This window comes from Leucoraja erinacea, chromosome 30, assembly GCF_028641065.1.
Source record: "Leucoraja erinacea ecotype New England chromosome 30, Leri_hhj_1, whole genome shotgun sequence".
NCBI lineage: Eukaryota > Metazoa > Chordata > Chondrichthyes > Rajiformes > Rajidae > Leucoraja > Leucoraja erinaceus.
Genome location: NC_073406.1, coordinates 17,549,077 through 17,693,255, shown reverse-complemented (window position 1 = coordinate 17,693,255; position 144,179 = coordinate 17,549,077). Strand labels below are relative to the sequence as shown.

Sequence of the window (144,179 nt, the reverse complement as noted above, 5' to 3'; positions counted from 1 at the left end):
ACAGCAGTTTAGGTACATGTCCAGGTATGCTTTAAATGTGCGTGAAATAGCTTTTCCTCATCTCCCACGCTCTGACAGTTACTTTAAAGCTTGCTTTAGCTTAGTTTAGAGGTACAGCAAGGAAACCCACCAAGTCTACGTCGACCATCAATCACCCGGTCACACTAGTTCTGTATTATCCGCCTTTCGCATCCTCTCCCCTACACACGAGGGGCAATTTACAGAAGGCCAATTAACTGGCAAACCTGCATGCTTTGGGATGCGGGAGAAAACCAAAGCACCCAGGGAAACCCACATGGTCACAGGGAAAACGTGCAAACTCCACACAACAGCACCTGATGGCAGGAGTGAACCTGGAACTCTAGCGCTGTGAGGCAGCAGCTCTGCCGGCTGCGGCACTGTGCTGCCCCTAACTCTCCGTCCTTTATTTTCTCCTATTTACTTTTTACGTTGGCCTCTCATCATTTTATCGACACATGAGGTTAAGTCTCCCCTCAGCCTCCTCTGTCTCACTCTTTCCCCCGAGCTGACATTTCCCAGTCCTGGCGAGATTCCCCTCTGCACCTTCTCCAACGCTGTCACTCATGCATCAGCCTGGCCTATTTGCGGTGTCTGGGGTTGAAACCTGATTGTTTTCCCCGCTAGAGATGGATGACAGGTGCACGGATGACAGGACAATGACTCGGGTGCAAATCTGTCACCAGAGCACTCCTGCTTCTGGAATGCACTTTCAGATTATTGACAAACCATCTGCTTTTTCTTTCCATAATTACTGTCTTTTTATCCTCCACATTTTCTTGTCATTGTGAAATAGTATGGATTGAATAAGAAGGGGATAATGGAGCCAATGACATTCTTACTTGCTGTAGCCTTGCATGAAACAATACAATAATAAATATATCATAATCAATAATACAATCTTTATCATCACTACGAGTAACCAGAATATAATAGTGTGATTCCAGCAATGAGTGGGTCAGGACATGCTGAGCGTTTGACAGCACTGGGCCTCTACTCGCTGGAGTTTAGAAGGTTGAGGGGGGACCTCATTGAAACTTACTGAATAATCAAAGGCATAGATAGGGTAGATGTGGAAAGGATGTTTCCACTGGTGGGAGAGTCTCGGACCAGAGCTCATAGCCTCAGAATTAAAGGGCGCTCTTTTAGAAAGGAGATGAGGAGAAACACCTTTACTAAGAGGGTAGTTAATCTGTGGAACTCATTGCCACAGAGGGTTGTGGAGGCGTGTCGGTGGATATTTTAAGGCAGAGATAAACAAAATCTTGATTGGAATGGGTGTCATGGTTTATGGGGAGAAGGCAGGAAAATGGGATTAGGAGTCAGAGATCAGCCATGATTGAATGGCGTAGTGGAGTCGATGGGCCGAATGGCCTAATTCTACTATAACTTGTGACTTGAAGTATGTAACACAGCCAAAGCAAAGTCTACAGTAGATCATGCGTAGGAAGGAACTGCAGATGCTGATTTATACCGAAAGTCAGTCTGATTAAGCGTTCCAACCCAAATCATTGCCTTTTCCTTTTCTCCAGAGATGCTGCCTGACCCGCTGAGTTGCTCCAGCATCTTGTGTCTATCTTCCATAATAGATCATTGCTGATTTGAAAGGATCGTGGTTCAAGAGCGCGATGGTTGATAGAAAGAGGTTGTTTTTGTACATGGGGGGATCACAGTTCTCAGGCTCCTGTACCTTCTCTTCAATGGTAGCAGTGTGATGAGAGCATGGCCATAGTGGTGTGGGCCTGGTCTTTTGATACAAGCCAGCTCCCTGTTGACCAGGGTCCCAGCATAAGGCAGGGCCTTTCTACTTATGAGTGGCAGGCTCCATCCCCAGATCTGCTTTGGTTGCTGGTTAAACCCTATTCACTGGCTTACCGGCATTCAAGGTGTATGAATTCTCTACGAATGGCTGTGGTTCACAATATAATAAGTCACTGAGGAAGTATCCTTCTGCATGTACAGTTTACAAAGCTAGTGAACCTTGTGGTGGACAATTATTGGTCACTGGCTATCGGGGGGGGGGGGGGGGGGGGGGGGGGGGGGAGTTTGATGCCACCACAGGGAATAAAAATGCAGGCGTTTTCTATTCCTCCATCGTCTTAAACCTTTAAGTTGTGGTTCAATGCTTCTACACTCCCAATCCAAACCTATGAGCTTTGGTGCAATTCCAAGTTGCCAAATGCTGTATGCATGACTCTCCACCCTAGTCGGTGTAAATATTCTAGGATACATTATTAAACATTGAAACAATTTGTTTTACTGAGCTCAGAGGAAGCTTTTCAGGTACACTCCTGTTCCGTCTAGATGTCGTTTCTAGTGTTACCCATGTAGGTGTTGGTTCATTCCATTGACAATAGGTTTACGTGGTTTTTTTCATATTCGGTTTATTATTCCCTCCCTTAATGATTCAATTATACTTTATTGTCACATGTACATAGGTACATGTGAAACTCTTTGTTTTTGCATGGAATACACGAAGTACGCAAAGAGTCGCCATGTACCTGGCGTCGACAAAGTTACCGAAAAATGTAAAATAGGTAAACTAGCTGATAAATGTATGGTCGTTGCACCTTTTGATTCCCTATCCATTGCCTAATTTTCTCCTTTCCAATGTCCAGCTTTACAGATAATTAATTAATGTAACCTGGTTGACTTGTGCTATCAGGTTTATTGACTGGGGGAGACCACATAACCTAAGACACCCTTCCTCAATGTGTATTGGAATAATTGAAAATCCAACACTGGTTTGTTTTTCCACCAACCCAACTCTCAAAACGAGCGCTAGTTGCAACAGTTGTGCTGCTTCTTTGGGTTTCCATTTGGCCAACTTGGGGCTGATGCACTGGAGATAATGGACCCATTTCCACTTTTTATTTTGCAATAATACCTCTCTCTCACTTTTCTAATTATTTACGTTTGGGAGGTTCTCATAACATCAGGACAATTCGGGGAACCTTAATTGGTAATTCATTTTCTTGTGAAAGACTTTTTTTCCAATCACATCTTTTTAAAAACACACAGTAGATTTCATTTCCTTTTTATAGCTGGTTTTTATTCCGTTTTGCAATGACCTGCACTCAATCCATGGCTGAGGGAGGTTAAAATGCACCCAATTTCCATTCAGCTATTTTACTTCCCATACAAACGCAATGGGATGTTAGAAGATTGGAGAGTGACTGATGACTACTGTGTACTACTCTTTACTATAAACTTTCTTCAGACTTATTTTGTTGTAAAACAGTATTTTCTGATTTATTACTTTTGGTACTCAAAGCTAACATCTCGACAAACTGGGTAGTCCTGACTTTTGGTGCTTTCATATCTATAATGTACAGCTTATTGGTTAATTAACGTATAGCCTGGGTGTCTACAAGTCCTTAAATTTCCCATAATGATGCAGCAGTCAACAAATATCTTCACTGCTACTTACTGCATGCATGCATTTTTCTTTCTGCCCCCTAAGTCCTGAATTCATGGACTATCCCATGGAACAGAGGTGAGTTTTCATGCTTACATTCACTGCCTGTTGCTGTCTTCCTGTGTGTGGTGGCTTTTGTGGTGTGATGTGTTGGGTGTAATTATAAAGGAACTGAGAGAGAAATGGAACTTGCTGTACAAATCAACTTTTCTGCCTGTTTGGATCTATGCTACCCACTGAATTCACTGGATGTTCACAGAATTGCTGACAATTATGGAATTTGGGTCTTATTAATATCTTATTTACAACGAGCAACTTTTCCAAGATTTACAGCTTTGCTGACATTACATCAGTGATCACGATGTGTTGACCAGCACATTCTTGGGGATGTAACGGCACTACGTAAATGTAAATCAAGGAACTGCAGATGCTGGAGTCTTCAGTGAAAGATAGTGCTGGAGGAACTCAGCTGATAAGGCAGCATCTGTGGAGGGAATAAACAGATGACATTTCAGATTGGGACCCTTCTTTAGTCTGATTCTTTTGATGACCAGAAACAATGCATGTTAATTTCCCTCCACAGATGCTGCCTGACCCGTTGAGTTCAAGCACCTTGTGTTTTACGCAAATGAAAGATTTTCATCTTTGCTGGTTAAAACCTTCACAACTAATCCTCCCTCACCCACACTCTACCCATCCCACCAAAATAGAACATCCCTCATGATATAGAAGCAAGGAACAGCAGATGCTGGTTTACAAAAAAAAAATAAGACATAAAGTGCTGGATTAATTCAGCGGGTGAGGCATGGATAGGTGACGTTTCAAATCGGGACCCTTCTTCAAACTCACCACCCATGATCTCCAGGGTTCCTGCCTGATCTGCTGAATTACTCCACCCCTTTGGGTCTTTTGTCTTGCCTCATAATATACTTCTGCCGTAAGAGTCGAGAGACTGTCTTTGAGCACTTGGTTGTTCGAGCAAGATCCTATTTATAGATGATTGCACGCGTTATGAGCTTCAGATTTGACCTTGAGACAGTGGAATGAAAATCTATTATAATAGTAATAGGATTTTACATATTCAAGTTGTCCTACCTATTCCCATTTCCCTCTCTCATCCCCACCCCTCCTACGCAATCCTTGTGATATTGGGGTGGCACAGTGACGCAGCTGGTCAACCTGCTGCCTCACAGAGTCAAAGACCCCATGTTTGATCCTGACATCGGGGGCTGGCTGTGTGGAGTTTGCACGTTCTTCCTGTGACTGTATGAGTTTCCTTTGGGTGCTCAAGTTTCCACCCACATCCCAAAGATGTGCCGCGATTGTATCTGCCTCCACACTGTTCCAGGCACTCACTACTCTCTGTGTGTGTGTGTGGAAAAAAATGTGTCTCGCACATCTCCTTTAAAATGTATCCCTCTCACCTCTCTAGTCCTAGCTGCCATCATCCTCTGCAGATTCGGTTGTCGTGGAACAGGATTGTGAGGTCCTAGCAGACACAAACTAACATCCGCGTAGGATTTTTCACTGTAGAATGTCGCCATATGGATGAGGAACAGGTCATCACTCCAAACTAGTGCAGGCCTCATGCATGTGGCCATTTTAACATGCCTTTTCTGCAGCTAAAAAGGTCATACAGTCATGTGATAGGAGCAGAATTAGACCATTCAGCCCATCTAGTCTACTCCACCATTCATGGCTGATCTATCTCTTCCTCCCAACCCCATTCTACAGCCTTCTCCCCATAATTCCTGACATCCATACTAATCAAGAATCTACCTCTGCCTTAAAAATATCCATTGACTTTGCCTCCACAGTCTTCTGTGGCAAGGAAATCCACAGATTCACCACCCATCCTCCTCATCTCCTTCCTAAAGGAACGTCCTTGTGTTTCCAATATTTCTTCCATTCCAGAAAGACAAAAACTTGTGGGAATGACTATATAAAATAAAAATATGTTTCAATGGGTGAAACCAATTGTTATTTTTGACCTTATATATTCTGTCAGTGTGAGAATTGAACCTGATGCTGGCTGGATGAATACGCTTCATTTATGCAGACTGCTAGTTTGGTGATCCTGTCACACCCGGTACCTGTCAGTAGAGACCCCACGACACATGTCTACCGGCAACTCATCAGCTGTAAACTGTGAACAGAAGGATGAATCTTAAAATAAGAAATTAGCATTTTTCCATAAATACATAATTACTTGGTGTGACAGCGATATGTAATCCAGGATAACGATCCATGATTTATTGTTTTGTTGCATTGTACAGCAGTTATGATTGCTCTCAATTTCTTTGACATATAGACCTTACTCTGATGGTGTGTTTGATGCTATTTGTTCCATATCTTTGGAATTTGTGACAGTACAGTACAGGTCACCAGTATGGTCCATTAACCCTCTTAAGTTCACTATCTTGGTTTGTATTTTCCTATACCACACAAAAATCAGTCTATTCAACCTATTCCAGAAATGCTGCCTGACCCGTTGAGTTACTCCAGCATGTCGTGTCTATTCACATTAGAAAATGAGATTAGATTCACCATGCTCACCAATGTTCAGCCATGATCATATTGAATGGCAGTGCAGGCTCGAAGGGCCGAATGGCCTACTCCTGCACTTGTTTTCAATGTTTCTATATATCTATGTTGTGTCTAACCTCAGGAACCAGTTTGATGGACCATCTCCATCAACAACAAATACATTATTTTTTAGGTGAAGGGACAAAATCTATACACAGTGTTAGAGATGTGGCTACACATAATTACATAGTTAATTGCGGTAATGGACACGTCAAGATGTTGCCTCGCGTTGTATCTCCAGAGTTTCTGGAAATATTGTCACACTGATATGTCTGTGCTCTTTAATTGTGACCTACACTTTACACACATGTTCTGTTCCTAACATTATTAAACCTGAGCAATGAACCAACCAACTAACATTCGGTACAAGTAATACCCAACTCTTGAATCTGATTAAAATTCCACCGATGCTTCTTCCAAATCTAAAATACCAAAATTTGGACCACTGGGTGTATGGAAAATACTTTAGTTTTTCCAAGTATTTAATTTAAATTGCTAACAGCAATGTTTTAGTGTTACAGTGACAGAGTAGTTATTGGACCCGAGAGGTGATACCGTGTATTCATTGTGTTCTCTGTGTTAATTATAGATTTGGAGTTGTGAGCTTGTTTCTTTAACAGACTGTTAATTCTTGTTTGTTTAGTGAGAAAGCGATACAAGTTAATTACTTTGAGCTGAGCATCAAAACAGAAGCGACACAGGGACTGATTCTGTGGAGTGGGAAGATTGGCGAGAGATCAGACTACATTGCTCTGGCTGTTGTGGATGGGCTTGTGCAGATGACGTATGACCTTGGATCCAAACCCGTCGTCCTCCGCTCTACGATTCCAGTCAACACAAATCAGTGGGTTAGGATTAAAGCAAACAGGTAAACATGTCCAACGCATTTAATTTCATTGAGTAGGACTGAGCAGAGTTTACTGGTGAAACTCTTCCAGCAAAATGTTTAATCCATGTACAGTGCTCTTCATAATATTTGGGACAAAGACCCATCATTTATTTATTTGCCTCTGTCAAGTCAAGTCAACTTTATTCGTCACTTACACATACAATATGTACAGTGAAATGAAAGTGGCAATTTCATTGTGCAAAACAACAGAACAGAACAGGACCAGTATTTGCATTTAAAAAAAGAAGACACAACAGTATTTATGCCTTGGTGAGATCAGAGTTTACAGTCCTGATGACCTGTGGGAAGAAACTCCGTCTCATTTTTGCTGCGTGACAGCGGAGGCTTGCCTGACCGTAGCGGCTGGAACAGTCCAGGTCCTTCATGATCCTGCAGTCTCTGGATCTGCACCTCCTGGTGTATAGGTCCTGCAAAGGGACGAGTGTAGTTCCTGTGGTGCGTTCGGCTGAACCCACTACTCGCTGCAGAGCCTTCCTGTCCTGGGCAGAGCTGTTGCCAAACCAGATAGAGATGTTTCTGGACAGCACCAGAGTAGAAGGATTGAAGGATCCTCAGAGAGACTCTGAATTTCCTCAGCTGCCTAAGGTGTTAAAGGCGCTGCCTTGCCTTTCTTACCAGAGCGGCAATGTGTGCTGTCCATGTCAAATCCTCTTTGATGTGGACTCCCAGGTATTTAAAGCTGCTCACCCTATCCCATTAATCCACAATGGCGTGTACATCCTTGGTTGTTGTGCCTTTCTAAAGTCCGCAATCAGCTCCTTAGTTTTTGTGACATTCAAGAGGAGGCTGGTATTTTGACACCAGAGTGCCAGGTCAGCCACCTCCTCCAGGTAGGCCTTCTAATCATTATCAGAGATCAGGCCCACCACCACTGTGTCATCAGCAAACTTGATGATGGAGTTAGAGCTGAACTTGGCCACACATTCATGTATAGTAGGGGGCTGAGGACGCAACCCTGGGGGGAATCCTGTGTTCAGGGTGAGGGGGTTGGAGATATGTCTACCCATCTTGACCACCTGGGGCCTGGTGGTCAGAAAGTCCAGGACCTAGGCAAACAGGGGAGTGTTCAGTCCCAGTTCCAGCAGCTTATCAGCAAGTCTGGTGGGGACTATGGTGTTGAAAGCTGAACTGAAATCAATGAATAGCATCCTCACATAGCCCCCCCCTTCTGGCTGTCAAGATGTACTCCACAATTTGAGATTTGTAATAGAAAAAATAACATGTGGTTGAAGTACATATTGTCAGATTTTATTAAAGGCCATTTTTATACATTTTGGTTTCACCAAGTAAAAATTACCGTTGTGAGCTGTGTTTATACATAGTCCCCCATTTCAGGGCACCATAATGTTTGGGACACATGGCTTCACAGGTCTTTGTAATTGCTCAGGTGTGTTTAATTGCCTCCTTAATGCAGATATAAGAGAGATATCAGCACATAGTCTTTCCTCCAGTCTTTCCGCTAACTTTGGAACCTTTTATTGCTGTTTATCAACATGAGGACTAAAGTTGTGCCAATGAAAGCCAAAGAAGCCATTATGAGACTCAGAAACAAGAATAGAGATTTGCCAAACCTTAGGCTTAACTGTTCAACTGTTTGGAACATCATTAAGAAGAAAGAGAGCACTGGTGAGTTTACTAATCGCAAATGGACTGGTAGGCCAAGGAAGACCTCCACAGCTGATGACAGAAGAATTCTCTCTATAATAAAGAAAAATCCCCAAACACCTTTTATATGCTGAAGAGAAAACTGAAGGGAACTATCCCCCAAAACAAGCATAAGCAAAAGATGGCTGCAATATGGGCCTGGCAGAGCATCACCAGAGAAGACACCCAGCAACAGTTGATGTCCATGAATCGCAGACTTCAAGCAGTCATTGCATGCAAAGGATATGCAACAAAATACTAAACATGACTACTTTCATTTGCATGACATTGCTGTGTCCCAAATATTGTGGTGCCCTGAAATGGGGGAGGGGGGGGGGGGTGACTATGTATAAGCACTGCTGTAATTTCTTTATGGTGAAACCAAATTTTGTGCATCGGTGATCTGTTTTCAATGTTAATAATAGCAGTCAATTATAAGAATCATTCCTGCCCATTCTAGTTCAGTAGCATTGGTTTATTTGTCATTCCTTTCCCGGTTACCCAACAGAATACACCGATACGGGACTCTCCAAGTAGGAAATGAAGCCCCTGTGACTGGCTCTTCCCCTTTTGGTGCAACGCAGTTGGATACTGATGGAGCACTCTGGCTTGGTAAGTTGGGTACTTTAACTTTGCCGGCAGTTCTAGGAGAAAAGCTTCAAAGGAAATGATTGGCAAGATATTTAGGCTTAAACGAGTCCGTCTTCTGTTTTCAGTTGACTTTATGTTCCATACTTCGAATGGGAGCAGATTTTTCAGCTTGGTTTATGTGAAGGAGTCGACATGTGAGAAGCGCAGTGATGCAGCGGGTAAAGCTGCTGCCTCACAGTGCCAGAGACTGAGAGGGCGCAGCATCCAAATAGAAGGATGCACGTTTAGAATGGAGATCGGGAGGAATTTCTAAAACCAGAGGGTGGTGAATCTGTGGAATTCATTGCCACAGACGGCTGTGGAGACCATGTCATCATGTATTTTTAAAGCAAAGATGGATAGGTCTGTGATTAGTAAGGGCGTCAAAGGTTACGGTGGAAGGCAGGAGAATGGGGTTGAGAGGGAAAGATAGATCTGCCATGATCGAATGATGGAACAGACTCGATGGGCTGAATGACCTAATTCTGCTCCTATGCCTTATGGCCCATGACATAATAAGTTAATGGTGTAGAAATTCCCTTTGAAGAAAGTCAGTGCAAACACTGCTCAATACCAATAACTCAAATTTCTATATTTCATTGCTACGTGACGTTTCTATTGAAGATGCACAAATTTCAAAGTGTAATTAACAATTAATATTACAAATATGATGATGTTATTTTCTTAGAGCTGCCAATGTGAATATGTTCTTTCTGGCGATCCTACAGTTATTAGGCTTCCTGAGCACAGAGAAAAAAAACACATTCTAACATTGGTTTAGTAATGCATTAATGGGGATTCAACCATATTGATCTGTATCATTAGAACTAAGAGTTCCTTGGCCTGTAATGCAATATCCCCATTAATACAGTGGGAACTGATTGAACAAAAGTGCTTGGATTAGAGATTTATATCCGTGCAAAGCTTTTAGTTTTATCGGACATGCTGTGCCCTAGTCTCACGGATAATTGCTCTTATTGTCTAGGCGGAATTGAGAAGCTGGCACATGGAAACAGATTACCGAAGGCCTACAGCACTGGTTTCATCGGCTGCATAAAGGACGTGGTCATTGATCGTCAAGAACTTCAGCTAGTGGAAGACGCCTTGAATAATCCCACAATATTACACTGTCCAGCCAAAAAATGAACAGGCTCTGCCTACTGCTGTAATTATTTTCTATTTTTGTATACTTTTATTGCTTTTTATATTGAAAATGTTTTTGTTGCAGTATATCAAGCTAATCTCACAAGCAAACCAAATGATCTAAATGTCCTTGGCTACAATTACACTGTACACAGTTCAGTTGTACTTGAACCTGTGATATTTGGTGCTGGTGTTACCTACTGTCTTCATTGAATCATTTTGCTTCACACTCTGGTGGTTCAGCTCTTCTTAATGGTAACCGGCAGTTAAATGCCATTATGATTGCTACCTGCAGACCGAACATGACTAATGTGTTTACACAGATTTGATCCATTATATCAAATTACCATACACGATTAATCCCCAGATGTTTTATTCCTTTACTTATAATAAATTGTGCCTTTTTTTTGTTCCATTATGTACTTCTTTGAGAATTAGACACATTGCAAGACTGAACTAGCCAACGCTGAGGGTGTTTGTGGAAAATGAGGGCTAAAGCTGAGAAAATCTTTGAACAAAAGCAAATGCAGCTGTGAATAAGGAATTAAGTTTCCCCTTCGTTCTTCAAAAGTATCCATTTCAAAACTTAAACAGGCAGGCCCATTCTCTGGGTCTCTCACGTAGTTCAAAGTTGCTTACAAATCACACTTCACAAAACAAGCTTTTAAATTGAACTGTTAACATCATTGTGCTTTTGTCTGAGACCAGGAAGTGAACACCATTGATTATCCTAATAGTTTGTGGAAGGCTAATTTAGATTGAATCAAGTAATGCGATAGTTTGTGAAGTTCATTGGAGTCTCTTCATCACCGTAAGCTCCGACAGTCTGTCCATAACATGTTGCTCACAGTTCTTTGCTGCAATGCCCCTGACTTTAAGGTAAACATTTACTGCTTTTCATTCACAGGCAAAGTGTGGAAGGAAGCCGACACAATTGACAAGGGTTTGCTGTTCCATTTAACAATACTTCTATCTGTAATGACTGAAAGTGTTCCAGCCACAGGAATAACCTCCCACTTGTGTTGCTCACTGTGTATAGTGTATATAGTAAGGGCGATACCTTTTGCTTAACACTTGTGAGATTGCATGTGGCCTAAAGGCCTTGGACTGTGAGAAATATGTCTGTATGTTAAGGGTCATGAATAAAGACTGACGTTTTGTTGGAATTGACATGCAAGGGAAAGAAGCAAAGAGCTTTGACCCACATGTGGCATGCTACTGAGCGGCCCCATAATGTAATTTCCTCCTTGCTGTTAATGTACTCCACCTGCAGACCTGGCCAATGGAGAGAACGAGGGCACTGGTTGCTGCTGTAAAGCTGTATCCACTTGGTAATTGAACATTGGAAAAGGTTTGCTGAAAATGAGCTTTGCTTTAGAGAACGATGAATTTACGCCGAGGATTTTGCAAGTGGCATGAGTGGCGGTGAATGTGTCAAGACTGCTGTAAAAATTTGGTCTCTGCAATGTGCATTGATTCAGATTGTGATACTAGTTATCAACGTTACTCATTGGTGTCATTCTTTGACTTCTCGATACCTGATTTTCCTTTCCATAGAGAGTATTTTTTTTAAACAATTCAGCCTTAACAATTAGTATGTATTTGCGGAATTTATTTTTTATTGTATGACAGCCAAATGCATTTCATTAGTTCAGCCTGCGAGGAGCCAGGAGGACATATTGAGTCAGCAGGACACAGGAATGTGTTTGCCTACTGATGGAAATGTAAGGTGGACAAACACAGGTGATGGTTGTGATCAGAATGCTCCTGATATTTACAGGCCCTTCCATATTGCAGGATTTGGCTTTTTTTTTAATGTAATTTAGCCAAAAGATATTCTGTGAAAGCAATGACATTAATTGATGATGGATCCTCATTGTGCGATATTGTCATCTGTTAAGGCCAATTATAAATCTTGGTCATTGCCATGGTTTTAAATGCTACCTGCGATCATCAGGCTGCAGGTTTTTCTGCATTATTGGTCATTTTGTTGCCTTTATTTTTGAAGTAACCTCTGGCCTTTTTGCATTGCCCTAAATTTTCTGTGCCCTGTTGTCCCTACTTTGCTTTCCTCCCCAATATTGTCAGCTACAGTGAGCACACAGCTCTGGAACGCAGGTCGTAGGGTTCGAAGGGAGTCAATGGAATGAGCTTGTGTGTTATTCCGAATTGGGAGAATTGAGTTGGACGGAAACATTCCAAAATGCCGTGTCTTGTCTTCAGAAATGTTTGTGAGAAACGGGGGGAGGGGAGGGCGGCCTCAGAAATGCCTTAAATGCCAAGTTCGCCGATCTTGTAGTGAACTTCACTGCACACACCTTGTGTCGTGCACTTACTTTTATTTGACGTTTTACTGCTGGTGTTTTAACTCTAGTGTAAAAAATTATTCGAGCCCTTTTTTTTTAAAAGAAAGAAATTGCTGGTTTTATTTATGTGTTTCCATACAATGTATTTTCTGGTACATGATCATTGTAAACTGCTGTAATTAATCTGTAAGGACAGTGCACAGTATGTGATCAGCATGATGTAACCATTACTAACTTTATTACTCGTGTCCTTTGGCCAATCGTCATGAAATAAAGTGTAAAACTTCCAAACACGTTTGGTTCCTCTTTCTGTGTGGAAAGTGATTATTCAAGGTCTGTTCAAAAATGGATATTAGATTTGTGACTTTATTAGACTGCGCAACAATAGTAACCAAAGCAAATGCAAAATCCTGTGGGCACTGGAAAAATCTGAAGGTCCTGGAGTACTGAAGAGGTCAGGATGTAGAACGAGTCACCAGATGCTGGTCACTGTGGATGCTACCTGTCCTGTGCAGGCTATGTACATTCTCCCTGCAACCGAGTGTGTTTTCTCCGGGTGCTCCGGTATCGTCCCACATTCCAAAGACATGCGGGTTTGAAGATTAATTGTCTTCTGTAAAATGTCCCTAGTGTACAGGATGTGAAAATGAAATAAAGTTGAACTCGTGTATGGGTGATTAATGGTCGTGTGGACTCGGTGGGCCGATGGACCTGTTTCTACGCTGTATCTCCAACCTAAAAAGTATCTGTGGAGCCGGAAACAAGAGTTATAGACACGCAAGGGACTGCAGATGCTGGTTAATAAAAATAGGACACAAAGTACTGGAGCAACTCAGAGGGCCCAGCAGTATCTGTGGAGAACATGGATAGGTGACATTTCAGGACCTGACCCTTGTTCAGATTGATCATTCTCTGACATATCTTGGAGATAGATCTCAACATTTTTGCATTGAAATATGTAGTTTCCCATAGGATCAGGTGATATTCTCTCTGTTTACTCTGCCTGTACGGAGAACGATGTTGGCCATTCAGCCCTTTGGGCCTGTCCTATTACTCAGTAACATTTTTTGCACTTATATCGCTCAATATCTAAACATCTGCCAAACTCTATATTGAATAAACTGAGAGACTGAACCTCCAGGAAACTTTCAGGTAGTGTAACCCAACAATTCGATCTGAGTGAAGAAATATCTTCCCATTTATCTCCCGAATTGGCAGATATTCTAACTCCAGTTCTGGATATCTCAACCTGGAGAAACATAACAGCATCTACTAGTCAAATCCTGTAGGATCACCTCTTGAACTTCAAAACTCAACTGAGTACAGGCTCAAATTGTTTAATCTCCCCACATGGGATAATTCCATCCCTCTTTCATGCTCATTACAGGAATCAGATTGTGAACCTTTGTTGCATTCCCTCCATTGCAAGTTTATCCATTACAAGTGAAGGTGACCAGACCTGTAATGGAGCTTCCCAGATGTGATCTAACCAGTCAGAATCCTTTTTTCCAGAGTGGAAATGACAATGACTAGGGCAACACAAAATACTTGATTAACTCAACGGATCAGGTAGCATCTCTGGAGGAAAAGGATAGGTGATATTTCAGGTCGGGACCCTTCTTCAGACTGGGAGCAGTACCTGTCCTTTTTCTCAAGTCAGCAGAAGGGTCTCGACCCAAAACCTCACCTATCCTTTTTCTCTAGAGATGCTGCCTGACCAGCTGAGTACTCCAGCACTTTATGTCTATCTTTGGTATCAACCAGCATCTACAGTTCTCTGTTTCTAGAAAGACAATAGGGCATAGCTTTAGGGTGAGAGGGGCAATGTTTAAAGAAGATGTGCGGGACAAGTATTGTTACACAGAGGATGGTGGGTGCCTGGAACTTGCTGCCAAGGGCATTGGCAGAGGCAGATACAGGTAAAGGGACTTTTAGATGGGCACGTGGATATGCAGGAAGTAGAGGGATATGGATCATGTGCAGTCAGGAGATTAGTTCAATTTGGCATTATGTTTGGCATCAACATTGTGGGCTGAAGGGCCTCTTCCTGTGCTGTACTGTTCTATGTAACCACAGCTCTAACAAGGTGCAACGTACTGAATGTTTAAAGCACAGTCTATTTACTTATTTATGTTCATCCAAACTGCGCAGTCCATTATTTGTAATCATTGTGCAGCAAAAGACATGGCTAGAAATAAATCTGATCTGATTTTGGAGCGTTAAAACAGTGTTTCTATTAAAGTTGCAGAGCCGAAGAGCTAACAGTGTTATATAAATACAGGTGTTCTGCGAATACTAAAACAATTATAAAGTATTTTATTTTAGAGATACCGTGCTGGAACAGGCCCTTCGGCCCACCAAGTCCGTACACTAGTTCTATCCTACACGCCAAGGACAATTTACAGAAGCCAATTAACCTACGTATCTGCTCGTCTTTGGAATGTGGAAGGAAACCGGAGCACCCAGAGAAAACCCACAAGGTCACAAGGAGAACATACAAATTCCTATAGACATCACCCATAGTCAGGAACAAACTCTGGTCTCTGGCGTTGTAAGGCAGCAACTCTACCGCTGCATCACTGTGCCACTCATTGTATTGCTCAGAATTGACTAATTTTATTCCCAGGGCAAAATACATTAGAGGGTATTAAACTAAGTATGTGGAATGAGTGCAGTCACAAATCTACATCGTTTTACACAAATAACCACGAAGGATAAAAGTGAACATTATGCCAGTAACATGCACTATTTCTGAGTCTAGGACGACATTTACTCCTGTTCTCGAGTGAATGAATGGCTTTGTTTCATGGCAGTATTATCAGTGTCAAAAAAGCATTATAATGGATGAAAATATATCAGTAATCTTAATATACATGTTGGCATCTGTTTAACAAATCTGAGATAGTATATCACTGCTACAAATAATTTACCGTCATCCTAAATTAGCAAACATACCATGTTTAATCAGGTTGTTGTGTGACCCAGACTTCAATCTGAAGAAGAGTCTCGACCCGAAACCTCGCCCATTCCTTCTCTCCAGAGATGCTGCCTGTCCCGCTGAGATACTCAAGCTTTTTGTGTCTATCTTCGCCTACATGTGCAAGAAATAACTAATGTCCAACTACAACAGAGCTTGGTAGAGCCTCCGTATTTCTAGTAAGAAATACCACCTACCAACATAATGAATAGAGTCATAAAGCTTGTACAGCATGGAAACATCCCCTTCAGTCCACCATGTCCATGCCAACCAAGTTTGCATATTTGGCTCATCACGTTCTCTCTGTATTTGGCCCATAGACCTCTCAATCTACGCACATATCCATCCAAATGTCTTAAAAGATACAATTGTGTTTGCTTCTTTTGCTTCCTCAGGCAGCTTGTTCCAGATACGGACTATTCTCTAAGTGATCGCCGAGATCCCTCTTAAATCTCTGCCCTCTCGCCTGAAGCCAATGTCCTCTAATTTTAGACTCCTCTACCCTGGGAAAGAGACTGTGAATGTTCACTTTATCCATGCCCACATGATCATGTAAAAAACTGCAACAGTATACATACAAACATAAATGGCTGAACTACAAGTTTCTTACAACATGTGAACTGGCAAGTTTGAAAATTAAGTCATGAAGAAAAATTACAGATTTACTGACGTTAATTTATGTAATATGGCACTGTATTACATAAATTAGTATCAATAAATTTGTTATACAAATTTAAAATACAACAAAAACACAAAGAAAATACAAATCTTGACATATTTAAAACCAGATAGAAAGTACTTAGCGATCAAACTCTTGCACAAAACATAATTGTGTCACAGTCTTGTGATGTAGGCACTGTGCTGTACAACATGGCAGTTGATAGTAAGGGCCTTTTTGTTAGAATGAATGTCTCAAGAAATCTAATTATTATCTACAGCTGATATAAATTGATCTTTCCAGCTGAGAGTCAAAGATGCTTGACTCACTTTGTTCCTCCAACACTCAGCCTTTGTAACTAAACTCAGGCCATTTTCCCCAGAACAAAAACACACTGTTCAGGTTCATCGGCGCTTGGCTATAAATACCGAAAGTAGATTCCGTTTTAACAGGGTTTTGCAACTGATTACATTGAATGGTGTATGTGTGAAGGCATCGTTCAAGCAGGGTAAGAAAGTTACTTACAACTTTGATCTCAATAAATTTGCAACCTTTGGTTCTGTGTTCCAGGAAATCATTTAAGAGTAATACTCACTCCTTCAAAGTAGATGAATAAAACAAAATGCATTAAGCTAAGAGAATAGACATCCAGCAGATTAGGGGAAAGAAATGCACACATCGAATGATTCTCTGCAATATCTGTTGCCTCCGTAAATGAAAGAGATTTTTCTTTATTCAAGAATAGTAATTTGCTTATGTTCTGAAATAAGAAGTACAACCTACCAACATAATGAATAGAGTCATTGAGCTGCACAGCATGAAAACAGCCATTCAGCCACCATGTCAATGCTAACCAAGTTGGCATATTTGGCTTGTCCCATTGTCCCAGCATTTGGCCCATAGTCCTCTCAATGTTTTGTATCCATATATCTGTCAGACACCATATGTGTCGGAAGAAGGGTCACCTATACACGTTCTTCAGGGATGCTGCCAGACCCGCTGAGTTACTCCAGAATTTTGTGTCGTCCCTTGGTAAACCAGCATCTACAGTTCCTTGTTTCTACATATGTCTTAAAAGTCATTATTGCATTTGCTTCCTTGAGCATTTTATTTCAGATACAGACTACACTCTGACACTCTACAGACTTACTCCTGAAATATTTTGTCTTTAATCAAACTTTACAATGGAATAATATTTATTGAATGGGTTGGGCACAAGTGGCATCACTTAAGAAGCAATAATCTTTTGAAAAACAATATACTTTTAAAGATTATAATGTGGTTAAAGTTTGTCAACATTCCACTCAACAATTAACATTTGAAATAGAAAGTATGCACAGGTAGTAAGCCGAGAAATTACTGTTGGCGGCAATGGGTTCACTGACATTTTTTGACATTCCTCTGCCAGCAGTATAGAAGGTGGAAACCACCTACTTTTAACGATGACCGTAAGCTATTTGTTCAAGGTGAATTGCAAAAAAAATGTGTCTGCACGGTTTTCATTGAGCCAGCTTCAATTTGTTGCTGGTTATTCAACAGAATAATATTCCCATCCACCTTAGTTCCTTTCAAACTATATTCCTCCCTCTAGGTTTACATTTCACTCCTCCTCCACTCTCTTTATCTGGAGCCCTGTTGTCACCTTTGCATCTCTGGCCTTTGTCACTAGTCCACCCATCTTCCAATCACTCCCCTCACCTGTAACAACCTGTCCCTTAACAGGCTTTGTGCCACCCACCTCTCTTTCCAATTCCCCCCCCCCCCCCCCCCCCCCACTTGAGTCAGTCTGACGAAGGGACCCAACCGAAAACATTTTTTTTTAAGAAGGAACAGCAGATGCTGGAAAATTGGTAGACAAAAATGCTGGAGAAACTCAACGGGTGAGGCAACATCTGTGGAGCGAAGGAAATAGGCAATGTTTCGGGTCGAAACACTTCTTCAGACCCTTCTGAAGAAGGGATTTGACCCGAAACGTTGCCTATTTCCTTCGCTCCATAGATGTTGCTTCACCCACTGAGTTTCTCCAGCATGTTTGTCTACCTTCCAAAACATCATTTGTCCATTCCCTCCACAGATGCTGCCTGACCTGCTGACTTTCTCCAGCGCTTTAGTTTAGTGTAGTTTACTATTGTCACGTGTACTGAGGTACAGTGAAAAGGTTTGTTTGCATGATATCCAGTCAAAGAAGACTACACATGAAGTGTTACGATCAAGACTCCGGCATGTGTCATCACTTGTGTTTCCGTGTTTGTCTGTTTATTTGTTTACTAGGGAGTGCAGTTAATTCACACAAAAACCTCTACCTTTGGAGATTATGTTGAGACTGTACCCTTGAATAACTGTGATAGCCAATGATAGGTATTTACTTTGCCTGGTTCAGATGTGCATGTTAAGCCATTTAAATTAAACTCAGTGAACATAATTACAGGAGACATTGGAATACATTAAGAATATTATCAAGAGTAATTCCAAAACTATACTTCCACCAAGGCACAGATTTTGAGATGCATGTGTCCATGCAATGTAACATGTCATCTATATAACTAAAAGTCTCATCTTGACCACTTCCTGTCTGAACTGTATATTGATTTTAGAAAAAAACGCTACCATATATCACTATGATTTTTGGCCATCTTACTCACAGTCCTCCTCCGCTGAGGCAGCCCTGAGGATTTTTCCGATCGATGAAAAATAAAGTTATGAATGTTTAAAAAATCTTGAGATCAGCTGATTGGTCCTCTCTCTCTCGCCTATCAATCACCATGATGAAGGTAAAGCCCCTTCCGGGGGGGGGGGGGGGGGGGGGGGGGTCATGAGTCAGTCACTCTGGAAGATCGCGAGGGAGAGTCCACAGCTGTGATTCGAAGCTGTGAATCAACTGTGAGTCTGCAATGTACTTGCAATAAATGATTTGTTAGCCCTTAATGACAATGCAATGAGTTGTTTGGCCTGCCCTGCCTGTACTTGAAATGCAATGCAAAATTGGAAATTAAATGACAATGCAATGAGTTGTTTGGCCTGCCCCTGAAATGGATTGACTTGACTTGACTTAATTTGACTTGAAGTGGGTTGACTTGACTTGACTTGAAATGGATTTACTTGAATTGAAATGGATTGAATCGACTTGACTTGAAATGGATTTACTTGAATTGAAATGGACTACACTGTGCTTGATTTGACTTGAGAACCCCCCCCCACCCCCACTGGCCACCAATATTGGAATTGGTGGAGAGTGGGATATTGCGTTGGGGGACCAGCCCTCCCGTGTGAACCTGGGACCCAACTGGGTCCCCTTAGTCTAGTTTCAATGTAAATCCACATATTTCCTGTTTTTATCATGGCATTTAGAGAGGTCAAATAAATGTCATATTTCCATTTTCTACATTATACTTTGAAAGGAGCATTATAATTCACCAAAATATAATTCTTTACTGGGTGATGATGTGCATATGTGAGGCGTGGCAATCTGAGAGGTTGAAAAAGTATACAGTTGTTGGCAAGACCCTTCACATCATTGATGTACAGCGGAATCTTGGGGTCTGGTTCAAGTAGATAAAATGGTAAAGAAGGAGTACAATATGCTTACTTTCATTGGTCAGGGCATTGAGTATAAGAGTTGGGAAGACATGATGCAGCATCATAAGACTTCGGTCAGGCTGTATATAGAGTATTGCGTGCAGTTCTGGTCGCCCCATTACAGGAAGGATGCAAAGGCTTTGGGGAGGGTGATAAAGTTTACCAGGATGCTGCCTGGTTTAGTGAGTATTAGCTAAAAGGAAGAGTTAGACATACTTGGATTGTTTTATCTATAATACCTAGAGATTAGGGAAAAACTGATAGAACTATATAAAACTATGAGGGACAGATAGGATAGGCAAGAAGAACATTTTCCCCCAGGGTGCAAATGTCAAAGACTACAGGGCATAGCTTTAAGATGAGATATTCAGGGCAAGTTTTTTACTTCGGGGTGGTGGGTGGCTGGAATGCACAGTGCATTTACTTCGATGTATGGGGGTGGAAGAAGCAATGATTGTGGCATTTAAGAGGTCTTACATTGGCACAAGAACATGCAGGGAATGGAAGGATATAGATCATGTGCAGGCAGAGGAGATTGGTTTATCTTGGCATCATGGCCAGATAAACACTGACATTGTGCCTGAAGGGCCTGTTCCCGTGCTTCACTGTTCTAGGTTACAAGCATGAAGTTTGGGATTAGTTCTGGTGGAATGGAGCAGCATAAGGTGTCATACCAGCGTCATACATCATAAAACGTACAAATGTTCTTGGTGGACATTATTCTGTAGAAGAGCCCCATTCCGAAACATCACCTATCCATGTTCTCAGGGATGCTTCATGACCTGCTGAGTTTCTCAAGTCTCTTGTGCATACATTTTTTGTAAACTAACATCTGCAAACACTTTAATTCCCTTATCCATTCCCACACTGAACTTTCTGTCCTAGGCCTCCTCCATTGTCAGAGTGAGGCCAAATTGGAGGTCCAGCATCTCATATTTCACTTGGCCAGCTCATAACCCAGTGGTATGAATAATTTTCTAACCAAGTAATCCTTGCATTCCCTCTCGTTTCACCCCTCCACCACCCAAGTCATACCAATTTCAAAGTCGTCTTGTTGACTCATTGTCTATACTCGTTCTCACCTAGCACACAGCTAACAATGGCCTGTTTCCTTTATCATCATTACTTTTTTTGCATATCTTTCATCCATTTGTTCTACATCTCTCTACATCACCGCCCATATCTATCGTTTCCCTTTCCCCGACTCTCGATCTGAAAAAGGTTCTCGACCCGAAAAGTCATCTATTCTTTTTCTCCAGAGATGCTATCTGACCCGTTCAATTACTCCAGCTTTTTATGTCTATCTGCAGTTCCTTACTCTTTAGAGCATGTTGGATTGAAACTGTAAAGATTTCCCATCTTTTGCTTTGCCATTGTGCCATAGTGAATAGACCAGAAATACTCTAGTTTATTTCATAGCTAACAAAAATAGCGTATTTTCACCCAATTATCAGGGAGTAAGTGAATGTCTTTTTACAATGTCTCATTCGAATTTATCATCGTGTAAGGAATCATGAGATGGTCGTTTTCATGCTGTAAATGAGCAACCTTGAATCCATCTATGAACATAGCTTGGAAATTGTAATCATTTGATGTGTCTCTGCGATGCTTTCGCATCTCAGTTGTATCATATCCAATTGCTTAAATGACTTTCATCAGCTTCTGCATTGCGATTGAAAATCGATAAGCACAGGAAATAAAAGGTTCTGTGACTTTCTGTAATGTAAAACTTGCAAGAAACTAACAAAACAAAAGTTGTGTCGCAATTCATGCAGAGAGTGAATGCTGAGCGTGTTACAGCGGCAAGGAAGCTGCATAATTTCAGCTTCAGCTGAGTCAAACTTCAGTTGAGTCAATTTTAAAAATTTGGTCACATCCCCAACACAAATGACTTGCAGAGCTTTGAGAGGTAACGTGACTGTCAAGATCAAAGAAGAAAAATTACCACTTTTCCGAACTGTAAATAGGCTTCATAACCATCCTGTTTTTTTCACAAAGTTTGATTGAGAAGAGAATATGTTGCAAATCCAATATAAGGGAACTAAATCACCATAGCACATACAAAACTACAGACAATAGACACAAAAAGCTGGAGTAACGCAGCAGGTCAGATGGCATCTCTGGCCAAAAGGAATAGATGGCATTTCGGGCCAGACTGGAGAAGGGTCTTGACCCGAAACGTGTCTTTTTGTGTCTATCTTAGATTTAAACTAGAACCTGCAGATCCTTCCTACACGGAAACTACAGGCAGTTTGGGTATCTATATTTAGGAAAGATTTACTTGTGTTGGAGGCAGCACTGAGATTTACCGCTTTGATACCTGGGAATAAGGAAGGAAACAGGTTAGTTGTGAATATTCTTATCGAAAATGAGAAGAATGAGCGGTGATCTGATTAAAACTCACAAGGGTATAAGGGGATAGACACAAAATGCTGGAGTAACTCAGCGGGACAGACAGCATCTCTGAAGAGAAAGAATGGGTGATGTTTCGGGTCGAGACCCTTCTTTAGACAAGGATCTAAGGGGAATTGTAGGAATACCAGTTAGCATGGGACACAGTTTCCAAATAAAAGGTTACACATTTAAGGCAGTGAAAAAGAGGAAGTTCTTGTCTCGATGGGCCGTGACTCTTTGGAATTCTGTACCCCAGAAAAGACAGAGACATGAAGTGTAAAAGATATGATAAATTGGAAGGGGGAGCAGATGTGTCAGTGATTTATGACGAAATTACTTCTTTGTTGAGAGGGGATAATGAGTTGAAAGAAGGTTATGGACATCCTTTCTAATTACATGCATTTCTCATGCAGATTCTGAAACGTTTGCAGCAATTTCTTATTAAAGTCATGTCTATTAGGAAACCAGATGAGGGACTGCCTCGTCCAATTCTCTCCAGGACTGGTTTATTTTCCCAGTGCCATAATTACATCATCCATATAGATTCTTGTAACAACTTTAATTGATGTACCAAAGTGCAACTTCAGTTTTTCATTCATAATCCAATGTTCCTTTAGTGCATGAATTTCTAAGCCTCCAGGATATCTTTAAGGAGGTAGTTACATCTCTAAAAGTAGAGAGCATCAAGGATAAGGAAAGAGAATAAGAATATAGCATTGGGAATGATGATAATTGTGATTCTATTGATAGGCCAAATGACCTGCCCCCATGTTCTGTGCGTAGAAGTGACAGTGGCGGGAATAAAACCCTATCTCCACTGCCACCTCGATTGGGGATATTTATTGCTTCATTGTGTTGCTGGTGAGAGTGACATTTATTGTCCACTTACAACTGCCTTCAATCACATTAATGTCACATTCAGGTCAGATAGCTAAAAGAAACATGTTTAGGAAGGAACTGCACATACCGGTTTACACCATAGACACAAAATAAACAGATTGTCTTCCTTTAAGGTAAAACAGTTGTTTCACCGTTACTACTGTTTTATGTTTCTAGCCAGATTAACTATTTTAAAATATTACTGGGTTTGAAGCAACCAAAGACGGATTTGCCCATCCAACAATTTCTGTGTGCATTAGAGAACCAGGTGGGTTTTACAATAGGCCACAAAGTGCTGGAGTAACTCAGTGGGTCAGGCAGTATCTCTGGGGAACATGGATAGTGACATTTCGGGCTGAGACCTTTCTTTTGTGTATTAACCAGCAACTGCGGTTCTTTGTTTCTGCATCTGGACTTTACAATAGCTTGGACGTGTCATGGTCAATTTGGTTCATACCAATTGTATTGATTTGTATGAATTTAAAGCCCAATGGCAGGATTCGAATCCGCTGCAGTTCTACGTTTCTGCACCTGGGTTTTACAATTATTTGGTCGCGTAAGGGTCACAACGATAGTAAATTTGTTTCATACCTATTGTATTTATTTGTTATAATTTAAAGTCCGCAGTTGCGGGATTCGAACCCGTGGCTCCAGGAGATCGCCCGGCCGCCTCCCAGCGGCTGTGTGGAGGTGGGAAGGTGTGTGTGTGTGTGTGTGTGAGAGAGCATGCGCATACCTGCCTCCCCTTCACTCCCACCTGATAGGGCGGCGACTGGGGGGAGGGTGGCGCCGAGCGAGCGGCGCGCTTTGCGATAGGTCAGGCGAGTTGAGGGCAAGCGCTGATAGGGTGGCGGGGATGCAGCAACTGTCATCCGATTGGTCGCTGAACGAGCGGAACGATTTATGATTGGCCAGGAGCTGAAGACTTGGTCTGATAGGGCGGCGGTGGGTGTACGGCTTGCCGGCTGGCATCCCATTGGTTGCTATGCGAGCGGCGCGGATTGTGATTGGCCGAGGGACGGGTGGAGGCGGTTCGGAGTGCTGCGCGCACCGGCCGGCGGGGCGATGGGCGGTTGGAGTGTGGGGGGAAGGGGGAGCTGATGGGGGCGGGGCGAGGGGCGCTGGGGGGAGGGGAGGGGCGGGACCTGGGAGGGGTTGGGGGAGGAGCGCGAGGCGGCGGGAGGACGGTTTGTTGTCACCGGGCGGCGCGCGGGCGGGCGTCGTGCTCGGTCTCTCTGGCCGCTCGCATCACCGTCCTATAGAGTGACTCACACCCCCCCAGCCGTCCGACCGAGCGCCAGCAGCCATGACATCCCGGAGGTAAGGCAGCCCCCTCCCTCCGCGGTACCTCCCGGTAAAGGTCTCGACCCGAAACGTCCCCCATTCCTTCTCTCCAGAGATGCTGCCTGTCCCACTGAGTTACTCCAGCATTTTGTGTCTATCCTCGTCATAAAACGCAAGATACACGAAACTATCTATCCAAACTATTTCTTTGTGTCTATCTCCGGTTGGTGCCCGGTACCTGCTTCCAGCAGCACCACTTTGAGCCCTCGGTGCCACCTCCACCTCAATCACTCACCCACCCGCCCCTTACCCTGAACTCTGGCTGACCCAGGATTTCACTGTACCTCGGTACATGTGACGAATAAAGTACCATGCCACCCCCTCCCTCCCCTTGCGACCTCAACCACTGCAGGTTACCCTGTCTCTCTCTGCACCCCCATTTCCAGTAGCTGGGGATTGGGGAGTTTCACCAGTCTGAAGAAGGGTCTCGACCTGAAACATCACAGAGATGCTGCCTGTCCCGCGGAGTTACTCCAGCTTTTTGTGTCTATCTCCACCTGAATAGGACAGGTTTAGAGAGGGGTGTGGCAGGTGGGACAAGTGTAGATGGGGGTGTTGGCCAGTGTGGGCAAGTTGGGCTGAAGGGCCTATTTACACCCAAGATAGACACACAATGCTGGAGCAACTCGATGGGACAACAGCATCTTTGTAGAGGAATGAATTAAGTTTTGGCTCGAGACCCTTATTCAGACTGAGAGTCAGGGGAGAGATGGAGATAAGGAAGTGTAAGGTGTGAGAACGAGACATCAAAGGGGATGAAGGGCAAGGAAAATGCAGAATAGCTCATTGTTAGCTCGGAGAAGATGCCAACGAAACATACTGCGCCTGTTTCTAAGCTGTATTATTCTTATGGGGCGGTCGGTGCATTGCTCCCGGGAGACGAGGGGCAACAACGCTCCTGTTACCTTCCCCCCCCACTTCACCTGCTTTCATTGGCAAGGCGGTTACTTTGGTAGGAGTACAAGATTGCAAAGTAGAGACCTCGGGTCACTGGTTTGTTCCCCAGCTCCCATTGTTAACAATGGGAGTGAATATGTTTCCTGCTGCTTGTGGGTGCCAAGTGAAATTGCCGCTGGAAATCGCATCTTGCTATCCCCGGCTAATTTGCAGAAGTGCTCAGCAGGCAATAAAATGACTCTTTGCACTGAGGTTGCACCAGTGAACAATTGCTTTTCACTTAAGATAGACCACAAAATGCTGGAGTAACTCAGTGGGCCAGACAGCAGCTATGGAGTACTTTGTGGGCAATGTATGGCTAAATGAATTCCCCAGGACATGGCAAATGGACTATAGCGTGGAGAATATGAGTTAACCACTTATCGTTCCTTGAAAAAAGGAAAGGTCTTTTTTTTATGGACGTGTTTGAAGCTTCAGAGGGACAAATGTTGTGCATAAATCTCTAAGGTATTGTATAAAGACACAAGGAGCTGCAGATGCTGGAGACTCAAACAAAACACAAAGTGTTGGAGGATGAGTCAGGCAGCATCGGTGGAGGGAATGGACAGGTGAAGCTTTGAACGGACACCCATGCTCAGATTCTGACGGTCACAGAATTTGAAGAAGGACCCTGACCCAAATCATATGTCCATTCCCTCCACTGTCAGGTGCTGCCTGACCCACTGATTTCTTACAACACATTGTGTTTTGCTCAAATGGTCTATATACCTTGGTTGCAAGAGGATAGACACAGAATGTTGGAATAACTCTGGGATAGGCTGCATCTCTGGAGAGAAGGAATGGATGATGAATGGAGACCCTTCTTCAGACAGATTTGACAAGTAGAGACCTGGTGAGCAGTGTCTGTTACAATATGTACAGATCTGCTGTCCCTATCAAAGAAAAGATGTATTTGTAACAGAGGGTGTACTGCAAAGGTTTGCAACATTGGTTACTGGATGGTGAATAAGGACAAATAAATGAGCTACTAGGCATGTGATTAAAACATTTTTTCTTTTGACTTAATGAGAATGAGTAAAATATTGATTGTTAAAGAGGGTTTCCCCAAGATGTGGTATCCAGAGTTGGAGTCGCACTCAAAAATCAAGGGTCGGTCTTTCAATAAAAGAGGATATTTCTTTTCTCAGAAAATAGTAAATCTGTGCACTCACTGCTCAAAGTTGCGGAGGTTCGGTTCAGTATATCAAAGAAAGAGATTGATTGTTGGATGTCAAAGGAAATGAGGGATGTGGGGTTAGGACAGGAAAGTGGTAATGACGTAAAAGATTAGCCATGGTCTTGTTAAATGGCAGAGGAGGCAAGAAGTCTGACCTACTTTGCTTGAATTTCTGTGTTTTACGTTCTAATCTAATTATTTTCTACCATGCTCAAAATTCTCAAAACAAGCTTTGTACTGCAAACTTCTGTATTAGACCACATTTATGTGCACGCTAGTGTAGAGTTAGGAGCATGTTCGTCAGATGTTTTGGATAAAATAACTCGGACTTTATTATGCAGTGATCTAGCTGTAATTTACCATGCAGTATTTTGAGTTTTGAAGGTCCTATGTTTGCATGGAGCGTTCTGCTGCTATCCCTAGCATTTAATCCATAAATATATGAACCATGTACATTTTTCTGATGGTTTAATGGAGAACAACCTATTTCCAGAGGGGAGTAATGTAAGAATTAACGATACCTTTCACATTCATTCCTATTTACTGTTTCCAGATTTATTAATTCCATGTCAGTGGCTGAATACTGTTATTTAGTGGAAATAAAAATATAAATAACCCTGAGATTTTTGTTAGGTTTTGTTATTTATTTAGGTTTGCTATCTTAATATTTCTAAATCATTTTATTAACGAAATATAATAACAGCAAAACACTTCTAAACTGTTCCAAACTGTATTGAAATCCTGGTATACTCATTAGGAATGACTTTATCTTTTTCTTTCTACACAATCCTTGTTTCTGGCAATTGACAGACAGTTAAAGTTATTAGGCCTGCTATGTTTGGAATGTGATTCAGATGTTTTAATGATGATTGAAATGTATGAATAAATTGTTGAATTTACCAAGGCATAATAAACTCTGAAATAAATCTTTTGTTCTCTTTTGCCTTTACTGCATCATTTTCTTGTTGAGAAGTTGCTGCAATTCTAGCCATCTGGTCAGTAACAGTAGCAGTTATTTAAAACACTTGCATTTAACAAGCTAACATCTTTAGTTTTAAACATTCTTCAACAGAATACAAGATTTGTATAATTCTGAATAATTACAGTGAGATCTGTTTAAATACGAGTTATGGCAGATCAGTAAGTATCCCAGGTAGGATTTATTCATCCAAGCCGTGTCTGACCTGATTGCATTGAAGAAAGAAGCTCATCTTATTGCAGACAGCCATCTTATCTTGACACAGTATATAGGATCTCTTTATTCAGTCGTTATTCCACACTAGATATTTATATCTTCTCTCCTTTCTAACATGTTGAAAGCAAAAACAATGAAACATAATTTTAGGGGATTAAAATAATGAAGATGGCTTTACTCGAGGGCATGAAATGTAGCAGTCCAGGTCACCAGGTACGTTGCAGCAACAGTGAAGAAGCTAAGTTGTCCACTACCAATTAAAAAAAAAAATGCAGATACAGGACATCTGAAAGAAAAACCAAAAAAATCTGAGAAAAACTCAGCAGATAAAGCAACATGTGTGGAAACCGAGACCGTTAACATTCCAATTTATGAGACCCTTTTGTCAGAACTACTGCATAGTGTGTTTTAAACAACCTCAAGTACTTGAAAAGCAGCTCTTCCCTTTATGATGAAATTTGCAAACACTAAGTTTCCATGCAGGAAAGTCTTTTTAGGTCATTGCCTGTGCACCTGTTCGTTAAGCTCGTCTGCTTTCAATTTTAAAGCCTTCATGACCTCAAGACATTGAAATTGATCATTATTGAATGTATAGTCATTATTGCAATGTAGGAAACGTTACAGCCATCTTTCACGAACAGCAATGTAATAAAACAATATGGAGACACAATGAACTGCAGGTGCTGGAATCTTGAGCAGAACACACAGTGCGGGGAGAATTTAGCAACTGTGGAGGGAATGGACAGATGTTTTACGTCGGGATCCTGTTGTAAACTACTAGGGGAAGAGGAGAAAGCTGGAAAAGAAAGGTGAGGGTGTGGCCACCTATCCATGCTAACTTCCCAGGCTTTGTCCAGACCCCACCCCTTGTTTGATCTTTCTCTCCCCCCCCCCCCCCCCCCCCCCCCCCCCCGCCCCTACAATCAGCGTAAAGAAGCATCCCGACCTGAAACAGCATCTGTACACTCCCACACAGATGCTCCCTGCCCTGTCTTGATCCTTCAATACTTTGTGATAAAGCAATGTTGACTAGGAACCATAGGGCAAACACTCCTTCCCTTCTTCAAACTCGTGCTTAAGGACCTATTGCATCCTCGTGTGAATACAGACAGTCTTGGTTTAATGTAGAAATGGGTTTAAGGCCTTCCAAATGTAAATAGCATGTTCATCAGGGTATCCGCATTTACATTCCCAATGACTGAAGAGTCAACATCTTGAAGGACCTTGTAAGCTTCCTAAACATCTCCAGACATTATGGATTGGACGTGCTTTGGTTAATATTCTGTATTTCAGCTGGAATATATACAAAGTGATACTATTCCATAAACTTTGATGTATTATTTGATTACAACTACAGTGTTCTATAATTATCCAGTCTGCATCCATGGTATTGTGCAGTCATTCTTGTAGCTTTCATTATTTTAAAGTTCTGAAGGAAAGAAAAGATTGTTGATTGGTGACAATTGGAACTAGAGCCTCAGCTTTGATATGGTGAAGTGCATACCCCTAATGCTGTTTCTAATTGTAATATTTTGGTAGAATGCTGGTTTATATTCTAGGTGAAAATGATTGGGTCTATGGGGGCTATAAAAGCATGGGGTGCCAAGGCAAAGCCCAATGAATGGGGGAAACTGCTCGGCTAACACCATTAAGATGTGGAGGAAGGAACTGCAGATGCTGGTTTGAAGATGGACACAAAGCTGGAGTAACTCAGCAGGTCAGACTGCATCTCTGGAGAAAAGGACTAGGTGACGTTTCAGGTCAAGACCTTTCTTCAGACAATTAAGATATGTAGCAAAACTATGCTCAGATAACGCAATTAAGATTCCTGCAATTTTTCCAACATAGAGGTAGCATTTGGAAATGAAAGGGAGGCACATCTCAGAAGATCTGGTAATGTCATCTCTTTGCATTGCCACATGGGAATTGTAAGGCCACATATACATTTTCTGTTAATCTTGTTGGTCTAGTAATGCCATACACCATATGGATTCTACTAAATTATAAAATTGCCTTGACCACCTTCTGGGAATAAGCAATTTCATTTTGTATTGTGAAACAAACAGCTAAATGAGTTAGTTGTACTACAACCGAACAATTTGTTTTTGTGAACTTGCTTCACATTGCTAAGATGGTACTTATGGACATTGAGATAGTAGCAGAAAAATTGCAATATCATTGTGTCATTATTGGGGTTCTGGTCTCTCTAGTCATTATCATTTGAGTCACAGGTCACAAATGACTACTACATTTTTTTTGACATCGAGGATAGTGAGTAGATGCTTTCCCATCATCCTGCAGCACTTCTTGTGAGGGAACTGTGCCCAATTTAGGTATTATGCAGCCGTTTGTAAACTGATGCATCTTAACATAGGCAACTCATTCTCCTCCCCAGCTAATCTCTGCTGTGGGGTTCCACAAGGTTCCATCCTTGGCCCCATTCTCTTCTCCCTGTATTTGCTCCCCATAGGCCAAGTAATTGAAAGGCACGTCATTTCCTTCCATTGCTACGCAGACGATACCCAATTCTATCTCCCCCTGAAGCCCAAAAAACAACAATCAATAACCTTACCCACTGCCTCGAGGATATAAAGTGTTGGATGGCCCAGAACTTCCTCCAACTAAACGAGAGTAAGTCTGAGGTCATCCTTCTCGGCCCCTCGGACTCAATCAAAATGATAGCAGGCAGCCTTGGAAGCCTTACCCCACTACTCAAACCTCACGTAAAAAACTTTGGCGTGATATTTGACTCTGCACTGAAATTTGACAAACAAATCAATGCTGTGGTAAAAGCTAGCTTCTTTCAGCTTCGGATGATAGCTAAAATGAAACAATTCCTCCAGTTTGATGACCTGGAAAAGATCATCCACACATCCACATCCTCCCGCCTAGATTACTGCAACTCCCTTTACACTGGCATCAGCCAATCTTCCCTGTCCCGCCTGCAACTGGTCCAAAACGCCGCAGCGAGACTCCTGACCTCTCTCCACTGGCTCCCTGTGCGGTTCCGTATAAACTTCAAGATACTCCTCCATGTCTACAAAGCCCTCAATGGGCTTGCCCCCACCTACATAAAAATTCTTCACCCACCACTCCACCTCCAGGCCCCTCAGATCGGCCGACTTGGGGTTGCTGAATATCCCACGGTCTTGGCATAAGTTCAGGGGCGACCGCGCCTTTGTGGTTGCAACCCCTAGGCTGTGGAACAGCATCCCCTTTCCCATCAGAACTGCCCCCTCCATCGACTCTTTTAAGTCAAGACTAAAGGCTTATCTATACTCCCAAGCCTTTCCTGACGCCCTCTGAGTGAGGGCTACATGTATATATGTATGTAGTCTGTTTTGTTGTGCTATTCTTATAACAAATGTAAAGCGCTTTGGCCAACGAGAGTTGCTTTTTAAATGTGCTGTATAAATAAATGTGACTTGACTTGAGTGGCACTTTTCACTGAGGTCCTGTCTAGTTCATCAGCTTAGTTTTAATTGAGTTGTCTAGAATGACCAGGAGCAACAGTGAACCAGCTTGTCTGCACTGTTCTCTGAAGAGTCTTTTCTTGGTGATTAAAATGAAATAAGCCTCACCGACTGCCTCATAAAGAACAAGGTCCCCTAATGCATGTCTTGACCAAGAGAATTCCTTGCCTGTGGCCACAAAGTATGGGTGTTCAGGAATTGATATACTTTGTTTCAACATGAGCTCTGAGTTCAAGTGTGGAGTAGAGAGCAGTTATGATGTCCCGTATGATGGAAATAGGAAATATGAGACGCATGTCGGTTACCACTCCAATGTTCTGAAGCTAGTAAATTCCCAATGTCAATGCTCTTTATTTGTATCTGTAGATCAGTGTCATCATGGTTGAAGGGATGCTTGTAGAGGGTCTCTACAACTACGCAATGATAGCCGCAATGCATTGATTGTCAGTGTAAGCATATGAGTACTAGACAAAGTTTGGAGGGTAGGTCATCCAAACCACTACCCTATTTCCCCCTTCTCTGTATTTGTCCATTGAGAAGGAGACTTTGTAGTTGGCCATGTCCTCCTGTGCTTGTCCTGTTCGAAACCCAATGAGATTATCATCAAAATTCCCCTGTAATATGTGGTGTTTATGGCATGAATTTGACCAATAAGCCTCTACCACCGTTATTTTGGTGCAGAGCCATTGCCTATTAGCTAGGAGTGACCTCTTGCTTATCTGAAAGGAGAAAGGTACGTGTAGAGTTATGGTGATGAGGAGTAGGGTTGGAGGCACATGCCTGCTTTCACTTCATCTTGTATTTAGAAGAGAATGTGATAGTGAGGTCTTTCCACTGTAACTGGCTTTGTGTTCTGTGATAGTCCAATAATGGTCAGTCCACTTCTTCACTCTTGGTGAGCATTTGGAGCTCTGCTATTGGACTATTTGGACTGTTTCCGTTGTTGGTTTTGGTTTTGCCCTACCCTGTTCTAAAAGAGAGAAGGAAGTATATCAGTAAGTGTGGTGAAATGAATTTGGTTGATATACCTTCAATATTGATTAGATAGTTGTGTGCGCAAGATGTGAGATGTCGCAATGAGACGGAGTAATGGTAAGTGTGGAGCTTTGTTGAGCCATATGGATATTGGCTCCGCATTCACAAGTGAAATTGTTGACAAATCAATAACTGTGTATTGGGTGGAGTAGTTTTGTGAATGGAGGACTGTGTTAAAGATAGGGTTAGAAGTAGTATTCACTAATGTTGATTACACATTTGAAGCTATGGAACACCTTTCTTTCATTGATACATGTCTGTAAGCTTGATTCTTCACATTGACATGGATTGCATTTTCCTTATTGCTAACATGTGCCTGTATATCACTGTAGTTATTTCCTCATAGTGAGTCTCTCTTCTTTTCAAATTTCAACTACCTAGGCTTCTCAGGCTCCACTAGAAAATGGTGGGTCCTGCTCTTGCTTGTGATAGGCAATTTCCTCCAGCAAGTTCCAAAACTTTTGTCATGATTTTATCTCCTGGTTGCATCCTTTAAAGAGGTGGAATTTTGATTCAATCAATGTTTTCCAATTTTGGCTGGCTCGAGCCATTCAGGAAAATAGATTCCATGGTGCTGCTGAACAAGATAAGCAACAGCATTGTTAGTGTTGGCTCATTACTGAAACCTAGTAATAGGGTTCAGCACATATTTTGTACATCTTGCAGTGCTGAAATGATCTTAGGATATACATCAATTGTCATTTCTTCAACAATATCTAATATAGACTCAAGAAAAGTAGAATATTTTGGAAATTTACCTTATTTCTTGTTAAGAAATAAAGGTTTTATTAACATATGTGACAATTTATTTCCATAATTTCCTGAATGTGGTAAAATGATTTCTGTAATATGATCCTGTGTGTTTTTATGTCATTGTTATGTAATGGAATTTGTGAATTTATTTTACGCTGTGGCATGTGTCAAACAGGACTGGATTCCACTTTTGGTCTCCTTGGTCAATGGTCACTGAATACCATGCAGGATCTATAGACTGTCATGGGTCGGACAGGTATCCAGGACCGAGTAAAGTTGTTGGTTGATTTGATCATTTCGAGCTCTTTCTACTATTTATATTTGGCCTCCACATTCTACTGGCTATAAGGTTTGGTGTTTGAAGCCATTCTGGAAGATTCTCCATTTGTTTTGGCAGTTTTAAGTTTATTCTTATTATGGTCATGTACTGAGGTACGGTGAGAAGCTTTGTTTTGCATGCTATCCAAACAGATCAGATATACCTTGCATAAATACAATCAGTTCAAATTCGAGTACAATCGATTGAGCAAAGGGAAAGATACAGAGTGCAGATGTCCTCAATGCGGTAGAAGTGAAGCGGACAGTGCCCTAGCTTATGGAAGGTCCGTTCAGAAGCCTGATAATGGAAAGGAAGAAGCTGTTCCCTCATCCGGCAGCATGCACCCCCAAGTGTCTGTACCTTATGTTTGACAGGAGAGCTAGAGATTCCCATAAGTCACAGTAAAGAGATAACTAGGACATTCTTGAAGCATTTCTTTCTGCCCTCCTGGAAATTGTTTGCTGTGGGTCTGTACAGTGGAGCAACTGGTAGAGCTGCTGTGTCGCAGCACCAGAGACCTGGGTTTGATCCTGACCATGGGTGCTGTCTGTGTGGAGTTTGCACATTCTCACTATGGGTTTCCTCCAGGTGCCCCGGTTTCCTCCCACATCCCGAAGACATGTGCGGGTCTATAGGTTAATTGTCCTCTGTGTGAATGGATGCAAAAATTGCTTTATGAACTCGGTGGCCCAAAAGGCCTGTTTCCATGCTGTGTCTTTCAATCAATCAATATCATGGGAATGAGTAGGAAGCACTAACTCAGCGTACTGCCCTTACGGTTGTTAGGCACTGATTAATCTTACACCAAAGGATTTCTCCTTTGATTTTAGACAAGTTTTTCAACTGAAGGCTTCAATGCTTTGAAGAAAGGCAAATGTACTTAAAATTAGTGCGACTTGCACAACAGCAAAGTTAATAGCAGAGATTATCAACCAACACTGCCATCCATAGATGCTGCCGCACCTGCTGAGTTTCTCCAGCATTTTTGTCTACCTACCATGCAGATTTGCAAGGATTGTGGGATTATAAATTGTTCTGATGTGGTAGTCCAGCCTCCCTTTGTGAACACGCATTATAATTGCTTGGGTCATTCTTTGAACATCTAGTTGCTTTAAAAACTGATTTGATGGCAGGTTTCCAGGGACCTTAGTATTTTATCCACAGGTGTTTTGTGATGGGTGCCATATTTCACTGTCCTTCCACAAAGTTACCCTTTCCATCAATTTTTCCCATGATTGATCACCCTCTACTGTTAAGCATGTAAGTGTTGGTACAGCCAGAGCCATGGAGACACTAAGTGCTTGGTGCAGTCATGAAGATGAGAGGGTTTGCAATACAATATTTAGCAGAAAGGATCTTACACTGTCTTCTGTCAGCTAGATAATCAGTCCAATATGATGAATCTGTGTAGAAAACCTCCAGCAACAGTAGTGGGAGGAGGGAGATGAAGCATGTCAGCAAACAGTGATAAAGGAAGGTCCATTCTGAGTGTAGCTGGAGTTTCACCTCATAGCCTGGAGTTTCATGTGAGAGCCTGGTCCATGAGCTCAGCATCCAGACAAAAAGACAATAAATGGAGAATTGAAGCTTCACCTTGACATCACTTGGTTTTTGCATTGTCTTGTACAAAGAATCATGGCTACATTCCAGTATTTGGCCAGGAACATCTACATTAAGGGCCTAATACGTCATCATTTGTTTTTCATTTTCGAGGACGTATATACAACATGAATACTTGGGCATAATTGTGTTTTTGGGCAATATGGCCTTTGGATGCAACATCAACCAGGTTCAAACTTTTCCGTCCATCCCCACTAAAGGAATTTTGCCAGTGCAGTGTTGATGGCAAACTTCCAGCTTGGCAAGGAATCTCTGAATCAAGAAAGAGGCACATGCTAATTATGTACGTATTGAGGGCAATTTAGGAAACGGACGGATTCTGTATAGCTATCTGCATGAATGTTGCTTTCAAGGATGAAAAAAATCCAATACTTGACTAAAATGAATTTTCTCTCAATAAACCGAATTAAATAAGAGCACTTGTATTATGTACAGCAGTATAGTTGACTATCCAAGTGCTACTCATAAGAGTAATATGGCAACAAACTTATTAGTGATGTTGTCAATCATCTGTCATGACAATGCAGTCCACAACTAATTATTCCATGCCTGCATTGTTTAGGTTTACTATACATAAATATGATCAAGTCAAACATAAGTACAATAGATATAGCAAACGGGAAATACAGGGTGCAGAATATAGTTTTCACCATTGTAGTGCCATAGACAAACATCGGGTACTCTTTTTCGCGAGTAGGTTAAGGCTTTTGAGTGAGATTCAATGAAAATCTTGCAATTTTGAAGTACAAGTAATTTGTTATTTGAGTACATGCAGTAATACCAGAGGCACAGAGTCAAGCCATAAGGAGCTGAATTAGGCCATTTGAACCTTCAAATCTACTCAGCCATTCAATCATCGCTGATCTCTATTTGCCCTCTCAACCCCATACTCCTGCCATCTCCCCATAATCTTTGACGCCCTTACCAATCAAGAGTCTATCAATCTCTGCTTTCAAAATAACCAGTGTCAGCCTCCTCTGCTGTCTGGCAATGAATACCAGGGATCACCATTCTCAGGATAAAGAAATTCCGCCTCATCTCCATTCTAGAGGTATGTCCTTTTATTCTGAGTGTGCCCTCTGGTTCTAGACTCTCCCACAACTGGAAACATCTCCACGTCCACAAATGTACCTGGAATGTGCTGCCAGGAGTGGTGGTTGAAGCACATACAATAGTGGTGTTTTAGATAGGCGCATGTGGATGCAAGGAATGGAGGGGTATGGATCCCGTGCAGGCTGAGGAGATCAGTTTAATTTGGGATCACGGTTGGCATGGTCAATGTGGGCCTGTTCCTGTGCTGTGCTGTTTTATGATCCAGTGGAGGAGTCTTCATTCGATAATGTAAACTAAAGCTTGCCTTTGATCTAACCAATTAACTGGCTGTGAGGAAAATGTAGGCTACCTGTGGTTGTCACGTACAAGTTGCCATCTTAAGGGTGTACGGCAGATGTTTGCAGAGCAATTTGCTTTCAGGATATCAATGGTTCTCACCCAGGAGGATTGGATATTGAAGATGATAAATGGTAAAAGGAATGCACATATTCGTGAAATAGGTGCGTTGGCAAAGAAGAACACAGTGCAATGAGGGGAGGTGAGATCTAATGCAAAAGATTAGCTACTTGTGAACCCTAATGTACAACAAATTCAGACACTACAGTTTGCCAATTCCTGACACTCAAACCTATGATGATCAGCTCGTGTTCTTCCACAATGGTGTGACAAGAGTGCCTCTCCTATCAATTGAACACGTCATGATCTGTTGACACTTATCCAGCTAGACTGAGGGACATGTGGTTTCAAAAGTGTGAAAAGATATGGGTGTCTTGCCACAAAATTTAGCTGTATCAGACTGGAACAGAAAACCACATAGTGCAACGATTGTGAGCACATGTCTTTGCATGTACATCATTGCCTGTTCCTCCTTACTTAATGCTTCTTCCCATTCTGGGCTATGCAAACCATGGTGCCCTGATTTAAGATTTAGCATCAATAGGCTTTCAAATAAAACATTTTTTTAACTTGGTGCTGTAATTTTTCTATGCAAAGGACAGCCACAATTACAATTATGCCTTGACAGTTCTTTTGAATTTCTTCTTTCTGTGCCTCAACAAGCAGGTACCCAGCAGAGGAATAGCAGATCTTAATTGAAGTAGAAGGAATGGAAAGGTTTTAATAAGAAAACAGGCTTGTAATGGATTGTGTAACAACAAATTAACTTTTTTTTCCTCTCGTTCATCATATTCTTTATACTATTTGCAGTGTTTTCTGTGGGAAGCCAGTTGAAACATATTTGGAGAGTCAGCAAGCCATGCCTTCCTTATAGGCCATTCTCACGGGGCGACTTGACGCAAGATGTAACCAGAGTGAAGTGGTCGTGGTCTAGCATGATATCACACGATATAACGGGGGGTAGATAAAGAGTTCCCACGGTACTCAGCGTTTCTGTTATTTGTGCGAGTGACTTGTCCGTCTCCCGAGCTTTCCCGTTAAATCTTGAATGAACATTGTGAACTGTGAAGTGTCACGTGGCACAAATGATGTCACTTTTTTTTTCACACACTATAAATATCCTCCCTTGATTGAATTGGCTCATTTGGAGACATGCCTGTACTAATGCCGTGACTTTACTGCAGGAAGATGCCACATTACTTAGACGATGTTAGTTGCGCCCAAGTTTAAATTTCCAACGTGTTTTTCAGAAGCACCACAGATCCCCACCTTTATAAATTTCTATCTGGCAGTGTTTTCTGTCTCAGGAATTTCAGCCCTTTGTCTATATTTGATGACAGTAACAAGTACCACAGATCCCCACCTTTATAAATTTCTATCTGGCAGTGTTTTCTGTCTCAGGAATTTCAGCCCTTTGTCTATATTTGATGACAGTAACTACAGACAAAGGGCTGAAATTCCTGAGACAGAAAACACTGCCAGATAGAAATTTATAAAGGTGGGGATCTGTGGTACTTGTAAAGAGTCAGCGCAGAATCCTTGATAATCAAAAACTGTCTGAATCAGCTAGTTAGACACAAAATGCTGGAGTAACTCAGCGGGCCAAGCAGCATCTCTGGAGAAAAGGAATAGATTCCATTTTTGGTCGGGACCCTTCTTCGGGATGATTGTAGGGGGGAACTGGAAACAAGAAAAGACCGGGACAAATCGGGGCCAACAACAGATGACCTCAGCAGGGTATTTTGAAGAGGGGTCCCAACCTGAAATGTCGCCTAACCCTTTCCTCCAGAGATGCTGCCTGACCCACTGAGTCACTTTATGTCTATATTTGGTTTCCTGATAGGCCAATTGTTGGCTAGGGATAGTGTGATCCCAAGAGGGGACCATCGTTGCAAACCTTGCCCTGGTTAATCGACATTTACTGCATGGGGAAGGGGGGGGGGGGGGGGGTAGGCGGGGGAGAGAGAGAGGGTGTGTAAGTTACCTAAAATCAAATAATTCAATGTTCATAGTGAACACAGACACAAAATGTTGGAGTAACTCAATGGGTCAGGCAACATATCTGGAGAAAATGAACAGGTGGCGTTTGTGTCTATCTTTGGTAAAAACCAGCATCCGCAATTCCTTCCTGCACAATGGATCTCAGTGTCAGTCTCTGACTCCCGTTGGCAGGCCATTCGGCCCACAGCCCGCCCAGCGCTGACTAACCATGTCACAGGGAGATGGTGTGAAGGCGGAGCTAGACAGAGCTTGATTAATGTTACGGTTGGGGAATGGGCCACAATATGGCCAGGGAAACGCTGTTATTCGTGACGCCCCCTCCGCCCTTTCCCAGCTGTTCTCAATCGCGCCCCTGGCCACACAAAAATGTATACTTTAAGAAGGAATACACGGAACATTTAAACTCAGAACGCTTCTAACAGAGTGAGCCATGTGAGCACTTTGATCATTCTCCCTGTATTTGCATTTGACAAACTAGTCGGAAAAAAATGTTTAAAAGTGTTCATACCTTTTGCTATGCCTAATTGGCCCTGACCTCTGCGAAAATAGTCTGATATTCGTAGGTGAAATGTCACCAACAATAATTGATTCTATTATTAATTGACTAATAATTGACTCTATTAGCGGAAAGATGCAATTCTGATCTAATATTATCAATGCCTCTGTCTTTGGAAGCAACACCAGCAATTTATTAAATCTGACTACATGCGGCACAGTGGTAGAGTTGCTGCCTCACAGCCCCAGAGACCAGGGTTCGATCCTGACCATGGGGGAGAGAGAGAGAGAGTGTAAGTTACCTAAGTCAGATCTGGGAAGAAAAACATAAAAAGCTGGAGTAAGTCAGCGGGTCAGGCAGCATCTCTGGAGAAAAAGAATAGGTGGCGATTCGAATCAGAACCCTTCTTCAGACATCCTAATCGGAATTGAGTCTGAAGATGTGTCTCATCCCGAAACATCACCTATTTTTCTCCAGAGATGCTGCTTGACTCGCTGAGTTACTCCAGCTTTTTGTGTCTGTCTTCGGTTTAAACCAGCATGTACAGTTCACTCCTTACACGGATCTCTGGAGAACATTGATTGGTAGCGTTCCAGACCCTGCTTCGGAAAGGCATCGATCGCTAGTCGGCGAGGACTCCGAGCTGTATCTCTCAAAGAAGTACATGTGAAAAATTTCTCACGGACCATAAAAATGCGGTACCTTTCAGTAAAGTCCCTTTTAAAGATTATAGTTATTTTCTTAACATAACTCATGAATAAGTTGATGTCCATATGCGGATGCAAATCTTTATTTTTTAAATTCCATCCCACAGAAGACAATTTTTACTCGCCTTCTGTCCCCTCTGTCCAGCTTCCGGGTTCACCGTTCGCAGGAGTTCCCATGGCAAACGCAAGAGTTATTACGGATATCGCACTGGCCAGCTTGCTTGAATTTTCTCCCGAGTCACCAAGTTACACGAGTACCTGCCGTTAGCGCCACGGTGGTCCACGAATGCCGTACGGTTATCGCACGAGGTTCCCACGATGTTCAACTCTGGTTAACTCTTGCATCAAATTGCCCCGTGAGAATGGCCTATTAGGTTATTTATTACACCCTGATGTAGCATGACTCGACAAAATCCTGTCATGTGATACCACGTGCAATGCTGAACTGCATTTAGACGTAGGCAAATGTCAAGTAAGACAAGGAAAGTAAAAATGTAAATACCAGGCAGTGCATTCTTTCCAAATACTTTCTTAATTTAGATTTTTGATCAAGTGAACATCATTTATTGACAGGATTCTTCTTAATTGAGGCGTGGATTTATTTCTAGCGCTATCTGATCAATTTGCTTTATAGACCTGTGACTAATGAAGCTCAAAATGGTTACACAAGTTCACTCTGAAGATATTTTGACAAATTTGTCTCAACACGTACAATTTAATGCCTGTGCATAAATTTACTTCTAATTCGATGGTCAGTGATTCTTTATTGTCACGTGTTGAGGTACAGTGAATTTTTTTTTTTTTTTTGCATACAACATATGTATTGCTATACATAAGCACAATTCTAGAATAAGTACAAATTGTATAGAAATAATCCACTGAGATAACGTACAAGAGTCGCCAGATTTTTGCGCCATTTTGAAAGTCCAAGTTGTTTTAACTATAGGAAGGAACTGCAGATGCTGTTTAAATTGAAGATAGACACAAAATGCTGGAGTAACTCAGCGGGTCAGACAGCATCTCTGGAGAAAAGAAATAGGTGACTTTCGAGTTGAGACTATTCTTCAGACTGAGTGTTAAGGGTAAGGGAAACAAGGGAATTTGAGAGATATAGAACAAATAAAAGAAAGATATGCAAAAAAGTAATGATGATGAAGGAAATAGGTCTTTGATTGTTAGCTGTGGTCTAGGACAAATATGGACAATGGGACTCAAGAAGACTACTTTGAACACGGTACTTGGGCAGGGGAGGGATGGAAAGAGGGGGATGTAAGAGTTACTTGAAGTTAGAGAAATCAATATTCATACCACTGGGTTGTAAGCTGCCCAAGCCAAATACGAGATGCTGTTCCTCCAATTTGCGTTTGGCCTCACTCTGACAATGAAGGCCTAGGATAAAAAGGTTTGTGTGGGAATGGGAAGGGGAATTAAAGCGTTTGGCAACCCGGAGATTAGGTAGGTCCAGGCGGACTGAGCGAATGTGTTAAGCGAAACAATCGCCCAGTCTACGCTGGGTCTCGCCAATGTATAAGAGTCCACACCTCGAACAACGGATACAGTAGATGAGATTGGAGGAGGTGCAAATGAAAGGATTGTCGGGGGCCCTGGGCAGAGTCAAGGGAGGAGGTACAAGGGCAGGTGTTGAATCTCCTGCGATTGCAGGGGAAAGTACCTGGGGAGTGGGTGGTTTGGGTGGGAAGGGATTTTAACCTGGGGGTTGTAGAGGGAACCGTCTCTGCGGAAGGCTGAAAGGAGTGAAGATGGGACGATGTGACTGGTGGTAGGGTCCCTTTGGAGGTGGCGAAAATGTTGGAGGATTATGTGTTGTATGCAACGGTTGATGGGGTGAAAGGTTAGGACTAGGGGACTCTGTCTCTGTTGCGACTAGGGGGAGCAAGGGCAGACCTTTGGGGTACCGAGGAGACACAAGTGAGGGCCTCATCTATGATGGAAGAGGGGAACTCCCGTTTCCTAAAGAATTAGGACATCTCGGATGTCCTGGTACGGAACATCTCATCTTGGGCGTAGATGCTGCATAGACGGAGGAATTGGGAGTAGGTGATAGAATCTTTGCAGGAAGCAGGGTGGGAAGAAGTGTAGTCTAGATAGTTGTGGGAGTCAGTAGGTTTATAGGATGTCAGTCGATAGTTTATCTGCTATGATGGAGACACTGAGATCAAGAAAGGGGAGGGAGGTGTCAGAGATGGTCCAAGTGAATTTGAGTGCAGGATGGAAATTGGTGGTGAAGTTAATACTCTTGCTTTAAGTATAGCTGGCCATAAAGGCCCATTGACTTGGCGGCATTGCAGGGTCAGTTTGGTAAAGTGAATTTGCAGGAGTCTGCCTCTGCTGCTCCACTGCTCCGTGCTGCTGCATGCCGCGTCCGGTCTGCTAGCTCGGTCTCTTGGTGTGGCGCCTGATCCAGTTGAGCCCAGGCTGCTGCAGGGCCTCCAGCCATCGCTTCGGACTGGATTCTTGTAACGGCCAGGGAACGGTCGTCCATCTCTGTGCCCCGGGGCCGCCTCCGACAGTCGAGCTTGAGGACGTGGAAGAAAGACCCGAGTTCCTCTTTCCGGCCCTTTGTTCTTTGTGTCCACTGCCACCACCATCTCTCTCCAGCCTCCTCTCTGGTTTTCCGGTCTTAGGGGGCAAGCAGGGGGGAGGCAGGCTTAGCCTTGAATACTTGAAACTCAGATTGGAGTGCTTGCTTTGGGAGTCTGTTTTCAGGCAAAGAGGGGATGTGGCTGATGCATTGAAAGTGGTTGTGCATGATCATGGCCTTGATACTGGGTTAGGAGAGGACAATGGCATTAGTTCACTTACCTTGTCAGTTTATTTGGAGGAATTTGCAAGGACTCTAATTGTGGTACCTTTCCAGTGCTTTGAGGTATCTGCTGAAAGTCCATAATTCCAAAACATATAAGATGCAGCATTTGTGTAACCATCTTGAACCATTAACCATGTAGTTTCATTCTAGTATGCAGCATACACACTCACATGGTCATTGTGCTTTTCATAAATGCTATGTTGTCACCTGCATAACGGTAGAAAAGATCATTAACGTGCTGTGTCAGTGGTCCCACATTCGCGCTACTGCGGATGATTATTGCTATACTCGGCTCTTGTCAGCAGACAGCTGGAAACGGCTGTAACGGAGAAGGAGGAAGGGAGAAAGCAACTAGGAGGAGCCACTTCCTGGCTGGTTTTATCTGTAATAAAGGCTTTGGGCTACTTACAATAAACAGAATCCCACTTCCTCTTTCAATGACAGTCCCCATCTTTCTTTTCCTCTGTTCCTGACCAATGCAGCTTCCACTTCAATACAATACCAAAATAAAAGCCAGTACAAAACCTTTTCTCCAAATTAAATATCCTGCCTGGCCTCATGCAGGCAGAGGACTTCATTACTTCTTCATTTCAAAGGGAAAGGGTTTCTTAAATGTGTGAGCGTAGAGACCGAAGGGTGTAAAATGAGGGTAGAAGAAATAGGTAGCAAGGTGAAAAGTAAAAGTGGCAGGCAGACAAAACCAGGGCAAAAATCAAAAAGGGCCACTTTTCAACATAATTGTGTAAGGGGTAAGAGTGTTGTAAAAACAAGCCTGAAGGCTTTGTGTCTCAATGCAAGGAGCATTCGTAATAAGGTGGATGAGTTGAATGTGCAGATAGCTATTAATGACTATGATATAGTTGGGATCACGGAGACATGGCTCCAGGGTGACCAAGGCTGGGAGCTGAACATCCAGGGATATTCAATATTCAGGAGGGATAGACAGAAAGGAAAAGGAGGTGGGGTAGCGTTACTGATTAGAGAGGGGATTAATGCAATGGAAAGGAAGGACATTAGTTTGGAGGATGTGGAATCGGTATGGGTAGAGCTGCACAACACTAAGGGGCAGAAAACGCTGGTGGGTGTTGTGTACAGGCCACCTAACAGTAGTAGTGAAGTTGGAGATGGTATCAAACAGGAAATTAGAAATGCGTGCGACAAAGGCAAAACGGTTATAATGGGTGACTTCAATCTACATATAGATTGGGTGAATCAAATTGGCAGGGGTGCTGAGGAAGAGGATTTCTTGGAATGTATGCGGGATAGTTATCTAAATCAACATGTAGAGGAACCAACGAGAGAGCAGGCTATTTTAGACTGGGTATTGAGTAATGAGGAAGGGTTAGTTAGCAGTCTTGTTGTGCGTGGCCCCTTGGGCAAGAGTGACCATAATATGGTTGAGTTCTTCATTAGGATGGAGAGTGACATTGTTAATTCAGAAACAATGGTTCTGAATTTAAAGAAAGGTAACTTTGAGGATATGAGACGTGAATTGGCCAAGATTGACTGGCAATTAATTCTAAAAGGGTTGACGGTGGATATGCAATGGAAGACATTTAAAGACTGCATGGATGAACTACAAAAATTGTTCATCCCAGTTTGGCAAAAGAATAAATCAGGGAAGGTAGTACATCCATGGATAACAAGGGAAATCAGGGATAGTATCAAAGCGAAGGATGATGCGTACAAATTAGCCAGAAAAAGCAGCATACTGGAGGACTGGGAGAAATTCAAAGACCAGCAGAGGAGGACAAAGGGCTTAATTAGGAAAGGAAAAATAGATTATGAAAGAAAACTGGCAGGGAACATAAAAACTGACTGCAAAAGTTTTTATAGATATGTGAAAAGAAAGAGATTAGTTAAAACAAATGTAGGTCCCTTGCAGTCAGAAACAGGGGAGTTGATCATGGGGAACAAGGATATGGCGGACCAATTGAATAACTACTTTGGTTCCGTCTTCACTAAGGAAGACATAAATAATTTGCCGGAAATAGCAGGGGACCGCGGGTCAAAGGAGTTGGAGGAATTGAGTGAAATCCAGGTTAGCCGGGAAGTGGTGTTGGGTAAATTGAATGGATTAAAGGCCGATAAATCCCCAGGGCCAGATAGGCTGCATCCCAGAGTACTTAAGGAAGTAGCTCCAGAAATAGTGGATGCATTAGTAATAATCTTTCAAAACTCTTTAGATTCTGGAGTAGTTCCTGAAGATTGGTGGGTAGCAAACGTAACCCCACTTTTTAAGAAGGGAGGGAGAGAGAAAATGGGGAATTACAGACCAGTTAGTCTAACATCGGTAGTGGGGAAACTGCTAGAGTCAGTTATTAAAGATGGGATAGCAGCACATTTGAAAAGTGGTGAAATCATTGGACAAAGTCAGCATGGATTTACGAAAGGTAAATCATGTCTGACGAATCTTATAGAATTTTTCGAGGATGTAACTAGTAGCGTGGATAGGGGAGAACCAGTGGATGTGGTGTATCTGGACTTCCAGAAGGCTTTCGACAAGGTCCCACATAAAAAATTAGTATACAAACTTAAAGCACAAGGCATTGGGGGTTCAGTATTGATGTGGATAGAGAACTGGCTGGCAAACAGGAAGCAAAGAGTAGGAATAAACGGGTCCTTTTCACAATGGCAGGCAGTGACTAGTGGGGTACCCCAAGGCTCAGTACTGGGACCCCAGCTATTTACAATATATATTAATGATCTGGATGAGGGAATTGAAGGCAATATCTCCAAGTTTGCGGATGACACTAAGCTGGGGGGCAGTGTTAGCTGTGAGGAGGATGCTAGGAGACTGCAGGGTGACTTGGATAGGCTGGGTGAGTGGGCAAATGTTTGGCAGATGCAGTATAATGTGGATAAATGTGAGGTTATCCATTTTGGTGGCAAAAACAGGAAAGCAGACTATTATCTAAATGGTGGCCGATTGGGAAAGGGGGAGATGCAGCGAGACCTGGGTGTCATGGTACACCAGTCATTGAAGGTAGGCATGCAGGTGCAGCAGGCAGTAAAGAAAGCGAATGGTATGTTAGCTTTCATTGCAAAAGGATTTGAGTATAGGAGCAGAGAGGTTCTACTGCAGTTGTACAGGGTCTTGGTGAGACCACACCTGGAGTATTGCGTACAGTTTTGGTCTCCAAATCTGAGGAAGGACATTATTGCCATAGAGGGAGTGCAGAGACGGTTCACCAGACTGATTCCTGGGATGTCAGGACTGTCTTATGAAGAAAGACTGGATAGACTTGGTTTATACTCTCTAGAATTTAGAAGATTGAGAGGGGATCTTATAGAAACTTACAAAATTCTTAAGGGGTTGGACAGGCTAGATGCAGGAAGATTGTTCCCGATGTTAGGGAAGTCCAGGACAAGGGGTCACAGCTTAAGGATAAAGGGGAAATCCTTTAAAACCGAGATGAGAAGAACTTTTTTCACGCAGAGAGTGGTGAATCTCTGGAACTCTCTGCCACAGAGGGTAGTTGAGGCCACTTCATTGGCTATATTTAAGAGGGAGTTAGATGTGGCCCTTGTGGCTAAGGGGATTAGGGGGTATGGAGAGAAGGCAGGTACGGGATACTGAGTTGGATGACCAGCCATGATCGTATTGAATGGCGGTGCAGGCTCGAAGGGCCGAATGGCCTACTCCTGCACCTAATTTCTATGTTTCTATGTTTCTATTTCAGCCTCCTTTACGGTCTGCAAATGATGGAACCTTTCCTTTTGCCATACCTTGAACTAATTGTAATCATCTCCACAGTGACATGGATACAGTTGACATGGATACAATGCACCACCACTTAAAGTTTTAAGCAGAGCAAATTACCAGGCATGAGAGTCACATTTGGAATCATTCCCGAGGCAAGCAACAGGATAGTTGGCTGGACTATAAAATCATAATAATGTGTTGCCTATTAATCTCACTGCACTTACTACACTTTTTCAAACATATGATGTGAATTGTTATCTTCACACCTGTTTTTAGGTGCTATAAAACTTGCCTTCTCGTGACAGTAGGGTCCTTCATAAAGCTCTTCAGTTGTGATCGTGCTAAGTTCATCATCAATGAAGGATTTTTAATGTTCTGCTACCCTAAAATAGTTTTACCCATGAGAAAGATAAAATTTGATTTTTGCATTGATTTTCCAATATTTATTTATAGACTATCCTCGATACATTGTCTTCATCAATGGCAAAGTTGACTTTTCGAAGGTAGACACAAAATGCTGGAGTAACTCAGCAGCATATCTGGAGAGAAGGAATGTTTCAAAATATATACAATCCACAAGTGTTTGCTGAGATGAGTAAAGTTCATGATATAATTTCCTGTTTATCACTGCAATTCATTATGTTTAGAAAGCAAGGTTTGGGAGGTAGAATATTTACAAACTAAATGTAAGCAAAATATTGTAGAGTATAAGAATCTAAGTCCTCTGTTTAATAGGATTGCACGCGTTATATTCTACTTTTCGTGAACACAATAAGTGGGGGAAAAATACCTTGACCGTTGCAAAATATAGGATAGAAATCCGTCACATTTTGTGTGTGCCATTTGCATGTTAATGGCAAATGTACTTAGCAATTCTATTCCAATTAAGTCAACAGAGCATAGGAAAAAGCACAGCTTGACCAAATACATATGAGTCCTGATGAAGGATCTTAGTCTGGGAGTCGACTATCCCTCTGCCATCTCTGTTCCTCCAGCTGTTTGTTTTTTTTGTCAAACTGGTAGAACATTTCTGGTATCGAGCATTCAGCAGCTGATCACAATGGGAATGAAAAATTTTCATGGACAGGAAATGAGGATACAAAACTATTTTAGAAGGCGTGAAATCCGATTGGATTGCACGTGATATTAAAGGAGAAATGGGAATTAATAATAAAAGACAAAAATTGCTGAAGTAACTCAGCGAGTCGGGTCGCATCCCTAAAGAACATTGATGGTTGACATCTCGGGTCGGGACCCTTCTTCAGACACTAAATGTCACTTAGTCATGTTTTCCAGAGATGCTGCTTGACCTGCTAAGTTACTTCAGCACTTTTTTTGTAAACCAGCATCTACAGTTCCTTGTTTCTACCCGGGGGATATATTTTTTCAAATAAATATATTTTAAAACACTATTTTTGAACTCATTAGCTGAGGAAATTAAAATCTAGAAATAAAATTATCATTTTTGCAAGATTCATTCAGCAGTAATTATGGTCTTGAACGTTAGTTGCACTTCATTCAACAAGGAATAATGTTTTCATTCTGTTTTACATTGCCACTGATAGGTAATTATTTAAAGGTATCCTCAGTTCGCTGAATGCTCTCAAGAAAGGGCTCTTATAGTACACTTCATCTGACAGCAGGGAAATACTATCAATATTTTCTAGAATTCGCACTTAACGGCTTGCGTGTACTCTAAATGTTGCTGTCAAGTTGTCTCTAACAGGGAACACTGATAGCCTAATGGTCCCTATCATTGTTTAACTGTTACTCTTAAATAAAGTTATGGGCTATTATCTTTTTTCGAAATAACAATAGTGCCAAATGGTGCAATATTTTTCTGTAATGTTTGCATATTGCTTCAAGGTAACTGTACAAAAGCCACAATTCAATGTTATGCTTTGATTTCAAAGAATAACCTCAAGATTAAACTTGCAACATCAGAGAAGTGTAAGAATGTCTGTTGTGAAAAATACTGCACACTTGTGCTTCTAAAGTTCTAAAGCTGCTGCTGAAATTATGCAGCAGAAGCTTGTAACCTCGTCCCCTTTTCAAAAGTAAGACAAGATATGAAAACCATGTAGGAAGAAAGATCTCGACCCGAAACGTCACATATTCCTTTTCTCCAGAGATGCTGCCTGACCTGCTGAGTTGCTCCAGCTTTTTGTGGCTGTGTTCAAGATATGAAAACTGGTGCATAATATTGAAAAGATTTTGCTCCTAGCAGTGGTTCAGAATTATTTATGTCACTTGATAAGATGCAACTCAAAATGAAAATTCAACCATTAAGGAGTTGTTATTGTGCCTCACAGAACATTAATTTTTTAGAAATACTAATTATAGTAATATAGAATGTTGTTGGTATTCCCAGAGAGTAAATGAACACAACCCAGCCCCCATAAATACTATAATTGTCAAATAAATACATTTATTGAAGCTAATTTCAGAGTCACTGACTTCAGTTGCTTAAAACTTAGTTGTTGCTACGCCCTTAAAATTAGTTTATTTTATTTTTGTTGGCTAACAATGTAATTTATTCAAATACAATGGAACTAATATTACATTATTTTGTATTCCTGATATTGTAACGGCATGGCCGTTTTGCAAATGATGTTAACATTATTACAGCAGTTGTCAGTCCCTGGTAGCTCAATCTGGGAATTAAACTTCAGAATAAATCTGTATATTGCAGTAAGTGGAATATTTTGGTGCTCTGTACATACTATGCTTGAAAGGGAATGAGGAAATATTTTCATCCAAGTTATCTGTCTGTACATGCTTTCATGCTGATAGCTGCAAGATTACCAAGCAGGAAAATAAAAATGGGTATACAGTCAGTTGACATTTAAGAGCTCATGTTACAATTACATGATATGAAATGTTGGGCAAAGATGTTGTTTCTCAACCAATTCATTAAATACTAAGCAGAACAATTGTGCATTTTTTTAACAAGTAAATATTTGAAGGAAACTTAAGTTGTTAAATGTCTTATAACATGAACCAGCATTAGACCTGGTGGTGTGTTACTTCCTAAAAATGTCTGCTGTTTTCTCTGAGATAGGACTTTGATCTGATTTCCTTTTCCGCTGCACAACCTCATTGAAGCAGCTGTCGTCACTGCCTACAACTATACTGAGGTACACTCCTAATATAAAATGCAGTATCTCTAAACTAGTGTTGCAACCTGTTTGTTATAGCATTCATCTAACTCTCTGACCAAGCGGCAAATCCTGATTAAGCCACTCTATTTCCACAAGCTGTTTAGAAGTTTTTGACTTCTATATATTAATCTGGATTAACGTCTGTTGGCTTTATGTGTAGGGCTGAAGAGCTTTGGACAGTATGGTGAGGTATGGAAGATATAGTCATTTGTTTCTTATTGAAAATGTGCTTTATCTTTTTTCGATGAAACATTTTTTATTGTAATTGAATGCCTGGTAGGCTTGACGTTGCCTGTTGCTGGTAATGGTAATAAAGAAAGAGGAATTTTCCAGCTGAAGGAATACTCAGTATCAATTTGGGAATATTGCTATATTGTAGGCTGCTATCAAACCCTTTAGTCTTGAAATAGTTTGCACCCGAGTAATACAAACACATGGTTTGAGAGTTTTAGTATTTTGGAGAATATTTCCCCTTTTTAAAATGGTTCTGTTTGAATTTTTTTTTGTATTCATTTCAATACTCTAATTTTCAATTTCAGAATTATTTTAATTATAATTAAAAAAATAAAAATAAAGAGTAAACATGAAAATGGTCTCATTTGCATATGAATGCGGAGGCTGTACAATAGATATATCCAGGGCCTCTTCCTCTAAATATTGAAATATTGCTAAGTGCGAGCATGTTGCAGAAACTGGTATTGAAAGATTACTGAAACTTCTGAATGTTTAATACATCTTTAGTTTTGTTTGAAACTAAAACTAAATTTGTGTTTGCGTTTATTGTTAACATTTGAGTCGCTTATTCCATTATCATGAAATTTGTAAAAAAATATTTATGATTTGGCTGCTAGCATAATATGTGAATGTAAATTGGGTACTGCAACTATACGTCCCTGTACATCTAGTTCTGTTCAATTTGGAAGAGTGAAGCATACAGCAGTGAGTACAGCCGAGAGCTGATATTCTGGAGGTATTTAACTATTTTGTCTAAACTTCCCCTCCTGTAATAATTCTAACTTTATTTCTCAGTGAATCAGTACTTTATTTTATTGCCCACAAATTAACAACCATCTGTGAGTAAAGTTGACTGCAACACTTTGATTCTGACTAGGTTTAATTTTGAGAAAGATTATTTGACATCGGTTACAAGCTCTCAATATGTAGTCTGATAGTTCTAGAACTTTAAAATATTCTTTTGCTGTTTCAACTGCAGTAAAATATTTTTGTAAACTGTTAGCAGTTTCTATATTATTACATTTAAATATAGGGATTTTTATAGAGCTACATATTAGGAAATATTTGCTAATTATAGTGTACTGTGCGCACCAACCAGAAACACACAAACATTCACTTCAAAAAACCTTTCAATTCAATAACTTGCCTTTTAAAAACATTCTTTGTGCAGGACCATTTATGTTACCAAATTAGAGTCAAAGAGTTATACAACGTGGAACCAGGCCGTTCAGCCCAACTTGCTCTCACCAGCCAACATGTCCCAGCTACACTATTCAGCCCATATCCCGATCATCCATGTACCAATTTGACACAGAACCCATAATGAATTAGTTTACTTAATGGCTTGATGGCTACCTGCTCTCCTTTTCACACAAGTACTGAACATATTGATGTGTGGGACCAAGTTCCTCAGTTTGTGCTGTCGTATCATCTTTGCATTGCAATAAATTTGAATTATGGTCATTAGGGCAAGAATTTCAAAATTCAAATATTTCAAGATCTAAAGTGAATAAAAAATGTTGATGTAACAATTTTATCTAAAGTTTCATCCGATTCCTAATTGTTGAATCTTGCTACCATATAAAACAAGGTACAACTTGCACAAGTGTGTGAAACGGTATCACTTAGATATTCATTCCCAGTTAGTAGCACTAACCCTGTTGCATAATGTGTCAGCACGTTGTACTCTGCCTCTGCCTCGGGGTGAATTTCTAGGTATGCATATAAAAACATACAGCTGTATATTTTTTTTAATGACAGAATTGTACATCAACGTACAATGGTAAACTTAGTCTTGCTTTACCTTCACGTTATTTGAGTATCGAAGGGATTTTTTTTTGAAAAGTGCATTAACAGGTATCCACACTGCTTTATGAATTAGGCTTTGGAAACATTAACTGTGATTTGGTTTGAGAAAAATGGTGGAATGAGATTGAAAAAGTCATAAATCATTTTGTCTCTGTGTGAAGGTAGTTTTACAGAAGTAGAAACAGCATTTTACAGCTCGTATAACCTTCCAGCAACAACAAAGGTCGTTTTTTGTTCACTGCGATGGCTTGAGTATGGTGATCTTGAGCTAGTTTCATATTTGATTATTGAAAACAAACTAGCACATAAAACTGTCTCATTCTCCCTGATCTCAGCTGCAGTTCGACTTTAGCATTCTGACACGATCAGAAGCTTGAGACTTAATCGCCATCTTTGAGGCTTGTTGTCAATGTTGACATATAGAAAATATAGAATTTGTTAAAAAATAAATTAATCCATATCACCTAATTCTCATGACAATATAGATAATAATTCTCATTTTGTATTGATGGGGGAGCATGTATTGCAGTGCTGTGAAAACCAACTCAAAGATTTTCTTTTTCATTTATTACAAATAATGGATGAAACATTGTGAAGTGACAGCCTAAAGGACTTGTCCCACTTACACGATTTTCCCGGCGACTTGCCGGCACCGTCATAGTCGCAGCAGGCCACCGGAAAATTTCAAAATGTTGAAAATCCAGCGCCGACCATATAACCATATAACCATATAACAATTACAGCACGGAAACAGGCCCTACAAGTCCGTGCCGACCAGAAAAAGGTACGACTCTTTGGGCGACAACTCACGACCATACAGGCATCATCCCGCGACATTGCGGGTGCCGACAAGTCGCTGAAAGAATTGAGTAAGTGGAACAGGCTCTTAATCCTCCAGTTCTCTCTAATGAATATGAGAGACTCTGATAAAAAAGCATGGGGACTATCCACTATGTCTTTGACGATATGATCTCTTAATCATCACTAATGAACTAGTAATATGGTGGGAGCATCTATGAACAAATTAGTTTGTCACATTTTCTATACAGCAGAACCGAGGCTGTTAATTATTTCTAAGTGTCTAGTGATGTTCTAAGCTAGATGCTACTTCTGCCTTTCTGAGCAGTGCAGAAACACCTTAACACTCCTTTCTCTGGTTAAAAACCTGGATTCAAAACAGAACCTTTAACCCCCTACTTAAGTCTGCACCACTGTACCTTGTTTAAAAAGATCATGTTAAACATCATGCATGATGGGTTGATTTACTGAGTGTTACAAACTTCAGTTGTAGTTCTAAATTTTAATTAATTTAATTTGTTTATGTTGAATTACTAACGTGTTATAAGATGTAAAACTTAAGTCAGCAAAATACCAAGAGTAGCCTGAAACTATTCCTAATGTGGTTGTGCAATGGCAAGTTACAACAGAGTCAATATTGCCCCTAAGATGGACACTAAAAGTTGGAGTAACTCAGCGGGTCAGGCAGCATCTCTGGAGAAAAAGAATAGGTGACGTTTTGGACCAAGACCCTTCTTCAGACTGCGGACTCCAGACCCTTCTCGACCCAAAACCTCACCTGTCCGTTTCTCCAGAGATGCTGCCTGACCCACTAAGTTACTCCAACTTTTTGTGTCTGTGTTTGGTGTAAACCAGCATCTGTAGTTCCTTCCCATACAAATATAGCCCATATGGTGACTTTTTTCATCTTTATCTCTATTTTTTGAAATAATACTAAGAATTTTGCCATTAGAATATAGTTGTAACTTAAGTGGTTCTCATAATTCTTGTTACATGTGTTACCTAAATTCAAATAAAATTCCATTCACAAACAACATGCATTAATGCCCGCTGCATTGAATGCTTGTGGTGCAATGAAGTCTAAATATACCAACATAAATGAGAAGAACAAAATGTCAGTTAAGATATGCAAAGTAAATATAATTTAAGTCTTTTAGTGGAAATGTGAGTCAATCTTTCACAGGAATTTTCTTGTGGCATAAATGAACTTCACATTATTTACGGCTTTAGTGATGCGGCTTAATCATCTATTAATTGTCTCTCATTATATGAAAGATTACAGCTTTCATTCTCCCTGTATGGGATCAGGAGTTGTCAGTGAAAGGAGGATTAGTGAATTAATACTTGCTTCTTTAATTTAGAATGAAAATCCTTAGGTTGAAATATTGCATATAATTACTGTAAAATGATGTGAAAAATCTTTAATTGCACCAATACATATAATAATAATAATAATAATAATAATAAATACTTTATTGATCCCCTCAGGGAAATTCAGATGTCCAGAAGCCCCCAACCAACAAACCCACAGATTCAAAACGAACGCAGACAGAAAATACATAGAATACACTGTGGACACTACCTGAGAGCAATAAATACTTAAAAAGACCAATAATTAACAATTAAAAATTGCAAAAATGCATCCTCCTACAGCCTAGCGGTCCGAATTATAAAATCTAATAGCTGCAGGGGTGAAGGATCTCCTGAACCGCTCCGTTCTACAGGGCAGGGAGAGGAGCCGGTTGTTGTTCCGAGTGCTCTTTTGACTCTCCAGAATTACATGGAGGGGATGCCCGGGGTTTTTCAGGATGACCTGCACCTTGTGCCTCATACGCCTCTCAAGCACATCCATCCCAGAGTCTACTCTCCCCTCCAGCACTGAACTAGCTCGTTTAACCAGTTTGACCAGCTTCTTGTTGTTTTTTTCACTAATGCTGTTGCCCCAGCAGACAACAGCGTAGAAAATAACACTTGCAACCACAATGTTGTAAAACATGTGCAGCATGTCATTACACACATTGAAGGATTTGAGCCTTCTGAGGAAAAAGAGTCTGCTCTGGCCTTTTTTGTTGAGGGAGTCAGAGTTGACAGACCAGTCCAGTTTGTTATCAAGGTGCACTCCAAGGTATTTATATGTCTGCACCACCTCAATGTCAGCCCCAGCAGCGTTGACCGGCTGAAGGGGGAGCTTGGACCTGCCAAAGTTAACCGCCATCTCTTTAGACTTAGTTGTGTTCAGGATGAGACAGTTCTCTTCACTCCAGGCACAAAAGGAACTGGTCAAGTTCCTGTATTCCTCCTCCTGCCCGTTCCTTACACATGCCACAATCGCTGTATCATCTGAATATTTCTGTACGTGGCATGTGTCAGACTTATAGTTAAAGTCTGCTGTATACAGGGTGAAGAGGAACGGGGCCAGAACCGTTCCCTGTGGGGCACCAACATTGCACACCACTGTGCCAGAGACACTGTCCCCCAGCTTGACAAACTGTGGTCGACCCGTTAGGTAGTCGTATATCCAGGAGATAAATGTGGAATCCACCCCCCATCTTCTTAAGCTTGTCATTCAGAATCAGGGGTTGGATGGTGTTGAACGCACTTGAGAAGTCGAAGAACATAATCAAATTTCAAATTTATTTTGTCACATACACCTAGGTGTAGTGAAATTCTTTTTGCCATGCAGCACATTAAAAAAGAATACAACATGACAGTAATAGATAGTTTCAACATCAAAACATCCCCCCACAATGGTTCCCATTGTGGAAAGGCACAAAGTCCAGTCCCATCCCCATGTCCACCCATAGTCGGGCCTCCTTACTCGAGACCGTGGCTTCCGGAGCCGACAGGGCCGCGCCGAATGGAGCTCAACTGGCGATCTCATCAGGAGATCCCAGGCTCCCGATGGAAAGTTCAGCGCCGCCGCTCCACAGACCCGCAGCTCCGCAACGGACCCAGCTTCAGTTACCGGAGTTTCAGCGAAGTCACCGCCAGCCCTGCAATGGCGCTCCAGCGCTGCACCACCGACCCGCAGCTCCGCCGCTGCCGGTGCCGCCGCCCCTGAGCCGGTGCCGCCGCCGTCGGTGCTGCCGCCGCCGATGCCGAAGCTCCAGGCGGTCCCCTCAGGAGACGCCACTCCAGGCCCGCTGGTAGGCCGCGGGGACGGGTCAAAGCTGCCGCCCGGAGAAAAGCTGCATCTCCGACCAGGTAGGGACCCTGAAAATTAGTTTCCCCCTCCCCCCCCTCCTCCCCCACACACAAAAAAGCTAGAACTCCTCAAAACAAAACACTAAAATAACTAAAAATAGAAAAATAGATGAAAAAAACAGACAGCTGCAGGCTAGGCAGCCATACCCCCTACAGGACGGCGCCAATCCTCACATAGCCACCGGGTTTGTCCAAAAAGGAGTAGATCCGGTGCAGCATGTAGAGGGCTGCGTCATCCACCCCAATGTTCTCCTGGTATGCAAACTGTAGTGGGTCGAGTGCGTGCTGGACTTGTGGTCTCAGGAGACGAATGAGTAGCCGCTCCATTGTTTTCATGATATGGGATGTAAGGGCCACCGGTCTGTAGTCGTTGATCTCGGTCGGCCACCCTGCTTTGGGAACCGGCACGAGACATGATGTTTTCCACAGACCTGGTACCCTCCCTGACTGGAGGCTCAGGTTGAAAATGGTCTGGAGCGGCTCTGCCAGCTGAGCCGCACAGTCTTTTAGTAGCCTGGGACATACACCATCAGGGCCAGCTGCTTTACCAGGGGGCAACCTCCTCAGCTCAGCTCTCACCTCGTCCGCCGTGAAGAACAGTTGAGGAGATGCCGGCATAGGAGGTGCTGCAGCTGTGGTGTTGGGGGGGCTGCCTCATGGAGGTGATGGTGGGGGAGAGGCTGCACCTGTAGAGGTGGGAGGGGATACCAGATCAAACCTGTTATAGAACAGGTTAAACTCATTGGCCTTGTCCACGTCTCCTGAAGGCTGGCTTCTCTTCTCCTTGAAGCCAGTGATGGTCTTCATTCCTCTCCACACCTCTTTGATGTTGTTGTACTGCAGTTTCTTCTCCAGCTTCCTTTTATAGTCCCATTTTGCCTGCTTCATACTCCTTTTCAAGTGGTGCTGTACCCTCTTGATTTTTTCCCGATCACCAACCTTGAAAGCCTCCTTTTTCTCGTTTAGGAGGCTCTTGATGTTACTTGTAATCCAAGGTTTGTTATTGGGGAAAGCAACAAACATATCTCATACATTGGTGTGACATTATGTTTGGTATTTCCCCCAGCGGACTAAACATTTACTTCTCCTATTCTTCATCTGCATACTGTCTCTTCATAAATTCCAGGAGAAGAATTAGGCCACTCGGCCCATCAAGTCTGCTCCGCCATTCAATCATGCAGAGTCCAACCCTGTGTTTTGCAAGAAATCAAAAGGGTGTCAGCGGTTATCCCTCTCAACCCCATTGTCCTGCCTTCGCCCCATAACCCCTGACACACTTATGATTTAGTGCAAAACCGGGTTAGTCTCTGCATGTACGCTAAGAATGCCTGGTTTTAACTCTCTACCACTTGCTTGACCTCTCTGTCTTATAGACTCGGCTGACTTCTAGCCCGTCCGTTTGACTGGATAGGCGGAATATCTTCCCAAGTAAATGTGGGATAGAACCAAAGTGTTTTACTTTGGTCAGCGATAGGAACTCTGATCCCCAGACTTCAGACCCTGAAGACATCGATTCTATTCCTCTACTTGGTAACTGTGTGATGCTAAACCATGTTTTTTTGCAACTTTGGTGAATTTGACCCAGAACTGAGCCACTGATATGGATCAACCAATTGTTTAAACCATCTATTTCCACTTCGGAACAATTTCCTTATTCCATCCGGCTTCCCTTAATTGATGCTATAAATCCCATATGTATTAATTTTGTTTGATCCAGCTGTGACTATTCCATGGCACACCTGACTATTTTCACTTCTCTCATCATCCACAGAGTTGAGGTCAAATGAAACACTGTAGCTTACATTTTCCCATTCACCCATCTATGCTCACTAATCCATATTGAATCTTGGTTAAGCAGCAGCTCTATTTTAAAATGCTCATCCATACTGTCTCATCATCTGCCATCTCTTTAAACTCTTCAATCTTTATCACTGTCTGAGTTATCTACACTTCTCCAATTTTGCCTCTTAGCGTTCCTGATTTGAATCACTCCACTGTTATCAGCTGCGTCTTTAACTGATGAACTGCAACAACCACTCCATAACAATCAAGACATTCTTTGTAACTTTTCTTGGGCAAAATGTGTCTTAAAACATATATATCTCTAGTTTAAATTGATTATACTCCCTTGAATTGCTTTATTTTAACTTAGCTGTTTTAATTAACTTTAACATAGTTCATTATAAAGGATTATTTGCAGGGTATAAAGTAAATTTACATTCACAAATGTGAGATAAAATTTACTTTTCTGGCGTTTAAGTTTGATTAAATATATTTCAAAAGTTGGTGTTGAAATTTACCTTTACACATTCCGTAGTGGTATTTAGCAGTTACGATTACATTTAGAAATGAGCTGAATCTGTCGAGAGATCCTAAGACAACATTTCTTCATAATGTTCCCTTGATCGTGAGACTTGCATTACATATTGATGCTCTCCCTTTCATTGACCGTTCTTAGTAGAAATGACTGGATATAATGTGTCAAATTTACAGAAAGAAGGTAAATTATTAAGTATGCTAATTCTGAACTGATTTCAGTATCCTTTCTAAATTTGTCAAAGAATAATTTCAGGTAAGTGAGTGAAGAGAGAGATGCAGATGACCAGTTCTTGCTTTAAATTTCAAAAAGAAGAAAATGGAGACAAATTTCAAAACTGCTTAATAGGGTGGCGAGGTAGAGTTGCTGCCTTTGATCCTGACAGCGGGTGCTGTCTGTACAGAGTTTGCACATTCTCCCCATGACCGCATGGATTTTCTATGGGTGCCCGGTTTCAACATCCCAAAGATATACAGGTTTGTAGGTTAAATGGCTTTGGAAAAATTGTAAATATAGGAATAGTGCTAGTGTACAGTGTGATCGCTGATCTGTGTTGACCCAGTGAGCCGAAGGGCCTGTTCTGTGCTGTTCCTCCAAATTAAACTAAACTAAATATTAGTTCAAAATAACAATGTTCAAATATAATACCAACTCTGCAACTATTACATAGATAATTTAATTGGCTTTTTTTTTTAATCTTCTATGTTGTGCCTATCCAGCTGGTATAATTTATTAATATTAAGAAGTTTGTATTTCATATAATTCGAAAAATGTGCCAATGGGCTGAATGCATTATCATGAAGAAATGAAAATGACATTAATGTACGACTGTTGTGTCTTACAACAAAGATAAACAGTGAGCTAAAAAGGAAGTGATGTGTTATTGATGGATAAGAATGTATTTTTATCTCGTATATCCAAAATTCAGCAGTGTCTATAATACTTGTTGCTAAACTTCTCTGCATTTGTTTTAATTAGACAATAAAAAGTATGAGGGAGCTGAGTTTACCATGAGAACCAAAAGCTTATTCTATGAACTTTATTAAAAGAAAATAGACTGGACATTGCAATATTTAATTCTAATTCTGCAATAATTTTGTGCATTCAGCAAAATGTTATGTTTCCTTAATTTAGTAATAATACCTGATGAATAACTGGATGCTGAAAATCTCAAGTAAAAACAGAATGCTGGAAATTTTGCTTCATCAAACTGAAATATTAACTCTACTTGCCTCCTGACCTATTGAACATTTCCAGCATTCTCAGGTTTTTTTTAATTTCCAGAGTTGTCGCAGAATCCATTTACATGACAGTTTACATTTGAGTGACTGAACTACTGTTGTGCTAAAATATGGCAAGTTATTCAACAAGATGTTTGTAAATTAAAATCTGCATTCCTCAGAATAATGCATCAACTTGGTTTTGCATTCTGCCTTTAACTTTTGGAAATGCTTGGTTTAAAAACTTGGCCTCACTTCTGATAACCATTAATTTTGGCGAAAGCTTAATACTGTAGAGTTATTTGAGTAATTCAAAGACAATGGTTTTGATTCTTTCAATGTATAATTGAAAAAAAGTGCTGAACATCCATGCCAGGATATTGGACAAATGGTCTGACAACACCGAGGCAATGGAAGCATGAAGAAAAGTGCTGGTGAGGTTAAAAGTGATAGTGTACAAATCAAGAATTATGCCATTTGTTTGAATTATATTACTGATTCCTGGGTAGATCCAACAGCCGCGTGAAGGCATTGGCAATGAAAGTGTAGTATTGCAAGCTGCAATACTCCCAAGGCAAAGAAAAACACAAAAGGCTTTTGAGAAACGTCACCGGTTCCTTCTCTTCAGAGATGCTGCCTGTCCCACTGAGTTACTCCAGCTTTTTGTCTATCTTCAGTTTAAACCAGCATCTGCAGTTCCTTCCTGCACATACTCTCAAGGCAAGCAGCTTTGTGTGAAAGTTGTTCATATAAAGGTCACTGCAATCTTGATCTTTTGTGCCGAATGTTCCTTGCAGGCTGCCAATGCTATTACAAACTCAAACACTTTTAAAAAGCAGTATAGTGTAATATATGATATGTCTTATCTGAATTGATTCTAATAAGATGCATATTCTATTATTAACTACACTATTTCCTGTATAGAGCAGTGATGAAAAATCCTGGTTTGGCTGCAGGATTTTCTAACCAGAGGGCTTCATACATTATAAACATTCCCTCTGTGCCCAATACTGAACCTCAATTAAATTAGGATTTTAAATTTGGTCTGTTAACTTATCTGAAAAAAACGCAGGTATTAGGAACAGCAACCCAGTAAATTTTGGATTTTGTTAAAAAAAAAAAACGTACTTTCTCTGAAGAAGGGTCCCAACTGAATCGTCACCTATTCCGAAGAAGATAGACACAAAATTCTAGAGTAACTCAGCTGGTCAGGCAGCGTGCATGGAGAAAACGGGGGGGTGGGGGGGAGTTAACAAATTGGAGGTATAAGGATGGAGTTAAAGGGGTAGAGAATACAGGAAAAGTTACGAAGGGCACCCAAATTAATGGGACGGAAAGTTCAAGAAGGGATAAGAGAGTAAGGTCAGGTGAAATTGGAACCGGTGTGAGAGGGGAGGTGAATACTGAATTAAAAATGGTACATATGAATGCATGAAGTATAAGAAATAAAGTGGATGAGCTTGAGGCTCAGTTAGAAATTGGTAAGTATGATGTTGTGGGAATTACGGAGACATGGCTGCAAGAGGATCGGAGCTGGGAATTGAATATTCAGGGGTATACATCCTACCGAAAAGACAGACAGGTGGGCAGAGGGGGTGGGATGGTTCTGTTGGTAAGGAATGAAATTCAGTCCCTTGCAAGGGGTGACATAGAATCAGAAGATGTAGAGTTATTGTGGATAGAACTGAGAAATTGTAAGGGTAAAAATACCCCAATGGGAGTTATCTACAGGCCCCCAAACAGTAGCCTGGAGTTGGGGTGCAAGTTGCTTCAGGAGTTAAAATTAGCATGTAACAAAGGTAATGCTACGGTGGTTATGGGAGATTTCAACATGCAGGTAGACTGCGAAAATCAGGTTGGTACTCAAACCCAAGAAAGGGAGTTTGTAGAGTGCCTCTGAGATGGATTGTTAGAGCAGCTTGTACTGGAGCCTACCAGGGAGAAGGCATTTGTAGATTTAGTGTTGTGTAATGAACCGGATTTGATTAGGGAACCATTATGGGCCTGTCCTACTTAGGTGATTTTTCAGGCCACTGTGAAGTCGCCTGAAAAACCGGCAACTGACATGCGCACGTGCAAGCGGGGGGTGCTGTCTGAGTGAAATTCGCACGGTGCAAAGCCAATGTTATACAGACACATGCCGCGGTGAACAGGAAGGTTGGCGCCGTAATTAAGATGGTGACAGTACACTGCACGGGAAGGGGCACGTAAGTCCTTTAAAAGTAGGGGGGTGGGGGGGAGGGAGTGGTGACAACTTTTAAGCAGCCAGAGATACATGCCTGGGAAGCTCGGCAGACATTAACATTACCGGTCGGTTATGTTCAACAATGAGCCAATGAAATTCACCGGTCAGCACCGGCTACAACCTACGACAACCTTCCACCTCCTGGCAACCCACTACCACTGCACCTAGGGCACGAGAATTTTCACTACTTTCCATCATGGCTTCATTCTGGTCCCTGCTAATTTTTTAATAAAATTGTGGCGACCATAATGAGGCCGCAACTGTTTCCCAGAATGCGGGAACTCCTCATGACCATGAAGGCGACTACCTGGCAACCACCCGCGAGCATGTGGCGACCGCATAGTCTCCTGCAGTTGCCTAAAAAGTCACCTAAGTGGGACAGGCCCATTAGGAGGTAGAGAACATAACATGATAAGTTTTAATTCACTATTTGAGAGGGAGAAGGTAAAATCGGAAGTGTCAGTATTGTAGTTGAACAAAGGGGACTATGTTGGCATGAGGGAGGAGCTGACCACAGTTGACTGAAAAGAGACCTGAGCAGGGATGACAGTGGAACAGCAATGGCGGGTGCTTCTGGGAATAATCCAAAAGATGCACGATCATTTCATTCCAAAGAGGAAGAAAGATTCTAAGGGGAGTAAGAGGCGACCGTGGCTGACAAGGTAAGTCAAGGACAGTATAAAAATAAAAGAGAAGATGTATAACATAGCAAAGATGAGCGGGAAGCCAGAGGATTGGGCAACTTTTAAAGATCACCAGAAAGTAACTAAATAGGCAATACAGGGTGAAAAGATGAAGTATGAAGGTAAGCCAACCAAGAATATAAAGGAGGATAGTAAAAGCTTCTTTAGTATGAGTTGAGACAAATGTGGGTCCCTTGAAGACAGAAACAGGTGAATTTATTATGGGGAACAAGGAAATAGACGAGTTGAACAGGCACTTTGTTTGGTTCTGTCTTCACTAAAGAAGACACAATCTCCCAGATGTACTTGGGGACAGAGGACCTAGGGTTACGGAGGAATTGAAGGAAATTCACATTAGTCAGGAATTGATGTTGGATAGACTGATGAGACTGAAGGCTGATAAATCCTAGAGGCTGTTGGTCTGCATCCCAGGGTACTCAAGGAGATTGCTCTAGAAATTGTTGATGCATTGGTGAGCATTTTCCAATGTTCAATTTCAAGCTCACATTTATTGTCACGTGCATCAATTTGTACAGTGAGATTTGAGTTGCCATACGAATAAAAAGATCACAATACACGATAGGGTTTAACATAAACATCCACCACAGAGGAATCCACATATCCACATTTCCACATGATGGAAGGCCATAAAGTTTAGTCATCTTCCTCTTTGTTTACCCATGGTCGGGGCCTTTGAACCCTCCGCAGTCGCCGCTACGGACGGCCCGATGTGCAGGCCCTCTCGCCGGGATGATGGGAACTCCTGCGTCAGAACGGAGGAACACACTCAAGGCTTGGAGTTTCCGAATCAGCCAGTACTTCCATACCGAAGTCCACAGGCTGAGCTGGGCGGTGTTCCAACACTGGTGTTCCCCGGCAAGGGAGCCCAGGCCTCCGCGATGTTAAAGTCAGCGCCCGCGGCTAGAAGCTCCGCAGACCACAACTCCACGGTGTTAAAGTCAGCAGGCCCAACACTCCGGAGCTCCAACACAGGTGATCCCCGGCAAGGCATCGCATGCTCCACGATGGTAATTCAGTACTGCGCAGCTGCTGAATATCTGGGCATCGTGTCTGGTAGGAAAGGCCGTGCCAATCCAGTTGGTAGGCCGCGAGGGGGGTGGGCGAAGATGCGACACAGAGAAAATACACGTCTCCGTCCAGTTAAGAGACTGAAAAACCGTTTCCCCTATTCCCCAACACCCCCCACATAAGACATACTAAAAAACATTTAAAACATACAATTAGTTCTATAGATTCTGGATCAGTTCCTGTGAATTTGAGGGTAGGCAGTGACAAGTGGGGTGCTGCAAGACTTGGTGCTGGGACCGCAGCTATTTACAACATACATTAATGATTTAGATGAAGGAATTAAAAGATTGAATATTGTATTCAGTTCAGGGCACCATGTTATAGGGAAGATATTGTAAAGCTGGAAAGGGTTCAGTAAAGATTTACGAGGATGTTGTCAGGACTAGAGGGTGCGAGCTATCGGGAGAGGTTGAGTAGGCTGGGTAACCATTACATGGAACGCAGGAGGATGAGGGGTGATCTTATAGAGGTGTACAAAACCATGAGAGGAATAGATCGGGGAGATGCACAGAGTCTCTTGCCCAGAGTTGGGGAATCGAGGACCAGAGGACATGGATTCAAGGTGAAGGGGAAAATATTTAACAGGAATCTGAGGGGTAACTTTTTCACACAAAGCGTGGTGGTTGTATGGAACAAGCTGCCAGAGGAGGTAGTTGAGTGGGTCTATCCCATCTTTTAAAAAACAGTTAGACAGGTGCATGATTAGGACAGGTTTGGAGGGATATGGACTAAGCACAGGCAAGTGGGACTAGTGTAGCTGGGACATTGTTGGCTGTTGCGGGTAAATTGGGCCGATGGGCCTGTTTCCACCCTGTATCACTCTATGACCAGGAACTGCAGATGCTAATTTACAAAAAAAAAAAGGAAATTCCTGGAATAATTTGGTGGGTCAGGGAGCATTTTTGGAGAACATGGTTGGATGACGTTTCAGATCAGACCCTTCAGATTAATTGTGGTGATTGGCGGGTGGGGAAGCTAGAAGAGAGGTGGGGCAAGACAAAGCCTGGTGAGTGATAGCGGGATATAGGTGAAGCGGGATGGGGGAGAGGAGGCTGGTTTGATAGGCAAATGGTGTGAGATCAGAAAAGAAAAAGTGTGAATTATGAAGTTAGAGAAAGGAATATTCAGTAGGTGGAAGGGGAGAAATGGGTGAGTGTCCAGGTGGGGCACAGAAAAGGGGGCGTAAAAAAAAGGGAGGGTTGTTTATAAAAAATATTGGAGAATTTAATGTTCATACCGTTAGCTTGTAAGCTACCAATGTGGAATATCAGGTGCTGTTCCTCCAGTTTTCATGTGGTTTCACTCTGGCAATCGAATATGCCCAGGACATAAAAGTCACTGTGGGAATGGGGAGTTAGAACAGTTAATATCTGAGCGATCAAGCAGGCCTCGGCGAACCGAGCGCAAGTGTTCGTTGAATGTATTGTCTTGCCAATGTATAGAAGGCCACATCGGCAACATGGGCTGCGACAATGAAATTGGAGGAGGTTAATATGAACCTCTGTCTCAACTGGGATGAGGTTAGAGCAGTAGCAAAGCGATAACATGGTCTGAGGTCAGTGCACTTCATTGACTATCACAGGGACTGGCATCAATATTCACTGAGCTGCCTGAGCCCCGAAGGACATAGTTGTCAATACATATGCCTGCCATGATTAACGTTGTAGCAGTATGAATGTTGGAGTGCGTCTGGCAGTTGGCAGGGCATATGAATATTAAGTCCCGTGCCTGATTGATGGAGTATCCAAGAGAAAGTTTGATATAGCTCTTACAGCTATGCGAATCAAGGGATATGGGGAGAAAGTGGGAACGGGGTTCTGATTTGGGATTTTCAGCCATGATCATATTGAATGGTGGTGCTGGCTCGAAGGGCCGAATGGCCTACTCCTGCACATAATATCTATAATAATAATAACTTTATTTTTATAATAATAATAATAATAACTTTAGTTTCTATGTTGCTGTTAGGCGTAGCTATGTGGGTGTATAGTTAAAAGCAGGATGTGAGATTGGTGATGCATTGAAGGGGAATGAGATATAATAATATATTTACTCACCTTGACTATGCATGTGGTTTGATAAATTTTTGACCTTGCTGATAAGCTTGCATTTACCAAGGTATCGTCAGAGATGTTTTATTCTTGCTGTGTTTTTGCACAGCATTTTTATAGAGCAATTAATCATCGACTGTATTGCTGTGGGTCAGGAGTTACGCGTGGATCAGATGAGGAAAGGATGACAAATTTTCTTCCCAGCAGGATGTTGATGAACCATTTGGATGTTTAATCCATTAATTTAACAGTCATTACTGAGACTAGCATATATTTTAAAATTCTAGATGATTTAATTATCTGAAAATAAAATCTGCAGCTAATTCAGTGATTCAGTGTAATGCAACCATAATGGTGTTATGGCCAACATGTGCATCACTTTTGCCCTTTAATTCAAGTACAAGGGCAGTACAGTGGTGCGGTTGGTTGAGCCGCTGTCTCCCAGCACCAAGCATCCAGGTTCTATCCTGACCTCCAGAGCCGTCTGTGTGGAGTTTGCCCGTTCCCCATGTGACTGTCTGGGTTTCCTCCGAGTGTTCTGGTTTCATCCGGGTGTTCTGGTCTCCTCCCACATCCCAAAGATATATGGCTCTGTAAGTTAATTGCCCTCTGTAAAACTGCCTGTAGGGACCTTGATAACATAGAAATAGTACATGGAAACATAGAAAATTGGTGCAGGAGTAGGCCATTCGGCCCTTCGAGCCTGCACCGCCATTCAATATGATCATGGGCGATCGATGATGGCTGGTGTGGACTTGTTGGGCCGAAGAACCTGTTTCCATGCTGTATCTTCAAACTATGCTAAACTACATCAATATCTCGGGAACTGTCCATTTTTCTTTTACACTGTCTGCATTTTCAATAGGACCCACAAAACGTCTCTTTTATAATTGCCTGTGTCTGGTGTAGGGTTAAAGTGAGATTTCCAACAGTTCCGATTGAAACAAACAGGATCAAGGAGTTTCAAACTCCAGGGAAATCAGGTTATTAGTCGAGCCACTGGACGTGCTTCCACAGTTTTCAATTTTTGGAAAATTATAGGTTAATTCCTCTCTGAATGTGCACATGGTGCAGGTTCTACTCATGGATTACTGGGCATCCGGTGGCGCTGTTGCTAGCTGCCTCCGCCCACGGTCTGGTTGTCTTTTTTTTATTTTGTTATGATTAGAGTGTTTTTTTAGTGTTTTAAATTTTTTTTTCAGTATTTTATGTGGGGGGAAGCGGGTAGGGTAAGGGGGGAACCATCCTTCAGTCGCTTCCTGGCGAGGATGCGGCTATTATCCGAGCACGTTTTTATTTATTTATTTTTTATTTTATTTTTTGTATGACTAAGGGAAAAATAATTTTGTTGTCTCTTAATTGAAGACAATGACAATAAATTTAATCAAATCAAATCAAAATCAAATCAGATCTATATGACCAGTGAAGCAGAAATGAAAAGTCACACAGGGATGATAAATCTGTGGAGGACCAGTGACTAATGCTTCATCGTGGCAATATCATAACCTCTCCTCTAACTGTGACCAGATCGTATCATCATGCTGTTCATCAGTGGGCAGTGCATTGGTAGAGTTGCTGCCTTAAAGCGCCATGAACCCGGGTTTGATCCTGAATACGGGTGTTGTCTGTATGGAGTTTGTACGTTCTCCCTGTGACTGCATAGTTTTCTCTGGGTGCTCCAGTTTCCTCCCATACTCCTAAGAAGTGCAGGTTTGTAAGTTAATTGGGTTTGGTTAAATTGTCCCTAGTATGTTAGACAATGCTAGTGTACGGTGATCGCTGGTCGACGCAGACTTGGTGGGCATGAACGGCCTGTTTCCGCGCTATATCTCAAGTCTAAATCAGCATGGGGAGCCACATTTATCCGTTTGGAGATTCAGAGCCAGGACGTTTGTTGTCTCTATGAAAAGACCTGGTGGATGGATTCCGAACAGCAACTCTGGAGTCACCCTGGTCATGTGCACCATTTCAGCAGCAAACATTCCAGATAAGAGCTGTGCCACAAAATAATATCTCCACATATGTCTCCCCAGCACCTAAGTCATATACGTGTTACCAAGTATAGTGCTCAAAGGTGAGAGGTTGAATTTTTGCAAAAGTGATTTGCAGTCTTGAATTGCCATCAGCGGCTTGCATCCATTCCAGTTATTTTGGTCAGAATAAATATAAGATTTTCAATCTCATTTTGCGATCATTTTATTAAGATGGATCAATTGTAATCAGGGCACAGAAAGGCTATAACAAGATAAAGATGTTCTCTATTAGAGATGGACTAAGAATCGTGTTCTTTCTGGGTTTACTTTGACTTTGAGAATACTGTCCTGTACTTTGACCCTCCCTCACCGAACACTTCCTCCATCAATCATTGTGGAGCAGCCACCTTCACGTTTTCTATTCTGCACATACCTTGCATTTCATGAAGAATACAATTTTGTTACAGGGGTCCTTGCACAAAACTGGTGCAGATAAATGTGTCTTTTCCATAGCTCTAGTGTTATCGAATTACTACCCTTTTTTATTTAAATCTTTTTTGTGTTTTTGTGACTTGAACATCAGCTTTCTGAAGTGATCATTTGATATTTAAAATGGGCAACTATAAAAAAAAAAGTGCTGCCTTCTCTGACATAAACAGTATTTCTGAAGCTCTGTGGTAAACTCTTTCTTTAAGTATTTTTTTTTGATAAGTGCAAAAATTTAGGCTATCTTCATTTGATGCCTGCAAGTTTAGTTTAGATTAGAGATACTGCCCACAGGCCCAGAGTCAGTGCCGACCCACGCTCACCCCATACAATAGCACTATCCTATGCACTAGGAACAATTTACGATTTTGCCAAACCCAATTAACCTACAAACGTGTACATCTTTGGGAGAAAATTGGAGCACCATAGAAACCTCACATGGTCGCGGGAAGAATGTACAAACTCTGTATCGACAGCATCCGTAGTCAGGATTGAACCTGGGTCTCTGGCACTGCAAGGCAGCAACTCTACCACTGTGCCGTCCAATGTCACGGAGGGTTTGCAAAATGGGAGCTTGTAAGTTCCATACTATTTGATTTATTCTGGCTTTTGCTAGGTTTGTGCTATTATTTAGTCCTTTTTACAATTATTTACATTTTTTGCTTCAGTTTACAAGCTTTGGTGTGCCAAATGCTGGTGGACAGTTTAACAAAGATCTGTTATGCAACAGTTTTTCCCACACAAGGATGCTTTAAACGGCATTCACTTTAGAGTGCAGTGGCATAAAGAACAGGACAGGCTGGTAAAAAAGAAAGTGAAGGAGAATTTTTAGCGATTAATTATATCAAAAGATCAGTAAGGAGTAGTATCTGAGATGTTAACAATTTAGTACTGAAGTCTTCACTGCAATCTGCTACTTGCTCCAGCCACAATTGCAACCTTGAAGAAGAAAGCCGATGGCCTTGTCAAATGCTGACATCACCTTAGTCCTTTTATGCATCAGGATACTCTGGCGATATTTATCTTATGATGAAACTTTCATTGTTCCATAAGGGAAGTTATTAATGTACTGTACATAAAGAGAGTGCAATGTTGTTGCAGGATCATAAACTTACCAACATTCAATGGAAAATGCCAGCCCTGCACATTTTCACTATGGTCAACACTTGGCAAATTCGATTAGATCTAGGCCCGTTCATAAGCGAGTTTTTCATCAAATTCTATAATTCTAACGTAATATTACCATAATATTCCAACGTAACTGAAGGAATAAGCAAAGCCCCCAAAAAAACATCTTGACTTGCTTCTGAAGTGGTTGTGTTTTGGAAATTCAAGTCTCTCTTGCTAGGTGTAAAGACTGCTCAGTGGAAATATGTAATGACCCAGTTTTCTTTAATGGAAACCTGACAACTTGTCAGAGATGCTCGCAATTTATTGCTGAATTTAGTTTCTGGTGAATGGAACATTGGATCAGTTTTGGGTGGAAAATATGGTTAGCCACAAAGTGCAGTAAAAGCAAATGTGAAGATGTGATAATTGATTTCTGTTGTGCGTTGTATCTGATATGAAGAGATATAGTTACTTTGAGCATTATACAGATTAACTACACGGTATTTATAATTGATTCCTTCAAAACTCATAACTATTTAAATGGGATTTTGAGCAAAGATGTGAAGGTGCAATAACAGTTCTTCATGGGAAAAATAGGCTCTATATTTGACAAGTAATTCTTGTATCTGATTCAACATTATTTTAGAACATTTCTTGAAAATTGTGAATTATCAATTGAATTCCCATTGGATGGGCAAATATCAAACAGTGATGTCTTCACCAATTCACAGTTGTGGTTACAGTTTACACTTAGAAAGTGAAGGCTTTATTCCAACTTGGTTAACAGCTCTTTAAAATGTTAATTGTAAACTGTGAAAGTATCAAGTATGTTTGGATGGTTTTTGGTAAACATTTTAATCATTCGCTGCAATGAATAGTGTTAATGATAATGGTGACAGGTTTCTGAAAACCATTTTTGCAGTATGCAAATATGTTAAGCACAGAAAACATTGGAGAGAGAGAAAAAAAGCAATACTGACAGAACTGAATAAAGCAAAAGCAATGGAGACAGACAATATTTTGAAGTGATGAAGACTTGTGCTGTAGAATTAGATGCACTGCTAACCCAAGCAGATCCAGTGCAGAAATTACCAGAAATAATCAGTCAGGCAGCCGGGCAACATCCATGATGCTACAAAATGCAGTTATTTCAGAACAACAACCTTATCGACCCCACAATGTGGAAAATTGCGCAGGCATGTCTTGTTCAGAAAACGCAGACCAAATACAATCTAGCTAATTTTAACCTGTCATTCTATCACTCAACAAAGAAATGGATCATGTCTTTAATAGTATTATCGTGGAGAGGTCTGACCACACATCCTTGCAAATCAGCATAATTAATCTGTGATATTGTCTGTCAATAATCACTTCCAACCTCTTCTGATTTTATTTTCCACTGGTCTGTCATATTTTTAGTTTCCATGGTCTGCCATATTTTTGTTTTTACGTTAAAATGATTACGTGAGCGAATGACAAATATTACAAATCCAAGCTGAGTTAACAATAGACTGACCTTTTTAATAATGATTATCACTGAAATGATTGACAGCAGTAATTACTCTTAATAACTATTATCAGTGATGACGGAATATGGAAAGTGGACTCATTCAATAAGTGCTGCTTTGCTGCATCCATTGAGCAGCAACAGCTTACATTTATTCAGCAGTTTTAAAAAGCAATATTAACTTGGACAACCATCCTAAGGCACCTCCAAACACAAAATCTGAAAACAGGGCAAAAAAACTTGGGACTATTTAAGAATTGGCTTAAAAAAAGGAGGGAGGAAATTAAAGAGGAGGAAAAGTTAACCGATGAATTGTAGCATTATTCGAATTGTAGAATCAGAACATTTTAAGGCCTTTGATCCATGTGGCAACTGTTCAAAAATGGACTTGGGTTCATCTCACTCCCTAGTTCTTTGTCCAATCGCCTTCCAGGTAATAATTGTTTTTAAATGTGTTGAGAATTTTTGCCTCCGCACTGTTTCAGATAATGAGTTATAAACTCTCACCACTGGCTGAGATAGTTTTGTTTTATTTTAAACTTCTTTCTAATCATTCTTTGTGCTCGCTGGTTAATAGTTAATGATTATCATAAGAATATCCTAGAAAGCTGCAGCCTTTTTCCCCAGAGTGTAAATGTCAAATATTAGACGGAAAGTTTTAAGGTGAGAGGGGCAAAATTTAAAGGAGATGCACGGAGCAAGATTTAAATTTTTTTCACAGAGGGTGGTGCCAGGAACATGTTGCTAGGGTGGTGGTGAAAGCAAATACGATAATGGCGTTTAGGAGGCACATGGATATGCCCAACAATGCAGGGAATGGAGAGATATGGATCCCTTGCAGGGAGGCGAGATTCGTTTAACCTGTCATCATGTTCGGCATGGACATTGTGGGCTGAAGGGCCTGTTCCAGTGCTGTGTTGTTCCATGACTAATTTTAAAGAATACTAGACCAACTGAGACCCGTTGGGTCCCTGTTACACGGGAGGAGGCTTGGTCCCCCAATGCAACCCGTTCAACGCAATATTGCACCACTAACCCATATCCCCCATGGGAGGCATGGTCCCCCAACTCCACCCGGTGATGAACGTAAAATTCTGGCACAACCCTGCCTCCCCCAGCACTGGGCTTAAAAAAAATTGCAATTGGGCTTTACTAATACTAATTTACCCTCCCCCTCCATTCCTGCCAGGAGCTGGAGTTAGTGTTGTATGATGGCTACATTGTTGCAAATGTCAGGTGGAGGACTGTGATATCCCATTCAGGTTGAAAAGTTGGTGGAAACACAGTGTTCCTGTATTGCAACTTTGTATCGAAGTTTGTTGGAAGCTGGCAGGAAGGATTTTAACAGTAAAAATCTTGTTAAAGTTGGCTTTTTTAAACCTTGAAATATCAATAAAGTGCGATTTAACATCAAATGTGAAGAAACTTGAAACGAGTACTGGGGAAAAAGCTGAGTTAGATTCTGCAAAAAATGTTTGTGCTATAGTGTATCGTTTTGGCGTAGCTCCTTAGATCGCAGGCAGAAAACACGTAGAGACTTTATAGATAGATATCGCAATGAAATTCTGAAGACTTAAACAGTAGATTGCACAATGAAAAGACCATGAAGAAACTATGTTTCACTTCTCTAATAAAGTATCCAAAATCAATGAAAAGATTATTCAGGTGCTATTATAATGTTCTGTAGGACCAAGTATTAAGAAGCATTCTTGACTTGCTGAGTGAGTTTCAGATTATTTAATGAAAACTATTTGTTGCCAATGATTTAATGAAAAAAGATGTTAGAATTATCACTGGACAGATTATCTCTCATTTTATTAGCATTTAAAGGCTTTGGCTATTTCTTTTGCACAGGTGGTTCCATCCGAATATAACAGGGATTGAAGCAGAACAGCTCTTATTATGTCGAGGAGTTCATGGGAGTTTCCTAGCTCGGCCCAGCAAAAGCAACCCGGGTGACTTCACTTTATCAATTAGGTAAGACATGATTTGCAGAAATTTGCTAAGAAACAAAAGGACAAATATTATATGGGCTTAATGGTTAAAAATTTGATTCCTAATTTTCCGTGTTCTTTATTAGTATCTCCTATCTATTTTTCAGTACGCTGTTGAGTAAATAAGTATATTATAATTGTAGAGCTTTATCACGCAAGGCAAAAATGAAAATGGTCATGTGATTTGAGAATGAAGTATCATTCTCCTCAAATACAAATACACATAATCCGATAACAAAAATAGGATTTTAACCACTCGGGTGACAGTGACAGAATTCAATAAATAGGTTAAATTAATATTTAAAAACATGAATGGTAGGGTAGGTAAGCTACTGCAGTATGTGGGCACTGATAGTAAACATCGGGATCAATGGGTGATCACATCTTTAGGAATTGGTTGCAATGTGAGGAACTTTAATTCAGAGATGAAGAACTAAAGTCTAAAGTTCAGACAATGCAATGTATTGGGAGGGGAAATTTTATTTGATCACTTTATGGCAGGATATTGACACATCCATTAGATGAAGCGCTGTAGAATCCATTGGTCACAAGCAACAGGATAATGTGACTACAAAGAAGCAGGTATGGGGTTTCAGAAGATAGTGTTAGATGGGCAATAGATACCAGCCGCTTATACAGATGAGAAAAGCAACTGCAAGGTGGAAACATATTAAAATCCATTGTTAGGCAAGTGATAAAAGGGCATTCAAAAAAAAGATAATTAAGTGGTCCTGTCAACATGGACTTATGAAAAAGAGTTTTTTTTTGACATCTTGATTTTTTTTAAACTTTCATTTGGCAGGGTGGATAAGCATGAATAAATTGATGCGGTTTATTTGGACTTGCAGAAGGACGTTGATAAGATGTGATGTGGGGTGCCACAGGGATCTGTGTTGGGTCCACTGTTGTTTGTCATGTACATCAATGATCTGGATGATGGTGTGGTAAATTGGATTAGTAAGCATGCAGATGATACTAAGATAGGTGGGGTTGTGGGTAATGAAGTAGAGTTTCAAAGTCTACAGAGAGATTTATGCCAGTTGGAAGAGTGGGCTGAAAGATGGCAGATGGAGTTTAATGCTGATAAGTGTGAGGTGCTACATCTTGGCAGGACAAATCAAAATAGGACGTACATGGTAAATGGTAGGGAATTGAAGAATGTAGGTGAACAGAGGGATCTGGGAATAACTGTGCACAGTTCCCTGAAAGTGGAATCTCATGTAGATAGGGTGGTAAAGAAAGCTTTTGGTGTGCTGGCCTTTATAAATCAGAGTGAGTATAGAAGTTGGATGTAATGTTAAAATTGTACAAGGCATTGGTGAGGCCAATTCTGGAGTATGGTGTACAATTTTGGTCGCCTAATTATAGGAAGGATGTCAACAAAATAGAGAGAGTACAGAGGAGATTTACTAGAATGGTTTCAGCAACTAAGTTACAGAGAAAGGTTGAACAAGTTAGGGCTTTATTCTTTGGAACGCAGAAGGTTAAGGGGGGACTTGATAGAGGTTTTTAAAATGATGAGAGGGATAGACAGAGTTGACGTGGAAAAGCTTTTCCCACAGAGTAGGGAAGATTCAAACAAGGGGACATGACTTGAGAATTAAGGGACTGAAGTTAGGGGTAACATGAGGGGGAAATTCTTTACTCAGAGAGTGGTGGCTGTGTGGAATGAGCTTCCAGTGAAGGTGGTGGAGGCAGGTTCGTTTTTATCATTTAAAAATAAATTGGATAGTTATATGGACGGGAAGGGAATGGAAGGTTATGGTCTGAGCGCAGGTATATGGGACTAGGGGAGAATATGTGTTCAGCACGGACTAGAAGGGTTGAGATGGCCTGTTTCCGTGCTGTAATTGTTATATTATATTTATATACAAGCGACTGCATTAGAGCAGAGTTAGGCCATTCAGCCCATCGAGTCTACTCCACCATTCGAGCATGGTTGATTATCTTTCCATCTCAACCCTATTCTCCTGCCTTCTCCCCATAACCTCTTATAACCATAGCCTTACTAATCAAGATATACGAGATTATTAAACAAAATGACATCAATAATGTGAGTAACTTATTGACATGAACAGAAAATATAGATTGCCTACAAAGGTGTCAGTTTTGGAAATGGAACTGTAACTAGCGGGTTGTGTGTGGATTAGTGCTGGGGTTCCAACTGCGCAACCGTGTCAGAGAGTATGTGGTGGCCCGTGCGGATCTGATCAAGTCTGGACCCAGCCAGCAGCCGCCGCGAACAAATTAGAGTCCGCCGGCCAAAGTGTCTGACGATTGAGCAGATGGTTGACGAGAACGAAGACTCAGCGGCCTTGTAAAGGGGGAGCTCAAAGCCCCGAAGAACAAAGTTAAGGAGGGAGTTGCTGGTAGCAACGGACGAGAGGAGTTGGCCGGTAGGAGAAGGACTGGGGTATTGCCTCCACGCCTTCAAGGTCAGATGCAGGAGGTGCCCCTGGGACACAGAGGTGGTCGACAGAGGAGAGGGAACGTCGGGTTGGGCTTACTTGAATCGGGGTAGCTCCAGGATTTCCACCCTGTGGACCGGACTTTGGACTGTTGTGTTTTTTGTTTTTTGAAATGGCGCCAAAATTGTGGCGACTGCATTTTGTGGTTGTGTAAAAGAATTTCAATGCTGTGCATAAGTGATAATAAAGAACCATTGAACTGTTCAACATCTATATGTTGCTTTGGACGAGGGGATCAAGTGTGTTTAATCCAAATTTGATAATGATACAAAACTACTATTTGGTGTGGATGTGGGCTGCATGGAGGATGCAGAGGGCTTCAGGGAATATGTAGATAGACCAAGTGAATGTGAAAGCAGGCAGAATAAGTAAGTAAGCAAGTTTATTGGCCAAGTATTCACATACAAGGAATTTGCCTTGGTGCTCCGCCCACAAGTAACAACATGACATACAGTGACAGTTACGAATGACTCGGAAAACACTAAACGTTAATAATAAACATTAATGATAAAACACCATTGATCAGGCATGTGAACCAATAAAATACCAGTTCAAAGGGAGGCAACAGATTTTTGGCTGTTGAGTAGAGCAACTACTCGTGAATATAATGTGAGGTCACCCATTTTGGTTAAAGGCAGTATTTTTATTAATGGTGAAAGATTGAAAAATGTTGATTTAGTTTAGAGAATACAGCACGAAAGCAGGCCCTTAGGCCCACCGAGTCCGAGCCGACCAGCGATCACTGCACACTGGCACTCTCCTACACACTAGGGACAATTTACAATCTTGTACCGAAGCCAATGAACCTATAAGACTGTACATCATTGGAGTGTGGGAGGAAACTAGAGCACCCTGGGAAAACCCATGCAGTCATGGGGAGAACATACAAACTACATACAGGCAGCACCCCAGGTGTCGAAGGGGACCTGGTATATATTGCAATTGACAGAATGTTAATGTACAGGTACAGCAAAAACTTGGGAAGACAAAGTCCATTGTTACTGTAGGATTTAATTGCAATTATACGGAGGCTGAGTACGGCTGCATTTGGCGTAATGCATATCGGTCAAGTCTTCCTGGCTAAATACAGGCATAAATACTTGTGATAAAGGGAATGCAGTGAGGATCACCACATTTATTTTTGGAATGAAGAGTTTGTCACGTGTGGAAAAATAATTAGCAGACTGCGCTTTCTAGAATTCAGAAGAATTGGAAAATACAAATTTCTTCAGGGGCTTTGTGGTAGATGCACAATTTATATTTCCCCGAGGTGGGGTCTCATCTCAAAATAAGGAGTCAGCCATTCAGAACAAAAATGTGAAGAAATGTTTTCACCCAGAGGACTATCGACTCAATTAATAAGCATATTGAAGATGGAGATCAATAGATGTTTCATTATTAAGGGGATCAAGGGATATGTGGTTAATGCAGAAAGTGGTGCTGAGATTAAATATCAACCATGATCTTATTGAACAGTGGAGCAGGCATCGGGGATCCAATTCCCCACTCCTGCTATTTTGTACGTTCTTACGATGACAGCTATTCATCTGAGACTACCTGCCTTATCACTGCCTCCCATAAATGAATCCACATCTCCACTGAGGAATTCTGTGTTCCAAAAGTCAAGATTTTATTGGAATATCAGTTGCCGTTACATTAAAATCTCTCTGCCCTTTGCTGTTGTAGAGTGGCAGGCATCTGCCACCTGAGCTCAGGAGATGCTACACTCCATAATGCCGCTGGCATGATCAATCGATTTCCTTCGTGTGTGAAACTCACACGGCTAAACTGATACAGCACTCACTGTAACAATTATAAGCTTCACATCTGAACAGTCATCAGAGCTATTTTGAACATCCTGCATCTTATAGGAACTCCATTCCTTTCTATCAGTTCTTCTATTTTCAGTACATACATTCTGGTGATGCCACTTTCCTCTTTGGTGATTCTGCTATGTCCTCTGTTTTACACAACCATGGGTTCCCTCCGCCATAGCTGGCAGGATCCATTTCCAGCACTACTGCGCTTGTGCTTTCTTCTCTCTCCAAGAACAATGGGGTTTCCCTTATCTTCATCTTGGATGACACGTTGGCCCTGTACCAATTGCTGCTTTCTCCCAGTTCCAGTGATCAGAATTCAATCCTGATTTCCCGTGCTTCTGTATGAAGTTTGTATGTTCTTTCTGGAGCCAATTAGGTTTCCACGTGTTGCTCTGGTTTCTCCCACTTTTATAAGCATGCTCGTGACTAAATCATGTCTCGTGGGTGGATGGGAGAATCAAGTGAAGTCAATGGGTTGAATGGTCTCCTCCTGCATCTGAAAATGTGAGTGATGAGAAACCTCCAACTTTAATGGAGCATTCTTGATCATTTCTGCCAACTCCAATGCAATGGTATCTCGATAAGTCTTTATACTTCCTCCTATACATTCTCTTTAGGATATTCTTGTTCACTCCTCCATGTCAACTACTGCCTGTGGCCCTTACCATTGTATTTCTAGATTCAATCGCAGGAGATATCACATCCTGCCTTTTTATCTCATCCTTTGATACCTTGCAGAGCAGAAACATGTTCTGGGCGTAACAGTGATTTACATACCCTCCTTCCAGTTCAGTATACTCCATTCATTGTTCACAGCATGATTTGCTCCGCATTGAAGAAATCAAACAACATATAAGATTGAGTGCTGTATTCGGACTACATGCATTGATCCCGAGCTTCTATTTGTCTGACACCTTCCCCAACCCTTTGATTTCCCTGTCTCGGCCTATACACCGTAATTGAAATGTAATAAATAAGTTAGAGGAACAACATCCGATTATGAATATTTTAGCATTCCCGGATAAATTCCAGTCTTTGCAGATAGAGACTGCAGATGCTGGAATCCTGAGCAAAAAGAAAAGTACCAGAATAACTCAATATAGGCAGCATCTGTAGAGGGAAATCTTGAAGTGTCTAGAATGTCTTCTTTCCATTTTCCTCCTTGGATGCTGCCTGAAATGCAGAGTTGCTCCAGCAGCTTGTTTTTCATTCAAAGCCCGCAACCTTTGTTTCGCACAGTTCGAACGTGTCATTTTTAATCTCCTCCTTTCTGCCAGTAAGTTCACACAGTTTCACATTTCACATGTATAAATATATACAACTTTTCCAGACCTACTTTTTGTTATTCAGTTATACCTTTACCACTTCTTTCACCCAGCTTCAGTGTTTCATTTGCAATTTAATCTCTCTTGCCCTCCAAACGATTGTTTTTGTTATCTCCCCTTTCTTTGCATCATCAAACATGCTACATTTCAGTTTTGATGAAAGATCATGGTGGGAGGCACGGTGGCGCAGTGGTAGAGTTGCTGCCTAACAGCGCTAGAGATCCGGGTTCGATCCTGACAACGCTTGCTGTCTGTATGGAATTTGTACATTCACCCTGTGAACTGCATGGGTTTCCTCCGGAATCCCCGGTTTCCTCCCACACTCCAAAGACATACAGGTTTCTAAGATAATTTGCTTGGTATTGTTAATTGTCCCTGATGTGTATAGGCTAGTGTTAGTGTGCGGTTATTGCTGTACGGCGCAGACACAGTGGGCTGAAGGGCCTGTTTTCATGCAGTAGCTAAATTAAACTAAACTAAAATCATTGACCTGGAATGTTTCTACCCTTGCAGATGCAGTGTGATCTGTTGTGTGTGTTTCATTTTCCCTTCAGTGGCTGGTAGAAGACAATGGAACTGTGGAAAATAAATTCACGTGGCCTGAAGTTAAAGTCTAATTTATCTAATTGTACTTCCTCTCCATTCTGTCAACACTCCCCATTATGTGTCAAGCATAAGCGTAACTATATAATACGTTTGGAATATGTAGAAAATGGTGGACCCGACCTTTTCAGTGTGAGAATTTGAGTATAAAAGGTTTTTTTTTTTAATTATTTTTTTTTGGCAATGGTATAGGGCCTTTGTCAGACTGTAGCTTTGATCTTCTTATTTGAGGAACGATGTTCCGAGTCATAGAGGTATACAGCACGGAAACAGACCCACCTTGTCCAGGCCAGGTTGCCATTTGCCTGCAACTGGCCCATATCCCTCCAAACCTTTCCTATCCTAGAAAGGATGTTCTTGCAATCTAGGCTATCCAGCAAAGGTTCACCAAATTGATTTCTGCAAAGGCGTGACTTATGAGGGGCAGATCGATCAGGGTTTAGGTTCAAAGGAGATCACATGGAAGCCGACAAAACTCTCATGGGCCTAGATTACCTCATAACCAGGAGGGATGTTCCTGCTGACAGGGTATGTGGGACCAGGCTCTGTACGGCACTGGTTAGGCCACATCTGGAATATTTTGGGCACCATATTTGAGGAAGGATGTGCTGGCTCTGTAGAGGGTCCAGAGGTTTACAAGAATCATCCCAGGAATTAGTAGGTTAGCCTATGATGAGCATTTGCCGGCACTGGGCCTGTACTCACAGGAGTATGGAAGAATGAGGGGGAACCTAATTGAAACGTACTGAATAGTGAAAGGCTTGGATAGAGTGGATGTGGAGAGGATGTTTCCACTAGTCTAGGACTAGAGGACACAATCTCAGAATTAATTATTTTTAAAAGGAGATGAGGCAGATTTTTTTTGATTTTTTTTAAATTCAGATGGTGGTGAATCTGTGGAATTCTTTGACACAGAAGGCTGTGGAGGCCAAGTCGGTGGACATGTTTAAGGCAGAGATAGATTCTTGATTAGTACAGGTGCCAAGTTATGGGGAGAAGGCAGTTGAATGGGGTTAGGAGGGAGAGATAGATCAGCCATGATTGAATAACGGAGTAGACTTGATGGGCCGAATGGCCTAATTCTGCTCCGATCACAGACCTTATGACCAGGGGTCACAGAATAAGGATGAGGGGCAGAGCATTTAAGACTGAGGAGCAATTTATTCTCCCAGGGAGTGGTTAATTCTTTACCACAACACACTGGTGGCAAATCATTAGATATATTCAAGAGGGGGTAGGACAGAGTTCATATGATTAAAGGGATTAAGGGATATGGGGAGAAAGCTGGAGTGGGGACTGAATTTGTATGAGTAGCGAGGGTCCTATTGAATAGCAGAGCAGGCTTGAAGGACTGCATGCCCTGTTCCTGCTTTCTGTGTTTCTATGAATAGTTAAATGCAATAACTGAAGTTAACTGTTGTCCCTGGGATAGGGAGATAATATTTGAACCATCTGTCAATATTTGTACATTTTCAAAAATCGGTCCAATGTCTATTTTGATTACATATCCAGCTGGTATTTTCTGAATGTGTTAGGATTGGAAAATTAAACAGCTGGGCACTTTTGATTCGTAGAACTGTGCAAGTATCAGATAGTAAATGTAGCTGATCATTCTTTTTTTCTTTTTTAAACTGGTTATCTATAAAGCTGTTGCTCTAGTTCTGGCATTGAGGAGCAGACTGCTACACTGGTGGGCACTGCATTGTGCAGCTTCATGCTTATTTGAAGTGTAGTTTGTGAATTTAATTAGATATGTGGTCTGTGGTTTTAGTGGTAGGAATATCAATATTGTAGATTAGTTCAAAGAGATTTCAGGCCAGGTACATTTTTCAGTTATGCAGTTTTAATGCTGAATATGTATTTATTTTGCAATCCTATATGCATTAACATTTGTTTAAAATAATAATTAAAATAATAGAATATAATTATGGGTTTAAAAAGTTACATCAGCTCAAATGTTGTATCTTATGTGACATGAAATTAAAATGAATTGGCTTGACACCACATTTGGGCTAATTTTAGTTTTACTAATTGTCACGTGTGCCAAGATACAGTGAAAAGCTTTTGTTGCGTGCTGAACAGTTTTACATTAACCAGAGCTAACCAATTTTACATTAGCAGTTAGATCAAGTAGCAAAGAGTGGCATGGTGGCACAACGGTTGAATTGCTGCCTTACAGCGCCAGAGACCCAGGTTTGATCCTGACCACGGGTGTCGTCTGTATGGAGCTTGTACATTCTCCCCATGACCTGCGTGGGTTTTCTCCGAGATCTTCGGCTTCCTCCCACACTCCGAAGACGTACAGGTTTGTAGGTTAATTGGCTTGATATAAATGTAAATTGTCTCTAGTGTGTGTGTAGGGTAGTGATAGTGTTTGGGGGTCGCTGGTCGGAGCGAACTTGGTGGGCCGAAGGGCCTGTTGCCACGCTGTATCTCTAAACTAAACTAAACAAAGGGGAATCATTACAACTTAAAATAAAGGGATAGAAGGAATAGAGGACGCAAGTTTAAGGTGAAGGGGAAAATATTTAATAGTAATCTAAGGGGCAACTTTTTCACACAAAGGGTGGTGGGTGTTTGGAACAAGCTGCTAGAGGAGGTTGTTGACACAGGGACTATCCCAACATTTAAGAAACAGTTAGACAGGTACATGGATAGTATAAGTTTGGAGGGATATGGACCAAATGCAGGCAGGTGGGACTAGTGTAACTGGGACATGTTGGCCGGTGTGGGCAAGTAGGGCCGAAGGGCCTGTTTCCTTGCTGTATCCTTCTATGACTCTGAATTAAAAAAGGGAGAGATAGGGAATATGTACATTGCAATAATAACTTGACAATTATGATTTACATCTTGACTTTTAATTTCCTATGCTGATTATTATTAACTATGTCATAAACATAGTTTTCACAATGAGGACAAGGACAATCACATTGCTTGAACCTAATGAGATTAAAAACTGATCAGGTCCATCAGATCAACATTGGCATCCATGAAAGGTGGACATTGTTGGCCACCATCAGCTGTAGAATTGTACCCAACCACAATATCCTGGGCCAGTGGAAGGGGGTGAGTTGTGGGAGACATTGACCAGAAAATCAATTCGAGAACAGACACATAAATAAACTGGCCATGTCATAGGAACAGAATTAGGCCATTTAGCTCATTGGGTCTACTCTGCCATTCAATCATGGCTGATCTATATTTCCCCTCTCAACCCCATTGTCCTGCCTTCTCCCCATAATCCTTGACACCCTTTAGCAATCAAAATTCTGTCAATCTCCACCTCATAAAAACCTAATGACTGGGCTTCTTCAACAGCCATCTGTGGTAATGAATTCCACATTTTCACCACCCTCTAACTAAATAAATTCCTCATCTCCTTTCTTCAGGTATGTCCTTTTATTCTGAAGAGCAGGTGATGAGCTGGGTATCCTGTGGCAAGTGGTCCACTGCCTGACACGTAGCCTTTTTGGTTTCAACAAAGCACGGTTCAGAAGTGTGAACCACACTGCCACACTTGCCTGGATGTATCCAGCTCCAACAAAACATTACAAGCTCAAATTCATCTAGAACAAGATTTAGAAACAAGGAACTGCAGATGCTGGTTTAAAAAAAAAAGACAGCAAATCCCTGAATGGTTGATCCAGTCAAATCATTGCATCCATATCACATTCAACCATGGACAGTTAAGCAGGTATTAGTACAAGAGTGGGATGAAGGTGTAGCAGTGAGCAATGCTGCCTCACATCCCCAGGTCTCATCATGACCTAGAAAGCTGTCTGCGTTACACTTTCTCCTTGTCACCATGTGTGTTTCTATTGCATGCTGCAGTTTCCTCCAGCATCCAAAAGAAAAAGCATGTTGGTAAGCTAAATTAGCTGCCGTCAATTGCCTCTTAGTCAACAATATGATCAAAGGAGAATTGGTAGGATATTAGAATGAACAAGACCAATTGCGGATCCGTTGCACCCCCCCCCCCCCCCCCCTGCAATATTCCATCACTGACCCATAGCCTCCAACTGCTCAGGCGCGACTGAGGGGTTCCCGTTGTGCCGCCAGAGATCCCCGTTGTGACGTGAGTCATGACAACCCACCCCCATCTGCGCAGTCACGGCTGGCAAGTGGGAGCGTGACTGCGATGATTTTAAAGTTCAAAATGGCAAAAACATAAATATGTTTCTACTGTATGTTTCACAATGAATGGCCTCCTCCTGCACCTATTTTCTATGTTTTGTTTAACTGTTCTGCCATTTTCTTCTTTCTATTACAAATTCACCAGTCCCTGATTGTAAGGGAGCTACATTTGTCTTCACTAGCCTTTTCAGTTTTACAAAAAAGTTTTTAGAGTCAGTTTTTGTATTCCCGGCAAGCTTTCTCCGCCTCTTAATTAACCCCTTTGTCGTCCTCCGAGTTCTAAATTTCTCCCAGTCCTTCGTTTTACTTCTTCCTCAGGCCAATTTATGTATTTTCCTTGGGTTTAACACTATCCTTGATTTCCCTCGTTAGCCACGGTTGAGCCGTCTTCCCCGTTTCATTTTTTCGCCAGAACAATTTTTGGAGTTCATCCATGCGGTCTTTAAATCTTTGCCATTGCATCTCCACCGCCAACCCTTTAAGTATAATTTGTCCATCTATCCTAGCCAATTTCCGTCTCATACCTTCAAAGTCTCCTTTCTTTAAGTTCAGGACCCTAGTCTCTGAATTAACCGTGTCACTTTCCTCCATCCTAATGCAGAATTCCACCATATGGTCATTGTTGCCCAACAGGCTTTGCACAACAAGATTGTTAACTAATCCTTCCTCATTACACAATACCCAGTCTAGGATGGACCCAGTCCCGTATACCCAGTCCCGCATACATTCCTGGAAATCCTTCTCCTCAGCGCTGCTACCATTTTGATTGGCCCAATCTATATGTAGATTAAAGTCACCCATGAAAACTGAAATCCCCACAACCACAGAAACAAGTCTTCAGTTCACCGTACATGATTCTATTGATGGGGTAGACTAGTTAGTTCAAAGGTGAAGTGCAATGACTAAATCTGAGCTGTTGAGCCAAAGACTTGGTCCAGAATGAATCATTCTCCAGTGAGTGAAGGCCCTCTTGTATGAAATTGCTGTTGTATTGGAACAAAGGCACTGTAATGAGTGAACTTTCATGCAAAGATTATATCATCATTTTGGAATGAGTACCAGGATGCCACACAGTTCATTAGCGCTCTAGAAAGCCAAGCAAAGGTCATAGACCAGGAAAAATGCCGATTTATGTGTAAATAGTGCAATTACTACTTCTTTTCCAGTCACAGCATTGTTGAATTGTGGCATAGAATTCTTAAATGCTTGTTTTTCTACTGCTTCAATGTGGGAGGCATTAAAGCAGCTGAGGCGGAACTATCGTTTGAGAATCTCTCTCATTAGGGAAGTGGAAGGCATGTGTGACTCAACCTCTGCACCCCCTAGTTTCAACCTGGCACTGGACCAAGTGTCATACGATGTTTGACTGTTGTCAACTATTTATAGCAAATTGTGGTGTTGAAGCATAGTGCCAATTATATTAACACCTAAAATATAGGAAGTATTAAAGTACCCGTTAAGCTCGAGTCAGTTACAAACTAAATAAAACTTCCATTCTCTGGAGAACAAAATCTCTTTTATTACAGTGCCGGCCCTGATAATCATGTTCAGAATTTGGTCAATGTAGCCTTGTTTTTGCGAACTTATTTTAAAAACGTTCTCACAAAGTTGTTCTACAACCCATCAGGTATCTCAGTAAGAAGCCACAGAGGGCTTGAGTAGCTCAGTGGGTTAAGAGTCAAGAATGTTTTATTGACATATTTCCCAGATACAACAATGAAATTATTACTTGCTGCAGTACAACAGAATATGTAAACATAGTACACTAAATAATATGATAAACGAGAGAAAAAAGTTCAGTGTGTGTATATATATACACATATACTCACAAGTATGCACACATGCATACAGTGTGTGCGTGTGTATACATATATACATACACTCTCACACGCATACTCAAAAAACAAATATCTTGGGGTTAGGCAACATCTCAGAAGAACATGTTTATGTGACATGTTTATGTTGCATGAGAATCGCAATTTTTCAAAACATTATTTAATTATTTATCATCTCCTTGATCTTATTAAAGACTTGTTTTACACTGCAATGCTGCCTGACCCGTTGAGTTACTTCAGCTTTATGTGTCCATCTTCAGTTTAAACCAACATCTGCAGTTTCTTCCTACACTACATTTTAAGGCTGAACAGTATTAACAGCAGATACAGAAACGTTTAATTAAATGGATGACTATACTCGCCATCAAAGATCTTAGAGGGGATGATGTTTGCTCACCCGCTCTAAGATCTTTGATGGTGAGTCTTTGCTCACCATCACTTGAAGTCAAAATCTTCAAAGAGTGGCTGATAACTGCACTGCCCTTAAGAATAAGCATAATTAAACTAAATCGATCTTTTCACTCTTATTTTAGAACACTTGAAATAAATGTCACTATTTGAACTAATTTTGCTGGTGCATGGGAATTCCAGATGCTTGTAATAAACGGAGGTTTACTGTGTTTACGTAACTGATATTGAGATGAAGATGATAAACAAGAGTTGTCATGCAGCATGGAAATAGGCCCCTCAGCCCACTCTTTTCCCATTGACCCATCAAGTACCTATTTGTACTCGACACTCAGGGCACTCCCATCAGTTTCATTCCGTCACTTATTTTCTTGTGCCTCATTTCCTCTTGTATTCTCATCGACTCCCTGCGAGGGCCTATTTCCAAACTGTATCACTCTATGACTCTGATTCTCCCCCATTCTAAAAGAAAGAAGACTCTACAAAATAAAAAAATCTTCTTACTTCTTACTAAATTGTCCTACTTTTCATGATCTTCGCATTTATTTTTTTTGAAGGAAATGCAGATGATATCTGTCCTTCTGGTCCGACCTTGTCTTGTAGCCCGACTTTATGTGTGGGTGGCGGAACGAAGTAAATGACAAAAACAATCTCATTTTTTTGGTAGAAATTGCATTGACTATAATTTGTGTGAACAATTGTCAACTTTGAACCATTGAAGACCATGATTCCAAAAATATATATTTAATTAAATTAGGATTGAATATAATAAAAATTGCATTCTATCAACTTGCGCAATTTCATTTTTAATTGATGTTATTTATCCAAGTGGCTCGTGGTTTTTGCAGACCAGGATGGGTCTCGATTCCTTAAAACCACTGTTGAATGTATATTTTCAAAATACTTTTGTCATTTATGTGGAATGCAAAGCTAAAAGCATTTGCTTGATTCAGTATATGAGGAAATGTGCCTATACTTTTCTCCCTTAATTACTCAAAGATTAATTATTCAAAGAAGAATGACTCAAAGCTAGTAGAAAATGCTGCAAGTGCTCAGCAGTTCAAGCGACATCTTGGGAGTGGAAACAGTCAATGTTTCAAGTCAGAGGTCTTTCAATGAGTTTTCTAAATATTTAATGGAATATGTCCTGTGGTGAAAATATATTACAAACAACCCAGTATGGTGGAGGAACACAACATGCATCTGCTGAGCTCAGCACATCCCAGTCGGTCAGGCAATGCAATGTCACTCAATCTTTAGAACATTGGCAACACTTTGCCCTGATAAAGGCGCTTAAATATCCATTTAGTGAGTACATTATTTCACCCTATTACAGATGTTCCCTCTAATCTTCTCATTACCCACCTCCGCTGTCACTTAGCCTAAATTCAGATGGAAGTTCTTTGACCTGAAACATTCCACGGATGCTGCCTCACTGAGTTTTTCCATCATTCCATCTGTTTTATTTTGGTGTAGTTATACTCCGTGGAAACAGGCCCACCAGCGATCCCCGCACACTATCCTACACAAACTAGGGCCAACTTACAATTTAACCAAGCCAGTTAACTTACAAACCTGTAAATCTTTGGAGCATGGGAGGAAACCAGAGATCTCGGAGAAACCCCACGCAGGTCACAGGGAGAATGTACAAGCTAAGTACAGACAGCACCCGTAGTCAGGATCGAACCCAGGTCGCTGGCACTGTTAAGGTAGCAATTGTACTGCGGCACCACTGTTTTATTTCAGATTTTCAGCATCTCCACGGTTTGTTTCAGATTGTGTGTGCGTGCGTGTGTGTGCGTATTAGTAATAAGGAAAACAAAGAGGCATGTTTTATTTGCAGAGAGAAGAACGGGAATGATAAAGTGCCGACTAAAGCTGCCTAGTAAAACTGGCAGTTCAAAAAATAAGAAATTAATCAAATTAAAAACATAAATGCACAGCCCATTATAGACAGATTAACAAAATTGTTAGAGGAAATTATTAACCCGACTGAATATTAGTATTTAATAATTAATTTAATTCTTATTGAATTTAACAACAGGAAACCACTTTTATCTTCAACAATGTTTCTTTCTTTTTCAATGTTTTTAATCTAACTGCTGGAAGTAATTATTACCTTGACAACTTTGATCTACCCCACATCACAGAAATTCACAATGTCCTCTAGCCTTCGCTCACTTGTTTTCTCACTTTTCCAATTCAAATGCACAGTCCTTGATCTGGAAAGTCAACCCTATTTCTGCACCCACTGATGCTCCTTGACCTCCTGAGTGTTTCGAGCATTTTCTGCTTCTATTTTGGATCTGCAGCAGTTTTAGAGTTTTTTGCTCCAGTTACCAATAGTAGTATATTGTGCAGCAAGTTATCATTGTTCATTGAACAGTATACCACAGGTACAAGCACTTCAGCTACACAACGTGTTTGCTGAACATGTTGCCAAGTTAAACTAAGCTCCTTTATCTGCACATGATCCATATCGCTACATTCCCTGCATATTGATGTGTGTTTTAAAAAGTCACTTCAATGCCACTATTGTATCGGCCTCCATCCTGGCAGCACTTTCCAAGCACCCAAAACGCTCTGTGTAACAAAAACAAATAAAACCTGCCCCACTCATTTCCTTTAAACTTTGCTCCTCTCACCATAAAGCACTACCTTCTAGTCTTTGACCTTTACACCCTTGGTAAAAGGTTCTGACTGTCTACCATATCAATTCCCCCCCATATCCCTATCTATTTCTACCAGGTCTCCCCTCAACCTCTGAAGATCCAGGGAAAACAATCAGAGTTTGCCCAACCTATCCTCATAGCTAATTATAGATAGTTTATAGAATATTGATCTATATTTAACCATAGATCATTTCGAAGAAAGGTCTCGATTCCTTCTCTCCAGAGATGCTGCTTGTCTTGCTGAGTTACTCCAGCATTTTGTGTCTATCTTCAATTGAAACCAGCACCTGCAGTTCTTTCCTACACTTATACAGCAGCTAATTCTCTCTTGTTAATCAATAATAATTCTAGTAAACCTCTTCTACTCCCTCTCCAAAGCCAACGCATCCTTCCGATTATGCGCCGACCAGAACTTTAACCTCATGTTTGTATTATATTTGTACTACAGAATATTTAAGTTATATATTTAGATACCTTGGCAACAATATTGAAATGTGTGGCTGTTTCAAGCAGGTAGGTTCTTCAGCCTCTTTGCCCAGCTGATCAAGATCTTGCTGTGACTTTTGATAACAATCTTTGCTACCTAGATACCACCCACTTTAGTGTCATCCTTATCATTCAGCTTGGGTTTTGCAAGCAGCAAAGAGCTGAGTTCCAGACACGAGAAAGATCTAAGATGTGTTTTATATTCCCTGCACTGGGCGGCTTCTCTAAGGGACAGATATCTCATGCATTGCCAATTTGTGGCCTGCATATTTAATCTGACTTGTAATTGGCTTAACATTCTGGGTAAGTATCGTTTTAATGTCCTGACTGGTCCTTTAGTATTCAGTACACCCGGAGGTCTCTCTGGAAAGTAGAACACTGGCAAATTGTTTTAATGTATCAAGCCAAACTATGATAAATCCCATTTTATTGTGCAATTGTGACTGTTCAAAGTGTCTTCATGCAGTAGTTTTAGTGGATGGATATTTTGACTTTAACAATACAGCGTATTGTTACATAAAGGAAACAAGTCCTCCAGCCCACCGAGTCTGCGCCAACCTGCAATCACTATGTACATTAACACTATCCTACGCACTAGGGACTATTTACAATTTTTTTTTTTTTTTTTAACCAAAGCCAATTAACCTACAAACCTGTATGTCTTTGGAGTGTGGGTGGAAATCGGAGCACTCAAAGAAAACCCACGCAGTCACAGTACAAACTCTGTACAGACAACACCCATTGTCAGGATCAAACCCGGGTCTCTGGCGCTGAAAGGCAGCAAGTCTACCTCTGCACCACTGTGCCGCCCCAGATTATCTAATGAAATCAGCATTAAAGTTGGGCTCTTTCACTTGGACAAATAGAGACAGTTTCATACTGTAGCTTTGTTGATTATGTGAGTCTATCACTGGTGTTGGAAATAAAAAAAAGTCAAAATGATGGCAAGATTCGCTCGCATCTGCTCAGATGATGTGAACTTAAGTAAAATTTTAATTGAATATGTTTCTAAATTAATTCAAGCTAATAAATGCACAGTGGTTAATAAAGAAACAGGTGGTAAAAATCCTTGCGTATAATTTTATAAAACCTACAAATTGAAATCAAATTCAAGTGATACTATAAATGCATGGTTGACTCATCCATCTTTAAACTTCAATTAAATATTTGCAATTTCTATAATTGGAGATGCTCCGCAAAAACAAAAAGCCTTCCTTTTATATTTTACCAAGAAATTGGTTAGCAAAAAATTGATATGAAAAAAAAATTAGCTTGTGACCTTTTCCACTACTGTTTACTCGCTTCACAGAGGACGTGTGGGGGCGAGGTGTTGATTTGAAAAGAAATAACACTCTGTAAAGTTATAATCTTGTCTTAAGATAAACATTTGCCTTCTTCACCGCCCCATCACAAGACATCTGATGATCTTATATGTTTTGATGAGGTTCTTGGGTCTCTGTGTAGAACATGTTTGGGTAGGAAGGAACTGCAGATGCTGGTTTAAATTGAAGATAGACACAAAATGCTGGAGTAACTCAGCGGGACAGGCAGCATCTCTGAAGAGAAGGAGTGGGTGACGTTTCGGGTCGACACCCTTCTTCAGACTCTTTTTGGGACATTTTTGGATCTTTGGTTCCACAATACTTAAAACACTGTATTTAGCATCTGGTCCCTCTATTTCTGCACCATAAATTATTATTTGTTTTTGATTTAACAGCCAGCTTGTAGGTTTTGTTTCTGAACCGAGATTGATCCCTGGGATGGCGGGACTGTCATATGAGGAAAGATTGAAAAGACTAGGCTTGTATTCACTGGAGTTTAGAAGGATGAGGGGGAATCTGAAAGAATTATAAAACTTGACAAGCTAGATGCAGGAAAAATGTTCCCAATGTTGGGCAAGTCCAGAACCAGGGGCCACAGTCTTAGAAAAAAGGGAGGTCATTTAAGACTGAGGTGAGAAAAAACTTTTTCACCCAGAGAGTTGTGAATTTATGGAATTCCCTGCCACAGAGGGCAGTGGAGGCCAAATCACTGGATGGATTTAAGCGAGAGTTAGATAGTTAGAGTTAGATAGAGTTAGATAGAGCTCTAGGGGCTAGTGGAGTCAAGGGATATGGGGAGAAGGCAGGCACGGGTTATTGATAGGGGACGATCAGCCATGATCACAATGAATGGCGGTGCTAGCTCGAAGGACCGAATGGCCGCCTCCTGCACCTATGTTTTCTATGTTTCTATGAACCGTAAAAATCAGAATTCAAAACATCAGATTCAGATTCAGATTCAATCAGATTCAGATTCAGATTCAATTCAACATTCAACGATTCAGATTCAACAAAACATAACTGGGATGTTGGTTCAAGTAGGGGTTTGGACACAGGTGTGATCCAGAATCAGTATGGGATAGTCAGGCGTGATGGATTTTGTTCTCTTCTTTCATTAAAAACATGATGTTTCCAGAAAATTAGTAGCTCCTGTGCAGATCTACCTGTAAAATAACCTAGGCTAACCAATAATTATAATACATTTGTGAATATTGATATTTTCCCTTCATATAGCCTCTGTTCATAAAGCCTTCCCTTCCATTCTTTCAAAGCTATCACAACGTTGTTTTCAGGCAGGGTTTTCTCTATGAATTAAAATGCTTTAAATAGTTATATGTGAACTGTTCTCGAAACAGTGAGTCATTTATTCTGTCCTAAATAACTAAATTTCCAAGAACCTATCACTAAAAAAAAAAAATGTTTAAAATCCATTCCTGCACATCGCCTATCATTTTTTCCCATATCACCTTAAAGCTATGCCCTCTGGTACTTGACATTTCCACCTTGGGGAAAATGATTCTGACTGTCTACCTACCCTATTTAAGGGTTTCGGCCCAAACCGTTGCCTATTTCCTTCGCTCCATAGATGCTGCTGCACCCGCTGAGTTTCTCCAGCACTTTCGATTTTCCAGCATCTGCAGTTCCTTCTTAAATACCTATCCTATCTATGCGTCTCATAATTTTATAAACATTTATCAGGTTTCCCCTGAGCCTCCAGTCCAGGGAAAACAATCCACGTTTTTTCCCTCGCTCATTATAGCTAAAACCCTGATCGGGCAGCTCCCTGGTAAACCTCTTCTGCACTCTCTCTGAAGTCTCCACATTCTTCCTGTAATGAGGTGACCAGACCTGCACTCGACACTCCAAGTGCAGCCTAACCATAGTTTTATAACAATGCCATATTTCTTCCATGTTTCTCGTTGAATAATGATTTTCAGTTATACCTACAGCAATTTAACTTCCACAAAATGAATTTTCTCTTGGCCTTGAAAACTTTACCTTGTCATGGAAATTTGATATATTCCACACACTTGTTCTGCAGTTTGTAAAATATATTAGACTGTATGCAGCTTCAGGGAAATAATTGAAAAGTGCTCTTTGCAAAATATTGGCGATGGACAATATTTGTTTGATTTGCCTAATAAAACAGTTTAACAGTTTTTTCTGAGTGCAATTAAAACCAGAATCACACAGCACAGATTTTGTGTGTTTATTTTCATTCTTCTGCTTCTCTACTCTCTAGAATCTTCTAAATTCTACTCTCTAGAATTTAGAAGATTGAGAGGGGATCTTATAGAAACTTACAAAATTCTTAAGGGGTTGGACAGGCTAGATGCAGGAAGATTGTTCCCGATGTTGGGGAAGTCCAGGACCAGGGGTCACAGCTTAAGGATAAAGGGGAAATCCTTTAAAACCGAGATGAGAAGAACTTTTTTCACACAGAGAGTGGTGAATCTCTGGAACTCTCTGCCACAGAGGGTAGTTGAGGCCAGTTCATTGGCTATATTTAAGAGGGAGTTAGATGTGGTCCTTGTGGCTAAGGGGATCAGGGGGTATGGAGAGAAGGCAGGTACGGGATACTGAGTTGGATGATCAGCCATGATCATATTGAATGGCGGTGCAGGCTCGAAGGGCCGAATGGCCTACTCCTGCACCTAATTTCTATGTTTCTATGTTTCTATGCTTCTTCCTAAGCAGTTCTTGCGCATCAACAACTATAACTTACTTCAGTTTTGTTGTCTGTGAGGTGACTAATAGGACCAATATGCGTACAGCAGACTTCCACGATGGGGCAGGAGGTGATTAGAAGGGCAGATGGGTGGGTGCATTGTTTGGGGTGGTGCACTTCTTCTGCTGCTTGCACAGGTCATGACACATGGCCTTCAGATTCTTGAAATCATCTCTGATACTCATTTTCTATTATGAGCATTCATGAACCAGATTTTCCTGGTAGTCGGTAGGACTGTTACACGTCTTCATAACGCTTGACTCTTTTTTCCCCCTTGCCTCTGCCTGGTAATAAAATCCTACAACATTTGGAAACACGCCATGTGGCCAGCGTTCGTATAACATGGAAGCGGGCCTGTGGCCCAACTCATCCACGCCAATCTATGGGCATCTTTCTCCATTAACCCATTGCCTAGTAGTGTTTGGTCCTTAGTTTTCAATGCCCAAGCGATCCAAGTATTCATCCCCCACCCCCACATCAGTCTGAAAAGGGTCTTGACCCAAAACGTCGCCACTTTCCTTCGCTCCATAGATGCTGTCTCACCTTCTGAGTTTCTCCAGCATTTTTGTCTACCTTAGATTTTCCAGCATCTGCAGTTCCTTCTTAAACAAGTATTCATCTAGACACTTTGTAAATGCTGTCGGTGACCCAGCTTTAACCACACTTTTGGACAGTGATACTTGTAACCCTCTGGGTGACCGAGGTTCCTCTCATATCCCCTCTCAATCTCCTTACCCTAAGTCTATGTTCTTCAGTTATCTAACTCTGGTATGTCTGAAAGTTCCCTACAGTCTATCCTCATAATTTGATTTATCTCAATCATGGCCCCTCTAACCCACCTCTGCTCGAGATAGAACAGATGTAGCTTTTCCAGTCTCTCCTTATAATTGAATTGCCTCATTCCAGGCAACATCTTGGTGACTTTCCTCTGCACCTTCTCGAGTGTTGTTACATCCTTCCCATACCTTAGTGACCTGAACGGCTTGCAGTATTCAGATGAGGTCTGACAAATGTTTTATAAAGTTATGATTATAACCTTCCAACTTTGTTATTTAGTACCCTGACTACCGAAGGCAAGAATCCGAAATGCCTTTTGAACCCCATTATCTACCTGCATTGCCACTTTGAAGGATTGGGGAAATTTTGTTAAATCCTCCCTAAAACTCTACTATTTGTGGTGCATGTTCTAACCTCATTAGCACTTCCAAAATGCATCAACTCACATTTATCTGGATTAAAATTCCCCTGCCATTTTTCATCTTATCTCACCAAAACATTGATATCTCTCTGCAGCCTAAGACTATTTTCCATGTTATCTCCAACAACACCGATCATTGCTCATCTTGCCTCTTACATCCACATCCAAGTAATTCACGAATATCACAAACAACAGGGGATCGATCCTTGTGGGATACCACTAGTCACAAACGCCCAATTGCAAAATCAACCTTCCACCATTAAACTCTGCCTCCTATTGCTGTGTCAATTTGAGATCCAGATTGCCAACTTGCACTGTAATCTTCTCCCATGACAGAGAAGGTGGCCGTATCAGTGGGCTTGGCAGGTGAACAACATGGCCTTCCCAACATAGATGGCCAATGGTGACTAAACGTCTTAATGATGGGGATGGTGGCCTAGGATAGGATGCTGCCATTAGTTTGCTTATTCTTCTTGAGAATTTGCAGGATTTTGCAAAAGCAATGTGGATAGTATTTTAAATCTCTTTTGTGTCCACTAAAAATAATCCAGTTTTCAGAAACAATTTTCAGGGCAGAAATCACTACGGCTCAGTAAACTGAGTTTAATGCCAGGACCGAGGTTCTGATCTTCAAATACCCTTCTCTCTCTCTTGACAAAGGCTGTGCTGGCATCTTTTAAAATAGTACATTTTTAAAATAGACCAATCATATTATGAAAATTATTTTGACTATTCCTTTTTCATCTACTTTTTCCTCTCAGGCGAAATGCTGAAGTAACGCACATAAAGATTCAGAACTCAGGTGACTATTATGATCTTTATGGAGGAGAAAAGTTTGCAACGTTGGCAGAGTTGGTTCAACATTACACAGAGCAAGAAGGTCTTCTACGAGAGAAAAATGGAGATGTGATTGAACTGAAGTACCCCCTGAACTGCCGAGATCCAACATCTGAAAGGTAATTATTTTCACTCCTCTGCTCTCTGCTTTTTAGTTTGTTTAGAGATGCAGCGCGGAAACAGGCCCTTCGGCCCACCGGGTCCGCACCGACCAGCGATCACTGCACATGAGCATTATCCTACACACGCACACGCACGCACGCACACACACACGCACGCACGCACACACACACACACACCCACACACATACACACACACACACACTCACACACACACACACACACACACACGGGACAATTCATACTTATACCAAGCCAATTAACCTACAAACCTGTATGTCTTTGGAGAAAAGCAAAGTGACGGAGAAAAGCCATGGGGAGAACGTACCAACTCCGTACAGACAGCACCCGCAGTCAGGATTGAACCCGGGTGTCTGGCACTGCAAGCACTGTAAGGCAGCAACACTACCGTTGCGCCACCGTGCTGCCCATTGATTTATAGAAGGAGTAGTCAACCTCCTTAAGACCTCTCACTAGTTTTTCTCAATTTATGAATGTCCAATAATAGTTCACCCAAGTATTACAAATAGATTTTTGCATTTTCTGCATGTTCCCATGTGGAAGGAGCAGAATTAAGCCATTCAGCCCATCGAGTTCGCTACACTATTCAATCATGGCTGATCTATCTTTCCCTCTCAACCCCACTCTCCCTGCCTTCTCCCCATAATCTTTGACAACCTTACCAATCAAGAATCTGCCAATTGCCACTTTATAAATACCCAATAACTTGGGTTCCAAACCATCTGTTGCTATGAATTCCACAGATTCACCACCCTCTGGCTAAAGAAATTATTTCTCACCCTCTTTCTAAAGATACATTATTTTACTCTGCTGCTGTGCCCTCTGGTCCTAGACTCTCCCACTAGTGGAAATATCCTCTCCACATCCACTCTATCCAGGCCTTTCATTATTCGGGCCACCTTAAGTCCAAAGTAAGAGTAAGAGCAAGTGAATTTCATCATCAAGTTTTGCCCCCAAGTGATCTTGAGTGAAAGTGGAAATTATATTAATAGAAGGTATGGATAGCGGCCTGGTAATGATTATTCTACACGAGCAGCTGGGTCCATCCATCGCAAAAGCTGTATAGTTTTTTTGGTATGACTGTATGACAAATCAAATGCCATGCATGTTTTTACATACTTGGCTAATAAATAAATTAATTACGATACAATAGATGGAGGATTTTTTTTTTGGCATGATCATGTGTGATTAACATGTCAAAGGACATCAAAAGGAAAATGAGATTCTGCAGCACAGTTCATCAAGGCACTGACTACATCATTAAAAATGGTGTTTAGACATTGAAACACGATAAGATAATTTCCAATGAACTTGCATTTCTCAATGAGCTCTTCTGGGTGTGAGTCATGTCTGCCTTGGTTTCAGCATCAGATGTGCATCAAATGAAACATTTCCCTTCAAAGGGTGGCTGTGATGTGGATTGTGCTGCTGAGAGTATGGTGGGGGCAGGTAACCTTACAACATTTAAGAGCTATCTTGACAATTACTTGAATCACTGAGGCTAGAAGGTCTAAGTGCTTGTAAATGGGATGAGTAGAGACAGATACTTATTGGTCAGCAAAGGCATAGTGAGTTGAAGTGTTTCTGTGTTGTTTATGGAATATACATAGTAGAACGGTACAACGCAAGGACAGGCCCTTCACCCATGATATCTGTGCTGCACATGTTGTAGATTAATCTACTTAAACAAATCCTTTCTGTCTGCATGTGCTCCATATCCCACCATCTCTGCATGTTCAAAAACCTACCTAAAAGCATCTTGAATCCCACTGTTGGACCTGTTTCCACCATTACCGCTGACAGTGGATACCAGGCACCCGTCCCTCTCTGTGTGTAAAAAAAACTTGCCCTGCACATCTCCTTTAAAATGTTCCCCTCTGACTTTGTAGCTATGCCCTCTATTATTTGATATTTCAACCCTGGGAGAAATGTTTAGACTGTCTACCTATCCATGCAGCATATAATTTTATAAACCTCTCCTATCAACCTGTGACCCTCCAGAGAGAACAGTCCAAGTTCGGCCAGCCTCGCCTCACAGTTGTACACTGTGGACCCTTTGATTGTAATCATGTATAGTCTTTCTACTGACTGGATGGCACGCAACAAAAGCTTTTCACTGTACCTCAGTACAGGTGACAAGAAGCTAAACAAAACAAGCTCATTCCCTCTAATCCAGCCCCATCTGCAACTTCCCCAAAGCCCCTCTGTCCTATATTGTAATGGGCGGCCAGAATTGTACACAATATGATTATGACATCATGGTACACACACCTTATTGATAATTTTTAAACCGGCTTTTGTGCTTCAAACATTAAAAGGACTCCTTGCTCCAAAGGATGGTCATTCACTGAAGGGCCCCGTCCTAGCCATGTTCTCCAGAGGTGTTGCCTGACCCGCTGAGTTACTCCAGCATTTTGTGTCGATCATAGTCATCATATTGGCTGCATTTTGTGGTGAAGATTTTCAGCAGCAAGCCACGGTTTATAACAATGGTTAACACGTTGATTTGTACTTGTGGTAAAAAGGCTCACATGACACTTCAATTATTTCTCCGGGACAAAAATGTCCTGGCAATAAAGGAAATTATATTCCAATGATTGTCTCAGTGTGTGTTCACAGGTAGTTATAATGGATGGGAAAATGCAGGATGCCTGTTGCATTGTTAATGTGATCTATTTTCAGGTGGTATCATGGACATCTGTCAGGTAAAGATGCTGAAAAACTTCTGACTGATAAAGGAAAACCTGGAAGTTTCCTGGTGCGAGAAAGTCTCAGTAAACCAGGGGATTTTGTCCTTTCAGTGCTAACCAATGAAGAAAAAGTTGAAAATGGAGATCGCAAACCAAGAGTGACACATGTGATGATTGGGTATCAGGTGGGCTGATTAGATTGGTTACATTTTTTAGATCATAATCTTTGTTTTCGTTTAATCAAGAAAACAGCTTAGAATTTAAGAAACTCAAGGACACAAAAGTGCTGGAGTACCTCAGCAGGTCAGGCGGCATCTTTGGAGAACATGCTTAGGTGACGTTTCAGGTTAAGAAGTTTTTTTTCTCAGATAAAACTCCCAACCCTTGGTCATTAGCTTTGGAGGTTATGATCCATCAAGTCCATATTTAGGTATTTTTTAATCCTGATGAGATTTAGTCTGAAGAAGGCAGCCGAGCCGAAACGTCACCTGTCCCTGTTCTCCAGAGACGCTGCCTGACCTGTTGGGTTACTTCAGCACTTTGTGTCTGTTATTCCACCCAGTTTTATTTCATGCAGTTAGCTCTAGACCACCGTCTCTCTCTGAAAGGAAGAAAATAGCTCAGCAATGTCCTCTAATTCTTCCACTTTCCATCTATGCTTTCTGCTTATTTAAATTAATACCACTTCAGCCGTTTGGCAGTTCACCAATTATGGTGGGAGGGTCCATGAAAGTCCTTGATTTAATCACAAATTTATGTTGAATTAGTTGATAAGATTTAAGGAAGGAAAACAAAATAGTTGTGGTTCTTGCCACTATTTGTTGTACATTGAGATCCGATGAAGAATTTTTGCAATTATATTAATAAAACAATTCAGCCCTGTTTCAATGGCACAAATGATAAAAAAGTCAAAAACCTAAAGTTGCTGAAAGTCTGAAGTAAACACTGAGAGACCTGAAAGTACCCGCAGCATCTCTGGAGAGAGAAACAGAATTGACATTTCAGTTTAAGATTTGATCTAATAATAAATTTTATTTATGGGCGCCTTTCAAGAGTCTCAAGGACACATTACAAAAATTGAGCAAGTAGAGGAAAAACATGTAAGCAGAATGAAATAAATAGTAGAGACATGACTAGTACACAAATTAAAGACAGAATTCAATTCAAAACACAATATGAGGCAATTCAAGCACAGATGAAACGGGAGCGGGACGTGGGGCTAAGGATAGGCAGAGATGAAGAGATGGGTCTTGAGGCGGGACTGGAAGATGGTGAGGGACACGGAATTGCGGATCAGTTGGGGGAGGGAGTTCCAGAGCCTGGGAGCTGCCCTGGAGAAGGCTCTGTCCCCAAAACTGCGGAGGTTGGATTTGTGGATGGAGAGGAGACCGGCTGATGTGGATCTGAGGGACCCATGAGGGTTGGTAGGGGGAGAGGAGGTCAGTGAGATATGGGGGGGGGGGGGGGGGGGGGGGGGGGGGGGGGCAGATGGTGGAGGGCTTTGTAGGTGAGGACCAGGATTTTGTAGGTGATCCGATGGGAGATGGGAAGCCAGTGAAGTTCTTTGAGGACTGGAGTGATGTGATGCCAGGATTTGGTGTGGTGTGGATCTGAAATGTTAACTCTGCTCCCCACTCTCTAGATGAATCTGACCTGCTGTGAATTTCCAGTACTTTGTTTTTATTGTTGACTTTTGACTTTCACATGAGAGGAAATGTCATGTGGGTAAACTATCTCGCAGAGTTCGACACCAGTGAATCAATATCTAACCGCAACGAGCTCCTCAGGAATGAACAGGACAAAATAAAACTGCTCTGTGTTCATAAAATAGAGAAATCCTCCAAAGACATCAAGTTACTTCAATTCATTACTTCCAGTAGCAAATATGAAACATTGTCCCTGGCCAAAAGGAATTACAAGTATCAAAAACCAGCAACAAATATCCCTTTATTTTTTTTTAATTTTATCTTTACTTTGTAAAAGTTTAGATTTGGTTGTGAAGGCTGTAGAAAAATCAATATGTAGGCTTCAAATAAAACAGAAGCAGAATGGCTGGAATTAACATTTTCTTGGGGATTCTGACATATTTTAGTATCTGTAAAGCAAAATTAATTTCTGGCTTAACGTCATGCTGACAAAGTTTGAAACTGTGAGAGTAACTTTCCAAGTGGTTCATACCTCTTACCACAGCTTTAAATCGTTTTATTATTCATCTTCCCGTAACTGTTTTGGTCTACGGAAATTATAGAATCGCAGCAACTCCCATGTTTCAACTAGTAAGAGCATTTTGAATACCACACATCCAGTCATGCCTACCCTAATTTATCGGTTTCCGGCCTTCTCCACTGCCAGCGTGAGACCAGGCACAGACTAGAAGAACAGCATTTCATGTTCTCCCTGGTAGTCTACAACCCAATGGCATCAATATTGAATCCTCCCATATCAGGTAACCTGTTTCCATAATGTTTCTTTCTCTCTCCTCTGATCGCCCCAGGTCCTCTCTCGCACAGACCCTTCAATCCAATGCCCTCCCTACCCCATTCTCCCATCATTCACACACTTATCTCATTGGGTCTCCTAACCCCCGCCTCTATTGTTGCCAACCTCCTTCCTTATCGGATGCTAAAATCCGCAGCCCTTTGTTGTCTCCGCTCATCGCCTCCAGTCTCTGTCACTATATGAACCCTCCCCCCACCCTGCACCCCCACCTGCAATCCTCCAATCAACCCCACATCTGGATGCATCGCTAGCCAGCTATTGCCTCACCTCACCTATTCATATAGGTTACCTCCCTTCTACTTGTTCAGTCCGGATGAAGCGTCTGGATCTGAAGCATTGACGATCTATTTATTTCCCTCCACGGATGTCGCTTGACCTGCTGAGTGCCTCCAGCAGTATGTGTTTAACTGATTATCCAATTGCATTGTGAAAATAGCCAACTTCTTTGTTTCTCTTTCCAAAGACAACCTCAAAAAAAGTAAACCAAAAACGCATTAACATGATGCTAATAAATTTGATTTAAGTTTCCCTATGGCATTTTAATTTTGTAAACTCCAGGATGCCTTTCTAAAGCAGATGGTATCCTACATTTAAATCATTATGGTCTTAAGGTAAATGGCAGGGCACTTAGTTTGCATGGACCCATGTCCGTTGCAACCGTCAATAGAAACTTTGAAGCTTGCCTACAATGAGCAAAAGTTGCCCAGGCTTCTAATATTCACCATATCATCTTCTAACCATGTGCAATGAATTTGTTCCCCCTTGTTACAGAGACGATAGAACAGTACACCACAGAAATAGATCCTTTGGCCCACAATTTCCTTACTGAACACAATGTCAACTTAATAATAATAATAATAATATATTTTATTGTCATTGCACAGAGGTACAACGAGATTTGGTATGCAGCTTCCATCCGATGTAATAACTTAATTAACTAAACCTAAACTAACCTCTTCTTCCTTCATATGATCCATATCACTCTATTCCTTGCATATCCATGACCCGGCCCAAGAGCCTCTTAAATGGCACTTAACATACTCTTAAAAGCCTAAATGGACTATTGCCAACATGATTGTTTTAGAGACCTGCCAGTCTTGAATGTTCGCTGTGTAGGAAGGAGCCGCAGATGCTGATTTAAACCAAAGATAGACACTAAAACTGGAGTAACTCAGCGGGACAGAAGGAATGGGTGACGTTTCAGGTCGAGACCCTTCTTCAGACTAAAAGGCAAGGGAAAGGGAAACAATAGATATAGACGATGATGTAGAGAAATATGAATGAAAATAGAGAACAATTAATGAAAAAAAGAAAGATATGCAAAAAAATGAAAATTTGTTCCCTGGCTGGTGTCACAGTGCTTGTACCACAATAGCCTCCAGCAGCATGCTTGACTCAAAATAAGTAAAGGAAGCAAATATTTCTGCTCTTCCTGTCATCCTGTAAACTTTGTCTTATCCATGAAAACTCAGAAACCTGTCAGCACCATGTCCCTGCGAGACCAAGCGCAGGCTCGTTTTCGCTGATCACCTCCGGTCAGTCTACCTTAACCTACCTGATCTCCCGGTTGCGCAGCACTTTAACTTCCCCCTCCGATTTCCAATCTGACCACTCTGTCTTGGGCCGCCTCCATTGTCAGAGTGAGGCCCAGCGCAAATTGGTGGAACAGCACCTCATATTTCACTTGGGAAGTTTACACCCCAGCGGTATGAACATTGACTTCTCTAACTTCAATTAGCCCTTACTTTCCCTCTCTTTCCATCCCCTCCCCCTTCGCAGTTCTCCCACCAGCCTTACACCAGCTCTCCGACTACATTCTATCTCTGTCCCGCCTGACATCAGTCTGAAGAAGGGTCTCGACCCGAAACGTCACCCATTCCTTCTCTCCAGAGATCCTGCCTGTCCCGCTGAGTTACTCCTGCATTTCAGCATCAGACAGGTTTATGAGGATAAGAGGATCCTGAAATTTCCAGCAGCGATCCTAAATGGTATGATTTCCACTAATCACATTTTTTCCAGCAAAATTACAAAATGGCTATACTCAAAGAAAAAACTATAATCAGTAAACAGTTTCATTAAGTTTCAGAGTGCAGCACAAATGATCCTGCTATTCCCATGGAAGTTCGTAGTAGCCCCTGTGAAAAATGTAAACCTCACTCTCATGGCCCCGGTAGGGGGTCGTTCTGACATTAGGATCTGATGTTGTACAAATGTAAGAGGGGTTTTTACCTTTCATCTGCGATGCGGTGCCTGGCCACAACATCCTTAATTCTCAGCAGAGTATCAGCATATTTATTGTTTAAAATGAGGAGGCTGTATTCTAAACCAGAAAGGAAACTGATTCTAAACAAGGGCATTGCTTTGAAATTATATTCTGCAGCAACCCTAAATATTTTGCCTTGGCTTTAGAGAGCATTGGATAGAGATTCAACTTGAGAAGTGCAAGCTGGTGGCAGCAACATAATTAAATATCAGACCCTGAATTTGCACAAATGGTGATGCTTTCCCTGTAAAATTTCTACCCTCATGTATATATGTAGCCAGTAATAATCGGTGTTATGTTTATGATAAGATGTCTTTACAGTCTCAAACTGGAAAGACACCTTGCTCCCAATCACTCTGCAAATTGATATTATAAGCTTCCTTTACTTTCGAATCAGTCTGTTTTGTTTCCTTCATGCAGGCTGGAAAATATGATGTTGGTGGAGGCGAAAGATTTGATACCCTTACTGATCTGGTGGAACACTACAAAAAAAACCCAATGGTGGAAGTTTCTGGTATTGTCGTTCACCTTAAACAGGTACTGTATTTGTCCTGCTTGTGGGCCATGTCTTTCCAATTAACTTTCTTCAGAGTCAAATTATTACCGACAAGAGTAAATGTGAATCCGGCAAGCATGCCATTATTTGTAATGAATATGTCTCACAGTCCTTGTCTCAGCACCTCTTGTCACAGAATCATAGAAGAACACAGTACAAAAGAAAGTCACAAAATGCTGTAGTAACTCAGTGGGTCAGGCAACATGCCTGGAGAACATGAATAGGTGACCTTTCGGCTTGGGATTCTTCTATCTGAAGAAGGGTCATGACCAGAAGCATCATCTCTCTAAGTTTTCCAGAGATTCTAGTTTTCTCCTCAAATTTGTATATTCCCTAACATAGAAGGGAGCCATTTTGAAGCATCAAGTCTACTTCAGCTTGCAGAACAATGCCATTGCTTGCTGCAGAACAATCCTGCTTGCTACAAGTCTCACAATGTGGTTTTCTTTGAGAATTCCATGCGTCTGCCTCACTGAAGCAAGGAGGATCCAGGACATGTGTAGTAATGTCCAATGCTATCCATGCCTGCATGCCATCTCACCACGTGTGAATGTTTTCAAACACTAATTTTTCTACATTACCTATAGGAGACCTTTTGAGCAAATACTTACCAAGCTCGTCTTCAGTCAAGCCCTCCCAACTTGCTTCCCCAACTTCTAGCATCTCATCTAACTTAGCCAAAACCATCTCCCACTCCCCAATAGCCAACCCAACACCCTTTCCTGCCTCTCCAACACTAGTTTGACCCAACATCTCCCCTAACCCTTCACAGATCACTAACAGTCGATGCCCTTCATGCTCTCTGCTACCAACCTACATTTTGACACATGACCTGAATATTCTACCAAACTCCTGGTCAACCCCAGTTTTATTCCTGGCTTAATATCCACGATCCAATCCCTCATTTTCATCGTTGACTCTCTCTCCCATAAACAAACATTAACCAACTCTCCTCACCCACATATCTCCCCTAGACCTTGCTGTGGCAGATCTCCAGTGAAAGTATAATGAAGTTAACATTGATTTTGTTCTGGTTCAGTGCGTAGCCATGACACCCATTTCTCTCTCAATGTAAAGAAACATTAATTAAGACACAAGGAACTGCAGAGGCTGGTTTACAAACAATAAACACAAAGTGCTGTAGTAAGTCAGCGGGTTAGGCAGCATCCCAGGAGAAGATGGATAGGCGAAGTTTTGAGTCGGGACCCTTCTTCACATTGATTGCAGTAGGGAGGAGAAAGCTGGAAGAGAGGTGGGTGGCAGGACAAAGCCAGGCAAGTGACAGGTGAATACAGTGGGTTTTGATTGGCAGATGGGTGGACAAAGGCCAGAGATGGGAAGAAGATCATAATCGTAATTTATTAGCCGAGTATGTTTTGCAACATACGAGAAATTTGGTTTGCCATACAGTCATATCAAAAAAGCAACAAGACACCAAACTACATAAAAATTGACATAAACATCCACCACAGCGGCTCCTCCACATTCCCCACTGTGATGGAAGGCAATGGAGTCTTATCTCCTTCCTCCTTTCCTCCCGCAGTCGGGGGAGTCGAACCATTCTCATTCTCCCACGTCGGAGCGGTCGAACTCCTGCAGCTTGGAGTTCCCGAAATCAGTCTCTCACCAGAGACTGCGTGCCCAACGATGTTAGAGTCCGTGGGTTGGAGCACCAAAGGCCGACGCCTGCTCCAAGATGTTAAAGTCCGCTGGCTCTGCGGTTTTGGAGCTCTAGATGTCCCAAACAAGAGGCCACCAACTGCACGATGTTAGGCCGCAGTGCCGACGGTGATACGACACGGAAAAAGTCGCATCTCCGTCAAGGAAAGAGACAAGAAAACTTTCCCCCACCACACTCCACATAATACAAAACTAAAAATAAACTAAAACATACATTTTACAACAAACTAAAAACACAAAAGAAGGAAAAGACGAAGACAGACTGTTGGCGAGGCAGCCATCATGCGGCGCCCCCTGATGGTATTGTGGGTCGATGGGAGAGATGAGACTTGAAATTGAAAGCAAGAGGAAGTTTGGCTTGGGGATGGCAAAGGGGATAGGGAGATGGAATAGTGGAAGGAATTGGTATGCATCCAGGTGAGGCACAGGAAATAAAGGGGGAAAAAGTGGTGGTGGGGGGGGTAGTTACCTAAAATGGGAACATTTAATTAATACTTTAATGCATTAATACTTTAATCAGCTGTTTAATAGACTTGAAGGTAACGCTTCATCCGGCTTTTCTATTTTATAATGACCCTTCAGTTGAATTGGCTGTACAAAATTATGATGTTAACAGAACTTTTTCTTCACAGCCATTTAATGCCACAAGGATAAATGCTGCAAACATAGAGAATCGGGTGAAAGAGCTCAATAAAACAGCAGATAACACAGAAAAGGCCAAACAAGGTTTCTGGGAAGAGTTTGAGGTAAATGTCATGATATTTTTTTAAATAACATGAAACCTTGCATTTTGATTACTTTAAGTAACCTGTAACTTGAGCAGTTATCACAATCATTTGATGCTCCTTTGAAAACGCATATTAGTGAGTTACCACCTCCCTTAATCCCTTAATTCCACGCATATTAGTGAGTTACCACCTCCCTTAATCTGACAAGAAGGTTAACTATGTGGCCATAGAGTCATACAGCGTGGAAACAGGTCCTTCGGCCCAATTTGCCCACACTGACCAAAATGCCCCATCTACATTAGTCCCACTTGCCTGCTTTTGGCCCATATCCCTCTAAACCGACCGTATTCATGTACCTAACTATATGTTTCTTAAATGTTGTGATAGTTCCTGCCTCAACTACATCCTCCAGCAGCTTGTTCCATGTTCCCACTGCCATTTGTGTAAAAAAAAAAAGTTATGCCCTCAGGTTCCCATTAAATCTTTCCTCCCTCGCCTTAAACCTATGTCCTCTGGTTCTCAATTCCTCTACTCTGGGCAAAAGACTCTGGGTGTTTACCTGATCTATTCCTCTCATGATTGAGTACACTTCTATAAGATCAGCCCTCATCCTCCTGCGCTCCAAGGAATAAAGCCCCAGACTGCTCAACCTCCCCCATGAGTCATGGCAACATCTTGGTAAATCTTCTCTGAACCCGTTCAAGCTTGATAACATCTTTCCTATAATGGTACCAAAATATTGCCAATTTACGCACAAACATATGTAAAAGTGTGATAGGGAGGTGACCTGAACTACTGAAGGCCATATAACAGCGCCTGAAATGAGTCGCATGACATTAAACCTCATAAGCAATCTTTTTTAACAGGCTGCTCGGACACCATTTTAGTATCTTGTTCTGTTGAAAAAAAATCTATGTTTTTTGTCCACGGCAATAGTTTAATTTTTTCCCGTTTAGAGTAAGAAGAAGTGTGAGGTGTTGGATTTTGGGATGTCAAACAAGGGCAGGATCTACGCAGTAAATGGTAGGCCTCTTGGGTAGTGTTTTGGATGAGAACATACAGGGCAAGATTAGCAAGTAAGCTGATAGAAAAGTGAGCGGTTTTGCAGATAGTGAAGATGGTTGTGAAAGATTGAACTAGGATCTGGATCGACTGGCCAGGTGGGTGGAGGAATCGTTGATGGAAAAGTATGACGTGTTGCATTCTGGGATGTCAAACAAGGGCAGGACCTACACAGTAAATGGTAGGCCTCTGGGTAGTGTTGTAGAGCAGATGGATCTAGGAGTACAGGTGCATGGTTCCTTGAAGGTCGAGTCGCAGGTAGATAAGGTGGTCAAAAAGGCTTTTGGCATTTTGTCCTTCATCAGTCAGAGTATTAAGTATAGAAGTTGGGAGGTCATGTTGCAGTTGTATAAGACGTTGGTGAGACCACATTTAGAATATTGTGTGCAGTTCTGGGCACCATGTTATAGGAAAGATATTGTCAAGCTTGAAAGGATTCAGTATATCTTTACGAGGATGTTGCCAGGACTAGAGGGTGTGAGTATAGGGAGAGGTTGAGTAGGCTGGGTCTCATTTCCATGGAGCGCAGGAGGATGAGGAGGGATCTTATAGAGGTGTACAAAATGATGAGAGGAATAGATCGGGTAGATGCACAGAGTCTCTTGCCAGAGTAGGGGAATCGAGGACCAGAGGACATGGGTTCAAGGTGAAGGGGAAAAGATTTGATAGGAATCCGAGGGGTAACTTTTTCACACAAAAGGTTGTGGGTGTATGGAACAAGCTGCCAGAGGAGGTAGTTGAGGCTGGGACTATCCCATCGTTTAAGAGACAGTTAGACAGGTATATAGATAGGACAGGTTTGGAGGGATATGGACCAAGCTCAAGCAAGTGGGACTAGCGTAGCTGGGATATTGTTGGCCAGTGTGGGTAAGTTGGACCGAGCGGCCTGTTTTCACTCTATATCACTCTACGACTAAGAAAATAGCAATTGTTTCACCAAGTCACAAAACTATAAGTGTAAATTAGGCTTCAGGATTATTTGATTGTAAATAAATAATTATCCATATGCTACAGACCAGAAAGTAACTAACGTTCTGACAATATAGCCGCACACTGAATTTCGTATAAAGGGGCAGTCCAGTTGACTGAATTTAATTTAAGTTCAAATTTAATTCAAGCATATGATATGCATTGCAGTATGTTTTCTCTAACAGCTCCTTCAGCAACAAGAACATAAACTACTGTATAGCAGGAAGGAAGGCCAGAGAATAGAGAACAAAAACAAAAACAGATACAAAAATATTCTACCATGTAAGTGAACATTATCATTAATTTTTGGAGTAGTGGTTTGCCTCGGGTTCCGACTACTGTTTGTGGTTTTTATGGGAATGTGCAAAGCAATAACCGGTAAGTTTGCAGATGAAACCAAAGTATCATAGACAGTGAAGAATAGTTATCAAGAATTAGACCGGCAACTTGATCAGCTGGACAAGTGGGCTGAGGAATGGCTAATGGAATTTAATTTAGCTAAGTGTGAGGTGTTGGATTTTGGGAAGTCAAACCTGTGCCGGACCTTCACAGTGAATAGCAGAGCGCTGGGGAGTGTTGTAGACCAGAGAGATTGAGGAATACACTGTTCTCTGAAAATGGCCTCACGGGTAGAGAGGGTGGTAAAGGAGGCTTTTGATACATTGGCTTTCATCAATCACAGTATTGAGTATAGACGGTGGGGCATTATGTTACAGTGGTACAAGGTATTAGTGAGACGGCATTTGGAGTATAGTGTTCAGTTTTCATCACCCTGCGATAGGAAGGATGTCATTAAGCTGGAAAGAATGCAGAGCAAATTTACGAGGATGTTGCCAGGACTCGAGGGCCTGAGCTACAGGGAAGGGTTGGGCAGCCTAGAGCTTTATTCCTCGGAGCACAAGAGACTGAGGGATTATCTTATAGAGATATAGTAAAGCATGAGATAGTTAGGGTGAATGCACAATATTGTTTTACCCAGAGTAGGGGAATCAAAAAAACAGAATATATAGGTTTACGGTGAGAGGCAAAAGATTTAATAGGAACCTGAGGAGCAATGCTTTCAGTCGGAGAGTGGTGAATACTTGGAACAAGCTGACAGAGGTAGTTGAAGCAGGTACTATAGAGACATTTGGACAGGTATATGAATAGGAAACGTTCAGAGGGATTTGGGCCAAATGTGCGCAAATGGGACGCGTAGATGGTGCATATTGATTCGGCATGGACATCTTGGGCCAAAGGGCCTGTATCTGTGCTGTATGACTCTATTTCTGTCTGTATTGTCATGCTATCTGGAATCTAGTGGAAGGCAAGTGCATAGTAAAGCTTGATTTGCGGAGAAGATGAGCTTGTTCATCAAATGGCAACAGAAACCATACCATTAAAAATATGCTTTCATTCAACGATGAGCAGTATTGATTTGTTTATTTTCTTGCATTTATCAGTTAAAATATATAAATTGAGTCAAAGTTTCCTATCTCTATCAGTTCCTGCGATTACTAACTATAGTAAAGTGTTCCACAGTGCACAACTGAAATAGACTGTTTACCATGAGCTGGCATGAATCACGATGCGGCTATCAGATTATGATTTGCTTCCATGTCCAACAGAGCTATACTAAATATAGTGCGATTTATTCTTGGAATGTCAGTTTGCCATCGCAGAAAAGCAATTTTTTTTTAATTGGAAAAATCATCTCTTCTAATGATCCTAATCATTGCCTTGTTTCTATAGTTGATAATACCAGAGTTAGCCTGAAGGAAGTCGATGAAAGTGTAGTGGGAGCTGATTATATCAATGCTAATGATATCACAGTAAGTATTTATTCATTTTCAAGATGGCTTATAATTTCTTTATTTTTTACTCTAAATATCACCATGATTGGCTTATTCTTCTTGCGTATGGCGTGCACAGCCTAAAGTTGTAGGACAACTTGTTCTATTTGATCTTATTTGATTGTGCACGCCGGGTTGATTGCATTCGTTGAAATAGGGCAGACCACGTGAAGGTTGCAATCTCCCACCCCAACCGTGATTGGCTTTTTATACACAACTACTGCTTTTGTGAATCAAGACTTGTCTCAAGTTATTTGTCTATAAACGGCGACAAGGTAAATGTGGAAGGTTTTTTGATGATTCATGGTTCTGGCCAAGCAATTGGTGTCAGGTATGGGTGTAATAGAAATATTCCCTTGTAATGCACAGACTTCAGAAAATGAGCTGCGGGGTAGACATAGCAGAAGATAACATGGTCAGTGAACTCTGCTATCAGCTACAGTATTAACTGCAAGGAAAATTGTCAAAGGTTGATTAGGTCATTGTGGCGATGATCTGGTTTGTGGCTCCTGGTTTGTCTTGTGTATAACTGGTGAGTGGATTGTGAGGACCAGCAATTTTACTAGATCATGTTGGGTCATATTATGTGTACTAAATTTGCATGCCCTGAAGTGCAATGACCTTGTCAGAGGACTGTATCCCATGAGCTGATACTGAAGGCATGCTGCAGCCATGTGGGTTGTTCCACACTGGACTAATAGACCACCAAAGCCACAGAGAAAAGAACATATGACAGAGAAGCAGAATTAAGCCATTCAGCCCCTCGAGTCTGCTCCGCCTTTCAATCATTGTTGATCAATTTTTCCCTCTCAATCCCATTCTCCTGCCTTCTCCCCGTCAAGATGTAGTGATTTATAAATTTTACTTGCAGTATTTATTATATTGATTTTGCACCTAGATCTAGTGAGTGCCATGATCATCAGTGACAGAGTGATGGTAAATTATGGGACTGTTGGTGGATTGAATCTGGATTAGATTTACCAATATCATTGACAAATGAATTACTCATGGACATCCATTCCATAAAGGGCTGCCTACAATGTCTCCTTTCCTCTTAATTCCCTGCCCTTCTCCTGCTCTTGATATTCTGAGCCTCATCCCATATTCAGTGGTGGTCAGTGCCCTTATTCAATAATCAATAGACAATTGATTAATGCTAAATCTTCGATCAGTTCAACATTATAGTGGTGTAGGCAATCGTCTTATGTGGCACAAGTACATGGGTTGGGCAATTGAGTTATGAGCCGTGTTATCTTCCATTGTTTGTGGAACATCATACATGGTACCAAATAAGCCTATGCTCTAGTTCCATAACGTGTGGTAAATTTTGTCCAATCCTCTGGAGCAAAATAAACTAAACGGTATAAATTGGAACAATGGTTTTCTTTATCCACATGTACCTGAAGAATGGAAAAAGTGGAGATGACTGTAAAAACTACATTGCAACGCAAGGCTGCCTTCAGAATACCATCAATGATTTTTGGAAGATGATTTATCAGGAAAATGCCCATGTCATTGTCATGACAACCAAAGAAATAGAAAGAGGAAAGGTGAGCAACTTCTTTTGCATGGATAAACATTTTTTTTACACCTCTTGCGTCAAAAAATAATTCTAGAATTTTTATAAAAATGTACAACACAGGAACCATTTGAAGAAAGCTATTATAAGGTGCAGGTTAAGTGTTGACCACCTTATTAGTATGAGGTTGAATTTATTGAAGCAGCTTTATGGAAGCTATTTTAATTCAATCCTGAATTAAATCCTGAGCTGTAGTTCCCACAGCACATTGCCACAACCACCCTGATGCCAGACATCCTCCTGGTCTCAGAGGAGACCAAAAACATCGTCTTGTTGGAACTGACAGTGCCATGGGAGGACCGTCTGGAGGAGGCCCATGAGAGGAAGATGACCAAGTACGAAGAGCTGGTCATAGACTGCCGTAAGCAGGGCTGGAAGGCAAGGTGTATGCCCATCGAGGTTGGCTGCAGGGCAATCGCTCTACAAAGCCTTGAGTGCATTGGGCATCAACGGAGTGGCGAGGAGAAGAGCCATCAAGAACACCACAGAGGCAGCGGAGAAGGCCTCGAGATGGCTCTGGATCAGGAGAGAAGGTCCATGGGGAGGAGCGAATGCCACCTGAACACAAGTCGTGGTCTGATCAACCACGGCTGGGTCGCCTGGGTGAGGGTGTCTGATGTTGAAAGATCTGAAACACCCAATGACCCCAGGTTACATCACTGATGATGTGTTCAGGAGCATCAATAGATGTATTTTTATCAATCACTTGTTCCATACTTCCAGATATTCCAGTATTAAGCAGATTGAGTGGCCAAATGCACTGCCCTTTGGTCATTTGTATTTTCCATACAATATAACATGTCAATCATTGCCAGCTATCAGAGCAGACCCATTCATCCACACACTTCCCTTTAATCCATTATTTCGTATATGCGCCACTAACTCCCCCATAATTCCCCTACCATCCTCCAGACTGAGGTAATTTTACAAAGATATTTGACCCACCAGCACATCTTTGGGATGTGGGATGAAACCAGAACATCCAGAGGTAACTCGCGCGATCACAAGAGAACATGTGAATTCCAGAACTAGAGGCCTGGATGGAACCTGGTGTGCTAGAGCATGAGGCAGCAGGTCAACATGTACCACCTTTGCTCCACTCCTCATGACAAATAACCCTTTGCAAAGGTAATTATCAATATTTTTTTAAACACTGCCTCAGAAAAACAGACAGCATAATCAAAGACTTGTCCCACTCCCATCATTCCTTTTTCTCCCTGGTCCCATCTTGTAGAAATACAGAGGCTTGAAAGTGCGCACCACCAGACTCAGGAACAGCTTTTCCCTCTGTTATCTGAATGGTTCTGCTGTAAGCAAGGGTACTGTCCAATTCACCTCTACTCCATTGAGTACATTGGATGTCTATGGAACTGATGCGCTATAATGCTGAGAGCACTGTAACTTCCTCTCTGCTCTGTATTTTACTCAAGTTTCAACTGATTATATCTATGTATGGTATATCTGATCTGCTTGGATAGCGTGCAAAAGAAGCTTTTCATTTTACCTCAGTTAATGTGACGATAATAAATATAAACTTAAATGGAACTAGAATTAACCGTTTGCTTTTAGGTTTCTGTCTAGCCTTTCAGTAAGATTGCGGCCAAATTTTTTTTATTTCAATGTTTAAGAAAGAACTGCAGATGCTGGAAAAATCTAAAGTGGACAAAAAATGCTGGAGGAACTCAGTGGGTGAGGCAGCATCTATGGAGAGAAGGAATAGGCGACCTTTTTCAGTTCGAGACCCTTTTTATCTCAATGCTACTGACAATCTGTCAGGCTCTGTCTTGAATGGACTCAGTGACTTCGCATCCACATTTCTTTTGGATAATGCATTCCATAGATTTCGGAAGTTTATATCATTTTTTTGTCGCTTGTGTTTGCTTCAAGGTACTTCGGAGAAGAGTTGTCAGATAAGATTTATAGTTTAATGACCTGACATTGTTGATTTACTGCAAGAAAATTTTCCATTTCTCTCCAGAAAATATTTTCCATTACATGAGTCAAGAATTTATATTTTGTTGTTGCCACGGGCTGTGAATTTATAGAACTTAACTAAATTAAATTTGAGGAAATATTCCTTTTTTTTGTTTTCTTTCTTCTATCGTTCGTCTGCCTCCGTCTCCAAACTCAGCCCGTTTCCCTTCCCTTGTCTGGCTGCATCTGCCTGTGACTTTTCACTTGGATACAGCGCGGAATCAGGCCCATTGGCCCACCGAGTCCACGCGGATCCCAACCCGAAACATCACCTGCCCATTCTCTCCCTAGATGTTCCCTAACCCTCTGAGTTCCACCAGCAGTTTTGCCCATTGACAATACTCCCTTTACTTGAACATCCCTCTATGCTATTGTCTAAGTGAAGCCCTCCCTACAGACTTTATTCTCATTCATACAAATAACCAGTAGAGGTCTCATTACCATCATACTTTTATCAATTTGTTTAATTGCTGCCATAAGCAACATGACTCATTCGCTGGATTGCTAAGTACTCCAACACATATAAGATCACTGATACTTTATTTTCCAAGCGAATGACTTTATCGTTTTGCAGATGCAAAGTGCCTGCCCGATGAAATGTTGCCAGCAGCTTGGATGGCAGACTTCTGAGACGGTTGACCTTCTATTGTAAAGACACAAGATCTCTCATTACCTGTCCCTCAGCATCACGTTATGACTTTCGTGAGTTTGGTACCCTCCACTCTCCCACCCTCATCCTTGTATTTTATTTTGCTGCCAAACCAGGTACACCACAGCACAACAACCAAACTAGGCTTCAGGCCATTGTGTGTGTGCATTGTAATGTGACCCTGGCAATAGATATAGGCATATTTCTGGGCATGTTGGCTCAGTGCCCCCATTGCAAAACTCACTTTATGTTTTTAATTGAATCATGTTCTTTGATGAAATCAGTACACAGCACATCACTAAGCTGAAGTGTTTGCATGCATTCTAAAAAGGTTCCTTTGAGAGGCTTTCCTACGTTATTCAAATGAACTGGTATGTTATGAATATTTTTTTTGTTGAATTTCATCCAAATAATTTTTAAATTGCCTTATTATTCTTCATTATCTGCCGCTTACAGAATAAATGCGTTCGCTACTGGCCAGATTTGGAAACTTCAAAAGAGTATGGCTTGATTTCAGTGCGGAATCTGGAAGAACGCATGGCACAAGATTACATTGTACGAGACTTGGAGGTCACACGAATAGACCAGGTAGCCAAACGCTTGATCAGAATTTGTTCCACAGCATGAGCAGGGAGGAACTGCAGATGCTGGTTTACACCGCTGTGTTGATCCACAGGATAATTAGGATGCATTTATCTATAGGACGGTACAGTGGTGCAGCTGGTAGGGCTGCTGCCTCATAGCACCACAGACCCGGGTTTGATCCTGACTTTAGGTGTTGCCCGTGTGGACTTGGCACATTCACCTTGTGTGACCGCGTGGATTTCCTCCGGCTGCTCTGGTTCCCACTCGCATCCCAAAGACGTTCACGTTTTATAGGTTAATTGGTATCCGTAAATTGCCCCCTAGTGTCCAGGGAAAGGGACAACAGAGAGTTAGTGTGAATGGGTGATGTATTATGATCAGCGTGGACTCAGTGGGCTGAAGGGTCTGTTTCCATGCTGTATCTCTCCAATTGTGACTAAGATAGATATGTCATTGTGCTCTATGTACTGAAAAGCCATTTAACAGTTTTCAGTGAAATTACGTGTAAATGCTGTATTTTTGTAAGTTCTTTATTCAAATGTGACTTTAATCCAAGATCCCTTGCCGTTCTGTGCAGGGAGATGTCAAAGAACCCACTTTCAAGGAGAAGTAAAAGTTTGGTGTGCAGGCCAATCCCTGAGTTTAATATCACACAAAAAAACCCATATTAACTGGTCGCAGATATTATGCCCTTTGTGGTATCTCATTGTAAATGGAAAAAAAATCCAAAAATGTTGGAAATACTGCACAGGCTGCATCTGTAGGGACAGAACCAGTTAATGTTTCAGGTCAAAGACCCTTCATCAGAATTGGAAAAAATAGGGAATACATATATGTTTAAGTTATATGAAAGTGCTCATTCATCCACGCTGCAAGATAAAACCTATTTGTTTTCTCATTCATCTAATTCTGACAAAGCATGAAAATCCAAAAAATAACCAGTAGGTGGTGTAAAGCTGAAACAAAAGCAGAAAACGTTGGAAACACTCAGCTGGTCAGGCCGCATCTGTGGGAAGGGAAATGGAATTAGTATTGGAATGTGATTTATTACCATCACCTGTACTGAGATGCAGTGAAAAGCTTTTGATCGTGTGCTATCCAATTAAATCAGATAATACTCTACGTGAGTACCATCAATAGGTAGTGCAATGGGGTAAATACAATGCTGAATACAATTTTCTTCAACATTTCGAGTTTGGTGTAGTTTAGGTTTAATTTAGAGATACTGGTATGAGTTTTTTTCCAGAAGTGGGAAGGTGACAAAAGAACCTTGTAAAACAGCCAGGGACCTGCAGGACTTGACTGTTTAATCATTGAGTGATTGGGAGTGGTTCGAGAGTGAGGACATAGATAAAAGTACACAAATAAAACAATGCAGGAGTTGTGAAATGCAGAGGAGGCAGACATACCTCCTGCCTGAAGACAGCTCATGACTGATTTCCTGCTCTGTATTTCACAACTCCCAAAGGGGAAAGTAAGGAGAGAAAATAAAACAATAAAGCTGAGCCAACATCGCGTAAACGACTGATACAGACCAAGATACCAAATTGTCGACACAAGGAGCTGCAGATGCTGGTTTACCGAAAAGAACACAAAGTGATGGGGCAACTCAGCGGGTCAGGCAGCATCTCTGGAGAACATGGATAGACGATGTTTCGGGTCCGTTCCTTCTTCAGACTGATTGTAGAAGGGTGGGGGCGGGGTGGGAGAAAGTTGGAGGCAGGACAAAGTCTGGCAAATTATAGGTGGATACAGGTGAGAGGGGGATTTAATTGGCAGATTGTTGGACAAAGGACAAAGATGAAAAGACACAAAGTGTGAGATAAGGATAGAAGAAGCACACATTGTGAAACCAGAGGAAGGAATATAGGTGGTAGAGGACGTGGAAAGGGAGAAATGGGTAGGGCACAGGGAAGAGAGGGATGAAAAGGGAGGTGGGGGTTGTAGATATTTTAAAATGGAGAATTCGGCATTCATACTGTTGGGTTGTAAGCCACCCAAACGGAATATGAGGTGCATAGAAATCAAGTTACCTGATGCTATAGAATTCAATATTGAGTGCAGAGCATGCCCAGATAGCAGATGAAATCCTGTCCCTCAAGCTAGCATTAGGCCTCATTGTAAGGACAGGAGCCTACAAACCAGCAGGACAGAGTGGGAGTGGGATGAGGAATTAAAATGACAGGCAACAGAAAGTGCACGGTCGCTGAACGGAGGTGATTCACAAAGTGGTCATCCACCAAATGGACTGCACTAGAATGGAAGAAGTCCAAGTGATGCACTGTCTCACCTGGAAAGACCGCTTAGTATGATTTCTTTAAATCACTTTCTTCTTATAAGTAACTTGGTACGTTAGGTTTGTCCGTTTTTTCCTATCTTTTTTTAATTTTAGTTTGTCTAACAGTTTTGTTTTGGGGATTCTTTTGTTTTTCTATGTGGGGGAGGGGGTAGGGTAAGGGGGAAACCGTTTCCCAGTCGCTTCCTGGCGAGGATGCGACTATTTCTCCAAGTCGCACCCTCGCCCCCCACCTCGCGGCCTACCAGCTGGATCGGAGCGGCCTTTATAACCGGACCAGTGCTTCGGCAGCGGTGGCGCAGCGCTGGATTCACCGTGGAGCGGGCAAGGCCTGCTTGGGTCACCGTTTGAAGCTACGGATGCTGTTTCAACATCGCGGGCGGCGCTGACCGACATCGCCGAGTCCCTGGGGCCCTTTGCCAAGGGCCGCCAGCGTTGCATCTCCGCCCAGCGCGGCCTGAGGAAGTCGGGAGCTGCGAAATCCGGTGGGAAGCGGTGGCCGTTTTGGAGGTCCAAGTCGCCGAGGTTGGCCTCCCATTCCGACGTCGGAGTTCCAACATCCCGGCGAGCGGGCCTGAGCGGCGACTGCGGAGGGCTCCGGAGGCCCCGACCATGGGTGAACATCAGAGGAAGATGACTGACTTGCGTGCCTTCCCTCACAGTGGGAAACCTTTGATTCTGCTGTGTGGGGGATGTTTTATGTTGAACTCTTATCATGTGTTGTGTTCTTTATTTTATTGTCTGGCTGCATGGTGATCACATTTCACTGTGCAAACTGACACATACGACAAATAAATATATCTTGTACCTTGGTAGCCATATTTATCGAGGCAATAATTCTGACTACATTTCACCTGTCCATTCCCTGACTCTTAGTCGTCCAGAAAAGACACTGATCTCCTTCCCCCACCCCCATCCCATTCCCCATCTTTCCTACCCAACAGAACGCATTCAGAAGTAGAGTAAGATAAGTGTTCACAATGTATATTCCATGATTCTGACCAAAAGCACATTTTTACACAGTTAGAAAAATAAAGATTTAAACTTCAGGTGAAGTGCCATTGTAAATGTGTAAGCTAGTGTTAATGGTTATTGGATAATAGTGATTCAACTCCCTCTTCCCAAGATTACATTGATACTTCCTGTACCAGAGGTGGGTTTGTTTACCTTTTACACTGATCAGGAGTTTGAACTTGAAATATGACAAAAGACTATTGTTCTCAGTCTGTATATGATTAACTGACAAAGGAATTTGAGAGTGTGGAGTTCTACCGATGTGTTATTTTTTTTAATTCTCAGAGCAACAAACATCATATTTTAATTATGTCAGTATCAGTGGACACTAGCACAAGCTGGTTCCTGACAATAGAGCTTATACAATTGCATTTTATTTTGAGTAAGAGGATTTTGATTGCAAGAAAACTGCAGTGGTTTATACCAGGACATTGAAAACGTGCTGACATGGAGATATTTTGTGTCGGGACCCCTTTTAGTCTGATGATAAATGAAAGCTGTAAAAGAGGAGGGGCAGGTCAGAGCAGTCTGAAGAAGGGTTTCAACCCAAAACATCGCCTATCGTTGTTCTTCAGACCCGCTGAGTTACTTCAGTATTGCAATTTTGTATTTTGGTTCGATGCATTATACTCAACATCGGAAAGGACGGCATTTTCTTTTGATGGATTTTGATTACAGAATGGACCAGGACATTGAAAACGTGCTGACAAGCATTTAATGATTTTATTTCACACAGAATGTCCTTCCTCGGCACATATGGCATTATCAGTATCTCAGCTGGCCTGACCATGGGGTTCCCAATGAACCAGGAGGAGTGTTGAGTTTCCTGGACCAAGTAAACAGAGCACAGCAGAGTATTCCAGACATGGGACCTATTATAGTGCACTGCAGGTACTTGGATAATTTCCACTTTGATCTTAGGATCACTTTAAACTGGCCACCACATACAGTTCCATCTCATAACACAAACAGCAGGAGTTTAAAGGATAATGGAGAGTTCAGTAATTGATTGAAAACCCGAGCTGTGGACTGTGTCATTATATTCAAAGTGAACTGGATGTTGGCAAAGTAGCACTTGAGGCTTAAGGCTTCGATTGCCACAGAGTTGTAAAAACCTATAATTTACGCATTTAATCAAAGAATTTAAAGAGCAGGAGGTTGGGTGAAATTCTGAAGAGGGTGCAGCAACTCTAAATGTAAGGTTACTGCTACAATGTGAGGATCGGCCTCTTTAAAGGATAGTTCAATGGAACTTTATTATCTCATGTACCAAGTCCAAACAAATTTTTGCATACAGTTCAGTGACAATCCTACAATACATTGGGAACAATCATGCTCAGTCCAAGAGTGTAAGATATGAGACCACACTGAATCAGTACACAAGAGTCGCTACATTTCAGGTGCCATCTTGGACCCTTCAAGTCCAAAGTTAAAAAAAAATATTAGTCTTAACATGGCCATAAAAGGGCAGTCAATTCAAAACAAGGAGAGTTGATCAGTAGTGATCATCAGATGTGAGTGAGCATTTGAACTGTGTTGTCGGTGGGGAAGCATCGTTGATTCAGGGCGCAGTTAATGATGGAGCGTGTAGAGGCAGGGAAGGTGCTAAGATAGGAGCAGATTTCCAGTCGAAAGCCAGTCGCCAGGTTGGATGGGGGTCTATGAGTAGGGAGTAACCAGGGGAAGGCGGGAGGGAGGGATAGATCAGGTCAAGTCAAGGGTTTGGCAGATATGGGGATATCGAGATATTTGTGTCTGGGCTTTGAGAGATTTGATGTAGATGGATTTGTCAGTCTCAAACTCATCGGTATTTTAGACAGAAATGGAACATGGTTCTTTTCTCCACTAACAATTCCTAAGTATCCTCATTGATTTATGGAAATTAATCCTATTTCCAAGTCCAAACACTCCACCAGTTGTACCCATTTTAAAATTCTGTGTGTGAACTCCAATCAAAAGCTACTGTCTTGATATTCTCCGTCAATTTCCCCTTTTAATTAACATTTTTATTTCTTCTCAGTGCTGGCATTGGGAGAACAGGAACCATAATTGTCATAGATATGTTAATATCTGACATCAGTAGACAAGGTAAGAAAAAAAAAGGAAAGGACATATATGATCTACAAAGAGAGTAATTTTTCAGTTGGATATTGTTCTGTGCAGGTAATAAAGAATAATCACAATTTTCTCACAGTCTGGTCTGCGTAGCACGCAACAGAAAGCTTTTCACTATCTCGATACAGGTGACGAAAAAACTAAACTAAGCAGTCATGTCATGAGAGTTAGATTTAGCTCTTAGGGCTAAAGGAATCAAAAGATACGGGGAGAAAGCAGGAACGGGGTACTGATTTTGGATGATTAGCCATGATCATATTGAATGGCGGTGCTGGCTCGAAGGGCCGAATGGCCTAATCTTGCAACTATTTTCTATGTTTCCATGGATAATGCTTGCAAAGTGTGTCTTTCTTCCCCCAACAATTTTATTTTGTCAGCTTTACATTTCCCTTGTTATTTATCTCATCTCAGTTCAGTTCAGTTTTATTTGTCATATGTAGGTTAACACAGGGTCAACGGTACAATGAAATGTTTTTGACAAGACAACGGGTCACCTCAGCAATGATATTACAAGGATAAAATTAAGGTAAAATAAAGATAAGATAAAAGTGACATTGGTAGGTAAAAGACAATAATAAATAAAATAATCAACATATATATGTGTTTATGAGTTTGGAAGCCTCGCGTTCAAACCTCAGTCTTCTCAGGAAAAAGAGCCGCAGACGGGCTTTCTTAGTTATTGTTTCTTAGTTATCTGCCTATAGTGGCCTTAACATGGCGTTCAGTCACTTAAGTGATACTCCAGTTGGATCCCTCTCTAAGTGGGTATCTTGCATGCCTATTTGATTCACAGGCAAATTGGAGTTTGTTGAACCCAATATAAAATTAATCGCAGTTTTGAGTTTTATACCCATGCACCCTGCTTATTATTACTGTTTGTATTTGCACTGAATATCTGAACTGGTGATTTTCAATGGGACTGATCAAGTTAACAAAAAATAATCAAAAATATTTATCACCTTTTAGCTTTGTACGAGATTTGCTTTTCATAACTTCAGGAAAATATAATGGCCATGTGCTGGCTGCTGTACACTCCAGCCTTGGATCGGCAAACCACATCATGCTGTATGAGGTCCAAACTTAAAATGGCTCGTAGCTCATTAATCAACAACAACTCTGTGCGAACATGCACTGCCTGCCAACTGCCCATTTAGTGCTATGTGATACAATCCACGGCAATAACTTTTCATTGACTGTATTCACAACCACGTCAGTAGTGTGAAGCAGGGATTAGTCCTGCTGCCACACAACTCCAAGGGTTTCCTGGATCCAAAGACATACTGGCCGGTTAGACGCAAAATGCTGGAGTAACGCAGTGGGTCAGGCAACATCTTTGGACAAAAGGAAAAGATGACGTTTCAGGTCGGAATCCGTCTTCAGACTTTTTCTCCAGGGATGTTGCCTGACCCGCTGAGTTACATCAGCCTTTTGTGTCTATCTTCGGTGTAACCAACAACTGCAGCTCCGTCAGTTATTTGGGCATTGTGAATCGCACCAGTGTGTAAATGGATGTCAGGAGAGTCGTGAAGATGTTGATGGGCCTGTGAGATAAATGGAAATGTGAGGGAATGGGACTGATGGGAAGGTTCTTAGTCAGCATAGAGGCAATTAGCTGAATCATCTTCTATGTTGTAAAGAAATAGTAAAATAGTGAAATGCAACACAAGGACATGAAATTGTTAATTTCTAGGTGCATCATTCTCTATACATAATCCATATCTTTATACATTTCCATAAGTGTTATACTATTCAATGATTCCAAACTTCAGTGGACTCCAGATGGATATTTTTTCTGGAATTGGTGTCCTATTTAAATCTCATACCATTGGCTTACTGTAGATAGCTCACTGCAATAATCTGAGATGTTTCTAATTCAATTGCCTACTAATCATCTGAAGAAGCACGAGTTTTCAATTTGCATGCACCAAGATAGTTTTAGATGGAGAAATTGCGAAACAATATAATAGTCACATACTGTAAAGAATGCCTTACAATAGTTCAGTCATATTTAGAATGCCTATAAGGGCGCTTAATTCATATCTATTTTCCCCACCCTCCATTTGTGTGGATGGATAAATATTTCTGTCATTCCGTCTCTAGGCTTGTCTGCGTGCATGACCCAAGGCTAACATACCTTGTTTCATTGCTAATCCCTCCACTACTACTCAGCTGCCTACAATGATTTAGCTGAAATAAGACTTTATTGTATTTGAACATATGGATCTTAGCAATGCATCACCAATTATGATGCACTAAGCTAAATTATTGTTCAAGCATGACTTAGTTTTATACCAATGTTTCCTTATTGTTGTTAGTTTGATACACGTTTCTCGTACTTTTTGTTTTCTCTCACGTTGTTACATATCTCTTGTTTTCCCATTTGCTTAATGTCTTTATTCTTTTTTTCGTCTCTTAATGCAAGTAATTCCAATCTATCTGCACACACAGAACCCAGCAGTCCAACGCAGTGAGAAAACAGATGGCTAACTTTAAGAAAGAGACATTGTGAAAGAACATGCAAAATATAAATAGGTTTAAATAAAAAATAAGCCATTAGCATCATAGAGGATTAAAGGAATCCAATAGCACAGCATTAAGGAAGACAGACTTTGAGAAAATAAAAATATCCCATATCTGCATTCAGGACTTTATACCAGTGGCCAAACATGTGCAAACAAAGAGAAAAAGCATGGGACAGAAAAAATAACTGAAAATAAGAGAACGATATGTGTTGGTTATGACATGGTATTGAGTAAATGGAGTAAGAACTTCATATTTATATTTGATGTAAGGAGAAACTAAATAGAAGCAGGAGTAGGGCATGTGAACCTTCAAACCTATTTCTCTATTCAAGTGGTTCTCCATCGTGGTGGAAGATGAAATGAATTGTGTTTTGCTCAAGATTCCAGCATACAGGGTCACTTGGACAGGTTGGGTGAGTGGGCAGATGCATGGCAAATGCAGTTTAATGTGGATAAATATGAGGTTATCCACTTTGGTGGCAAAAACAGGAAGGCAGATTTCATTATCTGAATAGTGTCAAGTTGGGAAAAGGGGAAGTACAACGAGATCTGGGGGTCCTTGTTCATCAGTCACTGAAAGTAAGCATGCAGGTATAGCAGTCAGTGAAGAAAGCAAATGGCATGTTGGCCTTTATAACAAGAGGAATTGAGTATAGGAGCAAAGAGGTCTGTCTGCAGTTGTACAGCGCCCTAATGAGACTACATCTGCAGTATTGTGTGCAGTTTTGGTCTCCAAATTTGAGGAAGGACATTCTTGCTATTGAGGGAATGCAGCGTAGGTTCACAAGGTTAATTCCTGGGATGGCGGGACTGTCATATGTTGAAAGAATGGAGCGGCTGGTTTTGTATACTCTGGAATTCAGACGGATGAGAGGGGGTCTTATTGAAACATATTGATTATTAAGTTTTTGGACATGCTAGATGCAGGAAACATGTCCCCGATGTTGGGGGAGTCCAGAACCAGGGGCCACAGTTTAAGAATAAGGGGTAAGCCACTTAGAACGGAGATGAGGAAAAACCTTTTCACACAGAGGGTTGTGAGTCTGTGGAATTCTCTGCCTGTGGAGGCCAATTCTGTGTATGCTTTCAAGCGAGAGTTGGATAGAGCTCTTAACGATAGCAGAGTCAGGTGATATGGGGAAAAGGCAGGAATGGGATACCGAGTGTGGATGATCAACCATGATCACAGTGAATGACGGTGCTGGCATGAAGGGCCGAATGGCCTACTCCTGCACCTATTATCCATTGTCTATTGTCAGACTACAATAAATAAGCGCAGAGATTCACTGAAATACTGCTTTGATGGAGCATTGCGGTAATGAAGAGAGAGAGGGTGGAGCGAGTTTGTTTTCCCTGGAGCAGAAGAGGCTGAGGGGGGGGACCTGATAGAAGTGTAAAGAATTATGAGGGGAGTAGATAGTATAAACCTTTTTCCTATTGTGGGTGGGGCACAAAGACAAGAGTGCATAGGTTTTAAGTGAAATATAGGAGGTTTAGAAGGGATTAGCAGGGACATTTGTTTTATGCCGGGGGTGATTGGAATCTGACTGAAGAGGTGTTGAGATGGCAGGTACTTGCACAAGATTAAAGAAGCATCCGTTCAAATACTTGAATCTGCAAGGCATAAGAAGCTGTCGACCTAGCATGGGTAAATGGAATTAGTGTAGGTTGGTGCAAGGGCAGCACGGATATGATTGACTGAAGGACCTGTTTCCACAATGTGCAGCTCACTGTCTCTGAAACCTGCTTCCGCAAGGAATGGTGAAAGCAGTCATTTTTAATATTTTTGAGACAATGGTAAATCAATTCTTATTAAGCAGTGGAATGAAAGAATGCCACAAGTCGACAAGTACGCAGAAATGAGGTTGCAGTCTAATCAGACGTAATTATACTGAATGGCAGAGCTGTCCTGAATACCCACATGACCATGCTCATAGTGTCGATGAAAGGGCATCGACCTGGATATTTAACTGTTTCTCCCTTTACAGATCTTGCCTAAGTTGCTGACTATTTTCACCATTTTCAGTTTTTACTTTGAAATGTAACATTTGATCAGTCCAAGTCCAAAGACCAGTGCTGCAGCAAGTATTCGTTCCTGTGCACTGAGACACAGTCATGATCACTGGCAATTTGTGGTGTGTGTGAATAATGCATTGTTTCCCTTGGCAATGCGCAGTTCACAATGAACAGTAATTCAATAGCATGCACCTGCCAATCTGTTAATGTACAACTTGTGTCTTCAGAGCTTTAGCTTGATGGGGAAGCTGTCCACAAACCCCAGCACTGCTGGAAACAATTGTGAAGGCTTCTGTCAAAATGTCTACAAAGGCTGCAGGGCAGGGAGTGTTGACCTGACCTATCTTTTTCTATCTTTACCACAAGGGTGAAAGGAGGAACCACAGGCTCTGCACCAGTGATCCCAGAAAGTTTATCCCCCTCCCCCCTCCTCCCACAAACTCCCCTCCTCTCCCAAATCTAAATTATGTACAAAGTAGAAGCCAAAAGTGATTCACCCCACAGACGAGAGCACGAGAAAGAAATTCCATGAGCTCATTCAGCGTCTTGCATACACGCCCACAGTCAATGTACATATGCACACGCACACAAGAAGGGGGACGACAATGGGGAGATGTTATCCCACTTTCCTATTGTACACACTAAGGGCAATTTACAGAAGCTAGTTGGCCTACAAACCTGCCAGTCTTTGAAATATAGGAGGAAACCGAGCACCCAGAGAAACCCCACTCAGTTACAGATAGAATGTACAAACTCCACACAGACAGCACCTGTGGTCAGGATCAAACCCGGATCTCGGGCGCTGTGAGGCCGCAGCTCTGCCACTGCCTTTCAATTTACAACTAATCTGGAAAATACGCATGGCAATGCTAGGTGTTAATTTCATAGTGTGATTTATATTAAGTTGCAATATTAGGTAATAATCCTGTAGTGATTGTATTCAGCTTCAAAGCGTGTCTGTTGTAACTACAAGCATTCAAAAGAAGGTTATTTTAATCAAAATGAAAAATACGGAAAAAAATTATTATTTTCCCCAAATAGGTTTGGACTGTGATATAGACATCCCAAAAACTATCCAAATAGTACGGAAACAAAGATCAGGAATGGTACAAACTGAGGCTCAGTATAAGTTCATATACATGGCTGTACAACAATATATTGAAACTGTTCAGAGAAGACTACAGGAAGAACAGGTAATTATCTAATTTATTATTCATTCAATGACTCAAAACATATAATCACAAAGAAAATCCTTTCTCATTACTTGGAAAAACCTTTACAAAGTAAACATAAACAACTATTTTTATTGAACCCAGCACAAGCCTGCTATTCTATAAGGTCTAATGCTTACTTTTATACTAACTAATGTAATTTGAATCTTGTGTGTAAAATGAATGGATTGGTGGGTACCTCATATTTTTTCACAGTGGTTGACTGAAATATAATTGTGTTATGAGTGAGGTTTTGCTTTCAAAGCTAATATGTTATCTACCTGAGATCTATAAATGTCTCTGCTCTTTCTGAACTGTGCCACAGTAGTAATCTAGGCAATTGGAACTGTCAACGGATACAGTGTGATGAATGCTGTGTTCATTCTATGCCTGAACTGTGTTTTATCTGTCAAGTGTCCCTTTAGCCAGATCTATAATTAAATGCACTTTGAACTAAAATGGGATATCTGGGTGCAAAGTGGAGATTAAAATTGCAGAGTGCTATATAAAACGATAGTTGCAGTCGTAATGTTTAAAGTAACTGAGCATTGTTTGTTCCAGAAAAACAAAACTAAGGACCGAGAGTATTCTAATATCCGATATCTTCCTACGGAGGTGAAGACCAAAAGACAAGCAGGCACATCTCGTGATTTTTCATTGTAAGTAATCTTGTGTTACTGCAGATTGCGGAGATACTGTATTTATACACTGAGGCTTGGAGTTTCCACTCTCCTACACTGAATATTTGGCTTGCAACCGGCCAAACCTGTTCAAAATATTATAGAATTTCAAGCATAAATTATGTTTTTCTAAACCACTCTGCTTGCTCGCAGTACTTTTCACTTCACTCGTGTCTAATGGTTTATTTTGAGCAAATCTGGTAGTTTATTGCTCTGTTACGATCACTTTCGAGTTGTGAGACATATCCATAAAAATATTTGCAGCATCTGTTCAAGTACATTTAGAGAGAGAGAATACCTTACAAACTGCAGTTGTTTTTTGATGAGTTTGATTTATTATGTCAGTTGCATGGATGGTGCTAATAGAGCTGTGGCCTCACAGCGCCAAAGGCCTGGGTTCAATCCTGATCTCAAATGCTGTCCGTGTGGAGTTTGCACGTTCTATTTATGACCACAAGGATTTCCTTCCGAGCTCCAGTTTCCTCCCACGTCCCAAAGACATGGATTTGGCAGGTCAGTTAGCCACTGTAAATTGTCCCGAGAGTGTAGGTGAACATTTGAATCTGGGTGGGGACCTGATGTGAATGGCAAAAAAAAATTATCAAATCTGGGAGAGAAAAAAATCTAAAATTGGATTAGCATAGGATAGTGTAAAGGGGTGGTTTGCAGTCAGCGCAGACTCAGTGGATTAAAGGGCCTGTTACCATGCTGTCTCTCTTTCAGTCTGTGTTAAAGAATTTGAAGTTACTATTATTTTCTTCATCCTCTGAAGGTCAAAAGAAGAATCATCCTGTCTTTATGAAAATTTAAACATCAAAACTTCTAAAGCATCAGGAGGCAGCAATGCAAAAAGATAAAAGCACCAAGTGAACTGGCTGCGTACGTATGATTTTATAAAGATTTTTGGAAAGAAATTGGCGCCCCATTCATTGGAGTATAAGCCATTGATTTTACGGAGAGCGAGTTTCATTGCGTTAAAAAAAATTGAAGTTGTGTGTTGAGTACAACGGTTGGCCAATACCTTTGTATGTTTTACTATTGGCGACTAAAAATAATGATTCCCCTCTTATTCTTATACCGACAATGCACGCTTTTTACACGATTCTGTTGAATTTGTGTCGTCACCCACCCTGATTTAGGATGCTGTTCATCTGTCAAGATACATGGTTTGGATGTCAGCTGTGCTGCTTTTCTCTTTTATCCCGTGCGGCATTTGCTCTTTGGCTCTTCTTGTGGCTTTGCACACCTTTAATCCTCCTCACTCAATCATACACCTAACATTCACCTTACTCCGTGAAGGTCGGGTATGACCTTCTGTATTCAGCCCAACCTCTCTCATTTCCCCAAGGGTCTACTGTTGCTGATCCTTCAGACTCTCTTCATACTGTAATCCTCGTTCCCTTCTGCACTGTACCGTGGACTCTCTGATCACCCTGCCTTTACTCCACTACTATGCTGGTAAACTCTTCTATTACCTTTTATTATATGGATTAGAATCATGTAAAAGGATACGGGCTGAATGCAGGCACATGTGACTAGTCCAGAATGTAACTTTGGGTTGGCATGAGTGAGTTGGGCTGAAGCATTTATGACTCCACGACTCTATTCTATTCATTCTGAATTAATCCCTGATCTCCGTGCACCACAACCTGAGCACCTTCTATCATTCTCACTGATATTTGCTGCTTGCTTTGGTTTCCTCATTCCTGACATTCAGCTGTCGTCCCAACCTCGGGTGCTGTCTGTGTGGAGTTTGCATATTCTCCGTTTTCCTCCCACTTCCCAAAGATGTGCGGGTTTCCGAAGCAGGCTGAGAGGCCTGATAACAGTATATAAGAGTATGAGACACATAGATAGGGTAGTTTTAATTATTTTTCCCTGTGGTAAAGGTTTCCAAATCAAGAGTATGTAGGTATATGGTGAATAGGTTTTGAAGGAGTTCAGAGGAGTATGCTTACTTTACAGTCAGAATAGTTCATATCTAGTTGTAGGTTCATTGGCTGCAGTAAAATTTCCCATGTAGGGAATGGATGTAAAAGTGGGATAACATAGAACTAGTGTGCGCAGCAGCATCTATGGAGCGAAGGAAATAGGCAACGTTTCAGGCCGAAACCCTTCTTCAGACTTCAGCAGCATCCATGGAGCAAAGGAAATAGGCAACGAAACGTTGCCTATTTCCTTCGCTCCATGGATGCTGCTGCACCCGCTGAGTTTCTCCAGCATTTTTGTGTACCTTTGATTTTCCAGCATCTGCAGTTCCTTCTTAAACACATAGAACTAGTGTGAATGGGTGAACGATGATCGGCATGGACTCAGTGGGCGAAGGGCCTGTTTCCAAGTACTAAAACTGCCGCTGATGGTATGACAAGAAAGGAGCTCCTGACATGACTTCCTGACCCTCCGAGTTACTCCAGCGTTTTGTGTCTATCTTCAGGTTAAACCAGCATCTGCCATTCCTTCGTACGCATCCTCTCTTTATCTGCCTGATCCACCACTTTCTGTTCCACTACCATCTACCTACCGACAGCTGGGGTTCAGCCCACACACTCACACCTGTAAAATGCAACGCACTCAGCACTATCTTGCAAGAGTTTGCTTATCCAGTTGATAATCAACTGGTTTCCTGTGAATCATCCACACAATGTTAAATTTGGATAATTGCAATCCAGTTTGGCAGGGTCAAATCCGCATTGTGTAATGTCATCAACTATCTACACTGTATATTCACGGCATGCTCTTCAATTTGTTGCCTGGTATGAGCCATGCTAAAAATTAGTGCTCTCAACTCATGCAACTCATGTTATGATTGTGTTTATAGATTGTTTGGTTGTTTGTCTTTTACACAAAAGTCCGCGAGCATTGCCACTTTCATTTCACTGCACATCTCGTATGTGTATGTGACAAATAAACTTGACTTGACTTGACTTGTATTGAAAGCACGTCAACATAACAGACTCCAGCTCAATGCCAATAAATGGTGTGGTTTCTCTCAGCTTATTGTCCCTTAGCTTAATCTTCATCTTTAATGTTTGGAATGTCCTTTATTCCTTTCATTAAGCACCATTATCCAAACCAGTGTAGCAATCAAGTCAACTTCTATTTGAAGATATAAATGAACCCTAAACTATTTGTACAATTATAGAGCATATTTTGTAACTGCTCATATCAGAGGTGGTACAGAATATCCTGTTAATGATAAAATATTTGGTAATCTCATAAACATTTGCAGAGCTGTTTGTCATCCGATATTGTTTGAATAGTTTTCTCAAACTCTAATTTCTCCTACCATATATTCAAACCTCAGCAATAATAAAGTGTCATAAGGGGTGGCACAGTGGTAGAGTTGTTGCCTTACGGCGCCAGAGACCCAGGTTCTGATCCTGACTACGGGTGCTGTCTGGCCGGATAGGTTTCCCCCGGGTGCTCCGGTTTCCTCTCACAAGATGTACAGGTTTGTAGGTTAATTGGCTTTGGTAAAGATTGTAAATTGTCCCTAGTGTTTAGGCTATTGCTGGTCGGTGTGGGCTGAAGGGCCTGTTTCTGCACTGTATCTCTAAACTAAACCAAACCACATCATATCATATCATGTCTTTTTTTTTGTTCTCTTCAGTATTTCCTCTGTTTACATAAAGCTTCGGCCTGCACCTGCATTGACGATTGTTCAACCACAGCTTGTCTCTGGATCCCTGTGCTCTGCACTTCCGTGAACCAAATGCCTGAAGAAAACTGCCTTCCAAAAACTGTTTAATTTATTAAGTAGGGAAGATATTTTTTTAAATTATACTGTTATTTGTCAGCTTGTATTTAGAAATGTACTTCTAAGTGCCTCTCCTTGGAATTGATAAATGGATGAGTTTAATTTTCCTATGTTAAAATTTAATGATTATCTATGCATTGCTTTCGGGGAGAAAAAGATAAATGTTTGACAAACTATAAGCTCTTTTTTCCTGTTATGTTCTCCCTGGTTTTTTTTTGTATAAAAACAAGATAAATTATTAACATTGTATTTTGCAAATGTATTTTAATATAAATGTTGCAAACAGCTACAGTGCTGCTTAAGATGTTCTGGTGGTACCTGCCCATATAGCAACAATCCTGGCAGTAATGGATTTATATACTCGGCAACAGTGCCTCAAGCAGGAATTAAGTGGTAGTGCAACTTTGACATGCAGTAGAAAAAACATTGAAATCATCAGCCTGGAAATGGAAGGGCATTTGTTGTGGGCCAACATATTGCTTGCAGCAGGATATACCGTGCGCAATGAAATGCCTTTCCTTCACGGCAAGGAAAATTGGTGAATCCAATGCTGGGGCAGGGGCTGGTATGTTGCAGGAGCAAGTCCGAAGGATGCGGGGAGGTGGTCAGAAGGGGACATGGGCAAATTGGTAGGAAGATAGTTTGCGCCGAGTAAGCATAAGATCAAGACCAGGACCAGTAAAGGGATTAGACCAGGAGTATAGCAGAAGGGGTTGGCTAGGGTACCTGAGTGAAGCTGGGAAAGCTGGAGGGAGAGGTGATCAGTAATTGCAGGAAGGAACTGCAGGTGCTGGTTTATGCCGAAGATCGGCATAAAGTGCTGGAGCAACTCAGTGGGTCAGGCAGCATCTCTGGAGAAAAGAAACAGGTGACGTCACCTGCTCCTTTTCTCCAGAGATGCTGCCTGACCCACTGAAGGTAGAGGGAGGTTAAAGGCCAGTAAGTAGGTAAAGGCCAGAACAAATAAGGGCTGGCAACAGATGACCAAGGAAGGGTGAAGCCTTTAATGGCCCATTGTTGTCTGGGGAAGAGGTGATAATGAAGGGATACAGGGAAGTAAACAGTGGAACTAGTAAAATGACTAGGGTGTGGAGAGGGGAAATCCAGCGTTACTTGAAATTAGAGAAATCAATATTCATACAGCTGGGTTGTAAAAGGCCCAAGCAAAATATGAGGTGGTGTTCTTCCAATTTGCATGTGGCCACACTCTGACAGTGGAGGAGGCCCGGGCCAGAAAGGTCAGTGTGGGAATGGGAGGGAAGGTTAAAAGGTCTGGCAACCGGGAGATTGCATAGGCCAGGGTTGACTGAGCATAGGTGTGGAGCGAAACTTGCACCTGATATACTACCTGACCTGCTGAGTTGCTCCAGCACTTTTTCCTCTATCTCCCGTGATCAATATTCGTTGGGCATTGGAAGGTTCGAAGGGCAGGGCAAGATTAGGTGGAAGATTCAAGATGCTGGAATGTGGAGGAAAGAAACTAACTACTGGAGGAACTCAGCGAGTTGAATAGCAAATGTAGGACGAAGGGAATTGTCAACATTTTGGGCCGGTTGAGTTTCTCTAGCAGGATGTTTTGATCAAGATTTATTCAAGTTGGACAATTGCTGGGGGGTGGGGAGGGGTCACACTGTCTCCATCTACCACGTCAGCGGGTGGGGAAAGTTGGGATAGAGTCAAGAACTTAGGGGTGGGGTATGGTGGTCACATGCTTGTCCTACAGCTTGAACCAGATGAGAACAAACTAAAATAGGTTTACAGCATTGGATTGAGAAATTCTCAGGTAGTCCCTGTTTATGTAATAAAAACAGAAAATGCTACAAACAATCAGGCTGTGGAAAAAGGAATACGGTTGAAGACCCATTATCAGAACTGGGAAGGAGAGGACTCACATTTGTTTTAAACTGTAGGGAGGATGGAGGACGAATGGGGATTCCAAAGAGAATTTCTCTGGCAGCTTGAAGCCAGATTTGTACTGGGACTAAACTATAAAATCGGTCATCTGGTGCATAGTTCATGGGGACAATTAGGGAGAAAGTACGCAGTCCTCTGTTCATTACAATCAAACAATGGGGGCAGTCAGCGAGTTAGAATGTGGACAAAATAGTCCTGCAGTCCTGCACGTTGTAACTTGTGCATTCATTTGTCTGTGTTCTCACTGTGTGACTGCCCTCAATTCACAGCTTTTATGAGCAAAGAACTGTTCTCTATTTCTAACTGCACCCATTTACCCATTGACTAAGTGACCTTGTTTAGAACATACAGAATACCCAGGGGATTTCCAGCCTCCTTACCAGTGATGTATCAATGGTCTTAACCATCCCCTCCCAATTTGTTTTTCCTCTTACCCAGTTGAAGGACCTTTGTCATTGAAAGTTGACTCTCTTCCTCCTCCCACATACAGTATGTCATCTGACCTGATGAGTATTTTCACGATTTTCAGTTCTCATTTCTACTTTTAAGTTTGACTTTCGAACCTCTGCAGATTTCTGATACTCTATAATGCCAAAGTGGTCATCAGTTCGTAAGCAATGGGAGCGGAATTAGGCCATTCGGCCCATCAAGTCTACTCTGCCATTCAATCATGGCTGATCTATCTTTCCTCCTAACCCCATTCTCCTGCCTTCTCCCCATCTCCCCTGACACCCGTACTAATCTAGAATCTATCAATCAATCTCTGCCTTGAAAATATCCATTGACATGGCCTCCACAGCCTTTTGTGGCAATGAATTCTACAGATTCACCACCCTCTGTTGTTCCATCACAGGACTGTTGTGTTGTACAAGGTTGTTGAGAATGACTGGCCAGTATTGTCTTCAGATTGTGTGCTCCTTTATAAAAACCCTACACCAGAATGTCACACCAATGAATACCACTATGTTCAAGCCTCCTCATGCATTAACACATTTGAACCACTGTGAAACCGAGAAGGCAAATTGTGGACTTTGTGCCACCTGCTCTAATTTTATTATTTTTCATTGAAATTTAATTGCACATACGAGCACGGTGACGCTTGATCTAATTTTTCAGCAGATTGAAACCTGCAGGTGCTAGAAATCTGAAATAAAAAACAAGCAACGCTAGTATATTCAGCAGGTCTGCCGGCAGCCATGGGGATGACAACATTAGCATTTCAGGTCAATAACCTTTCCTCAGAACAATCTTGAAAATCTTGACTGTTCCTCTTTGCGCAGGTGGTGCCTGACCAGTGGGATATTTTCAGCATTTTCTGTGTTTATTTGATTTTTTGTTTTGGTCCTTATTTCCAGGGCAATCAAATGATTGTGGTAATTTTGTTCATTAAAAAATTGCAGAAACTTTGACTTTTATACTACTGAGATTTGCTGAAGTGTAATTCTGCACAATTCATGTATATGTAGTATTTTTCTGGAATTGCATTTCCACGATTAAAATTAGTTTATGCAACCACTATAGCCAAATTAATGAGAGTTTGCTCGTGTATTTTTTTTTTCAAATTTAAGACTCTGTTGATCATGATATTCATGTTTCTGCAGTCGGCACTGAATAATGACTATCTAACAAAGGATTATCTGATATTAATGGTAAGTTAACAAACATTTTGTAAGGGCATGATAGATACTTGGAGTACTTTTCCCAGGATGGAAATATCAAATATCGGAGGGTATAGCTCTAATGTGAGAGAGGGAAAGCTTAAAGGAGACAAGCAGGGCATGTGTTTTTTACACAGAGAATGGTGGATGCCTGGAACATGCTGGAGGGATGGTGGAAACAGATAGCAACATTTGAGGCATTTTGTCAGGTACATGAACGGGCAATGAATGGAGGGATATAAATCATGTGCAGGCACCTACATTGGCATTGTGGTCAATATGGACCATAGGCCAAAGGGACTGTCCCTATACTGTTCTGGGTTCAGTACAATGATTTCAACTACAGGCTTATTATTTTAAGTAAACTGTATTCAGTATATTATTTTTAATTATAATGGGGATTGCTATAATAGCAGAAATACTCTCTGGGCATTATTATGCCGCATGAGCTGATCTTCACTTCCGATGATGAGGTAAAGGTTTTTAATTATTTCGTAGGGCGATGGGTTAAAATATCTCAGAAGCAAATAAAACCTCAATAGCATTGTAGGCCAAATTACTGTAAACTCTTGTACCATAGTTGTTTAAATGTTATTATCCCATCTGAAATAAACCGTGTTTAAAAGGTGAAGTATGACTGAAGATCTGCTCTTTACTATTAGCTCTATTAAGACCTTTTGTAACTCCCATTTACTTAGCTGATGCTCCAGTACATCTGTATCAATGGGGTGGTCTGTATAACCTGATGAATCATCTGTCTGCAGTAGTATTTTTGTTTGCTTGTGTTCTGTTTGAGGTTTGGTGTCCATTGTCTGACAGAATAAACATTTCCTTTTTATCACCAGCCCTGTACATTGGTTATTCCCAAAGGGGAGATTTTATCCATTAGGCCACTCACTTAAGGTGATCATTCTTTTGTGCAGGAAGGAACTGCAAATCCCGGTTTGCACTGAAGATAGACAAAATAAAAGTTGGTGTAACTCAGCGGATCAGGCAGCAACTCTGGAGAAAACATCTGAAGAAGGGTTTCCGTCCCAAAACATCATCTATTCCCCTTCAAAGATGCTGCCTGACCTGCTGAGTTACACCAGCATTTTGTGTCTATCGTTGTGATCATTCTTTCATTGTGAATTCTGAAAGAATAAAAACAGCGAGGATGCCACAAATTTGCCATTAGATCAATCTCACTTTTTAACCAAGAAGACAACAGAAAGTGCTGGAGTAACTCAGCAGGTCAGGCAGCATTCCTGAAGAACATGCATGCTATCCTATCCATATTCTCCATGTTCCATATTTTCCGACATTAGCGTCCACTCCCTATGCCCTCAGGGCTATTTAAAGAGGCATGTCTTTGAGATGTGGAAGTTAAAATGGAGCACCCCAAAGTGAGAAGATGCAAGCACCACACAGTCAGCAACCGAGGTCAGAATTGAACTTGGGTCTCTGGCACTGTGAGGCAGTACCTATACCAGATATGCCACTTTGCCACCCTTTTCCTAACAAAACACATAACCTCGCACTCTCCCATATTAAACTCCATTTGCCAAGTTTCTGCACATTCTATACATCCCATTACAGAGACCAAATATCATCGCAGCATATTCTCCCTCCTTAATATAAATCATAAATGATTGAGGGCCATGGAATGATCCTTTATGTTCACCACTAGTCACAGACATCACTCCTCATAAAATCCCATTTATTCCAACCCTGCCTTCTATAAGATAACACTTTTTTCAGTCCATGCTAACTCGCTTCCCCCATTGCCGCAAATTCTTATCTTGTGCACCAGCCTTTTATGTGGCAATCGCCTTCTGGAGATCCAGATACACAATATCTACATGATCCTTTCATGATGCTTTATCTTTTAATGAGCACAGCTTCACTTCTGACACCTTCTCTGTATCATGAGGGCCAGATGTTAGTTCTCTTGCGCTCATGGGTAAGAACATGAACACTTTTTTTCCCTTTCTGAAGAGGACCTTAGAAAGTTACTACACATTAGTGTTAATGTTAGCATTTACAATATTTAACCAGATATTAATTTTAGTCGCCCTCCTTCTTGGATAGGGGACACACACAACAGTGACGTTTTTGAGATCTAATCTAGCAAAGCTGACACCAATTAGAACTCTCCTCTTCCCTGAGAGACTGAAAAGAGAGAATTTAGATTTTATATTTGTGGTAAAATTGCCATTTTTATGCACTTGGGAGACACAAGTAATTGGTTCCTTTGAGGATGTACAGGAACAGAAATCTTTTCGTAAGTGGCACGGCCTGTGGGAATTGTGGGAGGAACTGGCTGTTCTTCATTTTGCATGCTTTGAATCGAGAGAGCAGTCTTTTAACTTGACTATTCTCCTTATCTGACAAGTTATTGTGAATAAAGTAGCTACCGTTTGATCGTCGCTCACGTCTGGTGTAATTTATTCCGACAGACCTATTTCTGCTCCTAAGATTTATGAACTTAGATTTCACCTCCTGTACATCTTCACAAAATAACCAGTTGCTTGTGTCTTCCAGGTGCTCAAAAATTGCAATTTTACCACAAATTTATGCTAATATTTGTGCTAAAATAAGCCAAATATGAACATTGAAAGCATAATGTTTACTCAAATTGAATGGATACATTTGATGGTCTTTATCACTTTGCTTTCATTAATGCAGAAAATATGTACACCTTGCAGTTGAACAATAGATGCTTGGGCATGTTAAATAGGGCCCCCATCTGAGAAGCCGATCATCTCTTTGCCTTCACAGGTGCTGCTTGACCTGTTGAGTTCCTCCAGCAGTTTGCTTGTCACTATAGATTCCAGCACCTACAGTCTCTTGTGTCCCCATGTTAAACAGTCACGCTACTAAGGGTAGTGGTTGAAGCAGATACGGTAGTGGCGTTTAAGAGACTTTCAGATAGGCGTACGAATAGGCAGGGAATGGAGAGATATGGATTATGTGCAGGAGGTAAGAGTTGGTTTTGGCATCATGATCATGTTAGGCAAGAAGAAGAAGGCACAGACATTGCGGGCAGAAGGGGCCTATTCTTGCGCTGTTCTCTGCCACTGTCTTGCGGATTGTGTTGAGGAGCCCAAGGGAGAGCAGTGTAAGTGCATTACTTAAAGGGGACAATCAGTAGGTTCTCACTACTGGACTCTCAGACTTCGACCCGCAAGCAAAATCAAAGCTGGCCTCGCAGGCACTGCCACATCAGTGGAGGAACCTAACGGTGGAGGCAGATACAATAGTGACATTTAAGAGGATTTTGGATAGGCACATAGAAAAGTAGGGGAAGGAATGATATGGAACATATGCAGACAGAGGAATTTAAATTGGCATCAAGTCTGGCATAAATATTATGGAACATATGCAGACAGAGGCTTTTAGATGTGCACATATTATGGGCCAAGGAGGCTTTTAGATGTGCAATGGAAGGATGTGGATTATGTGTAAGAAAACGAGATTACCTTAATTTAGTGTCATAGAGTCTTGTGGCGTGGAAACAGGCCCTTCAGCCCAACTTGCCCACACTGGCCAATATGTCCCATCCACATTAGTCCCACCTGCCTGCTTTTGCCCCTCTAAACGTGTCCTATCCACGTACCTATCTAAATGTTTCTTAAGCATTTGACGGCACTGGGCCTGTACTCGCTGGCGTTTAGAAGAATGAGTGGGGACCTCAATGAAATTTACAGAATAGTGAAAGGCTTGGATAGAGTGGATGTGGAGAGGATGTTTCTGCGGGTCGGAGATTCTAGGACTAGAGGTCATAGCCTTAGAATTAAAGGACGATCTTTTAGGAAGGAGATGAGTAGGAATTTCTTTAGTCAGAGGGTGGTGAATCTATGGAATCTGTGGAATTCTTTGCCATTGGAGGCCGCCAGTCGATATATTTAAGGCAGAGATAGATAGATTCTTGATTAGTGCAAGTGTCAGAGGTTATGGGGAGAAGGTAGGAGAATGGGGGTAGGATGGAGACATAGATCAGCCATGATTGAATGACAGTAGATGATGGGCTGAATGGCCTAATTCTGCTCCTATTACTTATGGAACGTTGCCATCGCGCCCGCCTCAACTATCTCCTCAGGCAGCTCGTTCCATATACCCACCATTCTTTGTGTGGAAAAAGTTATCCCTCAGGTTTCCCCCCCCCCATCTTAAACCTAGGTGCTCTGGTTCTAGATTTCTGACAAGAAGTGTGTCTACCCGATCTATTCCGCGCATGATCTTATACCTCTATAGGATCACCCCTCATCAACGTGGCATTGTGTTTGGCATGGACACTGCGGGCTAAAGGGCCTGAGCCGGTGCTGTACTTTTCTACACTCTATGTTCTTTCATCACACCTTAACACGTCAAATCTAGTGTCAGGCAGAAGAGAAATCAGAGATTTGTGCATCTCGCAGAAGTTCCAGATTTTCCTTTACATTTTACCTCGTATTACAATTGAATCAATCCAGTGCACACGTAAATCACAGCATTGCTAACCGCAGTTTCCAGACGGTCGTGTTTGAATGGCTAGTAAATACTATTTACAAAAGCACTCCTTATGTGCCGATTGCCAGGAGCAATTATATTCTCACTACATTCAACAGTCATTGCCTCTTTTCCTCATCGGTTGTAGCCCATTATATTGCCACAAAACTATTTGTGAATACAATTTCTTATAGTTCCCAGCAAAGGAGATACCCAAAGTAACCTCTCGTGTACTGTTTTAGCAAAAGCGATTCCCTGCCGATATATGTGGTTGTAACTTATGAAGGGATTTTCATCATCTATTGATTAAACCAATTCTTATTGTTAATGTTAGGGGTTTCTCTGTTAAAATGTACATTCAATTATTCACACCAATGATAAATGGAAATATTTAGGTAGTGGGACTAATGTTTCCAATTGTTGCAACATAACAATTCTATTTATCCTTTCAGGTAACATTGGTGACTCAGTCGTGAATCATGATGATGTATTTGTTTGTTTGGTGGTGGTGGTGAGAAATAAAAGATGGGATTACGAATGAGAAGGAAGCTGCCACTAACTTGGTGCTAAACAGTTCAGTTTAGTTTACTTTATTGTCACTGGTACCGTGGTACAGTGAAAAGCTATTGTTGCGTGCTAACCAGTCATCAGAAAGACAATTTGTGATTACAATCGATCTATTTACAGTGTATAGATGCATGATAAGGGAATAACGTTTAGTGCAAGATAAAGCCAGCAAAGTCCGATCAAGGATAATCCGAGGGTCACCAAAGATGCTGATAGTAGTTCAGCACTGCTCTCTGGTTGTTGTAGGATGAATCGGTTGCCTGATAACAGCCGGGGAAAAACTGTCCCTGAATCTGGAGGTGTGCATTTTCACACTTCTATACCTTTTGCCCTGTGGGAGAGGGGGGAAGAAGGAGTGGCCTGGGTGCGACTCGTCCTTGATTATGCTGCTGGCCTTGCCGAGGCAGCGTGAGGTATAAATGGAGTCAATAGAAGGGAGTTTGGTTTGTGTGATGGCCGAGGCATCCGCCATTGTTAAGAATTGGTTTAACTTAGCATCCGCCATTGTTTTCAATCGGTTCTCTCAGCGTACTCATTGGTCACTTTCACGATATCAAGGAAATTTACTCTGACTATCCCAGCTAAACCCCACCAGTGTTGCAGTCTCCATCATACCTGTGCCCAATTGTAAGAGTGGGTAGATTGGCATCCTCATGGTTTCTCTGTTCTGTATGCCTTACTATTTTATTTTCTCCCAAAAGATTTCTACTGGTCGTTGAAGCATGTATTCATAAAGTTAGTTATATTCCTACTTGTGTCTTCAAAAAGTCCCAAATGGGCCTATTAGGCGATCGCAGGAGACTATGCAGTCGCCACATGTTCCCGGGTAGTCTCCTTCTCCCCTCTACTCCCCCCTCTTTTAAAGGACTTACCGTACACTGTGCTTTAGCCGTTTAATTACAGCGCCAACCTTCCAGTTCATCGCAGAGTGTGTCTGCATCACCTTGGCTTTGCACCGTCTGTTTTAGACAGCGCTGGTGAAGGAAGCGGGTGGGGGGTGTTCGTGCTCGTGTTCGATGTCAGATTGCAGAAAACTGGACATTCTCAAATTAATATGATGTTGAGTTCTGTCAATGTGGTGCCACTGCCTCACAGTGTCAGGTCAGGCACCCAGGTTCGATTCTGGCCTTGGGTACTCTCTGTGTGGCATTTGCATGTCCTTCCTGCAACCATAGGGGATTCCTCCGGCTTCTTCCCATGTCCCGAAGACGTGCAGGTTTGTAGGTTAATTTCCTGCTGTAAATTGCCCCTGGTGTGTAAGGAGTGGATTGAAATGGGGATCGATGGTTGGCTTGGACCCGGTGTGCCGAAAGGCCCACTTCCATGTCGACTGATCTAACCTATTCCATATTTTTTATATCTTATTTGACTGGCCTAAAAAAATTGAGATGGGCTTCCAGCAATATCAACTTATTCATGGTGGAGACAAAGTGCTGGAGTAATTCAGTTGGTCAGGCAGCATCTCTGGAGAAAAAGGATGGGTGACGTTTTGGGTCAGGCCCCTTCTTCAGACCATTCTCCCAGTCTGAAGAAAGGTCCCGACCCAAAACGAAGTCATTGGAGAACTTAGAACTATGTGTATATCTTTGGCAAGAGTTTAAATCTCACCTCAACAGCTGGGGAATTTACATTGAAGTATTTAACTTTGAAACTTAAAAAAAAACCTACGATTGTTCATGGTGACCACTAAATTGTGGTAACAACATAATACGCTGGCGTTTTTCAAAGAAGTAAGTCTGCTGTCGCTGCAATACTACGAGTTGGGTGAGACCCACCATTGTGGTTGACCTGAACATCCCTATGCTTAGAAACTGCAACATTCAAGGGGTGATCGGGAATGGAAAGTATGTACCAGCTGTCTCAGGCATATCCACACCCATGACTGACATAAAAAGAATCGCAAGAACACTTTGTTTCTCTCCAGCTCAAAAACCACCTTGCATTGAACAATGTCGCTGTTTCATTGTTGTCGATGAGTTATTACTGTGGAATGTCCAAGTGCCACTTGCACCATGTCTACAGGCTACACACCTCATCAGCTCAGCTAGCAATGGAAAATTCACACACTCCCACCTCATCCGCTCAGCTAGGAATGGAGCATGAAATTGGTCTTCTCAGGACCAATCACACTGGAACAAAACAAGACCCATGGGGATATGTATAAATGCATGCTTTATATATAATACAATACAATACAATACAATACAACGGTTTATTTGTCACATTGCACAAAAAGTGCAAGTGAAATGATACGTCAGCAGCGATACAATGATAAAGGGCACACACAAAAACACAATAAATTTTTAACATAAACATCCACCACAGCATTCATCACTGTGGTGGAAGGCACACAATTTGGCCAGTCCTCCTCCATTTCCCCCCGTGGTCGTTACCTCAACCCTCCGCAGCCGTTGCTGCGGGCGTCCAGATGGTAAAAGGACAAGGTACAAGTCCAGGTAAGTCCAGAGTCGGCTCCTCCCCACCGGAGACCGCAGCTTTTAGTTGGTGTAGGCCGCAGGCCGGTGGCCGAAGATTTAAAGTTCCCTCCACGTCGCAGCCGTAAGCACCGCAGTCTGCAGGGCCGGCGGTCGAAGCTCCCCTCCAGGGGTGATGTTAAGTCCATACCGGACCCGCGGTAGAAGATGGCCGCGGGCCGGCGGTGGAAGCTTCTTCTTCCCCCCGGGTCCCCCACGAGGGATCCCGGGCTGTAGACGCCGCGCCAGCTGGAGCTGTGCAGACCGCGGCTTCAGGCTGCCGTCTGCTGCGGGCCAACGGAACGGAGCGCTCCCCTCCAGTGAGCCCCAGCTCCGTGCTGACAGTCCACGCTGCACCCGCCGCCGGAGCCCCGAGCCCCGGGCGCGTCTCCGGGAAAGGCCGCGCCGATCCTCGCTGTTAGGCCACGGGGGAGGCGACCTGGAAAAAGTCGCCTCTCCATGGAGGAGGCGGCCGAAACGGTTTCCCCCTTACCCCCCCCCACACCACCCCCCACACAAAACACACTAAGAAACACTAAAAACAGACTTTAAGACATACTAAAAAAATAAAAAAAGTTGAAAAAGACTAACACGCTGCTGACAGGGCTGCTGCCAGTGCAGCGCCCCCACCGGTAAGGTTCAATATATAATGTGCTGGAGTAACTCAGCAGGTCAGGCAGCATCTGTGAAGGTGATGTTTCAAGGTAGTACCTTTCTTCAGATGATGGATGGGGACAAAGCCTGTGGCAAGTGATATATGGATATGGGGGGGGGGGGGGGGGGTGAGGGGTGAGGGGTGGGGGGTTGGCAGATGAAGTAAGAGAGAAAGGCTAGAGATGAAAAAGAGACAAAAAGGCATCAGATAAGGGGAGAAGAGGTGGGATGTAAATCTAAATACAGAGGGAGGGATAAAAGGTGGAAGAAGACCTCCTCCTACTAAATTAGTCTGAAGAAGAGTCCCGACCCAAAATGTCGCTGGTCCATTCCCTTCGTAGATGCTGCCTAATCTACTTAGTTACCCAGACACTTTGTGTTTTGCTCAAGATTCCAACATCTGTAGTTTCATGTGGCTCGTGGATCTCAATATATTTCTATTATTCTGCTGCTTCAGTTCAGTAACAATTCCCTTATGACTTCCTCAGAAGTGCTTGAAGTCAAATAATGCTGTCCACCATCTCCTGCACAGTGGCTGTTGCAGAGCTAGAGTTTGTGGGGTTTAACTGTCCACTCTAGAGAATAAGGAATGAGTTGATGGCGGATGGGTGATTAGGAATTGCCCTCAAGAGGAGGATATATTTGGAAAGTTACTGCATTTGAGGGACTTTCTTTTTGGAAGAGTGTGGTTGGGGGTGGAAAGGTGGCATACAACATTCAGGTGCATCATAAAATTGAGACTTGGTGTGGCCGGTTTAGTTTATTGTCACCTGCACCAAGATGCAGTGAAACGTTTGATCTGCAAGCTACCCAGTCAAACCATAACCATACACAAGTACAATCATTCAATTGGAAGTCGATACTCTTCTGGGACAACACGCTAAGTGTTGCCACACTCTTGCACCTTCCAAATCTCTGAAAAATCCGATCCTGGGCCAAGGAAATGTGCAGTTTCTTATTTCCTCACTCTGAGGCCCGGTGTCCTGGCGGCACTGGATGGATGATGTAGGGCTGGGTCTGGCCCAGCACGATGCCGTCGGCTCCTTCCACCGCCGCTCTGTGCAGCTTCTACAGGCTGCGCACGCTCGCCCGGCTGCTGCAGGGCCTTGCACCACTATTTTACAATGAGGATTTTAAACTGGTTTAAAAATTAAACCCCATATCCACACGTCGGGCAATTGGGAGGTGAAGGGCCATATATTAACTCCCATTCTGTACAATGAAAATTGCAAGATTCTCACTGAATTCAAGAGGGTTTATTGTCATGTGTCCCAGATAGGACAATGAAATTCTTGCTTTGCTTCAACACTACAGAATATAGTAGGCATAAATAAATACAGAACAGATCAGATCAATGTGACCCTATACCAATTGATATATATGAGTTTAATAGCCTGATGGCTGTGGGGAAGTGGCTATTCCTGAACCTGGATGTTGCAGATTTCAGTCTCCTGTACCTTCTACCTGCAGGCAGATGGGAGATGACGAAGTGGCCAGGATGGTGTGGATCCTTGATGATGCTGGCAGCCTTTTTGAGGCAGCGACTGCGATAGATCCCCTCGATGGTAGGGAGGTCAGAGCCGATGATGGGCTGGGCAGTGGAAGCCAGTGAAATGTATGATCTTAGGCAATGTGAAGCAGAGAGTTTGCTAGACAAATTTCTGGTTTAGTTTAGTTTAGAGATACAGCACAGAATCAGGCCGTTCAGCCCACCGAGTCTGCGCCGATCAGTGATTCCCACACACGGATAACACTATCCTACACACACTAGGGACAATTTACAATTTTACCGAAAACAAATAACCTACAAACCTGTACGTCTTTGGAATGTGGGAGGAAACCGGAGCACGCAGAGAAAGCCCACGCTATCATGGGGAGAACGTACAAAGTGCATACAGACAGCAGCCATAGTCAGGATCAAACCTGGGTCTCTGGAGGCGTGAGGCTGCAACGCTACCACTACGCCACTGTGCCACCCCCTACACCAGTGTGCCACCCCCTACACCAGTGTGCCACCCCCTACACTACTCCAGTGTGCCACCCCCTACACTACTCCCCCCTACACTACACCAGTGTGCCACCCCCCTACACTACTCCCACCCCCTACACTACACCAGTGTGCCACCCCCTACACTACTACTCCAGTGTGCCACCCCACACTACTCCAGTGTGCCACCCCCTACACTACTCCAGTGTGCCACCCCCTACACTACTCCAGTGTGCCACCCCTACACTACACCAGTGTGCCACCCCCTACACTACTACACCAGTATGCCACCCCCTACACTACTCCAGTGTGCCACCCCCCCACTACTCCAGTGTGCCACCCCTACACCAGTGTGCCACCCCCTACACTACACCAGTGTGCCACCCCCTACACCAGTGTACACCAGTACACTACACCAGTGTGCCACCCCTACACCAGTGTGCCACCTCCTACACCAGTGTGCCATTCTGGGTTGTTTTACAGAAACTATTATTCCACGCAGGGAGGAAGAAAGAGAAATGACTTTCATAATTCAGTCATTCCAAAACGTCCACGAGCCAATGAAGCATTTTGCAGCACAGTGCTGTTGTAATGGAAACAGCAGCTTGCACCATGCAAGCTAACATGTTAGTGAGATACTGGTCAATGATTTTACCTGGGGACAAACACAAAGCACTATCGAACCATATTCGCAGTCAGTTTGGAAACATTAATTTTTAATTATAACCAAGTATTGTAGGATTTCTGACCTGAAACGTCATTTGTCTATTCCCTCCCCAGATGCTGCCCGACTCACCCAGTTCCTCCAGCACCTTGTCTTTTGCTCAAGGTATTGCAATTCCAAAACTACACTCAACACCACTCAGAACACCCGAACAGGGTGAGGATGAAGTGCTTTTTATTGCCGATCTAACCTAAAAACTGCATCGCGGATAAAAATGACACGTTGCATTCGAAACAGGTTTGGCATAGAACAACAAGCTTCCACGTTGGGGATTTGGCATGAACAAAGTTCATAGACAGACGAGCAGATATACTGGTTTAAAACAAAAACAACAAACAAAATCAGGTGATTTATAAATGCTGCCAGCTGCAAACACTAGCGCACTGCAAACCTCATATTCAGCAGTGCTGAAACTGCAGATGTGACGGGATGAGATGTTAGGATCTTGAATGTCCTGCCTCTTAAAACTTCCTTCTCCCCGAAGCAAGTTTTAAATAGAATTTAATGTTTAAAATCAAACATTAGAATTGACAACGCATAAATCATTGACATGCCGATTTATCCCACGTTCCGCCTCGTACAGCACAAGAGTTTGATTGATCGAGGGACACAGCATGGAGACAGGCCTTCACCCCACGCCCACTATCGATCACTTGTACAAACTAGCTCCATGTTATGCCACAAGTCTGAAGCAGGGTCCCCACCCAGAGCATCACTTATCTAATTTTCCCAGAGATGTTGCCTGACCCGTCGAGTTACTCCAGCATTTTGCGTCTATCTTTAGAATAAATGTGCATCCGCATTCTTTTTATTACTCTGTTATCCCGCTTTTGTATCCACTCCCTCTACACCAAGGGCAGTTTACAGAGGCCAATAAACCTAAAACCCGCAAGTCTTTGGGATGTGGGAGGGAACCGGAACATCTGGAGGAAACCCACGTGGTCACAGGGAAGACGTGCAAACTCCACAAAGGCAGCACTCAAGGTCAGGAATGAGCCCGAGTCTCTGGCACTGTGGGG

At 41.8% G+C, this 144,179-nt stretch overlaps 2 protein-coding genes across 7 annotated transcripts in view; both read left to right on the top strand.

The window, feature by feature from the left end:
- agrn (agrin) overlaps positions 1-12,948 on the top strand; it is a 451,665-nt gene extending 438,717 nt beyond the window's left edge. For 3 of the 5 annotated variants that reach the window (XM_055659585.1, XM_055659588.1, XM_055659587.1), the window contains 4 exons: positions 3,482-3,514; positions 6,666-6,890; positions 9,085-9,188; positions 10,192-12,948. In XM_055659585.1, the coding sequence (XP_055515560.1) occupies positions 3,482-3,514; positions 6,666-6,890; positions 9,085-9,188; positions 10,192-10,352 (523 nt within the window). In that variant the 3' untranslated portion in view covers positions 10,353-12,948. The remainder of the gene's footprint in view (positions 1-3,481; positions 3,515-6,665; positions 6,891-9,084; positions 9,189-10,191) is intronic. The other 2 variants (XM_055659586.1, XM_055659589.1) reach the window with 1 other exon arrangement.
- Positions 12,949-24,303: 11,355 nt separating this feature from the next.
- ptpn11b (protein tyrosine phosphatase non-receptor type 11b) lies at positions 24,304-128,681 on the top strand. Of its 2 annotated transcripts, none has more exons than XM_055659583.1 (16): positions 24,304-24,459; positions 71,919-72,041; positions 93,819-94,013; positions 96,718-96,910; positions 101,908-102,024; positions 104,356-104,469; positions 106,668-106,764; positions 108,214-108,293; positions 109,721-109,864; positions 112,973-113,104; positions 117,148-117,302; positions 118,432-118,499; positions 124,106-124,257; positions 124,837-124,934; positions 125,728-125,834; positions 128,566-128,681. In XM_055659583.1, the coding sequence occupies exons 1-15, from the start codon at positions 24,446-24,448 to the stop codon at positions 125,810-125,812; spliced, it is 1,767 nt and encodes a 588-aa protein (XP_055515558.1). In that variant the 5' UTR covers positions 24,304-24,445; the 3' UTR covers positions 125,813-125,834; positions 128,566-128,681. The 2 variants fall into 2 exon arrangements, with proteins under 2 accessions (XP_055515558.1, XP_055515559.1); XM_055659584.1 differs by lacking the exon at positions 24,304-24,459 and adding an exon at positions 48,776-49,527.
- The last annotated feature ends 15,498 nt before the right edge of the window (positions 128,682-144,179 follow it).

Bases quoted from the DNA above. Each gene is read 5' to 3' on its own strand.
- ptpn11b (XM_055659583.1), top strand. The intron at 108,294-109,720 runs GTAAGTATTTAT...ATGTACCTGAAG, and splicing joins TCAATGCTAATGATATCACA to AATGGAAAAAGTGGAGATGA. The intron at 113,105-117,147 runs GTAGCCAAACGC...TATTTCACACAG, and splicing joins AGGTCACACGAATAGACCAG to AATGTCCTTCCTCGGCACAT.